Source organism: Aphis gossypii, chromosome X (assembly GCF_020184175.1).
Source record: "Aphis gossypii isolate Hap1 chromosome X, ASM2018417v2, whole genome shotgun sequence".
In the NCBI taxonomy this organism is placed as follows: Eukaryota; Metazoa; Arthropoda; class Insecta; order Hemiptera; family Aphididae; genus Aphis; species Aphis gossypii.
The window spans coordinates 49,430,602-49,574,780 of record NC_065533.1 but is presented as its reverse complement, the minus strand read 5'-3'; the positions used below and the strand labels follow the sequence as shown (position 1 = coordinate 49,574,780).

Here is a 144,179-nt window from a genome sequence, read left to right as displayed (position 1 = left end):
AAGTAAATAATTTCTTTATTTCATCAATAATTATACTTTTGAATATTTTTTAATGACAATTAATAATTCAGTTATTAACTTTGGATAGGTAATTATGAAAACTATAGTAAATTTATTTCTTATGTTGTACAATAAATAAAATTTAATAATCACATAGAAATCTGTGTATTAATCAATAATACCTATGTAGATAATAAATTATTCTAGGCCATATTATAAATGTAGAAAATACCATATACCTAATAATTGTTATGATATGTATAGATAATGTTTCTAGTAAAATTAATAAGATACATTGTTAATAAATAAAACATAATTTCTAATAAGTAATAAGAATATATTAGATATATTTTTTTGACGAGGTACATAATATACTTATATATAATTTCACTAAAATCACAATTTTTTTGTGTAATGAATATCGGTAAGAATTTATTTAATAGCTATGACATTAATTACCTAATAATCTAGTAAACAAACATAAAATAGTTATATTCACTGATAATTTTATCATAAAAAATCAATTTTAAAAATTAACTAGTGCACAACATTTATTAAAAATAAATAGCCAATAGCCATAAAGTAGTACATATATTTCAATTTGCCAGTAAAAATGCACTTTTTTATTTCTGATATTATATCTTAGGCAAATTGTTAACAACTTTATTAGAATATATTATCAAGTATTTAATAATATCCTTTCTATACATCCCTATTAACAAAAATATGTTTTGTAAATAACTAAAAAAAATATTTTAGGTAGATAATAATATAATTAGATATAGGATGTGCCATTAAAAATCGCTAGACTTCAATAATACTCACAATCATGTGCAAATAATTGAATAAATATTTTTTTTAACGTTAATTAAAACAACATTTATAACTAATTAAAAACATATAGGTTTTAATGAAGTAAATCATAACACTTATGAATAGAATACCTATTTTAAAATTAAAATCTAACATTTACAATTAATGTTAGGTTAAATTAATTAAATCAAATGTGAGAGATAAAAATTGAGTGTTTCATTAGCAATAATTCAATATAAAATGATACATGCTCTGATATCTTATATACCTACTTAATATAATATACATGTTGGTACTGCAGCGTCGTATGCTTTAACGACCAAATATACTTTAGTAGAGATGAATGGTGATCAAATGCGTGTCAGGAACTATTGAGGACTAAAAGTGAAGGATAAAATCACATAACATCGTAGTTTGGTATTGACTCAGCTACTTCCGTGCACAAAAATAGGTACTAACGATCATGATAATGAGAGGATTGGAGTTTACCTACTTGGTGGCGACAGCGGAGTAGCTTTTCTTTTAAATGTTTCAATTTTAAATTGCATAGGTAATTTGAATATTCTGGGTGAATTATAGAGATTAGAGGTCAAAAGTAAGAAGTTTCCGGCAGTTATCAAAAAAATCGGGAAAAACCACAAAAAGTGATTGAAAAATGGGATTTTTTACGCAAAACCAGATTTCAATAAAATGGTAATTTTTTTTATAGTTGTAACTCAAAAATGAATTATTATAAATATTTGAAATTTATATTGGCGATGTCTATATCTACACGGATTAAATGTTCAAAATATTTTTTATTTTTTGAGCTCTTTATAGATAATTGAAATTTTCGATTTTTTTAAGTTATTTTTTTTTTAAAATGTCGATATAACAATTTTGGAAAATTTAATATAAGATTACTTATATGTTGTTATTATCGTAGTTGAAAAAAAATCAAAAATTATTAATCACAATTTTTTTTTATAAGCATTTTACGAGATATGTTAAAATCACGAAAACTTGCAAGTAATTTTGTACCTAGTTGAAAATTCATAACATTTTTAATATTTTTATTTAAGGTTAAAAATTTAACACAATGTTTTCCATTAGTTTTTTTTCATATAGCTAAATAAATGTGAGTTTAAATTTTAAATTTTTACAAAATGGCAAATGATGATAACAATTTAATTTTAACGATTTATAAATATTTGTAATTATTCAAATAGTATAATTGTATAAGTCGTATAGATACTTGAAAGTTTCACCAATTATTTAAATTATAATTTTCTTTACGTAGGTAGGTAATTTTATTTTAATGTATTGATTAATCATAATATTCATAATATATTTTGCAAGCTGAACGAATCACGTGTTAGTAGTACAACTATTTTGTTTATTATTAATTAGTATATTTAAAATTATGAAATTAAAATATAGCCTACACTGAGTGTAGACTGTATTTTGTGTGTCCAAATTAGGTTCAGATATTGATTTATAATTGTGTACTTAGTTATAACTGACTACCTATACTAACTAGCAACTCATATAGCTGAGCCATAAGTTATATAACTAATATAACTAATCTATTTGACTATTTTGAATTTTGAGCATAATATATAATTGTATAAATTAGTATTTTTTAATTTGAGTATTAGGCACATACAAAGTGATTTATCAACATCTTTTTTTCTTCAACAATGTACTTAGATATTCAAAATATGAGTTTTGAAATTTTTCTATTCATAGAATTTTTCATAAAGCTAAATAAGTTTATTAATAAATAATAATATTTAAGAATTCCAAAAATCAGATTTTGAACAAAATAAATGCAATATTGAAGAAAAAGGAGACGAGCACGCAAATCGCTCTTTATAATACTTATACGTGCTATATACATTCATAAATATTTTATTTTATATGATTTTTCTTGTAAAAATTAGTAGATATCTACCTAGTGTTTATTATTTTTAATATGAATTAAAAAATTATTGTTGTTTTGTTAATAATTTATGTACTCAGTTGTTAAACGTTTTCGTGTTAATATGAAAGTATTATAATTAATGTACACGAAATTTTTATACTATGCTAACCGCCATACCTAGTTTAATTTATTTTAAGTAGGTAGTAATAATATGCCAAAGTATAAAAGCTAGATAAATCAATTTTTTTTAAGAATTTTGAAAAAATTACTTCTATCGATGTTAATAGGTCCAGTGATTTGGTTATTAATTATTATTATTTACCGTTGCAATTAAATCTAATGAAATTCTTATCAATAATGATTTATATCACCTGTTTACTTATAGACCAACATGAGATTGATTAATTTGAATGTACACCATGCAACTCATTAATGTATCTATGTGTAGTAGGATTACACTATGTGGTTGTGAGAGTCCTATTTAAATGCATACGACCAGTAGGCAGGTGGAAGGTATATAGAATTAGATTGAGTTTAATTACAATTGATGTAAATATTTTTTTATCTTAATAGAATTGACCCCGAATTTTTATGACTACTTTGTTTTATTATCATATAAATAAAAAGCGTTTCAGTCGTCTGGTTAATAATTTAACATTCGCGAATTTTATTGAGTGTTCCATAGTTCCATTATGTCATTATGAGAATAAATTTAATTTTTTTTTTGAATGAGGACTGTAGTAACTTTATCTCCATATACATTTAGGACCTTAAATGACATAGCAACAACTAATAGATATCAACATACAATATACATACTGTTATTAGCTTTTTCTATACAAAATTATATTATGAATGTAAATTATCATTTGTTAAGGCAGTTATGGATAAATAATACAAATAGATTTTTTTGTAATTAAAAAAATGGAAGTGCCTACAAGAAATATATTTTTTTTTAAAGTGTTAAAAAAATGTGTTCATGTATAAATATATAATCATTTACACATTATTGACAATAGAATGATGGATCCATTTAAGATAATAAAGTGGTATAATGAAATTATAATAAAATTGTGATACTTAAATGATGGTTATGAATTATGCTTGGGTATATTTAGATTGTGAAATGTTTTTTTTTTTTAGTGTAGAACTTATGAATTTTTAAGTCACCATTACGGTTTAATTAAAATAATTGATTAAAAAAAGAAAAGTTAATTAATATTAACATTCATTTTTTTTAAACTAATTATTTTAAAATTCAATTAGGTGCAATTATTGAATTTTGTTATAAATGTATGTATGTAGTACCTAATCGTTTGATATATTCTAATTATTTTATATTAATACATATCATTATACGTATACAAATCTATAAATAATAATATTTTTTCTAAATTTGTTCCATTCACTATAATTTAGTATTTTAGTGATAAATAAACGAAAACATGTTGGAAGACAAACAATAAACAAAAATAATAGGTAGTTAAAAAATAATAATATACGAATAGTCGGTAAACGCATATATAATAGAATTAATAGATGATACTATATATTTTACTATTTTGCTAAAATTTATATTACATTGTTCATTGATATAATTAATTAATTGAATTTATTTTTCTTCTTTATTGAGCGGGCATGTGGCGGTTACCTCGCTTACCCTGACCGCACGCCACTGATAATAACATTAATTATAAATACTAATCATTAATCAATGGTAATAATATTATATAAATGCGCATAAATAATTTTAATATGTTGAACATTTTAACTTCTGATTTTTTTTTTGTGCAGTTAAAATTTGAACAACCTTCTATAACCATAGATGTCCGCTTAAAATATTTGTTTAAATGCATTGAATTAAGATTGTTTTTAAAATAATATTATATTATAGTAAACAAATGCTTTGTACTGCTTATTAATTGATTTGCATAGTGTGGACACTTAGTACTTGTACGAGGACAATAAATTGGTAACAACTGATTGGCGGACATTCAGTTAAGTGAAAATAAACAGGAAATATATTTTACAAGATGTGATAAGATTAATAATTGTTCAAAACTATTCGTAAAAATAATTCATGAAGCCTGTATACAGTTCGAAAATGAAATTATAATACATACATAAGTATTTGAAATAAATTGCCATATGGGTAAATTTAACTTTTAGATTCTGAACGGAGTGAAGAATGTATTGATTTTACAATGATGTATGTTTTTTTTTTTTTTTTTTTTTTTTTGTGTCTGTGTGCAGCATAACTAGTCGAAATAATGCTTCAATTTCAAACTATGGGGGGAGGGGGTTCCGATGTAAAATTGAATATCCTTGGTGCATTATAGAGGTAAAAAGTTAACATTTTCCAACAGTTTTCAAAAAAATCGAGAAAAACAAAAAAAAATGACGGAAAAACGGCAATTTTTACGCAAAACCAGTTTTCGACCAAATCGATTTTTTTTTATGATTGTAATTCAAAAACTAATCACTGAAAATACTTGAAATTTTCACCAAATGTTAATGTTAGTGGTATCTGTATATAGTTAAATTTTCAAAAAATTTTGACATTTATTGAGTTATTTATAGACCACTGAAATTTTCGATTTTTTTGAGAAATTTTTTTTAAAGTGTCGATAAAAAATTTTTGGATGACCAAAAAGTTTTGAAAATTTAATACAAGGTTCCTTATGAGATGTTTTTATTATAGCTAAAAAAAATTAAAAATCGTTAGTCACAATTTTTTTTTATAAGCGTTTATAGTTCAAATTTTTACGAAATCTGTCGAAAACGCGAAAATTTGCAAGTAATTTTGAAGTTGAAAAATCATAAAATTTTTTCCTTTTATAACTAAGTTTTGAAAATTTGGTACAAGGTTCTCCGTAAATTTTTCTTCAAATATCTGTAAAAAAAACTCTACCGGATTCAGACAAAAAATTTTAATGAGTGTTTGAAATTTAAATTTTTACAAAACCGCGTTAAATAACGGTTTAGCCTCAAACGATTTTTGATATTTGTTATTATTCAAAAAGTATAAGTCGTAGATACTTGAAAATTCTACCAGTTATTTAGATTGGCATTTTCTTTACATGATTTAATTTTCAAAATATTTTGAGTTTTTTTGAGCTATTTATAGACAACTGAAATTTTCAATTTTTCTGAAAAATTTTTTTTGAAGTGTCGATAAAATTTTTTTGGCCCTATCAAAATACTTGTAAATTTTATACAAAGTTCCTTATATGTTATTCTTATAGTGATTAAAAAATTATAAGAATACATAAGCACAATTTTTTTTTATTAGCATTTGAAGTTCAAATTTTGATAAAAATTCGTCAAAATCATGAATATTTGCAAATTATTTTGTAGTTCAAAATTCATAAAATTGTTTGTATTTATATCTAACGTTAAAAAATTTAACACTAAGTTTTCCATAAGTTTTGCTTCAAAAAGCTATAGAGAAAATTTTAAGCGTCATTATAGGAAAAATGTTTTGAGCGTTTGAGTTTTAAATTTTTATGAAATCGGAATATTTGTTTCAAAATAGAATATATGACAATATTTAATTAAAATATATTCTAGACTGACAAATCATCTCCGTTCAGAATCGTTTTTCGTATACAATGATACCTATCATTGCATTCAAATTTAATCTACCCTAGTCCGAGGTCCACCCCACCCCTTAATGTACAGCAGAGCGGTACCCACTTGCCGACTTTTTTTAACTTTTAAATTTGTTTACGACTTCCAATTGATTGTGAATGTTTCAGAAATTTAAAAAGCCTGTAGTAAGTGTACTAGCATGAAAATAAATTGAATTTTCAAATTTAAATATATAACTCACGATACCTATTATATATTATAATTCACACCAACTCATCATTTTAAGTATTTATAATATTTATATGTATATTGTGTTATGATATTAATGATTTTTTTATTTAATATAAAACTATAAGATTAGCTGTAGGTACCTATACCTTTTTAAATGTGTAATGATAAATGTTGTAAAACGTATACATTTTGTTTGTTTGAAACAGTACGAACCGTTCGCCATATTGGCTGTAGTTGCTACATAATATGATATTTGATATAATTTTACATATGCCATTATAAACTGCCGTTTTCATTTTTCCTTTGTGACCGTATAAAGTGTTCTACAAACAACAAACATTATAATATGCATCAGCATAAGCAAAAAAAAAAAAAAAATGACGAAAACTTATCCTTATGTTTGGCTTATACTTTTTATTTTTAATGTTTAGCATGTGTCTATAATCTAAATTTATACAAACGATTTTTGGACCAATACCAACAAACTGTATAGTGATCACGAAGTAGACGATTGAGCAGTTTATACAAAAAAATAAACTATAAAATAACTTTAAAATTGAAGAAACTGTTTAATCATTATCAACGCAAATTTTAATATTCAACGACTATAATATGAAGCATCGAATTAATTATACTTAAAATTAATTCAATTTAATTAAAATTATGTTGATTTTCAATTTTTAGTATTAATCGAAACCATAAACAATATTTTCTAACGTTGGAACAAGAATTCGTGTGGACGTAATAGTAATATCAAGTGAGTATACAATTAAATAATACAATTTTAAGAATATTACTCTAATTCTTTATGAATAAATACTTTTATTATGGTGTTTAATTACCTACTAATATTTATGTTACTTATTATAGTTTTTAAATATTATTTAATTAGTTTTTATAATAGTAATAAATACTATAATAAGTAGGTTGTAGATTAATTATGCATTAAATTTAATTTAATTATGCAGACACGTACATCACTCCGATGCCATTTAAAATTTAAAATTTAAAATTTTTGAAAATATTTTTCATCAATATTTAGTATGTGATTTGCACATTGGTGAAGATAGTATTCAAAAATTCTAAATAAGGTAGGCCCTGGGTAAAATACGTTTAGTAGACTTATTGGCAGGGATGGAAGATAAGTCACTCCATGTATTAAGAATACAAAATATAAAATACAAATTGTGTACATATTATTAGAAAAATATTGCAAAATATAAAATAATTTTTCATTTTCAGTTCTTTAATGAATTTTTATTTTAAAAGAAAATCTTATAAATTATGATAAATACATTAGTGATAGATTATTTGATAAACTTAATTTTAAAATGTAAGTATTATATTATTAATCACGAATTTTAAAAACATTATTCCATTAACTAAATTATTAATTTACTAATTCTCATAGAGTTATAAACATGTAGAATAATGTTAAATTAATTTGTATATAATACAATGTATTGCTTAAACCAACCAAGTTTAGTAATTATCACAAATATTTTATATTATAATAAGTGTCTTTAATTTTGAATGTCGTGAACCTATGGTTGTATTGATAAATTTATTTTGTCTACTTTCACCTTCGTTTAATCTTGTTTACTTTCACTATTTTTGTACGGTTGTGTATTCTGTAGGACCACTTATATCAGTAACACAAATTATGAATGGTATAATACTAATACTATGAACGAATAGAATAGTACGTGTAGGTTTAGTATAGGCACCTATGTAATATATTTAAACTTAAAATCAATGTCCCTTACGTCATATTCTTTTCTAAATATCTTCACATAATCAGACGTGAAGAACAAAATATATTCTTACGTTATTAAATAAATGACACTCTGATATAATATTAAATTTAACAGTATATAAAACAATATTAACCGATGACTAAACGCCTAAACCTGGAATTTATAAAATCAAAAAAGAAAAAAAAAAGAAAAGAAACTGTAATTAACCGACTTCGAATAGGTCACATAAATACAGCTGTTATTTGATGAAGAACCTGATACGGTGGCGTCTGTCTGACAATTAACCACATTTTTATAAAATGTCAAAAATTCGAATTTCGAGCTGTAGGATACATCTCTAAAGATAAGATAAAATTATTTTTAATATATAATTTAAAATAAAGTAATTTAATGAATTGTATACTAATGGCCTAAGTCACTGATGTATAAAAGTTTTTTTTTATATAATTTTTAAAAATAAATATGTTACAGTTTGAAGTTTGAACTAATAACAATAACTAATAAGCTTAATTAATATAATAATAAATAGCATAGGAATAACGGGTTGAAGAAACCTGATTGGAGATACTTAATTGTACACTTTGTCGAAATAGGTATAATAAAAATATTACTTATAATTATTATATTTGTTTTAGTATTATAAGACTATTAAGACTTATAGCAATGCAAAGGATATAAGTACATTATATTAACAACGATGAGTTCTATTTTTATTATGTGCAGATTTTAATATAAGCAATACGATATCATTAATTCATAATACGTTCTATAACTATTGAATTATTTAAAGAATAATAAAAAAAGTTGCTACAAACTGTTTAATTTTTACAACTGTTTACAGTTTCGACTACGATGAAGTGTCATAAAAATATAAAAATACATTATTTTATTTATTTTATGTACATGCCTATTCTCATAGTTTATTATTTTGCGCACCTACTTGGTCATACATAATGCATATCTAGTAGATATATTAAGTCGCATGAAAACTATTTGATAACTAGTAAACAAACTACGTTTTTATAAAAAAGAATAAAAATAAGTTTTTAATAATATTTCTGTATAAGTGTTTAATTCGGACAAATGTTGAGAACAAAGTTTTACGTCAATGGCGCCGTGGCGCCGTCTGAAAAACTGACCGAGGACACGTTTAGAGCAGGAGTGCCTCACAAAACGGTCAATAACAAATCACTGAAAAAAAAATAAAATAAAATACTGATTAATTAATATTCTACTATAGCGATCGTAGGATAATATTATGCGTTTATTATGTATATAAGCACGGTAAACAAATGTAAATATGTCACATAGTAATAATATCGCGACATTAAAAAACTTACGAGATATTCGTAAACAGGTAACGTTTCCTGGCCAAACGCTCTAGTCCTACTACTCGCGTAGAAGGTATTATCGTAATAATATCGACTAATATATGCTCGTCCTGCGTGTTTTGAAGGTTTTTATAGTATGCACCGGCACCGGAGTGCAAAAAATAACCTTTTCGGGACACGCACGCACGCACGCACATACCACCACCACTACTTCAATTGAAGTCTGTTATTATTTTTATTGTTATTTTTTTTTCCATTGTTGTTTTGTTACTATCATTATCAATATTATTATCACGGCTTATTTTTTTTTTTTTATTATTACTACTACTACAGGTATATTACTACTATCTACAACTATTACTACTACTCGGCAACACCGCCAACAGCTATCGTTTTCGTAGTCCGCGACAGGTATATAAGACAGGTGGCCGTGAGGGCGGCGGTCGTCGCTTCATCGTAGTCATACTATATATATATATATATTCTACACAATTTAACCAATAATACCGGTTTTTTAGCCATCACTTTCTACCGTCGAGCCATCCTGGTCAGACGGTGTTGTCTGCACGCACATTTACACACGGCAAGCGCGCGCGAACGTGAACGTTGCGCAGTCGTTCGCTAGCCTCGCTCCGCGTAGCCCGCCAAGTCGACGGTCGTCCGGTTCGAACGGATTTTTTCGACGATATTCTATCGATTTGAGAATTATTATTATTGTTCATTAAGCCGAACGCATTCCTTAACCATCACCCGGTCCGAATCGATCAAAACGACGACGACCAGGTTTCCGTCGTGACGATTTTCGTGTATACCTACCCATCTAATACCATTGCTGCACATCAAAATACTTTACAAGTAAGACTCGGCAAAAACGGTTCGACCACTATGGTTTAGTATTATAATAATAATTAATGTTATTGATGTTACGAAACTGTTATGCTTATTGATTTCCGTGACTTTTCGGCGCGGACGATGAGCGTTTGTTGTGTGTTATTATATGTACATTAATTTTGTGTTATTTTATCGATTGACGCAGTGTCGGACTCGACGAAAACTACTGATGCCGCGGCGAAGGAGAAGTTTAAGACCATTATGGAAGAGGGGTGCAACGTGCCGGTTGATACACAACGGCCAAAAGAAGTTCCGGAATGGTTCGATGCGGAATTGTTCACCAGGTAAAACCATATAACTACCGTCGCTTTATATTTCTATAGGTAACGCGATAAATTTTAAAAATAATGTCTGTGACCTATATAATATAACTATGATATTATATGACACAAGTGCACAATGATTTTAGGTACAAGCGAGCTAGTCGAATTCACGCATAAATTCCAAGAATATTTCTTTATAGATATAGGTACTTATGTTCTGTGTATTATTATATTATATACTTTATACCTACGATTATTGTAACGAGCCAAACGTTTGAATAATTTGTTAGTATTTGTTTCATTTGTGCACGATGCAGACCGCACCTATAAAATAAAAACTCGCCACATCGTTACGTGCAATTGTATTGACATATTTTACGTATAACATAGTTTTCAGTATTCCTAATTGTTGCAATTCCAAGATCGAAATTATAGTAATTAACATAATAATGTGACTATATTATGTGAGTTAAAATAACTATTAATAATCAAGGTCTATTAAGGTTTAGAATATTATACTTGAATTATTTTTGTTTTAATTGCATGTAATACTTACATCGTACTGCTATTTTAATAATACGATTATTCGTATATTCGTAGATGCACGCAAATAAAATTTCACAATAATCTTTTTTACGTGTCTGATAGTAGATTCTTATATATGGTGAGTGTAGAATATAAACTCGAAAATAGAATGGAATGCATTAAAGTTTACTGCATGCAAATAAAAGCATTATTATACTGCAAGTCACCAAATACATTAATTTTACATGGCTGTAAAAATGTAAACACCAAGCAAAAAATATTTTCTCATAAAAAATGTAAATAATGGTTAGCGGAGCGGTTTGATTAAATTTATCAAAAATATTTATTCCATTGCAAATAATTGTATCTAAATCATTTAAATAAAATATTTGCTTACTTTTATAATAGCTGATATTTACAATAAATTATATGATATATTATGTTGTTTAATATGAGCGAAACGTCAAACATGTGAAACGTTAAACAATATTATGAGTTATCACCAGGTTAAAGTGTTAATAAAGATATATAAAATAGGAAATCACTAATGATTATTGATTTTGAAATCATAAATAATTTATAATAATTTGACAAAAACATATAAGTATAGTTATATAGGTACATAATAATAATATGTAATAAAACAAACAACCGATTAACCAAATTAACCATCATAACATTCAGAAAAGATTTAATTTATAACAAACCGTTTTATAATAAGTGTCGAATTTAGAGATAGATTGTGTGTTAAATTGAAAGTTAATGATACATCATTGTACCTATACTATACGACGAAAAATGATTCTGAGTAGTAGAGATAGTAAAACTTTTTAACCGTGATTACCGAACAATTATTTTAACAATAATATTCAAAATTTAACAAATGTTCGTATTTTAGATTCTGAGCCGAGCGACGAATGTATTAATTTTGCAATGATATACGTTTGTATAATTGTATCATTCGTATGCTTATTTGTATGTATACTAGTGGTCTGTACGGGCTGAAAATTTTCAGCTCGGTCCGATTCAGTAACTTTTTTGACAGTCCGTTTTGGTTAGCATTATAATTTAATACATTATTTAATAAATATACACTGTGTTAGAATTTTAAATTTTTCATTTGAATGTCCGGCAATTTCTGTTTGAATTTCATAGAATCCAACCCAGTTAAAGTTTTCCAAGCCATGCTCAGTCAATGCAGGTCTACACAATAAGAAGTCGAAAGAATACTTTGATTTTTAATTTTGAGGGTGATTTCAGATAGTAAATTACTCTAATTTGTATTTTTCAAAAAATTAAGAAAAAACTGGAATTTTTACGTAAATCCAGGTTTTAATAAAATCAAATTTTGTTTTTCTTTGTTTAACTCGAAAACAGATAACTGTAGACACTGAAGATTTTCATAAAATGTTTATACTTTATATGATTGTTTTATGTAAATAATACAATTTTCAAAATTTTTAACTCTTTTTGAGTTATTTATAGATATTGATTTTTTTTTAGTTTTATTTCTATTTTATTAACGTTGATAAAAAATGTTAAATTGGTCAAAAAGATTAAAAATTTAATACAAGATTCCACTTATAAGTTTTACCTACACTCGATAGATATATAAAAATATCAAAAAAAGTACATATATTTTATTTATAAACATTTAAAGAATACATTTCGAAAAAATTGGTCATAATCTAGAGAATTTGTAAATTGTTTTGCAGTGTAAAATTTATAAAATATGCAATTTTTAATGCCTAAGTCTTGAAAGTTCAATACCAAGTTCTTCATAAGTAGTTAATTTTAAACCAAGAAATCTAAAAGTGTATCATTACAATTTTTTTTTTATAGATATTTTAAATTCAAATTTGGATAAAATTTCATTTGTTTACTATGGATAACGAAAATTAATTACTATTTTGTTATGATATACAAAGAAATTATTAGTGGGGTCATAGCACTTTTACGTATATTATTTTATTTTATACACATAATGGTATTTTAAAATGTATTGTCTTGGAAAAATTTTATTTGACCTACTATGCTAATAACAGTCAAATAAATTATTTAACTTAATAGTAATATTAAATAACAATACAACATAATATGAATTATGCTTAGGGCCGTTCTTATCATGTCCTGTTAGTGTCTGATAACACTAACCGGCAGAATTTCTTATGAATTAACCGATAGAATTCTACCGGTTAGTCTTAACCGACACTTAACCGGGCACTGTAAGGACGGCCCTAAGTGATATAGACTGATAAACTGTATTTGATTAGAAACGTTTTTCGTTTATAGTGATTTAAATTTTAAAATCACACACATGAGACATGACACATATCGTTATAAAACTAATACAATCATTGATCTGGTTAGAATCTAAGACAATCACTGTAAATACTTCCATAATATTTTTCTAGATTATGTTTGTATTCAGTATTAATATTAAAAATTGTATTATACAATTATTTCTATAATAAAATATTATTTGTGGAGTGTACACATTTTTAAATTATAATTTTGCTTTTTAATCATTTTGGTACTATTATTAAGTTTTGATTTTTTATTGAGTTTTTAATTTTTTCATCGTTAGTGTACTCTATTCAAAATATTAAATAGGTTGTATTTTATCTAGTTAATGTTTTTTTTTTTTTTTTTTTTTTGGAGCAAGGAATTTTCCTTATTCCGTTGCAAAGAAACTGAATACTGATCAACTGTAGTCTGTCAGTATCGGTGCATAGCTTGGTAAAGTTTAAGTACCTATCAACTATGTTTATCAAAAAGTTTAAATTTACTATAGAAAATATAGATTTAAAATATATCATTATTTATGTTACGTTGTAATAATTTTTATTTGTTTATAATCAGTAATTGACATTTTGACCTGTGATAATTGATTGATAGGTACTTCATATTGGTTATCCTTGTCGATTTTTTGATCTATTTTGTTTGTCGTCGTTCGTACATTATTATCTTAATATTTTAAATATTAAACTTTTTTTTATTAATTGACAATTATGGTAGTAAGTATTTGAACCCCGGTGAGAAATAAACGTAGGTACCTATAATAGTTTATATATATCATTCCCAGAAACATTATGGGTAAGTTGACGAGTCTAAGGTTAAAAGTATTTAATAATAATTATAATGTATTTTCGAATACCTAACTTAATATATTTAATCTAATCAATATTTTATAGTTAATAAGAAAGCCTAACTTTTAATGCACAATAAATATTATAGAATAGGTTAATTAAAATAAAAATATAATTTTAAGTATATTATTATAAACATGCATTTATATTTTCTAGTACCACTATTGTTAATCAGCATTAAATAATAAAATTAAAAATATAATTTATTTGTTAAATAAACTATATTAAATATCTTTAACAAATAAAATATTTGAATAAATATTGTTACATAAAATAATAGGTAGATAAATAATTGTGTTACATTATAGGTATTACATTTATAGAGACATAGGATTATGACTTTATGAGTTATAGTTTTTCTGTTCCAAATAGGGATGAAAAATCAAATAAATAATTGTATGTATGTTAGTATGTTACGCGATTATCTACATTATGAAATTATTAATTAACTTAAATTTTAACTTGGTAATTATATTAATAAATAGTTTAACTCAAATGTCGTCAAACGATCAATCAACAATTTTTATGTTTAAAAAGTTAACATTAACGTTTAAAAACAAATACTTAAATACCTAGATATTTATTTTACATTTTTACACGATTTATTAAGTTGTAAACTTGTAATTTTAGAAAATATTTAAAAACTAAAATGTAATACATGATCATGCATTAATTTCGGAGCAGCATTTTAGTTTTACGATTAGCACGCTTATAATTTTTGTTATATTGTTCCAACGTTGTTAAATTCAATTATTTTTATATTATACAAATTTATCGAGTATATTATGTGTATTTTATAATTTATGTTTTAATACAATATTTCAATGTTAACACTTTTGAGTTTTAACATAACTTTCGGATATTACTGCTGTGTGCCTGTCCATAAATACTAATATTTATTTGGTATGTTATAAATGTTATAATATTATTTGTGACATGTCATCAAGCTTGGCATAAACACTATAAATCTGTATGTAATGTAAATAAATTCTTTTTAAATAGATAAAAAAAAAAAAAATAAGTACACAATTATTATTTATTAGTGAATTTATTTTGTTTTTAAGAAATGAATAATAATAAAGTTACATGTCACTTTAAATGTAATAAAGTAATGTATTAAGTCATTGATTATTGCATAGTCAATTACTTCAAATTGCACCAAATTATGTGGCCCTCAGTAAAAACACGGTATTTTGTGTTTTAAATATTATTACTTGTTAATAGATAATTATATCGAACTATATACAATTTGGAAACGATTTATTTTATTATCATTTGGTATATAATTAATAATGAAATAAATACTTATGGTTTTACGTTAATAATACAATATGCCATTATAGTACGTTTTCTGTAGTACCTATATATACATATATATATTATGGATAATGAATTTAATATATTATCTATAATAAAATTATTATAATGATGTAATAATATCGTTTATTTTAGAGTACGATCGTGGTAATTGGTAAATAAGTGAGAATACTGTAGATTACGAAAATTTAAGTAGGTAGGTACCTATGTAAAATATTATTCGATTGTTCAATTGACATTCTATTGATAAAATTAGAAAGCTTAATAACGTTAATGAGTTCCTATTTAAAAATAAATTTTGATTAAAATTAACATTAATATTGAAAAGGTTGCTGCACAAAGTGATCTATAAGAAAAAATTAATGTATTTATTATGACTAAAATATAGTTTTATGAAAAAAATAAAATAAAATTAGAGTAAGAATGTACACTTGTTTTATAAATGCACTGCTAGCGAATCGAGCAAAAAAATTTAGGCTCTTAAATTTAATTCCTGGTAACATAAAATAGCCCAGGGGCTGCCCTGACTGCAATCATTTGTGACTTATTACAAATTCTCGATTAAATCTAATCGAGTAACTTTCCGTGGATAATCATTAATCGTTGATTGTATAGTGTCAGGAATGTAAATAAAATTATTTTTCATAAACTGATTATGTTTGATTTGTGACTTCATTGTTAAATAAATAAATCATGAATGTAATATCGTTTTCAACAGTATTGTTTTTTTTTAGTTCGGCCGAGAGTTCATTATAAAATGTTAAGTGTGCTCAATCTTTCGATAACCATTTATAATGCCGACATTTCATTAAACTCATAAGTCATAACTAATGAGTATAATTTTGTAGTCAGCTTCATTGCCTAAAATGGTTTGTTACATTTTTGCAATCTATATAATATTTAGATGTATGGATTATTATTATAATATATCATACATTCCTCAACAAATTGAATTTATACTCGACGCTGTTTCAAAGTCTAAAAAACATGTCGAGACTTCGAGAGATATTTTTGTTCAATTACCTGAAACTGTAATTTTAAAAATTGATTTGATTTAATATCTCTATATTGAATAGGTTAGTGGCAATATTTGAGTTTTTTTTAAATTTAAATTTATATATGACTCTGGCTATAAAAAAATTATTTGAAATAGAATCTTTGATATAATAAAAAATAATAATTAATAGGTAAAGTTATTGACGGGAGAAGAACGTCTTAGCATTCATTAATTTTTATTATTTTATTTAAGATTAAGAAAAAATATCATAGGATTTGTTAAAAATGTCTTAAAAATATATGTTAGAAAAGTAACGTAGAATACCTTTGAATTGACTACTGTAAAATTTAAAAAAATTATTAAAAATACTTACTCTTTGTAGTTATGCGAATACCCACGTGCATGTTGATTTTATGATGAACACGTCATTGTATCTAACAATATCTATGAAATATATTAACGTCATGTGATTATATCATTACATGGAAGTATAGCATTATTGTGGATTTAATATAATGACTTAAAAGTCCTTGAAATTTGCGTACTAATATACACGAGCATAATAAAGATTATATTATGTTAGGTTAAATTAAGTAAAATTATAGTTATTAGAATTTTAAGTTTAGGAGTAATTAAAATAAAAATATAAATCAGAAAAATATATGATTTTTTCTTCAGTCAAAAGTTTTTAAAACTCTTCAATTAATCGTAGAATATTTTAACAACTTAAAATAATAAATTATTTTATTTAAATAAAAATAAAAATATTGATATAGCATTTATTTTTCATTTTATTTAAAATGCTACGAACAATACAAAGAATATAATATATATAGTACCAGTGCCTGCGTCATAAAGGTTTAGGTATAGAGAGCCTACTATAAGGATGTTTCTTAACGATATTTAGGTCGATTTTTAACGATGTTTAAGGTACCTTATACTTTCAAATTGAGAATCAAAAAGAAATTTTTTTAATGTAACTATTCATTTAATATATGATTTTTAGTTACTAATTATTAATAATTCATTATTTCTATGGTTTTGTCATAGCATTTTTTATACAATGAGAGTCTTAATCATTTTTCTTTTAACTTACATTAATTTTATTTCTAAAAAAAAAAAGTTGTTATTTATTACTGTGAAAGGAAGAGGCACACTTATATGGTTTTGTAATGTTGGCCCTGCATAGTAAACTCTTATTTATTATTTATGACTCACGTACATTATAATATGATAAAATGAATAAGATAATGAAATATTTTCCTTAATAAAAGCTAGAAATCCAGTAATTTATAATTAAATTATCTCTGTTGTCTAAAATATGCAAGCACGTGTACAAAATTAAAAACAATATTTCAGTTATACTAAAATGATCGTAAATTAAATTAAAATCTTATCTCACAACAATTATGATTTCTGAATAAAATCAATTGATCTGTAAAATCATAATGCACAATCTTAGCTATTGAGAAAAGACTATTGCAAATTATAAAATTTGCAACTGATTAAAAATCTAAAAAATAAACTGGAAAATGATGTTTTAACACAATTAAAAATAGATACTTATATTTTGATGTAGAATACTAATATAAGATCTTCAACTACACGGTACCAGATAAAATAAATGATATTGAAAAATATTATTGTCATTTATCATGTTTTCATACCACCGTTTGACGGCTGAAAGGTTAATATTATATTTTTATAAAATATATAAATGTATAAAACATAAATATACCTATACTTCCCTACCTATATATAAATATAATAGATGTTTATACTTATAATTATAGAAGCTAATTTTCAAGTGAATTTATTTATCTGTTATGTTTATGTACACCTAATTAATTTTTTTATAACTATTAACCTATTAGTTAATTAATAATATCCATATAGGTGGTATAATAATATTATACCTAATAAGCGTCTGATAATAAAATAAAAATAAAATTTATGTAAATATGTACTATTATACTCGTATATCGTCATAAAATAAAAACGATAAGTATAAGAAAAATAATCTAAAAACGTTTATTTTTGTGTTTTCAGAGGACAAAATTATTTTTATTCCAACTTCTATGCAATGTTTGCTTCGAATTTGATTGGATTAATATTGGTATTAACAGTTCCAACAATATTGGATGTATTAGTGTTCACAAATAAATCTTCTGATCCTTATACCGCTTTTAGGAGATATCTTGATACCATTAGACATATGCTGAGGTGGTATAGATACGATGTGACAAATTCGAAATCAAAGTAAGTGAATATATTTTAATATGTTTAATGATATAATATAAACCTAATACAAATTTACAACAATATTTCGATTTTCGAAAATGATAAGATTTTTTTTTAAATTATTTCAAACAGGTGTTTAAATATTTGAATAAAAAGTAGGTAGGTTTTTATTTAATTATTTTTTAAAATATATTTTCCAATAAATATTTCAATAAAAATTCTAATACGTACTTATTTGTAATTCAATGAAATAATATATAAACTATTTCAAACATTTCCAAACACAGATCGATGTCAAATTTCTTTTACTCAGTTTAAATTATTTGGTTTAATGTATATGTAGATATGTGGGAAAAATTGCGCATGATCCAATAAACGTTTTTTAGTTAGCGTATGCCATTATCTAACAACTACGAATAATACCTCTAAGTGTATTTAATATTATTTTATTTTTACTTATGATAATATGGTTATTTACAAAATAAAAATCATAAATTGTAATTAAGTCTATGGTTCAAATTTAAATAGAGCGTAGTTAAGTATCCTTTGGTAAGACCGAGAGGATAAGACAGTGCACTGTGCACATCTTCATACTTTTTGGGAAAATTTATAATTTATAAATATTACATATTACGTTACAAATATCTGAGACATTTTTTATTTTGTTCTCTTTTAATTTTAAAATTGTACTCATGTGTGATACTAGTATAGATTAGGTTACTAGTATATTATATAAATAAGTCGTTACAAATTATGTAATTCCATTATATAAGTAAAACGTATTAACAAAAATTATTTTATATGAAACCAAAAATTATAATTTAATATAAATTATACATTTCTTTAAGTTATGCATATCTAATAGGAAATAAAAAAATCTATGTAAACAAAACACCATAGTAGTGACATTATAATAACAAATTACGCACGTGGCTTCTTAATCATGTAGCTTTAATTTGTGTTTTTGTTTTCTTTTTATAATAAATACTTTTTGTAAATATATTTTTATAGTCACTTTACTATTTATTTTTGATATTAAGCCGGAAAAAATATTATATAATCGCAAAAAGTTGTTGAAAACACAACCCAAAAATACTGTATAAAAGAATTTTGTGTTTAATATTTATAAAAACAAAATATAAAAATATTGTTGTTTAAAAAAACATTAAAATACATGCTTTTTATAAAAATGGGTTTTTAACAACTTAAAATAAGGAAAAAAAAATATTTTCAAAAATATTAACAATTTTTGTAATAATGTCAAATTAAATGAATCATTCGATGTACAATCACAAACAAATAAATATTTTCTAGTCGAACTTGTATAAAAATAAATTTACTTTATATAATATATTATTCAGATCTCAAATGTCTGTGGCCATTGTACACGGACTTCACTGTGCTGCTAATCGAGTATCGAATAAATCTGGACTAGGACTGCGAGTAACTCAAAAAGATATGTCATTAACTCAATTTGGATTCATGGGTTTACCGTTGTTGAAAAAAAAAGAATTGGCTATTGTAGGCACCGAAGAAGATGAGAGGGGTATTTTGCATTTTTGGCGTACTATTGGATTCATGCTGGGAATTCAAGACAAGTAAGTAATATTTATAGTTATTTGATCAAACTCTCAGTTATTCTATATCATAGGTACCTACCATAGGCGTATCTGGTGAAACAAAATCGTTATTTACGTACCTAACTATCTATTTTTAATTGTTTACACTAAGACACTTTAATATATTATATCAAACCATTTATAGAAAAAATTCGATATCATTTTGTAGTTTATAAGAAATATTTTAATTATTTTGCATTCGTCATAAGCGCACTGAATTATCGCATACTAATAAATAATGTTGATATTGTAAATAGCCACATAAATTAATTATGAATTTATTTGTTATATTTTTCGAGGGGCTATAAAAAAGTCGAAATTATTGTAACACACGGGTCGGGCCATAATATATTATTGCCGGCTAAATTATTTTTCCGCTAAAGGTTATTACACACTAGGCGAGTCGAACGCGCGCGTCCGCTTTTTTAAAACGTCGCGATTAATCGTTCAAATTTAAACGTGTAGTTTTATATGAGCCACATTTTATTCACACACATCGCGCGTTCGGTAGCGTCTGATGTGTAATCTACTGTAACTTACGGTTCTGATGATAAAATATTTTCGGCTTTATTACGCGCTCCCTATTTTGCTTGTTCTGTGCGAAGACCTTGACATTTTTTAAAAATTAAAACATTAAGTTAGTAGTTTGAAAAATGTGTGGTATTTAATAAATTGTAATTAATCATAATTTAATTTAAACAGTTACTTGTGGACGTTATACGAGTCATTTTTTATGGCAAAACATGTTCGCAAAAAACCAAAAAAATTATTTGTGTTTTTGATTTAAAATATTCATTTTAAAATTTATAAAGAACAATATTTAAAAGACGACCTCATTAGCTTTTTTGAAATTTCAATTATTAAAAATGTTTAAGCTATTTAAAAAACGTAAGAAGAGAATTTATTGTACCTTATTGACGAGTTTTATACGTAGAGTCATTGATTATAATATATACTACACCGAAAAACATGTCAATGAGCAATCTATAGTATTTATAATCAATGGTAGAATAATAATACAAATTCCCGACAAGATTGTCTCCGAAATATTGTTCTCATAATAGATATTTTTGTTTTAAAACCAATTTTTAACGCAGTTCCGTTTGTTTTCAGTAAACATGTTTACGCTGTTAGATTTAATTGTCGTTGCTATAATAATGTGTTATCGCCTATCACCTGTCTACCGTTTTGACGTCTTTCGCGATTTTTCCCACTGCGCCGAAAAGTAAATTTTCACACTGCAACTGTGGTGTAGTGACGGTTGGTTATCAGCGACGGCGAATTTTTTAAGAATAGACTGACTAGACAATTGATTAATAATATAATATAAAAAAATAATGATATACACAATAAATATTAGATAAAATAATAATAATTTATAAACACCGATCGACTGGATAACTCATTTGTATTTTGTGTTCAATCATTTTCATATTATAATTATTACAATACTATGGATTTGGAAATTTAATATTTCTAAATAGTCGGTACTAGACGCTCAATGTATGCATAATTTGTCCGACATTGATTCAAGCGTCTACTAACGTAAAACTATCGTTTTAAAGGGGTTTAGTGTAGGTTATTTTCTAAAATTTGCGTATGGCCCATATGGAATATGTAAATGTGTCATGTGATATGTATGCATAGTAATAACTAATAGTGATCATTAGTGTGTGAAATAAACATCGAGGCAATCCTGCACGTGTGTACGTTTATGATGTCAACAACGCGTACTACATAAATATTAATGATTATTTATTTATTTTTTGTTTTTGGTCAAAAGTATCAATCATTTGTTAATTGTATTAACTAACTTATTTTCCGATAAAATGTCTGAAAAACATATTTGAGTTCGTCATAAAATTTACTTGAAAACGATTCTCTAATAAATGTATATTTGAATTAATTGTATCGTTTTAATATTATCAACATTTTAAAATTCTTAATACTCAAAGTTTAGAAATCTAATTTAATTGTTTAATTTCAAAAACGTGGAAAATTAATTTTCAAGTAAACTTTTCGCGAATTCAAATGTATTTTTTGAAAGCTTTCCAATTAACAGAATAGTTTTTACGATTGGTATATAATATGATAAATCTATTATAAGAAAAAACACAGATGGGTTTGAATTCCTCCAAATCGCGGGTGACGTCTTCGGCACTTCGTCCATCCACGCATAACATTATATTCCCAGCGCATACTATAGTTGTGTATACCATCTTTATCGTAAATAAAAAAGGTTAATATACACAAGTGGTTCTAGATAATCAAATAGTTTTTAATTATATTAATAATTTTTCTATTCCATCAGTTTATTTTTTCGCCATATTATCATAAACTAGTGTATCCCCATTTTTGCCAAAACATTTTCGTTTTTTCGCTGTACGATAAAAGCTTATAGGATATCATTCGAATAATAATGAATGATTGTAATATTATTAGAAGAAATGTGATATTTTTAATTACCTATATAGATTAGATGTAACATAAATAATAAATAAATAAAAAAGTACAAATTATTAAATTAAATAAACAAATTTATGTATGATACAATAATAATTGTTGTTGTAAAAAATATTAATAATTAAATATTAAGATTTAAGTTCCCCTCATAATATGCTCTTACAACAGTTAAAAAATAAATATATACCAAGTAATTTTGTTGTTATAAAAGTTGTAAGTTGTATTATGATACATAAACATATTCATAAATTCAAACTCGAACGAAATACGTAAATTCGATAATTATTTTTTCGTGAACCCATACGCGATTTAGGGACGAGCACGAACGAACGAACTTTTTGACTCGGCGTGGGAACCCTAGGTTAACCCTAACTCTCGGAGCTGCAATACCTATATAATTATGTATATCGTATAATGCTGTCGTATTAATATCGGCTGAAGCTTATCCGACAATCACTATACCTATACCTAGTACCCACCGTACATATTATACCATTATATTGTTATTATTATTATAACATAATATTATATACCTAATAATTATACATCGTGTTATATTCGCAGGTACAACCTGTGCAACGGATCGTTGGACGAGGTGCGTGGCACGTGCCGGCTGATCCTGCAGGACGTTTATGCGCCGGGCCTGCTAAACCCACCGCCCAGGTTCGAGCACATGGTGGAGGCGCTTCTCGAAGGCATGAAACCCATCTCGCCCATGCTGGACACGGAGGCGTTCATGACGTACACCCACGAGCTGTGCGGCGTTCCCGTTCGCCGACCACTGGTCACCCGGTACAGCCGGTGGATGTACAACATTCAAGTGTACACTCACGCCGTGCTCCTGACCCGCGCCTGGTTGGCCGTCGTTTTCCGACCGCTGCTCAACTACAACATGCGATTTTCCGTGTGGCTTAACATCAAGTTCCCGGTCGGAGCGGCGCTCCGGTTCGGCACCAAAGTCTTCCACCGGGTCCGGGACGACGCTGCGGCGCCGCACCCCACGATGGCCGCCGCCGGCAATTCCGTCGCCAGCAGCCGCGTCGCGATGCAGTCGGCTGCTTAGGCCCAAAACGCCTCCGACGCGACGCCACTCGTCTGCAGGCAGTGACGATTTATAAATAATATTATATTATTATCTTATATTTTTATATACAGTCGATAACCGTTCGATTTTTAGCGTAGGTATATATCCAGCTCCACCCCCTCGCCGCCAAAGAAATCGTCCGACCGGTCGATAGTTTGCAGGGTTAGAGACCAGACGAGAATAATTGTTATATTGTAATGACCAAACGTTATTTTATATATTTTATAAAACCTCAAAACTCGCTGCTGCAGTGCTGCTGCAGAGAGTCCATTCCCGGTACTTATTTTTTCTTATTCGTTTTCTGTACGTAAAAAGTAAAGGAACGCATCTGCGACTGTGACTAGCAGTGTCCCATATGCAATAATATGTTAAACTGATTGATTTTGATCTGTCCCCTCTCACCCGCTTAAATGATGCGATTCATGCCTAGCGAAACTCTAATTCCACCGCACTTTCGGGCTGCAGTTTATAGATAATCGCCTCATCTTGCCGTTCGTTCACGATTTTACCGTCGATTCCAAATACTGCAACAGATTTTATGAATTTATATATTTTTTTGTCTCAATCACTATATATCATAATACAATTATGCGAGTGTAACAATAGCATATAAATATCATACAACTTATATTATCTTATTATGGACCTATTGAGGGTCATTTAGAAGTCTACTCAAATTTATTAATTAAATTAATTGTACATTTTATTCCATTTTTGTTGGTATTTTCGATTATCGTGAATAATGTTGTGCAAATTTAAAGTCTCTCTGTACGTACACCTCCGTCCCCCCTGTTCCGGGATTAAAAGTGTACCGATATCAATCACGAGCTTTGTTACTGTATGTACGTATTTGGATCGTTGATTACGCAATATTATTAAGTTCGTATTGAGGCGTTATTTATAAATCATGTTTATGCCATTAAATCGACGTGCCCATATAATATTTGTATAGTGAATAAATTATAATCTACTACTTATTAGCGTGTAAGAATACGAGTAACTTACGAGTATTTGAGTGTCAATTTAAATTCGTTTTCTCTCTAAAGATGGATTTAAACAGGACGAAAAATATTCCGGAAACTTTACTGGGGAGACGCAAAATAGGTGAATTCTTTTAACAAAGTAATCAAATACATATTGTGAATTGTTAAGCGGCGATTAGTTATTTAATTGTAATACGAGTATATCATATTGTATATGACCAAAGTTATTAATAATTTAGTCATTATGTTAAGCTAAACTTTCTGCAGAATATAAATAATAAATAATATTATGTAAAATTACTATATTTTGTTCTGGAAATTATTTTTTTAAGAACTATTATACAAATATTAGACATATTTATATGTTGTTTTGATGTTAGGATTAAGTCATAATATATAACTTATAAATAACGAGTAAAGTTTGAGTAATATTTAAGGTTTATAATATAATGCTGTAAAACAAAGAGATATGTTTATGGATTGTATTGTTTAGTATAATTATATATTTTAATATCATTACGATCAAAAATCGTGTAAGTATCATATATTTTATCAAAGACGTTTTATATGTTTTTATGGCAAAGTACTCTGTATTAATTGTTTTAAATACTAACAATTTTCCTATTGAAAATATGTATTTATTGTTTATCGTTCGAGCGTTTTATATTTTGTAATATAATGTTTTAAAAATACGGATCTATTACAGCGTTAATCATTTTTTTGTAAAATATGTAATAAATTGTATTTTACTATTGTATATTATTATCAAAACAAAATTGAGCTATAGAATGTTATTACACTTAATTTTTTTATATTAATTGTTGTCCATATTGTACAGCGGTCATTGCACTGCACTCGAGAGGACAATTCTTTCATAAGATATTTCGAACAGTTAAATTAATTCACACTGTAAAGCTATTAAAAAAATAGTAATGTTAAATTGGCGAACTGCAAAACTATATAAAAGACCATTTTATGTCCCACAGTTTTTACAACTCTCATAACAATATTATACTGATACGTTTAACTGCGTTTAACGCCATAAAAAAAAAAACATTTTTAGCAAACGAATTTTTCTAAACAAAAAACCTGTACTTACTATGACTATTGTAATACGTCTTATTTTACAGAGTATTCACTGAGCAATTCTAATTACAATTTTGCAGTGTTCCATTGTTTCGAGATCGCTGGCTAATGCGGGCGATAACGGGGTCATAAAAAATTTCAAGGTTTTGTTGTAGACGATTTATAATATTTATAGTCCCATAAATTATACCTACTTAATTAGTCATATTATTTAGATGATTAATGACAACGTTGGAATTCGCTCTGTTATGATTTACGGCATAAAAGTTGTTTATAGAGTATACCTATAATATGTTTTATCGCCATTGAGTAGTCTATACCATAATTTAACGGACAATACAGGCATACGGTATTATTCGTAATAATTGCACGAAAACGGTTCTGATTATAATAGGAGGGTGGACCGACACCTATTCCTTGTAAAGATACCTACGTAGTTAATAAAAATATACTCGTAAGTTGCGCATTATTCTTACGTTTACCACCATTATTTTGCATCCCGGTTACCATAAAAGTCTCGGGCAAAACAACGCCAACTCTTACTACTTAAAAAAACAAAAAGTGTTGTAATAGTAAAACGTGACCGACATTATAATATTCTGCTGATCGTTGACGAGCTTAAACCTTCGCAGTTATAGAGAACGGTGTATAGTAAACACAGATATTTTACATTAACTTACATTAATGATTCTGTTGTTCTTGCAGTGGCATAGTGGTGAACTTGTAAAACATATACAGATTATAATAGTTACCTACTGCAGGTCAGTGAAGTTTCGCAACAAAGTCCACGGACTATAGAGGGAACGTATTACACCGCCTTCATTCATTATTAGAGCAAAATACCATTAATTCGAAGTCGAACTTAGTTCGACGAAAGAAAACTAATTTTACATTATTATATTGATTATTTTATTTATAACTATACTATTATTATAGTATTTATTTTCATTTTTCCAAATAATATTGTTGGCTGTTAAATATATAGTCTAAATGTAAAATAAAAGATAAGACACGTGAGTACCACTCTGCTGTACCTGCATTAGGTGTCGAGTGGTTTACTATAATTATAGGTATGTTCAATTTGAATTCGATGTTATATTATTATTGTATACAAAAAACCATTTTGACCGGAGACGATCTATAGCAGTCTACATCACTATAAATGTATTTCACGTGTTTCTATGTAGATATTAAAGTAATTTATTTTACTTTTGGTAGTACGGTAAAACGATACAATTTGTATTACCTAATAAATAATATCTTAAAATAAATCAAAATTAGCATTGTGTATAGTAAAACTCATAATAACAATATAATACAAGGGTATTTGTAATAGTTTTAAGTTCTAAAGAATAATATGTTTTTAAATTATTATAATTAACAACGTGTCGTCGTTATTTATCGTTTAAGTAAGTAATTTTGTCCATATTTGAAAAACAAACAGAGATCTTTATTTAACCACGCTCGAATCCATGAATTTATTTTGCATGTATTTTTTCATTGATACGCGCAGGAATTTTATTTTCAATGCATTATATTCTAATGGTTTCTAGTTTCTACACAGCGGTAAACAATATGCTGAATAAACATTATGTTTTGAATAAACGTGAAATAAATAATTATGATTTACCAATTAATTACAGGGGAATAAAATTCATGGATTTTTAAATTTAAATACACGTGAACAGAATACACGCGATCACGTGATCTTAATACTAAATTCTAGGATTAATATGAGTATAAAATACTCATGATAAATCTTAAATTCAAGTTTCAAAACTTAGATTTAAAAAGAAAAGTTTTTATGTAATTTTAACTAGAAAATATTTTGTAATTTTTATGAGATCTGTTGAAATTCTAACTTCAAATGCATATAACATGTATATAAAAAAAAAAACGTGCCTATGAATTATTGATATTTTTTTAATTTTTATATAAATATAAGAACATCCTGAGGGGATCTTAAATTAAATTTGCAAGAATTTTTTATTAACATTTATGGAAAAAAAAATTAAAATTTGTCATGCCTAAATGGCTAAAAAGAGACAAAATATTTTAAAATGTATTAAAAATGATAATATAAACCTGGCTTTTTGATAGAATTTTTCTATGTATCTAAGTACTTTGAAAAATAATAAAGAACCTTATATTACATTTTTAAATCTTAATCTTAAGAAAACATTTTTTGAATTTGTACATTTTTGAGATAATGAGAAATGTTGTCATAATTCTAATTTGAAGATCTTATAAAAAAAAATATTACGACTAGATTTTCGATATTTTTGTAATATTTATAATTTTTGAAATATTACCACCCCAAAATTTAAAAATCAAAGCATTTTTACTGCCCAAAAAAGTGATGATAGACAGAAAAAAACAAATCATTGTTAAATAATTCATACCTTAATTGATTTACTCAGAAGTCAAAATATATTATAGTTAAATATAATACAAATATATTTTAATATTGGAAATAATATATTAATACATAATATGTAGATACCTACCTACGTCTAAATTCATAAATTGTCGACAAGTCCCAAGTAGCCCGGATCATTACATAGGTAAGACGTAAGTATACCATATTATAATATTTTATTCTTATTATTGTTTTAATGATTTGGTAAGTCGAATACAGGATAATACTAATACTAGTGTAGAGATTATCGGATGCTTGATGATACTTTAATAAAAATAATGCAAAATATCATTATATTATTGTTATTACACCGATTTGTTTTGTAAATATTACGTAATAATAAATTACACTGTAATGATTAATGGCTTTATGATAAATTGATGATGTTGCGTTATCATGATTTATGGAAATATATTACAGCATTATAATTTACTGATTAATTGTAAGTATAAATCATGAACGGTAGAGGTTCAAACGTAAATACTTACTGATGGCACGGTCGACAAAGATTATGATTGTTGATAGTTCAAATTGAGGGTGCGACATAGTAAGTGTTTTATTGTCTCTTGGCGACTCTCTTCTGATGTATTTTTTCTTAGTCGTTTATCAAGATTTACCCGAGACGAGATCGGTCACCAGTAACAAAAATATCAGTTTTATAGTATTTTAGGTAGATCGTAGATATAGGCATTAGAAAAAATAAACGTCGTAAGTATTTAACAATTTTGTGTTTTACGCTCCTTAAAATGATTTTCTAAAAAAAAAAAAAATGTACTGAAAATTAAAACTGCCAGTACAGAACTCGTTTAAGTTTTTCGTCTACTTAATAATTGTTAAGTAATAATCAATAATATATCAAATACCTAATTCATTAAAGATATTATGTAGCAAAAAAATTAGTATAATTATGCTTCATCAGGACACTAATTTATCGCTATACACTATATTGTCAAGAAATGATAAAATAAGCAAGTCGATAACTTGATTGATATATTTTTAAATTATTTTTTCGGTCTGGCAATAACTTTCATTGAGGAATATATTTATAGTTTTTTCCTTCTAACGTTAATATACGATCATTTTTGTAATCGCTTATTATCGATATTTTTAGTCATTATGTTTTGCGACGTTGAGTTTATTTTTGATTACAATCGTTTGTTTTACAGACGTTGTACATTGCTGAAAATCATATAACGAATACACTGTCTATCTGTGTGTGGTATTTAAGTAACCGGAAAGGCGAAAAATAGGTTAATAGACTGGTGATCGCGGAGAAGTGTGGACAGATTTTTTCCATACAAATTAACAAAAACGTAACGAGAAGATGGACCGTTAAAATATAAGTTTTATTATTTAATGTGCATGCCCATACGTACTATTTATTCCATTACTCTAGTATCATATTAACGATTAACTATAAATTACGATGCACGCTCATATAAGAATTACATGCAGAAGTTTTGAATTCTTACTTATTTTTTGCCTATTCTATAATCTCTTTAATTGGTTTTCAACATAATATTATTTTATGATTAGAACCCGGATTTACTTGCTCTAAAAAAACCTCTGAAATATGCACTATAAAATATATGTTTTTTGCTCATATTTTGCAGGAATATACTCTTTAAAATAAAAAATATGTTTAAAAAAATCAATTAAAAAAAATATATTATTTTCATAATTTTTATATGTTTATATAAAATAATATTATATTAATTATATGATTCATTTTTTTTTAGTATTTTCGGCATTTTAAATATTAATAAATTAAATCGAATGAAAATCACGCGCACTCGGATCACGACATATTATACGACTCATATGATTCACGAAAACCTACTTAATAACAGATTACTATTTGTCCCGATAGGTGTCAGATAAGATAACGACTTTGTCAAATTACATGCATTATAAACATAACTATTAATAATAAATTATGTTATATTAATTAAAATAAGCAAAAGGTACATAATTTAGTTAATATTATAACGTAATATGTAATACTAATGAAAAACCTGTTTTAAAAACCGTATAATATATGTAATAAAAAAAATCGTAAAATACAGAAATTTATAGTACATGTCAAAATATACAAAACTTGTATAAATATGCAAAACAAAACTTTATATTTCGGGTCTATTGACTATGATTCAAACTTTTAGCTTACCCAGCTATATTTTGACTGTTTAGAAAACATGCAAATGCATCCGCGCCTTAATTATGATAATATTTAGTATTCACTATACGAACTGAAGCACTTAGGATTGCCTATAACAAACGCCTTAAAATGATCGGTAATAACTAAGAAAAAAACCAAGTATAAAAATCATCATCTAATTTTATCGATAGATGTCGCTGCAAATACTGTTCTACTGTCGAAGAAGACGAAAAACACGCTATAAAAGATGCTTCACTTTCACTTATTTATAGTTTGAAAATTATTACTGATAAAAATGTTTGTTTTCGGTCAAAAAAAGTTAATAAAATTTTTTATAAACATTAGAATTACAAATTTGAAAAAATTGTAGAAGTCGTGATGATTTGTAAATTATTATTTAGCTGAAAATTTTAACGGCTAAAGATTGAATAAATATAAGTTTCCTTATAAGTTTTTTTTGCATTAACTTAAAAACTATCCAAAAATAAATTTTTTACAATTTTATTTTATGCATATTTCAAGTTAAATTTTGAAATTTTTTCTGACAATTGCAATCACGTGTTAATGTATACTATTATATACCCACAACAACTACTGATCGTATCATTTAGCATCGAGCTTTTATATTACATAGGATATCTAATCTATAGACTATAGCGATATTATACACCGCCTAGTAGCAAACTTCACAGTAAACATTAAATTGTCGGAGTCCTATAAACTAAGGACTATTTTTCAACAAATAAAAAAATAATATTTTTAAATATGTTTTTCCCATATCTTTGTTGATACCTCCAAAGAGATAAATCATATATTATATTCATTTTCAATTTTTACAGTAAATTGCATATACTTGCACAATAGCGGACGACGTAAAATATATTACAGCAAGTTATATGATTTGAGTACAATTGGTTAATTCTCTGATAAAATATATTAATAAAAAAATTAATATTATTCATAAGAAATTAATATTTTATCAAGGACAGTTAATAATGTTCAAATTCAATTTATTTCTATAAAACAATTTTTTTTATCTAAGATAACCATCAAATAATTGGAATAATAGTTATCTAGATGAGTATCAACAGTAATGGCACTTGGGTAAAAAATAGGTTTATAATTTTTATTTTAATGGATAAGGCTTGACTATTATAATTACCTATACAAGGTTTTTTTTTTATAAATGGCAGTCTACAAGTATCAAAAATATATTATAGGCACATATATTTTTATGAGCATTTAAAGTTCAAATTTTGATATTTAAACGGTTAATAACTACTTATCTCTCTCTAACGATTATTATTTTGTTATAATTTAAAAAATATTATCATAACCATTAAAATGTAGGTATGATATTGTGGCACTATGAAAGTGTATAACTGTTTTTTTTTTTTTTAATGAAATAGTTGTATCGTACCACGTATCATATATTTGTGTTATTCAGTTATATTGTTAATAAATCGTACAATAAAAGAAACGTATAGTTAAATTATGATGGATAAAAAATAAAATTTATAAGTACAACTTGTTGATGAACTTCGAATTTATTCAAAAACTCAATTTGTTTTTTTATACCACAATATTATATACAGATATTATTATAGATATGAATTGTTTATCCTTAAGTTTTTTAAAAATCATACTCATGGTTGTAAACATAGTAATAACTAATAATAAATATAATAGCTAATTTGATTGTTTAAACGATCGAATTTCAAATAATATTAAATAGAAAACATAGTATAGTGTTAGTAGACAACTTTGTGTAACGACTAATTATAAATTTTTTTGATGAGTACATAAGGTGGGTACTAAAAAAATGGCCCCAATAATATATGTGTTCAAAATAGAAAAATATTAAATTATATTATTTACTGTAATTACTTACCATAGTATAGTATAGTATTACTAACTACATATTATTATTACACTACACTAACTACTAACTAATAACTTACAGTTTATAGTAACTTTATTGAACTTAAATAGTATTGAGACTCCACGATGACTGCAGGTATGTGTATTTTATGATGTTTTATTATTGTGTGTCTAATGCCAGTTGATTTCTTATATTTATGTATAATATATTATATTATTTATATTTTAAATATTTTCAAAACGTAAAAATATTTAACTTGAACCGAAAAAATCAAGTTGTCAAAATTTTAATTTTTAAAAAATTTGAGCTCATGTGCTCTTGTAGATATATTTAGCATAGAGAAAACTTGAACTACTGACCTTGTTAAAGATAAAGATATCGTATTTTAAATTATGAAAATTTAATGGAAATATGAAAATAATATAAAAATCATAAAACATTAATTTCAATAATAACATATTAACGTCATGTATACGAATAAATTTGTGCTATTTGACAAAACATTAAGTAATTTTTAAAATTTGATAGAATTTTTTATGGCGGTCATGTAGGAGACGGAAGTTATTTATTTCTGTATTGATAAAATTATACACAAAAAAAATAAATGTATTATAATATAGTGATATATTATGTAATATAAATTATCAGAAAAAATAAGAGAAAGGGCTGTCGTAGTGTCGTTCAATGATAGGTCTTACTGATAGAAGTTAATAATTATTGAAGGTTAATTTTTGGTAAATCAATTTTTTAAGAGATCACGGCACCAACCAAGTGATATAACCACATACAGTCTATTTCTAAATGTAAAACTAAGTTAAAAATTGGGTAGTGTTGAGAGATTAAAAATTCGCGTGCTTGGGTAGGATTATCATTTTAAGTGAGGAAATTTATATAAAGTTTTATTTATATAGGTACATATTATGTTATTCTATGTTGAAATCTAGAAATATTGCATTTGATATTTCGGTAGTTTAAAATTTAGTGTTTACAATAGGAGTGCGTATTATAATACATATTATAAAATATTATTTATGGTTATCTATACATTTTTGTTTTTTTCATTAAAACGATAATTTGTACAAAATAAAATGTATTCTAATCCTATAAGATATCTATTAGAAAATCCAACTTAACGTGAATAGGTATATTATAATCAAGTAATTGATTATAATAACTGTGTATTATGAAAAAAAATTTAAAGCTTTAAGTTAGGAGTTATCTACTTAAAAAAAAAGTAACTCGTCAAATGAATCGATTGAAAGGAGCTCAACTTTACTGTTTAATAGTTAAGCCTTAAATTTTTACATACTTTTAATTATTAAACATATGAATGTATACTTATATTTTTAGCATTCCTGACGTTTTCAGCGAACACATTTAATACAAACGCGTTTTCGCGGCACGGCCGACCGTCTCGTAAAGCACTCGTGGACCGTCGAGGTATACGAAGAATTTCGTAAGCTATTTGTACTACAAAAAAAAAAAAAAAAACCGCGTCGGACGAGCAGGACTAATCGGGATGGACGGTGTGATGTTATATACACAAGAACCGCGATAATAACGCATTGTTTTTTGTATTAATAATAATATGATATTATATTAGGTAACACTATATATATATATATAAATAATATGGCTTACGGTGCGTCTTAAGTACCTGTATATAATATATAATAACATATTGGGTGCACAAGCGAACAGCGTGCGCCTACGTCGCCGCGGCGCAGATGAGTGCGAACGATATGCTTAAACACATCCCAGTGCGGTTTATTAGAAGAACGCGATCGTGACGAGATGACGTCGAATTATTACACCAAATCGTTGCTATATATATATATAGGTACACGGTTTCGACGTACCAATATTATAATGGTACCTATATCAGTCATAGATCACGCTCGCTTATATAGTATATACCTCAAGCAAATAGGTATACCGGGTGATCTATTTCACTTGAGATGTCCTTTGTTTCAAAAACTATATGAACTTTTTGAAAATTATTCGTCTTGAAAAATTTTAAGCCGTTAAAAAAAACAGTTTTAAACAATTATAATATGTATCATGCTATTTTTATTGGAATCGTTTTTTAAAATCGTTTACTTTGTTTTTAATTACGACATCCGTTAATAATCCCTCATTACAGAGCAGTACATATTTTTGAGTACTTTGATAGGAATGTATGAAAATTGAATTGTAAACGAGCCGTTTATACGATTTATTCAAGTGTTTGACGTCACGATTAGCCATGGGGAGCAGTGGTAACGATAAAATGTCGGTCCACTATAATATAATGACTCCTCGGCTCATTTAAACTCAAACGCTTGCCTATAACTGATATAAAGTATAAACTATTTATCCAAAATTGTATTTTTATAGATTACGTTCTGCATCGGAAAAATAAATTAAAATATTGTGTGTTGTCGTTCAAGAGAATAAAAAAATAGTAAAAAATATCGTTTTCCAATCGTTTAAAATCGCGGGAAAGAGAAATATTTTCAAAATTATCATATTTTTTTCTAGAACAACGAATGTCTTACGTTAAATAGATCACCCCGTATATAGCTGGTATATACCTATGTATATGATATTATTACGATGTTACGCGTAAATCTCGTTTGGACGATCGTGCTGCAGTGTACCGGCTCGGTTCGAAAACGCACTCAAACAACCAAGTCGAATCCGAATTAATTTTCAGCGATCGACGAGTTGTATAATAATATATATATATAATATATAATATACATTATATAATAATATATATACACGCCTCAGCGCGTGGAGCCTGTGTGTACTATATATACATGTATAAAATATATAGTTTTTAATTTAACGCAAATTGCCGGTTACACATTGCCGCCGATGCCGACATTCTCGCCTCGGCACCGAAACGTTTCCAAATCCGCCCTCTAATTATAATATATATATATATATAATACTTGAGTATATATTATTGTTGTTGTTGTTGTTGTTGTTGTCTAGGTGTAGATATGGATTTTTTTTTTTTTTTTTTTTTTTTATTCGTCGTGCCACACTCTCTATAATACGATAGTCGTCCGCGGCGCGTATTGTACATTGCCGCGCGGAGATCTCGATTAAACCGGACTTTCCCGATCGGGGGAGGAGGTGACCGTGTGTATGATTATATTATAATATAATATCAGCTATCGCGCGGTACGCGTATAAGACTCCGGGAACGAGGTGTACGTTATGATATACGTGTACGACGTACATACATTATAATATATAGGTGCCCGCGTTTCACACCCTAATCGCGAGATCGTTTTCACGTGATGCCCCCACGACCGCGCGCGTCCTTAATTGAAACCAATAATAGGTATATACCTGTGTACATTCCGCTCTCACGTCATAACAGCGGATAGGTCTAGACGTGTACCGGCTAGCGCCTGTGTACGATAATAACGAGTGCCATACGACGAAGGTACAGTCCTTCGAGTTGGCACCGCCGCCGGCACTTAACACAAACTCAAAATGCACGTCGAACATTTCGCTACGTTTTGCCGAGCTATTTACACACACGGAATTTGATACGTATCATCGCTACTGTGTTATAAACGTTAGACGGAGGAAACATGACGTATTATATATACGTGCCAAAGTACCTCGCGGGGTATATAAAGTATGTACATTGCGTGCAAACGCCTCGGAACGAATATCTCAAAATTTGACTAAGCAAAAATTTTTGACTTTTAGCGTGGCGGAGTGACGAGTGTATTGATTTTATATAATAATACTGCAGTGTACTTAATTTTTGTGTTTGACAACACGTCGTCTTCTTCTATAGTATGGATAAAATTCTCCCATCATCATAAACTTCGAAAAACGTTGTTTCTGATAGAAAATTGGTTATCTAGTAATCGCATAGTTTGTACTCGAGTAGGTATATTTGGTCGTCGGTACTTTTAACTTTTGAAAATAACCTAACCGAGAATAACCTTAAAAAAAAGATAGAGGAAAGTATATTGTGACCACTTTGTTGTAGGTAGATTACTATAAGACGTACACATTTATTATGGATGTATTATACTTGAATCCAATATTGAAAATACTGAATCAATGCATATCATGATAAAAAACGATTATAAGCGAAGACATTTCTATAAAACTTTGCAGGTTACACCTAACAATTATTTTGATAGTTATCTTAAAATTTTAATGTATACAGTGATTATAACGTACGTATTTTTTTTAGTAATTCTCGATTACACCTTCAAAATTAGTTACAACTATACTCAATTTGCTACCAGTAATTTTCCCCAAAGATCATGATCAGAACATATTTTCTGTCTACTGGGAAACGGTATTCAGATACAAAAAAAAACAAATATTTACACATCGTTGCAATAACCAATACATTTTTCACTTTACTTTGAACCTATAATATACGAACATATTTTGTTAACATTTTAATATCATTAAAAATTAATAATTGTCTCTGACCAGAATCGTTTTTTGTACGTATAATATCTGTTTTAGACAAAATATTTTAATCAATATTTTTGAAATATCAAATTGCTATCTGTAGGGTAATAAGTAAGTAGGTAATTTATGGGATTATTAAAACATAAATTATATATTTATTATAGTGATCGAATCCCAATGACGATATAAGTATATACATAATATATTATGACACCGTTAATGATGCGATGGACATCGTTTTGATCATATATATATTATATACTCGTATAATATGCGTAGTTATTTGTAAGCGAAATGTCTATATAAATGCACAATGCACACGACTTTTATTAGACCTGTGAAAAATTGGTACATTGTCGTGTCCATGTAAATCATACATACTATTATAGTAATAATATGTATGCGGTGTATAAAGACTTGCCAGTTTACCGAGGGGCGGCGGTGGCGGTCAACGTGCGATGTGTGTGGATATAAAACGGAGTATGGTGAGAAACCGAATGAAATCTAAGCGCGCGACCGGTAAGAGAAAAAAAAACCTGTAGGTAAGGTAATACCTGCGGTGATTACACGCACCTCGGCCGCGGTCTATTTGGTATTAAATTAAAAGGTAGGATATACCTACATATTATTGGTACACCGTGCATTATAGATATAAGTGTGTGCAGAGCCACACGTACTTACGTATATAGTTAATCAACCTGATTACGGCCGTGATTTATATCGGATACAACAACCACCACAACCACAACGACGACGACGACGACGACAGCAACAATGAGAATGAGAATAATATACCTATTACATACACGTACATAAAATAATAACATACTTGACGATCTAACTATAACTAATTGATCTGCCATCACGATTTACTCATACATATTATCTGTGACTGCCGATTTTTTTTTCTATTCGTTCAATATCATATAAACTTTTACTGGAGATCAGTGGTGGCCCCTTTGACAGTTTTATTGTATCTTTTAAGGCCTAAAATCGAAAACTAAATATTTTGTTTACAACATTATATAATATGAAAAATTTTAAGCCCCCCTCCAAAACAAAAAATCTTAGATCCATCGCTGTCGGAGCTGATAGCTGCTACCTATATAGATAATATCCATATTAGACTTGATATACCAGCTATTGAAGCTATAGGTGTAGTGTTGTGTGTGTATATATATATAGGTGAGCGTGCAGTTGTTTATTTGTTGTTACTCTATCGCTGCTTGATTTGAATGTTCGGGTCACGTTTTTGTTATTATTTTCTCGTGAAAATATAACGATTTTCAAGGGAAATTCTATTGCCAGGGAACAATGTAGTGTTTCTTAAATACGGTACTAAACATATAGCCACTGGTCGCTTGTGCCACTACGATATTCATTCACTATATGTTTAATAATAATAATAATAATATATTATAAAATAATTTTATATGGAAGTGCCATAATTAGTAACGTATATTATTTTATTATCATTCATTATATTTTTGACCGTTAAAAGTTTTTACAAGAAGAAATTAAAACGAATTTTTTGTATTTAGACAGATTCAACAATATTATAGAAACTTGTTTAAGTATCTAAAATAATAGAATAATTTTAACATTGACAACTTATTGTGAATAATTAATAGCTAAATGAGTAACAAAATCAAACAAATTCACAAATTCAAATTACGCATTTAAGTGTTTAACTTTTTTTATTTATCCTTTCAATTGGATTGTGGGTCGTCTCGTAGCCCTATATTAATTATAATATACAATAGATTAGTGGTGATAGTCATCGGCATCATAGATCAAAATTACTTAAATATAAGTGTAAAATCTATGCCTGGTAAAGAGCTAGATATTGATTTTGAAAGAAAAATAATAAAAGTTATAAGTAAATATAGGTCATAAGCGCATTGCAACCATTGACAAGTTATGTTTATTTTCTACAGTTACAACTCCATCGATGGTGGTTTAACAATGAATAAATGTAAAATATTGGCTTGTGATACATCTCAACTCAAATTCTATAATCATACAATGAATATAATATGTACCATCAAACGATTCAAACATATAAATAATATATTAAAAATGTAACAAAAAAAAAAAGTTTTTTTATTTTATTTTCTAAATACAAAGTTTTAGACGAGTTGAATACGATTCTTTTGTAGACTTAAAAATAATACTTAGATGTGTAATACATATTAAGTTGTTTAATAATTCGGCAATACTTATAGGTCAAATACGACTTGAAAATATTATCATATATATTATTTATTATATGTATTAATGTTGATAAATATAAAATAAGTACGTGTACGTTAATAGTATAATAAATAATATGTTCGCTAATGTTACATTTAATTTGTTAATTTCCGGTAAACAATAATAAATAATAATTACATTTTGAAAATATAAAACGATTATAGTCACGGAGTTGTCCTTATTATGTGTGCTGGTGTGTGCACAGTGTAATACATATAATAGCCCAAGGTATTCAGTAACTAAGGAAGAGTAAATATAGGCAAACATATTACAGTCTGCAGACACGACGGCGCCAGTGCTATAGAACACTACGTCAGGATTAGGTATACATATTATATAATACATAATATTGACTGTAGAGAGTTTAGGTATAATGTGTCTTACGTACATGACGTCAAGAAACCCAATATTTTATTTTTATTAATTAATAATTATTTTTCAAATATTTATTTAAAAATTACTCTTTCGGTATAGATAAAATTGGTTGTGTAACCCAATAGTAGCAATTAATACGTCGAAGGTTGTACTACACTCGTGGGACGTGTTTAATATCTATACCGATTAATGTTTAAAAATATCTTGAGTACTCATCCGTATAGTGGTCTAAGTGGAGCGGGTGATACCATTCCATCACTCATTATTTTTAGTTTACATTTTTCACTCATCCATATATTTTTTTCTAATATGATGTATCCGTTTATGAAAAATTGTAACTTACTTAAAACTGTAAAAATATGATTATAATATGAATTTCAGTTTTCACGAAAACAATATGAAAAAGTCAAAATTAAATAAGAATATATATAATTAAGATTTACATACTTAGCCATAGTTTTATACTTAAAAGTCCAAAGTATAATTGGTCGCAATAGAGTATAGTATAATTGAATAGTAGGTACATTATTTAAATTCGGACTTAAGCTGCGAATAAAAATTATTAGGAAATGGCTTAAGTAACTTTAACCATCGTGTAATGGCTAATGTAAAATATTACTAATAAATCCATAATTTACTTATATTTTATTTCAATAAAATTAGTTATTATAAGTTAACAATTAAATATTAAAATAAATTTGATGCATTATTAAATTTATTTCTGTTAGATATTATTAATTCTATTTACTATAAATAACATTTTTAAATTATTTATTTAAACATAGTAAACTTCGATGACATTTAGAATTGCATATAATGGCAGATATTTTGCACTTGCATTTATTTGTTTTGCAATTTGATTTACACGCATAACGTTGATAACCTGACCATCTAAAAATGAAATATTTTTTTGTGATTTCTTTTAACGATTTTTGTACCTCTGGCAACTCGTCTACTTTAATGAATGGCTCAGAACAAACATACAATTCAGACATAGTATAATGTTGTCCACTTGTCCTATATAGTTCCTTCTTTAATACATAGCTTTTAATATTCTCCATCTTTTATTGATACTATATACTGTCTATAAAAGAATAGTGCGTGGATCTCCTCTATTTATATCCACATCCGGTATGGCGTGACTCGAAACGTATCACTGATACTGACAGGTGGTAACTTATTTATTAATCTAAACTTCATTTTTTCGGCCTTACGTTGTAGTGCTTTTATACTAAGGTTTCATTTCATATCTTACATTTCGTGACGTTGAAAATATAGTTATATAATACCAGGTTTTATACAATTTTTCTACCCAGTTACTTTATCCATCAATCAATGGTTAATGTACAAAATAGCCGGTTAATATACGAAACTTTGATTCTAAATGTTGAGTGTTTACTTTATACAACTTGTATGGGTTATGAGCGTATTATCCAGATAATGTGCATTTTATCCATGTTTTGGACTTTAGTTTTATATATAAAGAGTAAGGAACAGCTGATTTAGAATAATAGGTAATTATGAAAATTTAATATTTGTCAACTTATTTAGAGCATCTGTAACTATTTTCCATAGACTGTATATAGATTGGCAAATAATAAAATCTTTAACGGAGAGGTAGGTATAAGAATTTTTCCAACATTTCGTATATTATTAGTACTTATTATTTAGTGATCATTTTGGTGATAATAATTTTCATAACAACAATTAAATTCGAAATTACTAACCATGTAGAAACGGTATTGGTGTTTTTTTATTAATTTATTGTATACTTATATATCATATGCATTGTACACTTTGTACAGATAGTGACTCCGTGTTTGATTTTGTGGGTTCCCATTTTTATCTCTTAATAACCCTTCACGGCTGCAACATAATATTGAGTCCACTTAACAAGCTGTTTAAGAAATCCAAGTGACTGTTAAAATTACTGACGAAATCAGAAATGTATCATGATATACGGTATGGCAGTACATTATATACTTGAAATAAAAATCGTGCGGAATCTGAAAATGTCTCAAAAAATAGAAAATTGTAATTTGTAAATACCATATATCTATAATATGTTATTAAAATAATCTATTCATATAATTATATAAGTTATTGTATAGTTACAGGAGTACTTTCAAATGATTTCATCTAAATTTTACGTACGCGCGACGAGCTAACATTTAAATTTTCCAAATTTTCCCCACGTTAATATTTAAAAAGTATTCAAAATTCTTAATTTTAAAATATTTTAAAATCAGAACATCTATTAAATTGCACCTTATTGACACCTTATTCTAATCTTTCTATCCAGTAGAGTGAGTTATCCGTGTTATCCTTTTTTGTATATGTTCGCGTATGTGTATGATATAGATATAATAGTAATGCCTATTATAATATTGAAAAATAGAAAAAAAATATCAAAAGTATAATGAAAATTATTTTTAAAATTATAATTTAATTTAGTAAAATGTACTCTATAATAAGTAATAACATAACTACAGATATCGAAGCATTTCAATCATAAATAAAAATAATAATACCTTCGTCAAATACGCGTTCGTCGGTATTATTAACTTGTTAGCGTAGGTATAAAATATTTCTACACACTTAGTAAGGTATGTAAATTATTACCTATAATAGTAGACTTTTGCCAATCTAATCGTTTTGATTGTTCATGGTAAGAGCCGATGACCGGCTGTAAAATAATAATAAACGCGTGCTATATGGTTAATACATTTAACGTAAGACGCTCATATTATTTCAGGAACCACTTCAAAGTTTTTGAAAATATATAATCTACATAATTTTAAATCGTCATAAAACACAATCGTTATCGTTTTTTGAAGTTTACTTTTTTGAATGGAAATATATACATTTTTAATTTCATATTCAGAATTGTATTCAAAGTATTGCTATCAAAAAAAAAAAATCAAATTTCAGATAAGTAGATTATTATAATTAAAGTTGTTAAGTTGTAAGTGTTTTCAGTTTAGTTCTGTGCAGTATAGTACTATAGGGAGTCAAAAATATATCAAAATCTATATTAATAAGGGGTCTTTACCACTAGGTACTCTGTTCATTCTGCTGTAGAACAAGGAATCAAAAATGCGCATGTTGTAGGTAAGTGTTGTAACTATAAAAAATAAAAAAAAAATAAATAAATACACATTAATGTACCTATATAATGTAGTTTTTTTAACAAAATTAAAAGTATATAAAACAATATTTTATAAACTCCTGCAATAATTGTTGAAATAATGATGGTGAGCGCCTCTTGCGTTAAATGGATCACTAGCGATAATCATATCGGTATTGATGCGATAACGCTGAAAATGCGATAAAGGGTTCCATAAACTTATGCATTACAGGTCATTATATTATACCGCTATTACGTAGGTATATGATGTCGTTAAAACAATATTATTATATTCGCGCCTGGACGATTGTAATCAAATCGGCCAATGCAGATGATCTGGTTATTTCGTTATGGGTATATATGTTTCGGACGCGTGAAATCTCACGAGGACTTTTTCGGAATTTTTCGCCGCGGGATTCTTTTCCTTTTTTCGTTTTACCCCCGTCGCTCGACACCGCGATATTTTTTTAATAATATACAACGTGTGTACACTGTACGCTAGCCCGCTTGCATACTGCCACAATAAATACCGTGGACACTCGGTTTATTAGAATACCTTGTGCCTCGCTCTCGGATGCTGAAGTTTATGTGTACATTATTATAATATCGTATATACGAGTATCGTAGTCGTCGTATAATATACAATATGCAAGCCCGGCTGGGTCTCGCGTCGCCTTATAACGCAGTGATATTATATTATTATTGTGTACGAAAGGGGAAATAAAAACGAAAATACAGTTTTGTACCTATTCAAGATGCCATGCGCGCGTTGCTCACATAATTTGTTTAGCGCTATCTCGTCCGGACGATCTCCGAGTTCCTGAAAACCAGTTATATATATCCACAAAAATGAATAATAATAATAATAATAAAAAAAAAAAAAATTATATAATATAATATTATTATATTATAAAGAAAACGTCGAACGATCCGGTGCGTGCCGGCTAGATGATCATATCGACACTAATCTAGATAGACGAGCGCGAGCGTATTGTATACACGTCCGACCGTCGCCGCATTATATATTACACACACATAGATGAATCGAAAATCGTTATCCTTTCGTGGTCTATACCTATAAAGTGTGCTTTTTATTTTTTTTTTAACTTTTTCTCTCTCTTATTATCTACGGTGCTCGCCTACCCGCACCTACCTACGCATATAAAAAATGTATACATAATATAGCCGTTCGAGTTTGCAATTTTTTTCTCCTTTTCTCTCTCTCTTTCTTTCTCTCCCGGTCATCCGGTTTTTATCCCACACTTCTATTACGCGCGCGCGCGCGCACACACACAATATTATTATTTTATCCGATACGTCGATCAATAAAACAACACAATAATTATTATTACCATTAATTTATATTTGGTGATCTATATCGCCTCTGCAGCAGTTTAATACGAGTACAACACAGGTGAGCGTATACATATATATACATATTATATTTAAGGTACGCGCGAGATAACGTAGTACGTATACGATCCGATCGACCGTGTGTGAGGCTACCATCGATAGATGTACGGAGGATTAACAAAAAAAAAATAATAATAATAATAAATAAATAAAAATAAACGCGTACGCATTATATACGACGAACCGTGTTGGCTTTAATATTTAAACCCCCGGAGGAGAACTAGTTTTTCCTTAACTTGTTAATCTATTAAATTTTATTGTGCCCACACTTATGACAGACACGACGGTATTTTATTACATTTAAATAATGTGATAAAACGTTGTACAGGCGTATAATTATAATAGTGATCATTGTTGATTTATTTTAATGACCGGGTTCGTTTGGCCGCGGGTCGTCTATTTCGGCTCCGCACTCCGTTTTTTTCCTGTTATTTTTTTCTTCCATCCTTCAAAGTGTTTATATATGTATTATAATATTATATTATACTATTTGATAATCTCGTTCCATAGGCGCACGCGTGTTTAAGTGTATCTGAATAGCGATATGCCTGTTATTACAAGTTGGGAGATTATTACAGCACCTCGGCCGGCCATTAACTGCTGCGGCGTACACGTGTTTATTTTGTTTTACAAATAATAACACATAGTACGGTTTAAACGACTTTTTAAATACCTACCTAATTAGTGAATATTTTTGTACAATTATATTATGGTACGCAATCGCGGTACCGCGGTAAAACGTACCTACATATCCGTCTATATGAACAGAGATGAACATTAACTGGTATAGAAATGTCTAAAGTTAAGTTAAAAAGTTATTTTTTAAACTTTATCTAGTTAGTAAGTTTTTTTAATCAAATAAATGCTTACTTACTTTAATTGAATTTTGAAATAATTTTGATTTTTCAGCTGTTTTTAAAAATAATTCATTGATACATTATTCAAACTGTCAATACATAAAAGTTTTTTATTACTTACGAACAAAGTTTATCAAAATATATAAGACTGATGTCTCGGAATTCGTGTATGCGTGATTATGGTAATCGCGAAAAACTGCCGTTCTCTTTTACATTGGTATTTGGCCTTACAATAGTGAATGTGAGACACAGGGGGACTTAATATCTAGTCAGGAATCAGGATATTGTATATATTGTATATTATACCTATAATATGTAGTATATAATAAATGTAGTAATGTACATAATATTAATTATATATTTATAAAATATAAGTAATTATGATGTAACAATCGTTACAGTTGAAATTCACATTTTTTTTTTTAAATTTTGGTATTTTCTAATAGTTTTATACATAAATTATATGTATACTATTTACACATTTCTAAAAAAAAAAAAAAAAATAATCTAATATTTTAATGATAGCTATAATAGTGTAATAATTTCTGCTATGTTCTTCGATATAATATTATCGTGTAGTGTAGATAAATAGTATTTTTACAATTTTTATTTCAGTTATGTATTAAGTTTAATATGGTTCGCAATATTATATATTAATAATCGATAAATTGTATGTTATGTATTCTTAACTAAAAATATATTTAAAAAAAGAACACTGTATGTTTATAATGCTTAGTATTATAATGTTGAACTAAATTTTAGTAATATACTGTAAAATTAGCTCGTCAACATAATAATAATTTACCTAGTTAAATCTGGTTAATAATGTTAGCGTGTATTTTTTAATCGGTCAGGTATAATAGTGTATACGTGACATAGATATAATATTTAAAGGTTTGTATTGAATCATTTTTAAAAGTTCTTATGCGTGTTTATGAGTTTGATATTTGATTATATAATAATAAATTAAGTATTAACTAGTAATGTGTGCACCAATGTCCAATTCATGTATTATATGTACGTCAGAATTCGGCACTACGAAATAACTTTTGGTCGTAATAGCTTTTTGTGCTGTGTTATCGAAAAATTCTATTAACGTTTTTAACATTTTCGAACGAGTCTGTGTAGGACTTGTTAATTGGTGGGTTGTTTTAACTATACACGCTAAAACATGTGCAAGGTATAACGGAATCTTCATACACGCAGTAAACGAATTATAATTTACAAATTATAAGTATAGTGCACATATCAAAGTTAGGTTTATAGTTTATGTTATAATATTATAGGCAGGTTATGGTTACGTATAGACCAAGCGTATTACATTTTACTATTTTAAAGACAACACGTTGTCGGCGAAGACATATAAATATATAATATATAGGTACTTGAGGTGTAACGCATATAATTTCGAGCACTTTAAGTATAAAGTGAGTTTGTGCGATTTCACTATATAATTTCTTTTGGATATAGGTGTATTCATACCCATTATGCATGGGTACGTGGGTACCTATATTGGCACCTAACATTATAATATTGTAATTCGTTTAACCGTGTTGACGTGTCGGTATAGAGTGTTATAATACCTATAATATTATAATATAATTATAAATCATATATTTTAAGATGAATTAAAATTACCTAACAGCTATAACATGCGTTATACTCTCTCAGCCACGGCGTTATTATATTTTGTGTAGTACGAAATCGAAGTAGAGTGGATATACTCGCAGATGATAACAGACATTATTGCAAGGATTTATTCCGACTGCACGAATAAAATTTACGTAAGGGGGAAAGGGGGCTTTATATTCCAAACAACCCAAAATGCCAAAATGTATATTATATTTATTTTTATAGATTGGAGTACTGCTTCCAAATAATCTACTTCGAAATATGAAATTGAAAATGTATAAGCAAACATCATTCAAAAGAGTAAAAATAAAGCAAAATATAATTTCTTATTTATGTAGTGTATTCGCAATGAATAAATAAAATTATATAAAAGAAGTATTTTCCGAAATATTTATTTTCGTATGCGTTAGGTAATTAGATTTTCTTGCGTTGATATTATATAATATCGAATAAAAATAAAAAATTTCATCTGTACGACTGCAGACAATTACGAGCTTGACAAGGATTATATTATTATCCTTCTTGTTGCATTCACACACGAATAAAATATCGATGTATAAAATTAAAGGGTATGCTTCATGACAAAGTCAATGGCGATTACTGACATTTATGTAGGCAATCGATAACACTGCAGCAAGTGCTAGCTATACTTTTACAATATACAATATTTTATATACATATTTTACAAGTGCACACATACGTTGTCAACCGCACATTTTATATAGTTTTAATGTCACGTTTTATCCGGTAAGTAGAGCCTGGATGAAAACATACTTTTATGTAAGTCGAAAAAACGTTCCGGAAACGGATATAATATGCGCATAATATACATGATAAATAATAACAAAAATAATATCATATAATTTACAGCGAGGCGGTGGATCATTTCTACGTTGTTTATCATTTTAAATATTATGTATATTGTATGATAATACACAATGTATATACTTCGTGTTTATACCGGAACACAAAATTATAATACATTAATAGCACGGAATTATGCGCGGCGGCTGTTGGGTGTATAGTACAGGAAACGCATATAACGCGCTGCACCCTTCCACCACGGTACAATAATAATATAATATACAACGGCGACGAATGAGAGAACTTAATATTATACGTAGTACTGCGAGGGCGTTGAGGGAGGAACTCGAGTGGGGGTGCGTTGAAGGGGTGGCTTTTAATAATAACGACGACAACGGTGGTGACGGTTTTTGTTTTGTTTCGTTTTGTTATTATTTTTTTTTCTGCTTTTTTTTTTTTTTGTTTTCAATTTTTCCGTAAAACCTTAAAAGTAAAGAGTCAACGCGCGTAGTTTTCGCCCGGGGCCGGGGGCGGGGGCGGCGCGCGTATATACAGTTTCGAATTACACAAACGTCCCCCGGGGCCATATAATGATGATAAAACCCGCGCGCGTGCGGTCGCGTGCAAGAGCTGTATAACAAAATCAATTACCGTTCCGCGGGCCGAGACACCCTACGTCGGCGCATCGGCCGCCCCGCGCGCGCGGACCCATTTGATGTTGTGTTTTTCACCACCAACGCCGCCGCCGCCGCCGTCACCGTTATAACCATTACTATATACGCTTATAAAGAGTATATATACATATATATTCCGTTTGTTTTCCGTTCTCTCACTCGCACACACACAATAATATATATATAATTTAGGTACATATTATAATGTATACGCATTATAATATAATATTATTATAATGTTCGTCGAGCGAAAACACACAGTGCGACTCCGTCAGAGGTTTATCATATTATATTATTATCGTGAGTGTTCATTATACGTATTCGCATTATATGTATATATATATATAAGTGATACAATGCGTATATATATATATATTGCAATAAGCGTTCTACATAATATATTATACATGATACAAAGACGTATACTTATACGATATAATGTTCGCGACGATTACGACGCAATGCATTATTTATTGTACGTTAAAAATAATATTTTTACAAATATACTCACTCGTAAATGTACACTAAGGTATTTCCCTAATTTTCTTTTCAACGTCGAAAAACTTTATCAGCAGGTATGATGTCTGCCAGTTTTTCAATTTTTCTTTGAGGCGTCCAACTAAAAAATATCGCTCTTTTTACATTAAAAATGATGTCACAGATCTGGGAAAACGTATATTATTAATAGTAAATATTGTGGTACTCGAAAAATAAAAAATAAAAAACTATTGTTTTGATTTTCTTTTATTAATGGAAAGTATAGTATAAGTTTTACTCTCGAGACGGTAAATTTATAAAGTTTTGATCATCAGAATACGTCTTACTCACTTATTGTCTACAGGAAAATGACTTCATGTTATTTATGAATAAATATTTAAAAAAATATCAATCAAAAAAAAAACCAATTTTTTAAACTTTTCGATTAGATTAATTACCTTTCAACGTATTTTGAAAAAAATTAAATTCGAGCATGAACTTGTAGTTAATATTAAATTGAATTTTGTTTTTATTATACCTATCATATATATATACCTTTATAATATTATTATGATGCACTGTTGAACTATTTTCTGGGGTCGCTCCCGATCGTGGTTATTATTATTATTATATAAAGATATACGTACCAATTATTATTTTCGGAGTATATATTATTATTATTATGATACACCTACGTGCGGTGTATAATATAATATTATATACCACCGGCCGGTACGACCTAAAAGAGGCTCTTAACGGGCACGCGACCATTTTTCGGGTTACCTATATAACATGAAGGCGATCCATTGTTCCACTATATGTATATATATATATATATATATATATTACCGCTGTGTATCGTATCGTATCGTATTAATAAATGTACACCTGAACGATAGCTGCGGAGAGTTCGTCCGTCCGGCACGTGCAGAGCACTGTCCTTCGCGTTTCGCGTAATCCGCGGTCCGGTCGACGGGGGCCGCGCGTGTCGCCGCAGCGTGCAGCTCGCCGTCCGCATGTTATAATAATATTATTTACAATACGTTATTATTATTATTATTATTATTATTACACCCTCAAACCTATTTGCCACTGTACGCTCGACCCTGCGCCGTTGTCCGTGTTCACACGCGCCGCTATAATACAGGGCGAGTATTATGTAGCCCACGGTTATTATACACTCGTACGTGTATAATGTAATGTTATAATGGTATAGGTGTATAGAATGATGCAGCAAAAAGGTCCTGTCCGTGCGTTCGGCGAGTCCTTTTATAATATATATATATATATACGTCGATTATCGGACATCATACACCCCCCGATATAATATTATTATATCTTGTGGCTATGTGTGTCCACCGGAGAACTGATCCTGTTTTTGTTAATATTTTTTCTTCCCTCTACCGAAAACGTAACTTTCCAGTAGCTTTATGTTCTTATACATAATATTGTATTCGTAGTCTATGTGTGTGTGTGTATGTGTATATATATATATATATATATATGTATATGTATCATATTACTTAGTAGTCAAAATGATAAGGGGATAGCATCAACTGATTTTTTTTTAAATTTCTATTTTCCATTACACCACTTTTTTATCCGAAAAATGGACTCCGCCTTAAAAAAATATATTTAATAGAAAGTAAGTGTAAAACGGTTGTATAATTTTTGGGATCTAAACCCATTCAAAAATCTTATTTTTAAAACTATCTAGGGTAAATTAATAATATAAACATTTACCTAAAAATTACATTTTAGATTCTGAACGAAGTGATGAATGTATTGATTTTACAATGATGTGTGTGTTTTTTTTTGTGTCTGTGTACAGCATAACATGTCGAAATAATACATCAATTTCAAACTTCGGGAGTGGTTTCCGATGGCATTTCCTTGGTTCATTATAGAGGTCAAAAGTAAACATTTTCTAATATAAGTAAAAAAAGTTTTTATGATAAAAAAGAAGATATATTTTACTCATACTGAGATCTTTAAGGAAAAAGGTGCTTCTTATTAGGACATAATAAATTGGGTATTCACGCGTGGCGAATAGTACACACTGCATATCTTTGTGTATACACCTACGTTTTTTTTGTTAAAAATCGTCAGCTTCAACATTCATTATGTTTGTCTGACTAAACCACCGAATTTTCGATGAATACTTAATACATTTATCAAACGTTGTAGCCACATAACATTTTAATAACATTTAGATAAAACAATGAATATAATAATATTATGAAACAAATTTATACATGCAAAAAACGTTTTTCGATAGTGCGAAATTAATCTAAATCTTACCAATTCGTTCTCTCGCAGTTTCATCCTTAATACAGTTTTATACACTTTATACACCTTATATAATAATTGCGCACTGAATACACCTAATTAAAATATCTTTATAATTATGGTGTTGTAAATCAAACGTCCAATAAGGCGATTTCTTATTGATAAAAAAAACCATCAGCTATGGAAATTTTATTTATAATAGGAACATAAATTCTTCACTCAATAACTTTGGTATCGTGATAAGGTTAGGTCAGACTGCTGAATATATTATAATTTATGCATGAGTACGATTGTAAGCATTTTCAAGAAATGATTTATAAGTTATTACATATTACTAACAACATTCAAACTTTTAATTTTTAATCAATAATACAACTTATTAGTTATTACATTTATAAATTTATGAGTATTGAGCTTAAGTTATTACAAGTTGTCGAGTAAATATGAATAACAAAATAAAAATAATAAAAATAATAATAATGTTTTTTTTTATCAAAAAATGTTACAATTTTACCCATTTGACCCATGAACATTTTTAACAGTGTCAGAGATAAATGCAATACACATTTTTTTTTTTTTTTAATTAATAAATTGTACATAATATTATTTAATTGCTTAAATCATTTAATTAGCAAATAATACAAGAACAATTCATAAAATAAATACAATTTTTTTTAAATTTATGACAGATTAATGAAGTTTATACTTATTCGCAGCTTTTTCATTAGTTCATTATCTATTCCTTGGTTTGACACCCTTTTCTTCATTGAGGCATAACTCTGAAACAAAAAATAAACTAATTAAGATTCTGCAATAATTAATAGTTATAATTTATTATTCCTTGATCAACTGTCATATTTATTTCCATTAAATTTAATTGAAAAAAAAAATGCTTACTAGATTCAGTTCTATTAATAGCGTTAATTTAAAAAATAGACATAAGCAAATGTTTATTGTTTTTCACTTTTTGCTATTTTTCTTGTAAAATAAACATGATAGGCGATGAGTATGATTTATAATGATTATTACTATACTACATCACTTTACTTGCATGTTATTATAATATAATTTATATTAGTTACACGTCATCATGTTCCTCTATTGTTACAATAAAATATCCAAATGAAAATGTTTACTTTTGTATTGTGAGTATTAATTTTTTTCTAGTAATAAAATTTTAATCATATTATTTAAATAAATATTCAATAATATAAGCTTATCGATAAAGATAATAGATTTTTTATATATTGTATATTATATAGTTTCACAACCAGGGTATTTTTCTTTCAAATTTGTAGAATATACGCCATAAAGGCATAAATGAATATGGTCATGTTATATTTTACTTGGTCTTTTTATTAAAACAATAAAACTGATTATATTTCCATTACGCACGTTTTTAAATATAATATAATACGTATTCTAAAGTACTGCAATAATTTTTATAATAAATTGTGTATTAAAACACTTAAATCATAATGAGATTTAAATCACTTGCGGTCGCTAAATCAAAACCACTGATTATGGATATTGTGCACGCTGTAAGCTCACAACAATAATCACTTTGAAAATATACGACGTATAAGTAATTACGTTACTGTGTTTATCTGCACAGGTATTATTATACAGTATAATATTATAATATTATGGTTGATGACACTGAAAACTCACAATTCACAAGATTAACTCGAGTAAATAATAATGTGCATTCCATTCATCGTGTCTCGCTTATATAAGAATATGAATTATATGGAATCAGTTGGATAAATTGATAATAAAAATAATAATATAATAGACATTCACTTATCTTGTGTGGTCCTGGCGTATAGAAATATTACCTATATGACACGCTGCAACTGCATTTTGACCAGTATGGTCTAGTACTTCTAAACATTCTGTATTTATGTTGCTTATATTTTAGTGGTTCAACGATCCACAATATTATCTGCTAACTTACTATCTCAGTAGGACTTAAAAAGTGTATACTATCGGTCTGATTTAAAAAGTATCGATTTAATTTCAAAAACAAAACCTATTCTTGAAGAAAAATTAAAATACATTATACTGCAAACTTAAAATTGACAAACTCTTGATGTAATATTACAAACAATATTGCAGATGAATAGCCGAATAAATAGGCTTTAAAAAAAAATTATAGTATATATTTCTTATTATTGGAATAACAATAAATTATAGATTTATTAACAGTAATTTATCAAAAAGTGATTATAAAAATATTTGTACAAAAAATATATTATTATATAGGTACAGTATACCTATTGCTAAAAACAATCTTGGAACTCGTGTTTATAACAATGGTAAAAAAAATATAAATATATATGTTATAAGTAAAAAAAAATTGTCTCCGCTTCACTCCAAATTTATGTTTTCTCTAAACTTTATATCATGCGAATCAAGTACAAAAATACAAGTACAAACTATTTTGTGAATACTTTGAGAAATGGTCGTTTTTGAATATTCCTCGAAATACCTACCTATATTTTTCTGAAAACAAAAATAAAAACAAAACAATTTGATTTTAATACATAGAAGTATTATAAAAAAATGCTGCTGGGAACAAGAAAGTAATCAAACAAACAAACAAAAAAAAAAAAAATAAATAAATAAATATTACGTTTTTAAGAAAAATATTGTTTTAAAACCACTTGAAATATTATGTAAAACAATATTTTCATGAACTTTAATAATTATCTTTAAAATAATTATAAGTGTCTTACGTTGAATAATGGATCGTTTGGTGTATAATATTATTACTCGACTGCTATAATAACCAGTACAGTGCAGTTTCACTATATAATATGTATTAATATATATATATATATCAATACTCATTATTAAAAACAATAGGTGTTTCCTGTGTTTTCTTGACAAGACCGATATTAAATTATTATTGATATGCTTTTGCCACGCCGCCACGCTTTTATTACACGACTACTATCCCTATATACACGATTATTATAATAATTATAATTATTACGATTTTTTTTTCTCGTCGTTGAAGAGTTTGGTGTGTTATGTGAATTGGCGTTAAAAGCGATTATTAGGCACACCCCGGAAAAACTAAACGGACAATTATCGAATAAATCAATGCGATAATGGCCGGTCGTGCTGTTAAGTTTGACAATGGAACAAGCCGAGAATTGAAAATTATATCGCCACGGAACCGTAGTCTCGGGCGGAGACCTCCCAATGGTAGTCGCCCGCGTATATATATATATACATTGTGTATAGGTATATAATACTACACCTGTAGTATACCTATTATATATATAAAACGCTGGTCAACACAAATAAATCACTGCGGCACCGGTCGACAAATCAAAACCGCAGGTAATTGTATTTAAAAAGTTGCGTGCGTTATTTATATTATTATCCATTTTTATTATTATTACTATAACTGTTATTTGTTCAGTAGTTTATCGCTTTTTTTCTTTTTTCATTTTGTAATATGCCTCGTTCGTGTGTCGGAGTCGTCGTCTTTGGACGCTTATTTTTTTTCAATATAAGTATATATATATTTATTTTTTTTTCTTTATTATAACAACCAAATGGTTTATTTAATATTCATTTAAATTAATTCAATATAACGCGTGCATTCGTCCGGAATTCCAAATCACTTTACTGTATTTTACGTCGTCGTACGTAACACCCACAAATGTCATTATACAACACGACTATTACTATTATTATTATATGGTTATACAAACACCTTACACGCCGTACTATGGACATAGCGTCCATTTAAATAAATCGTGTACACGAAATACAGTTTTAAGAACGGTAGGTAGTATTATTAAATTATTCAAATATTTATCGTTCTTGTTAATTCGTTACAATTATACAGGTGCAGCAGAAGCGTCGATAAATAAATAAGAGTATAAATAACAACGAGTTACAACGTAGGTACAAATTTCAAGAGCGAACCGTATTTCGTTAAAAATAAATACGAAATTCCTCGTTGTAGTAGGTAGTAGTAGTAGTAGTAGTAGTAGTAGTAGGTAGAGCGTGCCTAAATCTGAGCTACCAATGACAAATTATCGTTAGTTTAGTATAGTATAAATTTTATTAATCATAATGATTTTATAATGTCGTTGACGAATTCGAACTTACCAACAATGCTCCAATATACATAGGCCGATATTCACTGCTCACGCTATTATTTTTGATCACTTGTCGAATACTTTGCACAGCTATAACGACTACTTGGAATAGAAAAATGATTTGGATCTGGATTTGGTACACTTATATACATATATCTATTGTTTTTTTTAAACACAGAGCACCAGTAGAAATATAAGCCGGAAAGGGGTAAGAGTAAAATCAAAAGTTAAGAATATAATTTATTTTTACAAATAGATAATAAAAAAGTTAATATTAACTAAAATAACGAGTAGGGGGAGGGGGAGTGCGCAGAAGCTGTACATAAATATATATTAAACAATTGAGTATTATATGGTGTCTCATTATTTTTGATTGAGACTGTATTTCGAAAATGGCGTAAAAAATAGAAAATCAGACTATAATTTTCTAAATACAGTAATCCCTTGTTATTTGATAATATTCTTTATCCGCGGTTAAGTAGGCGATAAAATTGTTACGATTCCAAAGAGGAATTTAAGAATTACTGGTGCTATACGAAGAAGTTCACAAAGACATAGAAAACAAACATCTATTACTAAGTTTTTTCGTCCTCCCTAATGTATGTATGATGTAGATTATTAATAAATAACGTATAGTAAAAATATAATTAACCTTATCGTGATTCTTAAAATTAAATATATCATATTATGTAAATAAAATCTATAACCTATTGTTGTGCTAAATTTTTTTCGCCATCAGTATGGCTATATATTAGCCGTATATAATTTTTATGTTAGTTGTTTTATACGATACAAACGGATCTTTTAATTAAGATTAATCGAATTTTGATGATTTCTATGTATTAAACATTTGACGAAAGACTTAAAAACTAAAAAAATAATAATATTATTAAGCTTGTTTTGGATATCTTACTATTTGAATTTTTATGCCGTCTGTTGTTAGATGTTTTCAATAGTAGCGTTTTAATATTTTTCAGTTTTCAATCATATCTATAATTGAACTCAATAAACATTAATTGCATTTAATCGCTTAGTATTTGTAGAATACCTACGCAGTAATTTACACGGCATAAATTACATTATAAAACATATAATTTTTTTTTCTTAGAAAATCCACTGCTGTAGGTGTTTACAACGGATGAAAGAAAATAATAAATAATAACACTTCTTTATGTTTAAAATAATTATCACACGCAAAACTCAATGGAATAATATTATATAGGTATACCTATACCTACCAACATGTTTGCGTTTGATAAATGGATTAATTAATCGAGTAGGATTTGAAAGCGTTGTACAAATAGTTGTGTTTATGATATATTATTGGATCATTATAATGTTCCCTCGGGAGTGAAACGAGAAGTTGCAACCCAAAACGGCTTAGAAAATATTTTGCGAACGCGGTTTATCATGATATATACGCGAGCGTATTATTGTGAGTCGTAGATGTACATATATTACGATTGAAACGAATCGCCTAAAAATCAATAATACATTATTATTATTATTATTATTATTATTTTTCTATTTAATGCCTCGGCTACCATATAATAAACATCGAACACTCGTAGTCGTACATAGGTAACGTATAACGATGATGATAATAATAATAATAATAAATAATAATATAATATTAATAGTAAACCCATTCGCCGTGACTTTGTATAATAATAATTATTTACCATTAATGTGCATTCGATACAAACACTTTATGTACATATAGATGAATATCATTACCACTATACGACTATACTGCAATAATATATATAGTACCCATAACCATCATAATATACAATATATACATATATATATATATGCGCCACGAATAGTGTACCTATATATAGGTGTAAAAACTGTAAATCATAACCGCGGTCGAGCCTCCACAATGTAAATATTATAATGTGTGTGTATAATTTATAAACGTATTATGTTTAAGACCGGACCACCCCTGGGCTACGAATGAGTCGGCCCCGGTTGTCAAATAAATCTGTTTTTATAGCGAAATCATTTTTTCCCCTGCGCCTCCTCGCTCGGTCGCGTTATACGTCCGCTGCGGCAGTGTACGCACGCGGGCTCGGCCGATGTTCTTTTTTTTTTTTTTTTTTAAAAAAATACATCGGACTTATTTTATGCCACGCGGCAACACGCTGAGAGGCGTATATAATAATAATAATAATATGTGCTAAAACACAACCGGCGAATCGGTGAAAAAACTACACATTCCCCATTAGGAGGTATATTAAGTATATTATATATTTATATATACGTACGATATTAATATTATCGTGTGTGTTCGGTCTCGACGATGTTAATATTTTCTAAATTGATAATGTAAAACACAGTGCCTATATATTCATTATGTTGTGATATGTATGTATGTATATGTATTTTTTTTTCATGCACAAATTCGTGATTTTTATTTAATTGCAAACGTTTTAAATGTCTTTGATCCGCATATTATATCATCCGGTAGTGATCGTTCCATAAATATTCACTTTGTCTCATAAAATAACTGCAGTGTAATGTGATTCAAATAACGTGCCATGCGATATTAAAAACCTACAATATTTATTGACCTCTGAATTTACAATTTAATGTAAACGAGAAACGTATATTATATTCATATTATATACATCATATCCCGATAGGTACTATACATTATACGCGTGTGTATGAGATATTTTATAATTTTTTTTTTTTTTTTTGTTTGTTTTGTCGAAACTCAATAATGCCAAACCATATACTATATCCCAGACTGTAGGTACTTTATGTATTTCGTTAATTTTCTATTGCTAGAACGCGGTGAACAACATGCTGTTTCGAAAACGCCACCTATATAATATTGTATATTTATTATATGTATTTAAGCGGTCGATTATAATATTATGTATTAAAATGGTTTGATGATATATTGTGATGATTTGCCTCGACGACGAGGAGTTTCAATAAATCAAGCAATCGTTGAGTTATTTTCCATCTATTTAATATTGTGATAACTGATAAATCACTTGAATAATTTGAACGTCAATAATCCTGTTGTGGAAAAAAAAATAGTCAGAATAAAAAGAACTAATTTCAACCATTTGTTCACACTTTTAAAAAATAACTCGATTCCTTCAAAGTTAAAACATATTATAACATAATATTATACATAAGGTGACAAGCCGAGAAAAATATTAGAAAAAAAAATTGATATTGATTTTTATTAGTTAAAATTTGGAAGAGAAATTATTTCCTAGTTCCTGTGTTCTGCATATTGATTTATTATTATTATTATTATTATTTTTAAGCATATTGAATAATATTATAAGGAGAGAACAATGAAGAAATCCTATATATTATATATAAAATGATTAGAAGGAAATTAAACTAACTTTTTTTCTCGGATAGTTCATTAATAATTTAATAAAAAGGAAAAATATTTTTTTTTCATTAATTTTTCAAAAAGTATTCGTTCCCCAAAAGATTTCTTCCTCAAAAAAGTAAGTAATTTAAGGTATGCGTTTCTTTTGAAATAATTTCATAATAACATTTATAAGAACATATATTAATATAATTATATTTCTATATATGTTTACGTTTTATATATTAGTATATTACAGTATTTTAGTTAAAGCTCTTATATAGTTGACAGTGATATCTAAAAATACAAAATTATCTGCATCTCTTCCTTCTAAAAAAATTGTCTACATTATTCTAATTATAAGAGAAAGAAAATTATTATTATCTATCATTATTTTTGTAAATAATAATAATATAAATTAGAAACTGTTTAAGCATCTATTATATAATTATATTATTAATATTAGTTATTTTAGTAATACAAACGAGACTTGTGCAGTTGTTCATACTGCACTCAATATCCAAGGCAGCAGTATGTTTAATCAATAAAAAAAGACGAAACTAGGTGAGTATTTAAAAAAGTAAATACAGTAATGTTAGGTTTGGGTGAATAATTTATGACATTATGTCGTATTAACTTTTCTACATTTTTACATTATAGAACTACCATACAAAAAAAATAAAAATATTTTGTGTTATTCGTAATACCTACTTGTCCCAGGATTATATATATAGGATTTAAATTCAAATTGCAGCACTGCATTATAGCAAATTTTAATTTTTTTCATCATTTTTAACTTTTTTACTCAACACTTATTTACATACAATTATTATACTAATATATAGTTTAAAAGTTTTCATTCTAAGAATTTATTCTCAAGATATCGACCATCTTAAGACAATAAGTTCGAGGCAGTCATAAAAGTCGAAATAACATCAGGGCGTCAATAATTTGGAATATTTTTTAACTATACATACAAAATATGTATAAGTATACAATTTATGTAAGACTTAAATAATGTATACGTGTAACTGTATTCGAATAGAAAACATGATTAGCTATAATAAAATTAAACTAATAAAATTAAACTTCTGACATTGATAGAACATATTTAAATCATTTAATTTATCTAGAAATATAAAAATATACCTATTATACCTAATAATTATTATTATTTTATTCTGTGGTATTACTGGTATTAGATAATAATTAATACAAGTTATAACAATACATGATCAATTAAGATAAGTAATTTTAATATTTTATCTATTTAGCTAACCTTTATTTGATCATTTTGCACAATTTCTTGACAATGTAGAATTTTTTCTAACTTGATCGTTACATTTGGGAATTGTATGCAATGCCCGATCTCCTATTTAAACCGTCATATTATGTATGTGATGTACTGATGTAGGTAGGAATAAATTTTTAATTTTACTATTTAATATTTAAACACACATTAATTATAATCTATGAATCATAAACATAATTTTATGGTTTAGGTATAGGTACTATAACAAATTACAAGTTAATCGATTTTTTCATAACTGGCGAGTCTACAGTGTACGAGTATAGTCTATCCATGTTGTAAATCACAGTGTTTTAAATTATCTTAAAATGTATAGCAAGGTAAATATTGCAGAATAAAAATAAGTTTTCAATTATTTAATTCATATTGTTTATTGTACACTTATATTTTTATGTTTATTATACGGCTTCAAAAGAATTAAATGAACATCAAAATCGTTTAATTTTCTATTTTTTTTTAACATAATTTAATTTAATATAAACAATAAAATTATAATAAAAACTGTATATATACAGCCATACAGATATTTAAAAGGTTTTTATTTTTAAAAATAAGTAAAAAACGCAGGTGTAAAAAAAAGTTTTTTAATGCCACCCAAAAGTATTTTAATTATTCATTGTTTCCACTCTATTGAAAATACATCGATAATAAACATACCTATACGATTAAAAATTTTTTATATGAAAACTGTAATTTTTTAATTCGGTTCATTCATCTGGATAGGTACTTGTTAACGAAGAATATGATTATATTCTCTTTCGGCTTCATCGATCCCAAGCACGAGAATAAACCGTATTTCTGTTACCTAGGTAACCCAAGGAAACCCCTTTATACACACACCTTTATCCGTTTGTATCGTGTTACAAAACAACCCTTAGATGCAAAAAAAAAGTCATAATAATAATGCAGGAACCAATGATACATCAGTACAGTATTGTTATAACGGTATATTCCTGCACAATTTAATAGATAGCCATTGACTCGTGCTTTGTTTCACAGCGCATAATGTTAAAAAGTAAAAAGCAATACACCAAGAATCATGTATGTGATTTTGGATAAATATTATTTTTATGCATAATGATCACCGTGTTGATGCTGCCTACAGAGGAGTTTTGATATCTGCATTGTATTACTCCAAAAAATCATAATATATTTTTTTTATTAGATAAACATTGTTTTATTATATTATATAATATAATAATATTATGTTGTATAATTATTATAAACAACATATAAATATAAGAAATAATAATTTGTGTAAATACATATGTAACAGTGTAAATTATTTCGAATCGTTATTATTAAAGGCAAATTAATAACACACTATTATTAGTTATTATATAAAAAATGGTGTACAGTGTATATTTATATAATTATATATATAAAAAAGTTCAAAAATCATAAAAATAAAATGCTTTGCTTTATTAATAAATTTATTGGCTTTATCTTATCATATTTTCATGTTATATCTACGTATTATCGATATTATATAATAACTAGGTAATAAGGTAAAATATCAATTTCATTTTCGTTTTCATTTTTTACTGATGTGAGTTAATATTTTATAGATTTAAGATAGAGAACTTATTGTGAAGACAACGAAGTATCTTTTTTTAATATTTAATTAATGAATTAATAATATACTTAATTTTAAATAAAATATTTAAAATGCATATAAATATATCTGAACTTTTTTTTTACTTATGTTTTTAGTATAGGTGATCGATGGTCAATGGTCATGATATATTTTTTTTAATAGCTCAATAAATCAAGTAAGTACAATGGTCAAACAATAAATTCTTACTTTTTCGTCCGTATATTTTATTTAGACATGCAAAACAGGTAATAATTAGTGTCGATGTCATATATATTAGTAGTAGCTGGTAGCAGGTGAATATAATATTACATGTTCGTTTGGATTTATACCTTTTACGACATAATTATATGTGTTAGTTGATTAATTATTTACTCGTTTCAATATATCTATATGTATATATTAGAGATATTATCAATATTATTATTAAAACTTATTTTACCAGTTAAAAATATATAAATTTTTTTTTATATCTAAGTGAAATAATTTAAAACGCTAGGATAATGAAATTCACATTGATTTATTATAATTATATTACATAGTTTCTAAGTAATAACAATTAACTATGATTTAAACAAGTAAAATGCATTTTTTTAATTTTTATTAGGTACATAATGTAGTGTGTATTTTATTGCATAGGTAATTATATTCGAATTGTTTAAATTTACATTACCATAAAATAATAGATAAATACATATGTAAACAAAATAATAATATTATTGATTGGGATTCAAAAATGTAAACCTGGCTAGTAATTAGTGCCTAATAATTAATGTACGCACATATATTATAGTATAATAAAGTAAAATATTTATCTAACTAAATGTACCTATATAAATATTTTATTTACGATATCTAAGAGCTATGTAATTGGCGAATTCAAACTAACAATAAAAAAGTTTAAAACGCTATAAAAGAAGTGAGACGATCGAATGTGGTATTCTATTATACACAATAGTAATTTATAATTGAATAATTTAATAACTTAAAATAATAATATTTTTATATTATTAATAATTTAAAACTTATTATTCAAAAGCACTAAGAGGGTGTTGATGTACTGTTTATTTTTCCTTTTAGATCACGCTCAACAAACAAAATGCATTCACTCAAAATATTTATTTTTATTTTTGAGTTATCTTAAAGTAAGACCACCGGCCCTTTACAATGATAATAAAGAATAATATTTTTGAGAGTATCGATCATAAATAAATTTTTTAAATATTATCGTCTCGAAATAATTGAATAACCATTTAATTATAAATATATTAATAAAATATAAAGCCGATATGTTAAACCCTCAAAAATAGTATTCTCTAAAATTATTGTAACTGATGATATAACTCTGAGATTATTGATTGTAATGATTTTACATCTTACATGAATTCATCTATGTCATATGTAAATTCTAAAAAAAAAAACAAATACTGCTCTGTCATCCTTTTAACGTTTTTAGAAATATTTTTTTTTTTACATGCTTCACTTTAAACTGTACATAACGTAAATACGAATATAATAAATATTCACTATGTTTATATTTAATTTTTTTGAAACCACTATGTATAGGTCTTAAATATTTTATTTTTATTCTCGATGTGCTTAAATGATAATCATAATATTGAATATTGAAAATAATAATAATATGCTTTTGGACTAAAACATATTAAAATATTAAATGTTCCAATATTACGGTCACAAGGCAGATGTTAATATTAAACGGTTTTTCGTTTTTTTTTTTTTTTTAGTGTATTGTCTATTTAAAAAAAAAGCAATTTACCAGCTATATAATAATAATAATAATAATAATATAAAAATCAGCTGGTGTCATAATCACTATGTAATATATCGTAAACGTCCGGCACCCATGTTCGGTGGTTGTTAGTGTTAAAAATTAATGCGTCAAGAAAAAAAATACGAAAACATTCATTATAACCAGAAGCCAATAACATACTTCAATTTAATAATAATCATAAAAATAAAAAAAATAATACTAAAACGATCACATAAACATATGCTATTTTATTATCATGGTAAAATTGTAAATTATTTGTAAAGTGGTAAATTGAAAATAAATTCCAGACAATATGACTTACGTCTTACATTATTATGGTTCGTGCCGAATCGTGAGCTTCGAAATCGTTTGGATTGCATTTTTTACCAATGCCAACATTATATTATACACATACGTTGGGCTAATTTTTCTTTGAAACGATCACGATAACGTGTAACACGATAAAAAAAAAAACTCGACAAACGAGATAGGTACAGTTGACAGGTGTGTGGTATAAATTTGAAACAAATCGTAGATTGTGATCTCAGTACACTGTTTAATCTATAACACATTGTACAACAACAAATTTATGATTTGACGATATAAACATTATCGTCGTCATCGGGTCATCGTGTGTGATGAAACTAAATTTCAAGCGTATACCTATGGTCACGGCATATGCATTACCTTATTAATAATAATTAAGTAAAACATAACGGCTGAAAGATGTGAACAGTGCAAGCAAGACTAGGTTTTAATGACTTTAAAAATTGAAATTAAGTTAATATTAACGAATTTAAAGAAACTATTTTGTAATTAAATTTTAATTGAATATACGTAAGTTACTTTTGTAACCTCGCATGTACATAATATTATAATGTGTTAACTTATTTTTTGTACAGAGTATATAAGTTTTAATTAAAATTAAAATTCAAGTAATTTAAGTCAAATTTTTATATCAATTGTGTAATTGGAGAGATATTTGTATTTTTTTTTAAAAATAAGTGGAAGGTAGTGCTACTGCTGCAGATACGAGAAGGATGCTTTCACATTACTGATTTCAGAGGAATATTAAATAATTATATAACCATACAGATATTTAAGACCAACAAGAAATTCATAAAATAATAAAATATAATATAATCATCGCCAGTTTTTGATGGTAACTCTATGTCGGTTTTTGTAAATAGTTACCTAGTACTAAATTAAATATATTATACTTGATTAATGGTGGATAATAATTAGTAAAATAATTTCTTTTTAATTCATGAAAAGTATAAAAATTTATCATAATTCATTATATAATATATTTTTATTATAATTTAATTGAATGACATACGTTTTGTATGGTATTTTAAAGAAAACTTTTCATTAATAATTCATCGAACATATCTGCAAATGGGTATATTTAATATTATATATATAATATATATGCATACATTTTAAAATGTATATATTAGTTATATTATTATGTGTTTAAAGTCTATGAATTTATACATATAGGTATAAAATATTCCAAATATTTATACCGTATATTTAAATTGTATTTTTGTCACTTGTTTTTATACAAATACCAATGTAGGTACAACATTTTTACATAAATTATTTTAGAGTTATCTGGTTGTTTTAACAGTGATTTTCCCTTCGTTTTTAGGTGGTAGTAAAGTTTTCCAGATAATCAACTTCCCACACGCTATGTCTTCCGTCACAATAGTAAATACCTACTCCTTTTTATCATAAACGAGCATAATACGTATAACTCTCTATAACAATATACTTGATAAAATATCCAAATTTATCTATTTTGCAAATTAGTGCAGTTTTTCAAATTGAATTTTTCAATTCGGCCCATTTTTAACATAGCTACGTAATTTTTATCGATTAATCTTTAATTTAACAATGTTATAAAATAGATAAGTCAACTTTTAACTCATTTGTCTATTTTTTCTGGTACTAGCTTACCTAACTTCAGCCTTGCGTGCAGGCTCTATAATCTAGGTATATGTATAGGTGCCTATAATAATACGGTACGGGATCAATAATAGTTTGCTGTTAACAGAGGTCATCGTTCCGAAACATCTCACTATACTCATCAATCGCACATATAATAATTGTATAGTAAACCTATTATTATTATTATTATATTTATCGAATTCAAAAAGGTTAATCTTTTAGCATAATTTTCAAGCCCGTTTCTATTTTTTGTTTAGGACATTTTAACTTTATTACTCCGTATTAGAACAATAATTTGAATACAGTTAATACAAACACTGTAATAATAATAATACAAAATAGGCGATAGGTAAACGTTGTATTGCAGGCTTCGCCGCCTTCACACGTAAAGCCCCACGCGCGTGGTGTAAAAAGACACGACGAGAAGAAAAATAAATTATATTAAAACAATATTATTTATAGGTCGGCTTGGATGTGTTGTAGTGCGCACCTGACAACTATACGGCCGCCCATCACGCGCGCGTGTTTCCTCATTACCACTAACACAACATCGTTAACCAGAAACAATCGTATAAATCATAATACCTACCTACCGGAGCCCCGGCGGAGATTGCGTGCGACTCGTGTTTGTTATTATTACTTATGCTTGTCTCTTTCATTTTAGGTTTAATACGCGCTTGCAGTATTTACTCGTATCCGAGGTAATTCGCACCGAGCACGCTCATCAACCATTTTTTACTTTGGTAATGCGTTTATTCGAATTGTGATTTTCGCCGAGTTCTTACATAAGTCATATTTATACCATATCGTATTCAATTACTATACGGTTGTCTATACTATTTAAGAAGTGTCCGTTGGCGAAACAAACTTTTGGTTTTTAAACTTTAACCGTAAGTTCGTAAGCATATTAGCTTATTATAAGCGTAACTCTTTGGAGTTTTGGTGTATTTAAATTGAAATTCGAACGAGTAGTTTATGAATTATTATCCTTAGTATATTTAACCATAAGGTTTATATAGATAATTTGCAATAATTATCTGAAGATACCTATATAGTATAGTAGGCATTAGTTTAAACATTACTAAGGACTATTATCCTTAGTATGACTATATTTAATAACTCAGAAACATATCGTTTTAAATTTTTACTTAAACACACAACAAAATGTCTAAAAGAAATAACGGTAAAAAAGGAACTATATCATTTGAAAAACAGATGTTTGTCACAGGACACACTCCTGTTTATAACAGATCCTGTTATATAACACAGAAATACCAGAGCTCTATAAGTATTTAAAAATATAACTTTTAAGACGTGTAATCTTGAAAATTTCAAAAGTTTAAATAAACGCATTGTCAAAAGATAAAAAAGAGGTGGTCGTGTTCGTTGAATCACCCTATATAATTTTTTTTCGTTTTCTATACGTTTACATTTTGACTCAGTCCGTGTGCGATAAACTGCGCAACTAATAACAATCATAATAATAATAAGCTGCGAATAACACGCACGTCAACGGCAGTAGGTGTAAGTGTTTAGGTTATACATATGTTTGGGTGTGTGTGTGTGTATAAGTGTGTCTGGGAGCCTTTCGACAACGGTTCACGCCACTCGCCAAACGATATAATGATAGGTATTATGGTACAGCCAACAAATAAATCGAAATTGGCGGTGAAAATAATGACATCTCACCGCGACAATTGTATAATACCTAACCTTATACTCTCAAACGTTTTTCATCTCTTTTTGCTGACGACGACAATATAACAATAATTACGTGTCTCGCGGGACATGACCTCCAGAGATATGTTTATTGACTTGCCGATTTTGAACGGACCGTTTTCCTTCGTTTTCTTATGCACACAACAATAATAACACATAATACAATGTACTATATGACCAGCTGCACCTTCCCCCTAGCTCCTGCAGTGCACACCATAACGTAACTGTAGTGGATTTATGATGTACACCGCAGCTATATTATATTGTAGATATAGATGCATTGTACCACAATGCGTGAACCGTATACAATACGCGTACACTGCACATTTTGGTGTTTGTTATTGATTAATAATATATATTTGTGATGTTATAATAATATTGAATTCGTATTAGCGGTTTTGGCACTGTATACCTATTCGCCGCGCGATATAGAAATCGTTTTTCTACTCGATATTAGTCGAAAATAAGGTTTGATTTTAGTTTTTAACATTATACTATTGTGCTCAATTTCTCTACATAATATTGCTTGCGCATAATAATAAACTAAAAACCTTATATACCCTTATAAGGGATCGATATAACAAAAAAGAAAAAACACGAAACTATTGGTTTTCTGGAAAAATAGAAGATTTTGGTAAATAATAATTTTCGGGGGAAAAAACTAGGGTTTTCCAGAATACCTAAAAAAAAAGTACTACACCCTGGAATAAAATATGCTTTACATGAATTTAATAATAAAAAATAACATAATATAACTGCATAATAATAAGAAGTGCAGTAATGTGTGTTCCATTCCTATTTGCTTTATCGTATTCGATTTTTAGATAATATCTTAGTAACGTATACAATTTAGGTATATATTTTTCATTATTTTAAATTTTAGTTTTCTTTACCTACTTATAGCCATCTAAATTTGGTGCCATTGCAATAAAAGACGTTTTATTTTAAGGTCACGGGAAAATAAAAAATTTATTTTTTGCTTTTAACAATAAAGTTTACATAGTTACTTAGATACTTAACAACAGCTATATGTGTTTAAAGAACAGTTCAAAAATTGATAAAATTATCAATATAACATCAGATATATTTTTATTTTCATATACCAAATAATAATGATAATATTAATACAATTGAGACATATAAAACAGTATAATTTATTACATACCTGCATACTAAAATACAATGTAGATAATATAATAATAATAAAAAATAATAGGTGTACTTACCTAGTGTATGCGTAAAAACTTATACTAAGATGTGTACTTAATGTTATTATTTTTTTATGTTCATTTTAGTCTTTCTGACTTAATCATGGATATACAAGTCATTTATGTATATTTATTGTTAATGTATGATATTATGATTTATTTTTAATTTTCATAAAATACGTTATTTTATGCTTAATAAAATTAATAATACATAATATATATAATAAACAAATTTATTTTTCATTTTAATACTTATCACGGGATAATCATATTATTAACTATTTACTGTTAAGTATACAATTTATTTAAAAGATTTATATTGCTGTAATAGTTGTAATAATAGTTATTTCGATATTTTATTATACATATACCTAGCTGATAATAATATGAAGACTAGTTTGGAATCGATAACTTTTATAAAAATCCGGTTTAATTTGTTTAAAATAAAATATCAGATTAGATCTGAATCTGAAATACATGTTATGTAAATACTAAATATTAACACTTTTGTTGTAGATATATTTAACAATATTGTAGATAGTTTAGATAAATTATTTTATATGTTTAAAAAATATTAAAAAATAATAGTTTACAAGAATATATAACTATATAGGTCCAAGAAAAAAGATAACATCATAATAAGAAACGTTGTACTAAATAGTTATATAAAAAAAATTCCAATTTTGATTAAGATATCATTATTATTATTTGTATAAACGTTTTAAATATTAATATAATATTATATTATAGCATAGTTAAAAAACAACCTACTACGTACTTATTGAATTGAAAACATACGAAGATTAAATATTACATTATGTAGGTACTATGAGTTTGAAAAAGCTTTGTCAATTAAAAATGTGAGTAGTATAGTACCTACCTATACATTTAAATGTGAATAATAATATGTGATTATTTGATAACATTGGATTAAAACACTTTTTTATTGCTATTCGTAAATAAAAGTCTAAATAACATTCTTTGTTTTTATTTTATTATTTTAAGAAAACAAAGCATCGTCTGTTTTCTTATGGTATTTGTCAAGTGTGTACAATTTATTATTAAAAAAAAAAAATCAATTTTTTTGCAACGTTATTTTGAAATGTTGAATTATACTCCTATTTCTATTTACCACATTGTAAAAAATATTTTTGTCATCTTTTATCGATAATTCACGATACTTATATAATTTTATAATGATATAAGTTTGTGGTGTAAATGGATTGTGTCTTTTATCAAACTCAGACATTCATGTTTTAGTAAGTTACTTTATCATAACATAATTATACGTAATATCGTACCTCTATAATAGTAAGTATTGCACATTAATGTGTTTATTATGAAATAATTAAAAAACATATTTTTTGATAAACATTAATCTGTTTTTATTTAATTATAAATATTCAATCTTGCTTAAACACGGGTATAATTTTATTTATTATTATTAAATGTGATTTATATCAAGGTATTTGTGGGATATTGAATTCATTTATTGTATTAGAGGGGTTTACTTTTGAAAAACGTGTATTTATTATTAAACATTATGTTCTGATAGCTGTATAGTGTAACCGTTTTGTTAAAATTCAAGAAATACCTTCATGGCTTCGTGTATTACTTGTCGAAGAAATCGAAATATTCTATGCGTGTCAATCGTGTCATTTGTAATCGTATCAATAGACGGTTTTTAATGCGAATAGACAGGTCTTTTCAAACGTATTCCCACAATAAACAATTGATCATAATCATTGGACTGCTCCGAATACCTGAATCTCAAAAACAAGATTCTTTTATTTGTTATTTTTAACAAAAGGGAGAAACTAAAAACAATTCAATACTTGTTCGACATGATGTCTGTTGATACTGATGTATTGAGTTAAATTAATGAAAAAATAAAATTTAGATTCATTCAATTTTTATCGATATCAAGTTTTAAATATTATTGGATATTTAAATTTTAATAACTACTTGAAAACATGACGTATTATTTCACTATAATATATTATATTGTATAGCGACTTATAGAACTGAATTTAGCATTCATAAAAGCAATTCTAATTAAATATTCTATTTTGAGTTATTATTAATTACACTAATGTACTAACTTTGCATTTTTAATTAATATCTACTAACAATTTAAATAGGTAGTAAATATCAATAATAATAGTTAAATGTATAGATTATGGATTACTGTTATTACTTATTACCTTAAATACGTTTGGAATAATTAATAGTTGTTAATCACAATATATTAATTTAAAACAATAATTTTTTCAAACTCAAAACCAAAAAATCAACAACTTAGTAGATAAATTATTAAACTTAACTAAGTTAAAATAGTTAAAAAAAAAAAAATAAGCTATTCTTATTATCTGATCGTACTCGTTTTATTTTGAAGTATAATAATAATAATAAATGTATTATTATTATGTATAAACTGTATTATTTATGTTATTCAATTTAATAAAAAATAATATTTTAATGTAATATAATATACAATTTATTGATAGTTATTTTTTATTATTTTTTAAAACATTTACTGTCCAAATAATCCATATACTGCAATATTATTAACTATAAAATAGTGTAAAAACACTATTTTCGATGGTTATTATTATTTCTATACAGTTTAACACATCTATTTATAGTGTACAATATAGATTTGTAGGTGAAATACATACTATTACGATTTAGATAAATCCATAAATGGTATTTAATTTTTTTATGCTACTATATAGAACATACACACACACATAATTGATTCGATCCCGTTTAAAACTATTTTGTTTGTATTATATAAGACTATAATAATCAACCCCACGTTTGATACTCACTATCTACTCTCTGTACTCAATACTTTGGCGTAGTGTTAAAATAATATATTATATAATATGTGTTCGATAACGTTATGTGTAACGCGTGTGCACATATAATAATATAATATAGTCTATAGCCAAGATTTTCACCTACAGGATCGAGTAAATTAATTGCGTCGATGTCGTAAAAATCGAAAATGCGTATACGTGCAGTACAAGTATGGGTACCATCACTCGCGAGTCTTTATGCTGCCGTTATAGTTTTTAACACGGTATTTAGACCATTCCGAGTGATTTTTATATTTAATTGGCCATCGTCGTAAGAAAAGGGAAAAAAAGTTATAGTCATATATAGGTATATGTGTATAATATATATATTATATATATACATTTAGGTACTCGATTTCAAAGCCCTCTCGCATTATATTGACCACTGCTGTTCAAAAAAAAAAAAAAACATTTTAACACGAATTGGCTTTTAACCAAACCATGGTATATTTGTATAGACGTGAAAAGTTCTCCGGGTTATAAAATAGAAGAGCCCCCGTCGACCGAGAACACGTTATTATCCTGTCACTCCAGTTTACCTCGTACAAATCACACACGCAGCGGGGCCTGGCTATTCATACTTATATATATATATTTTATGCGTATATATATACAGTGCTATACACCTATAGCAGTTTCTATACAGTACATGATCTCGCGCGCGCGCATACTCATACAGAATCACGGGAGTGCGACAATAGTAATTATTTTCCATCGGGATTCTAAAGACCACGCATTTAAACTACGCGCAGACCGACTCCCGTGGTACGGGCTGCTCTACGGTATCGATTTATGTTTAATTGGCTGTGCTGCCAATACGATTTATAGACACTGCCTAAGAACGAAGCGTATATTATACATACATATATAATATATACAGAGTGATCGTGCTCACTCCGTATTTTTGTCTTCGAAATAACGGATAGGCAGTCATTCAAAATCTGACTTTTTTCAATTTTTTAATAAATAATAATATACCTACTTGAATATCATATTTTAAGATTCTTGAGATTTTTAGTACTACTTAAGGACTGCAGTCCTGTGGATATACAAACTTACGGGTTTTCTAACGAAAACCGCCTTTTATAATGTGCGTTTTTAGCAGCTATTTTTTCTAAAAATATTGACGTATCGAAATAAAAATTCGAACGACTATTTTTTGAGTTATTTAACTTCCTAGAGTAGGGACCTACCTATATAGATTCCAAGAAAACCTATATAATATTTGATATTGATATCATAAAATCCAAAAAGTGTTTGGAAAAAGATTTCCACCAGAATTTGTATTTTTTTTATAAGTATCAAAATGCCAAAATCGAATAGGCGTGCGCTAAGGGTGCTTACTGCTTAGCACCTCCAATTTTATAGTGCTGTTACATTAGAATTTTGAATAATATTGCAGTGCACTTATATAACAATATTGTCATAAAATATTATTTGTATAATATTGTTTTGTATAGTCTACAGCAGAATACTTTTTAAATATTTTGTACAAAATTTGTCGAATATTGAACTTGTAGTTTTCTAAACTTTTAACTTACCTGTCATTAGCCTGTACAAGTAGAAATGTTTATAACAGTACTGATATTTTAAACGAATTGGATTTATTGTATTATAGGTATACAGTATACACTATATAAATTACAGTATTATTTATTTATACAGTGGAAACTTTGTTTAAAAATATTTTTTTATATCCCTAGGGCCTAGAGTGTTCTCCATAGATTTATGAGTAGTGATGAAAATAAGAAAAATGTCTACCCATTATTATTAGAATAAGAAAAAATAGTTTGGTTTTATTAAATTAAAAAATATATATATATATTTTTCTACAAATTTAAATATAATATATACTATTGCATTGTGTTTGGTTTTTTAATTTGCGGATTATTCATTTCCAGTGAGATTATAATATATATGCTGTCTTTTCATAGAAATAAATAATATTGACATTGTGTATTTGTGTTAGATTAATATAATTTTTTAATATCTCTCCGACCTACTATGACATTTTGTTTCTAAACCAACTGAAATGACTATAATATTTATATCGATTTAAAAAATCGATTAAAATTTTTATTTTAAGATTATTGTTTTAAAAAAACCATTAATTTGGTTCTAAAAGTTGAAAAATAATATAAATATATTTTATAATCTCACATTTCTAACGTATGTATGATTTTCAATGGTTTTTAACGGGATAGAAATAGGTCCTTGTTGCAACGAGGGACAACTCACTTTGAATGGATAACAATATAATAAAGAGTGCATTTGGTTGAATCAACTGCGTGTCTGATGTCCATGCATATACAAACTACACGCTCGTGCCAAACTACTGTGTGCGAAAAAGATGATATAAACACAACAAAAGAAACATAAATTGTATATCACATCGACAGAGTATGTAATAGGTACTATATCAAATTGTGTACATTACCGTTGTATTAGTATAATAATATAAGACACTGGTTCAGTAGAAAAAAATAAAAATATACAAAAGCTACGAGAGAATCCAATAAAAAACAACATCTTGAATAATACATTGAAATTGTAATATAATTGCTCTTATAGAAACGATAATAGTAGATGTATTAAATATTTTTGTATTCATGTTAATTTTACCACAACGTTTTTAATATGACTTAGGTAATTTGCCGTCACGTTATACCTACGTGGTTTTCATTATATTGTAAAGGAGGCGATAATATCCAAAACTTAATATTTCTTAAATTTAAATTCCACGAAGAAAAAATGCACTATTTCTAAAATTAAGTTATAATTTCTACACTTGTCTTGTGCATTATTTACCTCATAACGGCATAGATACAAACAATAGACTAATAAAAGTAAATTTTTCTGTAATTAATTTCACTTTATTTACTGAGATTTTGTTTTTGATATTTTATGTCTTTGCTTTGGCTCACAGAATTGTAAACCGTCACGGAAAAGCGTTATGGTTACCCTGGTTACCCCTGATTTCGGTAGGTGTTGGGCCCGAGAAGGCGGACGGGGATGGTAAGTACGTACCGCGAACCGAGACTATTCACTCGGAGTTATCTTGTCCGTGTGCAGACGGCAGACCACGAACGTTCGCGTCCGAGACGGTTTCCAAAGACACAAAAGACATAAAATGTGGCAATTCATAGCAGACTCGTATGCAGTATGATTTAAATATAATCACTGCTAATTTTATTTATCATTCTTATTTTTTTATGTAGGCTGGCCAAACCACGGACAATCTAATTTGACATATTTTTACTTGCTGGCTAGTATAATATTATTATATATAATAAAAATGTTTCCTAGGTGTTAATGAATAACAACGAATGAATTATCAGACGAATTTTGGATAGCCTACAGATTACATCACATATTATTTTGTTATATTGATAATTCTTAAAAGCTACGATTATCAACGACTCTTTTCTATATAATATACCGTGGGTAACAGTATACCTAGTTAGAAAAACGGCGTTTCGCGCGTCTTGGTGGGACGCAAAGGATTGTCGCCAAGATGAGGCCGGCAATGTCGAGCAATCCATCAAACCACCTTGGTCATACGACGTGCTACCGTCGAGTTTCAGCCTCAGCCGCAAATGCCTCGAACGCCGCAGACACCGCAGACTCCGCCATCGCCACCAGCGAGCGACCAGACCTCGCACGATAATCACCTGTTTGTCGACTGATTGACGGCCTCCGTAAAAAAAGAGCACCCGTTACATTCACCTGTTACGGTACAGTTTTGCATAGATGTAATGTGATGAATTTATATGGAGAGGCTATAGAAAATATTGTACATTTTTAAGTACCTATTATAATTACCATGTATCTATAACAAATTAATAGTTCAATCATTTCTAATAAAATCTATATACCTACTAAAAAGCCGAAATGGAAATAGTACCTACGCTTTGAATTGTTTTAATTGTTTACTCAAATTATTATTTAAAAACCTATATTATTTAACCTATTTGATTTCTGTTAAAAAATAATAATAATATTAATAATATTTTATTACAGAGTTATTGTTTCTATAGCCAATAATTTATTGTAAAATAATCATGAGTATCTAATACTGATTAGTGATTAGGTACCATAATTTTATTATTTATTACGTATGTATAAAATTATAAATGATAAAAATATAAGTTAAGCAATATGATTTGGTCTTTCAGTAAAATATAATATATAGTTTACATTAAGTCGATTAATCGGTGAAAATGGTATTTATGAATAATAATTGACGTGGTATATTTTAGAATTGTACTTTTAAAGTTTAATAATAAACATAATAATTTATTATTGATCAATTAATTAGTTAATATTTCCAAATTTGATGTGCTTAGAAGACTCTATAAACTTACATAAAAATAAAACTTATATTAATTTAAAGAAAAATGATTAAACTTAGTTAAAAATATAATTTCCAAGATATTATAATGTAAATAATATATACATATATAAAGCTATTGTATATTGGAATAATTTGTTATATTGTTATTATTATTATTATTAAATAAAAGTATCATTGTCAAAGTATCATGTTCCATATCAATATAATTTTATCGTTAATAGAAAAAAAACATGTTTACAAATAATACAATACGCGTATACATTGCAAAAGCTATAATTTATAGTTTAATAAAGACAAGAAAAATAAGGATTTATTAATAAATGGAAATCGCTGTATCATATTAATTATTATTTATTTTTATTAAAACATACTTATATATTTTTAGGTGGACTTTACTACTTAAAGTTGCGATTTAACATTACAATAAGAATAAAAAAGTTTGAATTATAAATTCAGTGCTCATTTGTCATTGGACTTCATAACTTCTCTTTAAACTTTCTTTTTCTTAGTTCAAAACTAATAACACTAATTATTAATTGATATTATACAGCTACGCAAAATTCATTATTCATAAATGTGGAATAAAAATTAATGATCATTAAGACAAGGTAGACATCGTCATAATATTTTGAAAATAACTCATTATTAACATTACGTAAATACCCTAATTTAAATAAAACCTACTCAAACGTATTAGGTATATCTATTTATAAATATATGGACAATACTCATAATTCTATTGCAAATATTGTATACAATCTGTCATTAATCGTAATAGATAAAATAGGTACATGATTTTTGATATCACTATATAGTGATATTATATATTATAATATGTTATACAATCTACTATCATCTATTGACTAAAGTTGCCCTAGTTCATTCATTTGTATTTCTATTCAGTAGTTTTCATTTTTATGTGATTCAAATTTTGAAAATAAATGTTAGATATAGATTTTTTGTTAACTAATTTCATTTTTTTTTATACATATTTTGGCAAAAATAATAGCATAAATATAAAAATCCGTATTCTACTCATTACTTGTTCATTATATAGTATATAACAAACGAATGAATTTAGTAAATAAATCATTGTATGATTAAAATAACAAGTTGTCAATCAAAGATCACAGTACACTTTGAACCAGATGCTTTGATAGTGTCTTCTGTATATATGTTAGGCCATATCTTCCAAAATCCTAGTTTAACTGTTGACCTAAATATTCAGACTTATAAATAAGTTATATAAATAAGGTACAGCTGGTACTTTTATGGTATAAAGTTTAAAAAATATTCATAATTTAGTTCTTGAACAGTAATTAATATAATTATAAATATTATTTTATATGCATATTTTTCTGAAAAAAAACGCATGTTGCAGCAGATAAGATTGAGTTATTATAATTCTTAAACTACCTACCTAGTATGTTATGTATACTGCGTACATAGGTTATCAGTGTTGGTATAATTAAAATAGAGTTCTTCTTTAATAAATGTCTATACTATATTATTATAGTTATAAGCTCACTTTAATAGATATTACCTGTACATAATACAATTTGTTATTCATTAAGTTGATAAAAATATATAAATTACGATAGTGAAAATATTAATTTTTCTGTTACCTCTGGAGAAGGTTATCTAAATTAAAGACAACACGTCAAATATTTTATTACCATTGTGTATTGTTGCGATTTTGTGTCATTAAGTCTAATATTACCCACGCCTTTGATAAATTTCATCCATAAAAATTTCTCGAGATCCGATTAACTAAGATATGTTTAAGTCGTTGGCAAATTATTTGCATACCAATTAATGCGCAACAAAGTACAAAGTGTACTGTACGTGATCACAATAATAATTGCATAATTATCACTTATATATATAATACAATAAGACTTGGCTTCTATTTATTATACATACATATTAAGTATAAAAATATAATTATTATTTATTAGTGTCTTATCACTGCATCGACCGTGCAGTAGTGCAGTAAGGACGGTCGTATGGTGCTGTCGCATTATCTGTACAAATCTTGCAAATTAAGTATCTCTGTATAATGCGATGAGACGTGTCTAAAAGCATGAAGTCTATATGAGCGTATAAAATGTGTAATTTATTTGCACGAGAAAAAATACGAATGGATCACGGACACATCATATGTAAGCAGAATGATTTACCAACCATAGCACCACTTTTAATAAAGAACTTATTAAAATATTCTGATTGTTGGAATTTTTAAATATACCTAATAAACCATAATTTAAAATTCTTGAAATCTTTTTGTACTACTTTAGGAATTTGTGGCGATCCAAACTTTTATTTTTCAAATGAGAAATTATTTTTTTTAACGTTAATTGTTAAGTAGATATTTATCAAAATTTAAATGGGTTGTTTTTGAGTTATTAACATTATTCTATACTTAGGATAATATTTTCCTTAAAAATGGTTTTTACAAAAAATATAAAATATATTTTATACATTTTATCTAGTAGGTATTAAAGTATTTACTATATTTTAAAACATTGCATATTTATTTTATTGTTTAATATTTCCCATCTCATTATCATGGAATTATTGTCCTTAGTGTACACACATTTAAATAACTCGAAATTTCTTGTTAAAATTTTGATTTCCATACGTCAAAATGACGAGGAAAATTACCTGCTTAACATTTTTATAGTAGAAAAATATAGGGATGATAATCGTTTGAAAAACAAAAGTCTGTGTCTTCATACAAAACACGAGCTTACTATTATTACTCGAGTAGTAAAAAAAAAAAAAAAAACAAGAATTTGAAAACGAGGTCTTTATTGCATAAAATTTTGAAAACCCGAGGAAGGAAAACGGTGGATAGGCGTGCTCGGCGATGAATACAATTAATGATTTTTAACGGAAATCGGCTCTAAAATAACTGACTTGAAAAATTAAAAAAAAAACGCTCGAACCCAACCGCATTATAATATATTATATTGGCACCGACAACAATAAAAATCAACGCATTCGCGGTCCACATCCGTTGCGTTACGATACGTCTTCGCCGTGAGAAGTTTATCGCCTACACTGCGTGTGCTACAGCACTCATACTTCGGTCGCAGGAGCCTCCGTGATGTAACAAGTAACAACACACACACGAGAGCTCACAAAGTCACACGGCATACAGGTACCACGGTCGTGTGCGAGTGTGTGTGTATGGGAATGTTGCGGTTGTGCAGCAGGTAGGCACTTGTTTTCGGCAATGAATGCGTGTGTGTGTGTGTGTGTGTGTTGGCATGTAACACGATAAGTTCAGGAAGTACGGGTGGCTGGTCTACGTGGACTCCACTCCCACCTCACCTTCACCGAACCCTTTCGCCGCCGTCGACTGCACACACACACGCGCGCGCGTACATGGCACCTACACCGCCGCCGGTAGCCGTCCCGCTCGCGGAGGATCGTATACTGTACGCCAACTGGCCGTGGCCTCCGATTGAATTACATTTCGTGTGCACTTATTATTATTATTTTTTTTTCAACTACTCGTTTCTCAGCCACCCACTGACACTGTGAGCCGACGATGACCAGGCCGACCGCATATGATAATACACACGTATAGCTGTGATGGTCGTATATAGGTACCTACTGTTGTTTTTTCATCGTCGTCGTGGCTGCCCGCAGCCATCATTGCAGTCACCGTCGGGCATGTGACGCGTATTATACGCCTAGGTGGTATAGGTTTTAAGTATAGGTACCTATATATTATTATTATAATATATGTCGCATTGGTAACATAACGCGTTCTATATAGTACGCGCAGCTATATTATAATAATAAGTATAGCTAGGTAATGAGTTTCAAATTTGTTCAAATTTTGAAAATTGGAGTTTTTTAAACTCGCTTATATACCTACTATCTGTTTTAAATCATTTAGATTTTTATACTATTCAAGCAGTGTCCTGTGGTGGTACTAAGTACAAACTCCTCTTTTTTTTTTTTTTTTTAAATGACTGTAAACTATAAGGCAGATGATTTTATTTTTGAAATTTTGACGCATCTAAATCAACTTTTAAACAAGTAGTTTCTGTAATATCAAAACATTTGATATTAGTCCTAAAAAATGGTTTAATAAAGCAGTAAGATAGATGTTATCTTGAATTTAAAACGAGAATTAATTAATTATTAATGGTAAAAAAAAATGAGAACGCATGGTGAATCATCATATATATATATACTCACATACCTTATAGTGTATACAGCTATAATTTTTCAAATGTATTGTCGTACAGACGATTTCTTCGAATCGTTAGAATTTGACTTTCAACATTAAGCAATATTTTAATATTAGTATTATTTATTTAACTATGAAGTATTGATTTATAATACATATTTTATAGTATTAGAATCGTTTTCTTTAGATTTGGGCTTGTATGTTTATAGATATGTTGCGACCGTTTTGTTTAAGACCAATATCTGATGATTGAGATGATGGCGTAATGCTTTTAAAAAAGTAACCGCTATCTTTTGAGTTATTTTTGAAGCTCTGCAAAGGTTATGCATATTTTATTAGAAATAATGATAGGAATGTAGAAAATGTAGTCTAAGCAGGATTTAGAATTCTTAGAATTGCAGTTCTTTCTTATCCCTTCCAATTGTCGTCATGCTAGCAGTTGTACAATAATACATGAAAGAAAAAAAATCAAATCTTCACATTGATTATAAAATAGGTGATTTATTGCTACTATCTTTCGGTAAGGTTGAATCCGTTAAATCTGGTCTTGAATACAGAGAGGAATCATCTAGATAATTTTAAAATACGACAGTTTTTTTTATCTAGATGAGATAAAATACACGGAAAAATCATATTATATAGATAATAATATATCGAACACTGTTCTAAACTCCATGCAGCGATATTGCAGATCGAATCCCGAACGAAAAATGTATGTATGTATATTGTATATAGCTGATACAGCAGCGCATCGAATGAGACGATTTGAAACCATCTAACACACAACAAAGGTGATAAACATTTCATCTATACCTATATAATAATATAATATAATGTGTTCGCGTCGGAGGGTGCAAAAGTATTATATTATTATACCATTTATATGTATACGACCTACTGTACGTGCGCGCCCGATTTTGAACTGAATTAACGAGACGTCGGCGTTAAGTAGCGCAGTAGGTGCTCACGTGAATTATAATACTAATGTATAGCTATTATTATTATTATTATTATTATAACGTTCTTAAAAAGGGCAGCTGATGTCGCGTGTGCTACCGACGCCGCCGCGACAGACGCCGTACCCCCGTCTTCGGGCGGCGGCGGCGGCACGGCTATGTCGAAGAAGACGTCACAGTCCAGGTGAACCGGCGGCTTTTCCTCGTTCCAGTAAAATCAGTAATCACAGCGGTCGATCCGCGCACAATAAAATACAATGCGATGTACAAATAATATAAAACGTTCGTTCTCGAAACGAACATAATGCAGGTACCTATGACTATATTATATATGTAACACACGCACGGCGGAACGGGGACGTGTCGCAGAAAATCAAACAATAATAATATAATAATATAGTACATACAACCGTGATATTGTCCTTTATACACCGCGCGGCGAATGTTTTTTCGGTGACCGCGGTAACCGCTGCACACAATACGCATATGGTATATATATATTATACGGTTCGGATTTCTCCGCCCTACGAAAAATACACCGTGATGGCCTAAAAAGGAGAACAGAAATTATCATAATTTACATATTAGGTATACAGGACGATTCGCCGAATAAGTTCACGTTCCTTGTTTTCCTCAAATAACGAATTTATTCCGATTTATTCTGATTTTATAGGAATTTTCAAGTATCTATATTCACTGACAATATTTTCAAATTCTTAGATGTTTTTACAACATTCAAAGAGTGACGATAGAAACATAAGGAAATGAAAGTATCCTTGGTTTTTCACTTCTTCTTATAAACAGTAACTTTTCATGTATATGAGTCAAAGTTCCGAAGAGTAGTTTTTGAGTTATTGAACTTTTTCTAGGTAAAGACAATATTAAGTTCATGATATAATATAACAATGGGTCAGGAAGATCTTATGTGGTCTATACAGTGGCGTATTTACGGGGGTGAAGTAAGGGGTTTTCACCCCCCCCCCCTAAAACCAAAATATTTTATATAATGGTTAGAACAAAATAAAAACGAAGTACTAATATCTCATAATTTGTATCATAAGTATAATATAAACCCCCCAGAAAAAAATCTTATCTACGCCACTGGATCTATAAGGACTATAATGATTTAAAATCGTAATAGTTAATATTATTAATCTGTTCTGGTATTTTATAATTAATACGAATTGTTCTAGTGTCATAAATACTAGGTCTTATTTTATACTTTTGTAAAATCATTATTTACGACTATTATATAATAACTCAAAAACTCTTCGTTCGAATTTTAATTTTGGTACATCAACATTTTCAAAAAAAAAACAACTGCTTAACAATTTACAGTGAAAAGTTCTCATTCGAAAAAAAGATATTTCTATCGTCACAGGACACTGCTAAATTGGTATAAAAATTCAAATAAATATAAATGCATCAGAAAAACGAGGGTGAGTATGCTTGGAGAATCACACTGTATATATATATGATCCAGAATAATGTATAATATGTGTGTGATGAGAGTATTATATTATTATTGTGTAAGAGGCGTGTAAAATACCTATCGACTATCGTCGTCGCATATATTATATTTTACAAATAATATACTTATGCGTCATATATAATGACATATATATATATATATTGTACGGGCAGCGTATAGTACGTCACATTATTCCTTTTTTTCCTTTCTTCCACCGAAAAACGATGCCGTCTTTTGTGCCTTGTGATCGTGGTAATATCAATCGTATTGTGTGCGATCCCGGGGGGGCCGGTAGCGAGCTGCGGTGTATTCCGTTCGTATATATTCGGTAAGTCCTACTACCGAACGCTATACAAATATGTATACATTATACGTGTTGCGAGTATATAAAAAGGTATATACGATATGCCCGCGGGACGGACTATTAAACACGCGTATTTAGGGCTGAAATCAAGTCATCGTCGTCGCATTATCCGCTCTAAACGTCGCCCCATCAACAAGTGGCACTCGTCGACATCAATAACAAACGCCTCCTTCGCCTTTTATAATAATATCCTCGTGGCGTCCCGCACCGACAACGACGACGCTCCGTCGAGAACATAATAATATAATATATAAGATCATTATTATCGTATGATAATAATATACGTTTTATGCATTGTATACGTCGTCGAAATCGCTATATTTTCGGATTCGGTAAACTCTCGAAACGAGCGTATTCGGTATGTATTAAAATTATACACTTTTTATATACATTAGTAATATATATTATTGTGTTATTATAGTCGCACGCTGCAGACGACATCATATATTATTTTTCTATGCCCAAAGTTCACCATTTTCACTTAAAATTATGTTGTTTTTTTTTTTTTTTATTATTTAAGAATTACGAAAAGTATACTATACGAATACGACTTTTATTCTAGGAATAGCAGAAACTAGTGTTCTTGTTTTTTTTTTCGTTTAACATTGCATTTTGCCAACATTTTTATTTTAAGCATTTATAAACAAAATTATGACGATGTATTTTTTTTTATATTTTTTAACTTCAATGACTTTTAAACGATTATAATATTATATTGAAATATGTTTAGTACGTGTTTTTAACAAAAAACAATAATGGTATCAAACATAAATTAATAATTAAAAAAAATTGCCTGTAAATAGTTCTGAAAGAGTCAAAATATGTTGATGATTATGCGGTTATCTTATATCACCTATTGTATCTGGTGACAATTTTGAGTCTATGATTTTATTCTTTTCCGGAATAAAACAAATAATAATTTATTTAAATATTCTTATATTATTTCCAAAATATCAGGATAATCTACTCTGTTTTTTTTTTTCACGAACGAAAATATTTAAAATTTAAAAAAAAATTATACAATACTGTTTTATGTTTTATGATGATGAATAATATCAAATTATCTAAAAATAAAAGTCCACGAAATACCAGCAACTATATTTTTAAATGTATTAACAAAAACAGTTCACTTTGTTTATTATGTACGATCAATATATGTTATTACAATGAAAAAGTATTATGACGTGTACCTAATGCCCATCGATCAATTTTACCGGAAGTTCATAAATCTATATTATAAGATTATAGAAGGTTTTCTTCGAAAATGAATTTATATAAGCTCGAAAGCACATGAAGTCTTGTTTTTTAAATTCGTAATACGAATAAGTTTTAAATCGAGCTGTGTCTGAAAACATTATACATATACACCATACTATTATAGTTAGACTGATATTAGAGTTCTGTTCCGTTCTTAGAAATCCCTCACAAATTAGCCTAGTTGAATTCTTTGAACGTATTCAAAGATGGTATTTACGTTTTATCGTGTATACGTAAAAAATACACGTTAACTTCAACTCGTCAGCAACTACTTCTTTATCGTCAATCTAACCCAGCCTTAACATAATAGTCTTTTAGTCATTAGCCACTTAATTTTAAACGCAAAACTATGAATATTTTGTTTAATGCACAAGTTAATAAAAGGCGACAAGGCGTTATATCCTGCATGTCCGGATTTATTACTTTCATTTAATTTTAATGTCCTTCAATATAATTCGCGATACTTTCCAACGATCTTAATTCTATATTATCGTACCTCCTATGGCTTTAATAATCCTTTACATAGTAGGTATTACAAGATGATGTAATGAATTAAAAAAACCTCGATTTGTTTCATAAATGAGATATACATTTAAACATTTAGTAAGCCAAGTTTTCTTAATATTTTGTTAACACTTGTTTAATTTTATAGATTATTATATTATCCAATTGCTACTATATTAATACTATTTATTTAATATTACATAATAAATGCGGTATTATGCTCTACTATATTTACCGCATATAGTTTAGTTATATTTAATATTATATCAATAATGTTGATAGAACGCGTTTCGCTATGCTATTGCAACTTAGTATACTATATACGTCTATACCTACCTAATAGATTTTACAAAATAATTCATTATTGATATATATAAGAATAAATACATGTGTAGATATGTATTAAAATACAATAATATAATATATCAAATATTTATGCTGCACATTTAATGTGTTCTCTGTGAAACTAATAAAAATATGAATTATCAGTTGAAAAGTATTTTTTTTTTGCACAATCGTAGAAATACAATGACAAACATTTATGGAAGATAAATGATCATTGGAGTTATATATTATAATTGTTTAAATTTATTATATTTTACACGATTGTTCCAAATAAATAGAATAAAAATGATAGGGGAACCGCCATTAATGTCCGGAAACCATAACTTTTCCGCCATTTGTATTGTTACGGGTCAGTAAGTACAATCAAGTTTTGTTTGTTCAGCGGTTTTCAAAGATGATTTTTCTTTAGTCTACATAAAAAAAACCACTATGTAGAAAAATCACCGCACCGTGAACGAAACCGTATAAAATAAATCTTCCCAATTCGTACAGCTTTTATCACTGGATGAAATTTTATTAATCGTGACCAAAGTGGTTTCTGTGCGTTTTATATAAAAACACGGGTAATTTATCTGTTATTTTTTCCATCCCCAACTATAATAATAAATGGTAATGGTTGTAAAATGTATCCACACATAGTATTGCAGATGTGATTGCGAAATTGCGAAAAGAAACGGTTTTCAAAATAAATATAATATATATTTATTATATTTTCGTAAATAATAATAATATTACATGAAATATAATAATATCTAATATCTAATTTTTTTCTTAAGATGTCGCTTAAATGTTTTTCTCGTACAATTTATAAATACGTGAGTTTATATTATATATAACTGAATAACAATTAATAAGTGTTTTGTTTTTTAATTTGTAGTAAATAAATTAAAGATGACTCAAATAAGTTTAAAATAAGTAATTTATACTGATATTTTTTTGTTTCAAATATTTTATAAGGCTCTCAGGACATAAAACGTATGTATAAAAGTTAAAACAATTAACAAGTTATAAGCAATGAGTTTTTACCAGTTCAGAAAAAGGCTTGACCGAAAATAAGCAAAACATAAATTGTATTAAAATAAACCTACTTCTTTTACTTCTACAACTAATTAAGTTTTCATACTACAAAAATATACAGGAACTCTTAAATTGTTTTTTTTATTCATCTGAAAATAAACACGTTTTTAGAATTGGTGCTTACAAAATAATTAACATACGAATTTTAATATTACTTAATTTAAATAAATTACATCGCTTATAGATACAATCTGATTATCTAATATCTGAACATATTAAAGAAAATTATTAAAATATATAACTTTTAAGTACCTATGCTATTTTTTTATCGATTGGTATGAGATATTTCATCGTTTTGGTTAATTAATTATTTTGTTTATTACTGGTCCAGAAAAATGTATTTTCTAAATAATAATGATCTCACACCGGATATTAATGACATTGCATATATTTTTTTGACGAAAATGCATTTTCGTCAATAGGTTCTTTATTTTTAATAATATTATAATTAACAAAATCGAAATTGTTTTAAAATAATACGGCAAAACGATTAATTAATTAGAGATTTTTCTCCTATTACTACTTTTGAAGTTACAATGTATAGATAGTAGAAAATCGGAAAATAACAATATTATACGATCATTGTGAAATGGATAATAATATTATTATAGTATTATTATTGCGCTTATCAAGTATATGATCGATATTCATTTTTTATTTTGTGTTATATAGCTTAATTTTTTTTCGGTAATACTTTATTTATAGCTGTGATAAGTTATGATCGAGCAGATCATTTAAAGGGTATTTTGGTGAAAATATTCAATAGATAAAAAATTACTGATAATAACAAAGGATAAAACAAAAAATTAAATTAAAAAACTGTGTTTAAAAAATAACAATAAAAATTAAATTAATCGAAGAAGATTGTACAATGTTTATAATATGATATAATAAATATCAACATTTTTTAAATGACTTATTTTCAGTTTGTTTTTTTTAAACTCGGGTTAAAAATCCAAATCCGTTGAATATCTGTCTCAAGATACTTTAACTTAAGTATTCTAGTAAAGGAAATTTTCCTCTAGAACCACCAGGGAGACTACTAACTATTGATTCATTTATAATTGTTTTTTATTGATGATCTATTTATACATTAATAGTGATTTTTATTCATATAATTTATCGCTAATGAATAATGATAATATGTCATTATAAACTCGGTTTACCTAATAATAAGTTATTAATATAAGTAATTATGTTAACACTTTAAATTTCAATTCTGTTTTACAAATTACAATTGACCTTTCGTAATTTTCCCTATAATTTACTATTGAGGAACATTAAAAATGGTTATATTTTCAAGATGAGGTTAGGTTAGGTACCATCTATTTATATACAATTAATTTATTCTTCTACTACTTATATGCATTTTTTTAATGAATACTACAAGGTTACATTTTCCCGAGACAACGATGTACTTATAGTATATTATTTCATGACTCACTAATGAATTAAAAAAAGATTTAAAAAACACCAATGTTACCACAGTTATATAATTACGTACAAATAAACAATTATTTACTTTTACGACATATTTTTTTTCAATATAATATACACTTATTATGTATATTTAATATAATTACAACAACCGCAATAATGTTTATGTGTCATTTTATCAAAGAACTTGTTTCGATTTTCAGGTAGACGATGTAAAAATCTTTCTTTGTTGCGATTATTATTATATCGACTGAAAGAATATTCCGCTACCGAGTGGTATTAACTCTACTTATAATAAAGGGTGCCTCCGTTATTTTTAAACAGGTTTGGCATATAAAGTCAAGTTGTCCGATATAGTTTTAAAAGTATAAAATAATGATATTCACTTTACATATTTCACTGCACATTGGAATGCAATAAATTATTTGCTATAAAATATGTGTATAATATGAAGAGTGTTTATAGTAATATCATTATGGATTTTATTATTGTTATTATTTTTTTTTTTTATAAACATCGACTAAATGTTTTATTATTTATCGATGTTGTCGATACTATCACGTTTTAATAATGTTAAATAGTATTTATCTGACTGCAACTGATTAGATTTTTTATTTGTTTAAAACTTATTCATATTGTATATTAGGCAAGCATCATGATAATATTTTAATCCAGGTCTTAGGCCAGCGGTTCTCAACCTGTGGTACGTGGAAAGCTCATAGGTGGTATGCGAAGAAAATCTCTCTTTATAAAAAACATAAACGTATACATTATAAATAACCAAAAAGCAAAAAAAAGTGGTCAGATGGTACGTAAATATTTTCAAACTGTGTAGAACGTATAGGTGGTACGCGAATACGTAAAGGTTGAGAACAGCTGTAATAGGCGGTAAACTAAACGATCACAAACTAATATACTAGTAATATACTATATTTTTCCTCGGTAAAGTACTGTCATTTAAATTTTTTTTAAACTTTATTTGTTTAGAAGCAAAAGAAAAAACAAATACGAATAAAGATAATATATATCACGGTTTGATTTGGACGATTTGGATATTAAAAATTATGGATCGATTAACTATTATACTTCTCCGAGTTGGGTATTTTAGATTTATTTTTAGATTTGTTAGTATTTTAGAATCTGAAAACAACCGTAAAGTTGACCAACTCATCGTCTCAAATCTGATCGTCGTCATCCATTTTTAATGTTTGACGACAGCGATGCGTGCCCGCTATAGTACGTCTGGTTCGAGCATGTGTCGCGTACAAGCCGTTTTGCCGACGAGGAAACCGTTCGGTTGTACATCGGTCGGAGGAGAACAATGTCGTCCGACACCTGTTGCGCGACAATCTGTTTAACACGGCCGTCGTCGAACGACACCTGGCCGATCAGCATAATAATAATATAATGCAGCACGCCTCCTGTAACGTAGTCGTAGTCATTTGGTCTCAATGGCGTGGTCAGGAGACTGTAAGTAGTATTATAAGTAAGCCGGCACGCCGTAATATTATTAATAACTGTTTCGTAAAGCGCCTACTTGTACGGTTCGGGTAGTTGTTTTAACCGTAAATCACTCACGCAAAAAACCAATAGAAACTAAGCGCAATACACTGTATAATGCCTTATAGCATAATATACGTTTTAGTTTAAACATCGCCGTTGTAAGTGCATACATAAATCTAGACGAGATTTTGACTATATTATATAGTTAAATAGTATACCGTAAGTGGCATAAGTTTATGCCATATAGTATATATCTACCCGTATATTAAGATTTAAGAGTAATAGCTATAATGCTTGAAATATAATATAGTTTATGTTATGTTTCTTAATATATAGTAATCCATCACAGAATAGACAATAATCGATGACGTCGTTGACCTGATTAAAACAGTAAATCAACTCTTTTAATCCTAATTCACTAATTAATATTATATTTAATATTTGTTTTCTTTATCAACTTTAAACTTTGCGGTTTGAATATATTATTATTGTTACCTAACTTAAATATCGTATGTATAGTTGTATTCTCTTAACTTAATTTTTGACTTTTTGAAATTTTAAAAAAATGTTTTTTACGAAACGGTTGTTTGTCATGTGATTGTGAGTAGGTATAGTGAGTATATATATATACTTATATTGTACAGAATTAAATATTATAATATCATTATAAAACTTAATATTACTCTATTCGATGAAAATAAATCTTCTATTATTATTGTAACTGATTTGATAAAAAAATTATAATTTATACGTTCCATTAAAGTACCTACTTACATTATAGTATATGACATAGTAACATAGTACCTACATTATAGTACATAACACGCTTATCCTCAATCGCCTATATTGATTTAATGTATATTATTATATTTTAAAATTTAATGAAAAGTAATATAGTCAAAACCGTGCGTATTTTTTCTCGTGATTTGTATAAGATATTGCAATGTAATCTTTGTGACACTTGTTTTAATCGTTTTGACACACGCCCAACTAGTTTGAATTTTTATAACACAACAAAATTAACTGCACTAGGCCTCTATGTTTGGTTATCACAAAGCGAGTAATATGTAAGTATTCGATATAAGTACAGTATACATTTCCTGCGAGTCAAAATATTGGTATAGAAATGTAGTGTTATTTATTTCGCAACGAGTGTATACTGTATATAGTATATAGTGTACTGTATAGTGTATATACTATATAATATACTTGGAAAATGAGTTTTCTATTTTCGCCTATTTTCAGTTCGGAGAAACAACGACAAAATATGTATGATCCAATATAATATTACTAAAATTGAATTATTAGAAATTTAAGCTGCGTCTCACCCATATACACCAAATATCGAAGAATTTAGCGTTATATCCGTTTTTGAACTCATCAATACTTCCGGTGGCATAAACATCCATGTACCGCAACGAGTTAGCAACAATGTTCGTTTATTGCTGAACGATTTTCTGTAAAAATTTTACAATCCAAAATCGGCCGCTTTTACTTCATTTTGATGGTTTAGTAATATGTTTTGTGGTTTAAAGTCTCTGTGTGCTATATCCAGACAATGAAAATATTCGATTGCTGGGACGATTTGAGAAAATAGAAAAATGCATCATGTTCCACGTAAGAACCGTACTTTCAACAATTTTACACATGTCGCAATTTCTAAACGTGACATACGAACATGTAAAATTTACAATTATTTTCCAAACTTTTGAATCATTATTTGAAACATTATTATGAACCTATTGATATGTATCTTACATTATTTAAAAATTATAAAAATAATTATGTGAAAAAGCGTTATTTTATTATTGTTCGATTTTTTTGGGCAACACAAATTATTTTTAAGGGTAAGAACTTATTAATACAGTTATATTACATTTATAATGATGCATTAATGTTAATACTTAATAACATTATAAAAATTGTTTAGGTGAACCCTTTCACTTCGTAGCCCGTTAAAAATTCTACCTCTTGGCTCTTATATGTCTCAAACTGTGTGTTTAATTCGTTGGATTTCCGTCTGTCTGTTAGTTTGTCATTTATGCATTCCGAAACGACTAGACTAATTGCGATGAAATTTGGTACCGAGATAGGTATATTATACCTATGGGCAGAAGATAGGCTAAGTTAAAAAATAATAGGCCCAACCCCGGGAGGTGCTTAAGGCTTAAACAGACATTTTAAAATTTACGATGGAAATTTTTATTTATAGATGGTTAGACATAATTGTTTCCATGGCAACAAACAAAGGGCAGACATACAGATTATTATTATTGAAACTAATAGCAACCATTTATAAACAAAAATGTTCATCGTAAATCTTAAAATGTCTGTATAAACATTAAATTTGTAAGATTATTTGTAAAAATGCCTGTAAAAACATTGGCAAAATCATTTTTAAGCAAATTTATAAAAATATTTGTAAAAACATTTTTTATTGGAAACAATAATAATGATGACAATAATAATAATCGAGGGACGAATGACGGTCGGACGAAGAGCAAACAGGACGGCCCGTTCTGTGACCATTAAAAGTTGTCTTCTGTTTTAAGCACGTTCGGGAAATTTGGCCAATAATTCTACGTGGACCCTTCAACAAACTCAATGCTTTTTAAAATAATAAATTGAAGGCTATTTTTTTAACTATTCATACATTGTAAATTGATTTAATATACTTATAATATAAACATGAATTTTACTGTAAAGCCAACGGTTTCGTTATTTACCTATGTTAAACTGCAGTATTTAACTTGTCCTGCAAATCTGCCTTTTCCGATGGTGTTTTTGAAATACAGCTTTACCTGGTAATATTGTATCTATACGATACTGCGGATATTCTGTTTTGTTTTATAGTGGCCGTTTCTTTTACGGTGTATTTTTTTAAGCGACAATTCATAAAATTTTAACGTGACATGATTTCAAATAAAACAAATCAAACAACTAAACCAAATGTGCCGTGAAAATCACGTAGGTATTAACAGTATACTATTTAATGGTAACGCCAGAAATCCAGTAACCACGACGGAAATTGCTAGTCACCGCTCTCTTACTCATCTACACTTTCTTAGTGTCATCTTTAGTCTCAAGTAATTATTTTTAATGATTGACTATTAGAAGTAGGGTTATGAAAAATGCAGGTAATCGATGTCAAGCTATTTTAAATAATTTAGAATGTTATATCTATTATTATAATAGGTCTAATAAAAAAAAGCTCTAAATAACGGTTATGCGATTAACTGACCACAGGTACCTACTACATGTGTACGAATAAATCAGAAATTACGCATAGAACATTGTCTAAAGAATTTTTTTTTAGTTTGATTTATCGATATAAAATCAATACAACAAAAATAAAAAATATATTTTCCTTTATATTCACGAAACGAAATTCATTTAAAATAACTAATGCAATTTTACATCACATATTTAATAACTGATTTATTTATACTTTCGTATAGATCTTTAATAATGATTATACGTTTTTAATGGAATAATAATTTTTAATGTAATTGTGTATACCTAATAATTATTAATAGTAAATAATAGTAATTTTCTGAAAAAGAAAAAAATGAGAATTTTACTACAAGTTTGAAGTTATAATATATATTATATACTATGTCATATAATATTATTATATTTAAGTATTATTCACAAATTGGCATTTCATAATTTCTCATAAAGAATAGTAACTATTTAGATAAGTTTTTATTAAAAATATTTATTAATTTTTCAAGCTATTTAAGTAAAAAATTATAGTTTATAAAGTATCGGTGTATAATGTAGAATATAAACGGTCACTACTCTGTAATATTAAATTACATTTTAAAATCTCATCTATAGCCAACATATTTATCTATAATTTATAAAGTCCATATAAAAAATTGTTAAAAATTAGAATGTCAAAACTCAAAACTTCTTTGAATTATAATTATTTTCAAACAGTTTTCTCATTGATATTAGAAGCGGATCCATTTTCTTCTAATACCTAGTAATTAGATACAGTTTTTCTCCACTATCAATTTTCCACCACTAAAAAGGCTTGGTTAGGTTTTTAATTTTATGCATAATTAGTTAGAAATTATTCCTTCACATATTTCTTTTGAACTAAAATTATGTTCGTTTTCCTGCAAGAATTAGCCGACTATACAGGTTTAAAGGAATATTATGTACCGAAGTATAAAGAGGTATTAAGGCTAAGATTACAATATATATATTATACGAGTATTATCGATCCCGAATCCGCGTTTAAAAAAAAAAATTTGTAGATAATTACAAAAATTAAAATAATTATTCATCTGTCTATACCTAATGTCTATATGTATTATTTCATTTTTTTGAATGAGTATTTATTTCTTGCTAAAATATTTTATAAAGTGTATAATAACAACATATTAATTGTTAATAATTCATAATTAAATCATTTTTTACAATTACTTCAATAATATGATTTCAAAATATATTTACAAAAATATTCTTTATTTATTATTGGAGAAAATAGCTACAGACTATATATTGTAAAACACTTAGTACCTAAGGCAACAGAAAAAAATAAAAGTTCAATATAATATGTTTGTAGTATTTTTATTATTTAAATATGGCAATAAAATGTATATATGACTAACATAATATTATATATATTAATACTTAAAAATATTGATTTTTGAAAATTATAAATTGTGTAACATGAATTTAAATGCTAAATAGATATCCAAAAAATTGTTTCATGGCAATTGTTGAATATTAGTTATTATTTTATTTTCATTATGTATACAGAGATGACAGTCTTTCACTTTTTTTAAAAATTTGATTTTTATTTTATTCATAGCTTTAAAATTGTTTATAATATATGAATAGTGTCATGAGATATACTTTCAAATGTCACCAAGTCTATATTGATCGCAACCCGTGAGATTGTAATATCTCGACCCACGACTGATATAAAGTTTTAAACAATCAAGTTAACCCATTAAAATATATTTCCCAGTTGATTTCCATTGTAAACTACCCTTAAGGTATACAAACAAAACAATACCTACAATAAATGTCTGCTAATCGTTTTTTAAGTCGTAAAATAGACGTATATTAAAGGCTTAAAATTGAGATGTCAATTTTGAGTTTTCCGATGAGATACTTATTACATGATAATACTCAAGCAACTTTCTGCAGTAAGACTTGTAGGTAATACATGTATTACATACTTACATGCATGTAAGTATAATATTTTAAATGTGAAATTTGACAAATCAAAATTATAGGGACATAATATACATCGAAACTGTGAAAAATGTTATTAATTTATTATTAACGAAAGTTCTCTTTTTTTTTTTTTGCATTTTATCGAGTTAAAATCAGATCTTCAACAAATTGAAACTGTTAATAATTGACATATAGGCACAAAAACGTATACGCGTCACAGAATATACATATAATATAATATATAAATATTACCTATTCTTATACCTATCTATTAATTTAGCTACGGAAATTTTAAAAAAGAGGAAGAACTATTTCACACGATTTTTTTTCGTTAAATACTGGTAATTGTATAGTAATGTTATATATATACCTACATATGCACGCATATATATTTATATATATATATATATATATATGTGTGTGTGTGTGTGAATGTGTAGGTATATTGCGTTGTCGTTCCATCCCACATTCTCACGATTAATTTGGTCGAAAAAATAATAATTTGAACATTAAAATACATAGGATCTATATATATACTACCTATACCTATGAACTACGAGTCTTCGGCTCATACGACCGAAGACTAGTACTTCTACTAGCGGTGGCAGCAGCAACACTAAACGCGCACCACCTCCTAGAGACCGCGCCCATCGGGGGAACCGCCTACCCGATCGGCTAATGTGATCGCGAACGGCAGTGGTTACCACGGTAACCGAGCCACGGCGGTGACGATATCGGTGGTGGGGTACGTGTGTGTCGAGTCGTCTGGCTGGCTGGCCCGGGAGTTGTAGTCGTCGCGTTAGTCGGCCGCAAAGCCTATACGTTGTACACACGCACAGCAGATCGCGCGATCGTCGGGAGAAAAGATATTATTAAAAGTGATAATAATAAACTTTTCTTATAATACAAACGCATTATTGTAGCATACGGTTGTTTGTCGCGAATCGACTCGCGTCTATTGTGTCCTCGTCGTTCCGTCCGTTCGGTTCCGTATAAATGACTCGATAATATTTTGTATTATTATTATATTTCGCTCGGTATACTCACTACGGGTTTCGACTTCCGATATTAAATTCTTCCGTCGTTCGTTGTACATAAATATTTTTTTTTGCGACCACATCCGCGTACCTCGCATATAATCAGCTGCTCGTATAACACATATCTAAACGTGTCCTGCAGTCGTGTCATGCCGTCGTGTCGTTGAGTCGAGTGAATGCACAGCAGTGATGTTGATCGGCAGCGGTACTGCAGGCAACTTCGGGAGTTTCAACGTGGACCATCCGGGTGGGCCCAGCATCATAAGCGGGCTACAAGGATCGCCTCACCACGCGAGCACCGCCAGTCAACCCCAACAACATTCGCCGGGTTCGTCGTCGGGCGGCGGTGGTGGCAGCGGCGGTGCCGGAGGAGGTAGCGCCATGACGCCACTATTGCCGTCGTTCGGGTTCACCCAGGAACAAGTGGCTTGCGTGTGCGAGGTGCTTCAGCAGTCCGGCAACATCGAGCGGCTTGGCAGGTTCCTGTGGTCGCTGCCCAGTTGTGACAAACTTCACAAGCATGAGAGCGTGCTCAAGGCAAAGGCCATCGTGGCGTTTCACCGGGGTAACTTCAAAGAGCTGTACCGTCTGCTGGAGAGCAACCAGTTCTCCGCTCACAACCACCCCAAGCTGCAGGCGCTGTGGCTCAAGGCGCACTACGTGGAGGCCGAGAAGCTCAGGGGTCGCCCGCTGGGTGCCGTCGGCAAGTATCGGGTCCGTCGCAAGTTCCCGTTGCCTCGGACCATATGGGATGGCGAAGAAACCAGCTACTGTTTTAAAGAAAAGTCCCGGATGGTGTTACGCGAATGGTACGCCAGCAACCCGTATCCGAGTCCCAGGGAGAAAAGGGAATTGGCCGAGGCCACTGGACTGACTACAACCCAGGTGTCCAACTGGTTCAAAAACCGCAGGCAAAGAGACAGAGCGGCAGAACAGAAAGATGGGTGAGTGACGGTTTTCGTTTTATTGATTACATATATTAATATTATGTATATTATATATACCCTTCTTACGTAGCTCTATAAAATATAATATCCAATGTTATTATTAAACCTATTCCGTTAAAACGCCCCAAATGTTTGACTCACTGCAACTGTATACCAGCTTTTCTTGTGGTAATGTTTAAATTACCACTTAACAATATTGTGTGACGAGCGCACCCGGAAGACGAGTATTACTGGAAAATTAACTCGGCCCGGTAATGCTCCCTGAACGCAACCGCGAAACACTTCCTAAAGAGTTTGATACATATAAACTTGTAACAAAATATTTTCATCATCTCCGCATAACTTACTATATATATATATATATATATATATATATACACGTATATAGGTAGTGGCTACTTAAGAAATCAGTTTTAAATAAATTTACAAATATTGGAGATTTGAAATAGCATACCTAGCCGAAATCTGTGTAAAAGCAATTATACCTACTATTATTATATATTTTTCACTGATTCCATATATTCGATTATAGATTAGACACGTGTTTTATAAATAGTTTTGTTTAAAATAGCAATTTTTTTATTAAAAACATAATCACTAGTATAGCGTGTAAGCTATATATTTATGTATTACTAATTAGATGTTATCAAGCTTCTGCAATGAGATAAAAGTGCTCTATTTTAAACCAAAACTCCTATAGCGAATATATTGAATAATATGAATAAAAATAAAATAATTTTTGAGGATTATTTTATTAGTGTTATTGGTAGGATCTGCTATGTTTATTATGGATAGATTCTCAGAAACTAAAATGTTGTAGTTGTACTTTAAGCACATGATTCAGTTAAATGTGAGTTCAATGTTTATACGTTTATTAGGACAGAAAAAAATGTATTGAAAATACAATTAAAAAATGATAAAAATAGATACTATTTATAAAAAAAAATGATAAGAAGAAAAAACAATTTAGGCATTTATAAAAATAAAATACACTAATTTTGATTTGTATAAGTTTCTGTTTATTTTACAGTAAAAATATTAATGTGAATAAAACGAATATTACTATTCAATATTTATCGATTGAGAAATTAATTTATATTTTAATTGGACTTGCGATTTGAAATGGGATAATAAAAATAATAATTCTTGTATTTTAACCAAAAGGTTATAATATACCTATAACTATGCATAATCTATAAAGCCTCAACACTTTTACCAAAACATTTAAAAAAAATTAAAATAAATATTATATTTAAATTTTGAATATCTTTAAAAGTTTTTAGATTGAAAATATCTATTTAAGTTAGAGAAACGCAGGCAAATAAAATCCTATAAAATCATTTATCTTATATTGTGATTTCTATTTACAAGTAATGTTAAATTTTCAAAACTTTGAATACCATTTAAATTAAAATACAAAATCATAATAACTTTAATTTTGTTATTTGTAAGAATAATGCATCGTTTTAAGATAAATATAGTTTAACAAATATTGAAATATCGTAATATAAAAATAATAAATATACCTACAACGATTGCGAAACATTAAGGTCAAGTAATAAAATATATAAATAAATACTATTTTGAAATAAGCGACAAATTAAATTAATCTCATATCAGTTAGAACTTAAAGTTAATAGTTTATCTGTATAAAGTGATTATAAATTAATAATTAAAAAATTTGAATAGATTTAAACTTTTTTTTTTAATTTTACTTATTTATATATCTATACTGAAATATTTTTTTAATAATTTAATGAATTTAAAATAAGATAAACATGATGCATTTTATTATACTATAGATTATACTAAAAATGTATTGTTTTCTTATTGATAAGGTCATATTGACCTCATCATTTGCTCTCTTAGAGAACTCATTTCTGTAAAATCTCATATACTGGTGACCGGAAGCATATTGTAGCTGGCCCTGAGAAAAAATATGATTAGCGAATGACCCTAATCAAAATGTATTTTTTTTTTTTATAACCCGTCACAATAGAGCTCTCTGTGAAGTATTATAAACAGGTACTATAGATTTATGTAGACTGCAGACGTTAATTCGCCGATAATGACAAAAAAATATAGCCGCGACAAAGCGATAACTTAATATTGTAAACAAGGCGTAATAAGCCAAACGGGCTACAACGACCTCCGGATGATAACGAATTTCATTAATACGGATGTTGATCGTTTAAGTACCTACATAAAAGTGAATGAAACGATTATACATTACACATGTTGGATTATCACTGTATATTCTGCATGTGTGGTTATGGCATAATATTATATTATTATAGAAATTACACACAATGCCGTCTTATAGCACCCCACTGGGCACAGAACTACCCTCTCGTTTTTGTCCTCTGGGGGCTAAATCACTGGAATTAGTTCGATAAATCATATTTATCATATGCTCTGAACTCAACGGGGTATATGCTCGTAATAAGTTATATTCGCGTTGTACATGTTCTCCAGATGATATCGGCAGTTTCGGACACACATAATATTTTACGAGACGTCATCATTATCTATTATATATATTACATTATTATATTATTCATTTGACTTCCACATATGGGGACTCCTTTTTAAGATAAATTCAAAATATAAAAGCAGTATTCAGTTTTACGAAAAATAATTTTAAAACTAAAATATTATCTCTTACTATCCCTTGTTAAATATAGCCGGTTAGGTTGATAATAAAAAAAATGATCTAAAATATCTTTTTATCTTTTATATGATTTTAAAATATTAGCAATATAACTATAATATAAATTATAATCTACAAATATTATATATTATTATTTATTAGTGATCTAATTAACAATTTACTATTGTTATGAGAAACATATTCTTGTGGACTACATAGGTATTAGTGTATTACTACTACTTTATATTATACCTAATATTTAAAAATGTTACACTTCAAATGTAAAAAAAAATAAAATAAAATATATATGAAGTATAATTAATGATTTTTACAAATACTTTTAGAACGTTATTTATAATACTTTATTTGTATATTTTGTATCATTGTGTAATGTTTATATTATTATATAATAATGGTAAATTATTTCACTAAATGAATAATTAATTACTATAAATGATTCAAATTTACAAAAGATAATTTAATTATTTAGAGTATTTAATTAGGTAAATTATGAAATATATTAAAATATCCATTTTATTATTAAATATTTTCAAGGAGTAATAAACATTTAAAACCATACATTTTAGGTAGAGCCAAAAAACGTTCAGAATTAATACGATAAAAAATACAACTTTGTAACTTTGCCAAGTAATAAATACTGACATAAAATAGTCTTATATTTTTACTTTGGTACTTAAAAAAATATGTCATCATTAAAATTAAACTCATTCTGTATTCTAAAATATATTTCAAAAGCTTTAATGGTAATAATTCACTTATTTTCATTGTAATAATTTAATTAATTTTATTTATGCTTGTGATGATTAAGTACAGTACCTATACTTGTCAACAGACGATTTATTTTTGATTGAGTTTTACAAATGACATCAAAAAAATTATTTATCATTTCATTAAAATTGTATTATTGTGCATATTTTATAAATTCTCGAACGATTGTGCATATATTTTATCTTCCGAGCGGTTACAATTTTATCGCATGTAAGTCTTAAAAAGAAATATTGATTATTTTCAAACTAAATTTTTGTGTCTTGACCTAAGACATACCAGTTTATTTCGTATATTTTTGTTTATGTTTATATAATGCTTGTCTGCTTGAAAATACGGAACGATATGAAAATGTTTATTATTGAATTTTGCAAACATACGTACCCAAGACAATACTATAGACAGTGAATTCCCATCGTAGTATTCTCACTATCGCACAGTCGAGAAATGTGTTTGTTTAGGATGCCCAGATGCCCAAAAACATAAAACAAATACAAACCAATAATGTAAAGAATTTCTATATAGTTTCAGTCGATACATGATGGTGTGTAGTCTGCGTTTATAAATATAATACATACAAATGTATATTTTATTATACATGTATACATACGAATAGAGTGACATAATTTAATAGTTTTTTTAGTTATTTGTTAGTTGGTATATTATAATATTATTGAACATACCTATCTACCTTAATTTGCATCATGGTGGCCAATGTTTATGATATTTATTGTTTTCAATGTATTATCTATATAATATTTGACTTTATTATAAAGTTTAAAAAAATAGATCTTCTGTTTCTCTATAAAACTTTTAATATGCTCAAATACAAATCAAAACAATTTACCTAAATTCTCTGTAATTTTTTTTTTTATTTTGTGTAATATTTTTTTATTATTACACATTTTGATACCCACCTAACGTTTCTGCAACAAATATATTATATATTACTACATATACTATATATATATTATAGTTATTGGAGTTGAATCAAATATTTTATTTCATCAACAATAAGAATTATATTATAAAAAAACACATTTAATAACGTGTGTGTCCACTAATAAGATACGATAGAATTATAAATATTTTTTAATGTCTTTTGTCTCATACGTAGTTTATTATTAAGTAGGTTTATGTTTAAAAAATAACGCATTTAATAGTACGCGTCACTACCCGTGTGTGTTGTAATATCCACCAACTAAACAATGTAGCAAATTTTCGTTTCAATCAAAATCAATTTTATGCTGTCACTTAGTTTATTTCAGTAAACTATATAGTCACTATCAATTTGAGTAGTTTTAATTTTAGTTATCAAAAATTTAGGGTGAGAAGAACGTTATCTATGTTTTCAACTTTCAAGATATTAATTATATTTTTTAATTGTTATTTATCAAATTTCCATCATGCCTTCTATTAATATGCGATATAGGTCTATAATTTTATTAAAATTCACATAAGTTATTTCTATAATATATAATATAATAATAATAATTATTATTATTATTATCGAGAGAATATCTATTTAATTGAATTCAATTTATCTGTTAGCACTGTTCGCCACTGCCGTCGCGTTTCGTCGCCGATAAATATCAGACTTTAAAGTTTAAAGTAAAAAAAAAACGTAATATAACGTCGTAATATTGATTTATTTTCTCGAAACGGATCTAATATCTCGGTAAATAACAATGTGAGATAAGCTGATAACAATATAAGCGAACATCGTCTTCACGAATGTAATCCGATATTTTATTTTGCCGTAATATACAATATATACCTACGTCAATGTAAATGGCGAGAATTGCGTCGAGAAATTATTCACAAATGAAGTACGATTTACCTTTACGCACATTCGTGTTCCTATATACTCAATAATATATAATATTAAACATTCGAATAAATGTAACCAATTTTATCCGTATGTATTTTTTTTTAAGCTGTCGAAAATGTAAATTTATAAAATAATATTTGAAAACCGTAACTGTATAGGTAACGCGTCGAGTGTTTTACACCTATATAGGTATGGTTTGAAAGTAACCATATAGATATAATAAATAATATGGTATGTGGTATATATTGTCACATGTAATACTTGTATAGTATATTCAACTGAATTTCGAGTGTATATTGATTTTTGTGTACGCAATGAAAAGAGAGAACTTTTTTTTTTTTTTGTATTTTGACAAAACATATTACTCTCGATATAATATTATTGACTTAGAAGACATTATACCATCTCGTGAGGGAGGGCCTTGTATTATTGCCGAAAGACATATGAACAGAATAGTTTCTAAAACATATTATATTATTATATGTTGAGTCACTTTGGCCGCCCCGATAACAATATAGTGCAACTTATATAGATACTATAAGATATAAGACTATACTATATAAGATACTAAGATACAGTAGAAGCCGCTTAATAGGAACACACGAATACCTAATTGATACAATGGCGTTATTGAAACAAAATGTCTCGGAACATACCGGCCGTATATTAGAACATTGAAAATAAATCGGATTATTAAAACATCACATCGGTTATTTGAAACAATTAGGCGAAAGTATTCCGTTTTTTTTTTTATATAAAATATACTTTAATCTTATCTTTGCTACCAGTAACGTTCATTTTTACTGTATATTTAATCGTTAGTACAGTACCTAACCCATACATATAATAATACTCTTTCTGTACGTATCGTTTGTAGTTCAGCTACGGCGAACGTACGTAAAGGTACGAAAATAATATGGTCATAGAGTTATTCGAAGCAAAAAAAATAAACTTTGATAGACACACATTTTAAATAAAATAGTAAAATAAATACATTTGTACATGCTTTTTTAAATTATAGAATATACATACATACCTACGTGTATTTTTCGCGTACTTTTCATTTTTTTTCATAGTATAAATCAAACCAATCGGTTAATTGACACATTTCACCTTGGTCCCAAAGTGTTTCTAATAAGCGGCTTCTACTGTATATATTATGTATATAAATAATATTAAAGTTTGCGTTTATTATATTCGTATACTTATATAATATCAAGTATACAATATTATGTCTATTGAATAACGCAAGAACCCGTACAAAGCGATAAGGTCTTATATTAGACGTGATAAAAAAAAATAATAATAACTGTTTAGGAATGTTTCAATCAAAATAACTTAAGTAATATGTTGATATTATCGACACAATATAAGTAGTCGGTATTAAATGTGTATATTAAGGTATCACTCTGAAATAGTAAAATATGCGTATACTTTAATTGCCAGTGTCCCTCTCGTACCGTTATGTTATATTACTTGTTTTGTTTTATTATTTTTGTTTTCTTAATTTTTTTTTTTTTTTTATTAAAACGCGTTCTAATTCATTGTACACGCTAAAAATGTTTAAAACTTTTATTATTTTTAACAACGGGTGGCGGCGTGAACTTCGTGTCAAGGACTACGTGATGTTAAACATAAACAATTAGAAATGCTTAATCCGATGAAATCCGTAACGATTTTATTATTATTATTATTATTATTTTTTTTTACCTTAGTACACACACGCACATTTAAATGCACATTGTTGTACAGTATATAATATACTATTGGTACTATGCATGTATTTAAATAATATATACACTAAACGTAATAAATTTGAGAAAACATGCACAAAATATAATCACATTTTGGAAAGCTTAATACAAATCAATACCTTTACAACATGCAGGTAGAAAATAAATTATATTTCAGTATACACAAGTGCTGAAAAGTTACAACTCACTATAACTGCAATATACGCCATCATAGAATGGGTAACATTTAGGAATCTTTTATTTAAAAAGAAAACAAATCACAGCACTACAATGGTTATATAATATTATGTTTATGTACCGCTTTTACAGTTTTTTTTATTAAAAAACTTTATTTCGAGACAATATATTAATTTGTTTTATACGCTCAGGTAGAGTTCAACGGTGTATATACTTGATTTGTTTTCATCTTTTTTAACACGGATGGATAACCATTCAACGATATAAATTGTTCGAATAATCCGTTTGTTAACGAATGGCGAAACAATAATATTTCTCTTTAGTAAAAAATATTATAAATAGGTACAATAATACTATATAAATTGCATTGAAAAAAGAGAGTAATTTGATACGAAAATTTAGTTATTTGAAACGCTTGGAGCACGTGCTGGCACACACGTGATAATGATAAACGAAAAAAAATAATAAGACTAGCGACTGTAAAATAATTTTTATGATGTATAACCGTATAATTATTATTGTTTTTTAGAAATAAATATTTAATAGCAAACATGTGAACTCATGGAATCGCGATATCGGTTTGAATTCGATTGTGTTATGAGATTTGTAGATGCGAGGTATTTACTGCAGCACATTAAACTGTAATATATTATATAATATTATTGTATTTTTAATGGTATTAAAATTCAATAATATGATATATTATATCATGTATATTGTATAATATGTATATGTATATTGTCTTATGAAATGCGTTAACCTCAGACGCCATACGTGATAAATATTCTTGCTATTATTTTAATATCATAACCGATTTCTTAAAATAACTTAGCTTTTTTTTAGTTGATATGAAAATAATCTATTGAGTTAAAATTAAAAAAAATTGATTTTAATAATGGTTTTGTACATTAATTACTGCAAATATGATTTTAAATAAAAAAATTAATCTTATATACTATAACGATAGTAATAATGCTACGTATAATTTCCGTTATGTTTCTTGATAAAATGACATTGTTTATAGATAGGCACAAAATACATGTGATCCACGTAGTACCTTATTAAAAAAAATAGATTAAGTTTTTATTTTAACTAAATTAAGTTAGTTTTATTTTCTATATTATATTTAGCCATACGAGTTAAATATGTTATTTGTTAAACTATTATATATAAACTTCTAACTCAACGGTCTTGTGTTAATTTACCTTAATTCGAGTTAATTATTTTCATTTACTTTGGCCATCTTTGTGACATACGTATAGAAATCGACCAAACTAATATAATTATTAAGAGATGAAATCGTCCACACATACTCATAATATATACGTAGGTACATTATTGTTTATTTCCGCTATAGACGAGTATACTCTTGGGTATGTCATATACCTACATTTATAAATAGCATACTCGGAAAAATATGCTATACTCGGATGCTGTGGGACCCACGTCCCGAAAGCATATTGACGTTTTGCAATCGCCTTATTGTTTGCTCTCGAAATGTACACAAATGGCACGTTATCCATTTTACCATTGTGCGGACCGCTTCTACATTAAGTCGCGTATATATACAGACGCTTTTCCCAAAGCTATTATTTACCATTCATATATATATATATGTACAATGTACACCTATTTTAATGGGGTAGCAAACATTTAGATTCGATAGTGGTTGGAACCAAGGTAGGTAGTATAATATTTATAACAATATTATATTATAGTGTAGGACAGCTTGAATCAACACCTGCGCACGCATGTTATGTGAACGGACGGATGACGCTATACATGTATATATAATATGATGTGCTTGTTTAATATAATGTGTATAATATAATTCAATGTAATATATTGTAGTAGATATCTAAGTACCCAGTAAGTTAAAATCCCATTAGTCCAGACAAACTTAAAAATGAAGCAAAGCCAATTAAAAAATTATAAAATTCACATTAAGCGAGTTCCACGAGTCTGGAATACTACGCAACAAAAACAATATTTTAATGTAGACAATATTGAAAAAGATAAAAGTAGATAGTAAAAGTAGTAAATCGTGGTAAAATAATTCACAAGTAGAATGTCAAAAAATATCATGGAACGTAGCAGGTAATAACAATGATTTACTGTGCTCAGCAGATACCTACTACGCTGTATATATATTTTTGTAGATTTTAACTAATTTCGTAAACCAAAATAATACATTATAATTAATAAAATATTAATGTTTTAATATGCTAAAATATTTTTGTAGGACGGCTGTGTATATTTTTTAAAATTTACTTTTAGAAATATTTTTAAATTATTACTAGCATTAAAATTGAATATATGCAGTTATTAATTTCGACATTGTTATTTATGAACCAAGTTGATAAAACATGTTTATCATTAATAATTTTTCACTGATGTAAAAAGTAAGATATGTTAATTAAAAATATTTTATCATATTTATTTTTACTCCATTGTATTTCTCTGATAAATTTACAAAGAAAAACATATAATAATATACTATATTATTATTATACTATGTTATGATTTTAAGAGTTTAAAAACCCATTTTTTTTTCAAAAATCTCTACAATGACTTAAGGAATTTTTGTTTATGTTGGTGGTATATGGGAACAACTTTAATGTTCGCTTTTTATGTATAACTAAAATGTATACATGTGTCATCGTAGTTATACGAACAAATATTTCTTATAATATTTATTATTTGCAAGAGTCGCTTCGATATTTTGTCGTGAAGTATATTATTATGACTACGCCTTTAACTGCGTAGCTGTGCCTATAACTATACGTATCTATGTAACGGTGCAACAAAAATGCGTTTATGTAGGAATTGTGATCATTATTATTCTTCGTGTTTAGAGAAATTCTTAAAAAAAAAAACTCGTTGCGAGTATAACCGAAACGACTGAATAATTATAATATTACGTTTAGGTACCTATATACCTGTTTTTTTTTTTTTTAATATGAAAATAATCAAACTCATAATCGGTGAATGAAAATACAATTTGTTCAGTCATCGTGTAAAAATAGTGTGTTCGTCGTGTGAATTTCAAAACATGATCTTGTCTTGTACACGCGCATACCAGCTATATATATATACATTTTATAGGTGTAACACCTCATATATACACATTTGAACGAGTATCGTCGTAGGCAATACATACGCGAAGGTTCGAGTCGTTTTATAAATAAACGGCTTTTCGCGGGCATGCGACACCTGCAGCAGTATAATATAGGTGTAGGTGCCTACGTAATATATATTACACGGGGCCGACTCTCGCGCATTGTCTCTCGAAATAAATAAAAATCTCTTAGTCCGCAGTCGAATATCGCACAGACTCGCATGCGATACGTCTCGTAAAAAAAAAAAATAAAAAAAAAAAACCCATCGGCATGTCCGTGATGTGACGCGCACGCGCGAACGATACAACGACGATTGTAATACGTACGGTGCAAAATGCTGCAATATCAGAAAACTATTTTCGGACGCGTTTCGAACGAACGGCAGCAGCATCGCTTTCATTCGAGCCCGCGCGACCGATATATTATCCGTCCATATAATATAAACAGACGGGACACGTGTACGGTGAATAATAGCCATAATATAACACAGTGGCGTCATTTGTGGCGTTCGCTGGTGATTTTTTTTTTTTTTTGTACTCTCAACCGCTGAACCCGCCCGCCCGCGCGCCACCGTCATCGATTCCCAGGGCGAGCACAGACACACATACGCCTTTGCAGGCTATCCGAGGAAAAAATATGAGTTATTACTGCGGTTTTTGTACGGAGTTCAGTCCCAGATAGGTTACAATCACATATTTTACAATAATATATATTTATGGCCATGTTTCGTCCGATAATGAGCGGCCTATGGTCGAGTCCGACTTTTTGAGCAATTATAACGCTCAAATCGTACATTTTTTACATCGATGCGTACCGACAGTCCCGCAAGTCGGTAAAATGGCAATGAAAATACCCTCCCCCCCAACTCAATTAGATATTATATTTTCCACGAGACTCGTCTGTAAAGCAGTCAAAAATGACCGCGCTAGGGCCGTGATGAATGATATGAATCTCCGCGATGATTACGATGCCCGTCCATAATTATTACGGTTTTTAATTTTTATACAATTTATTCGTTATTTTTTTTTTGTTTACGTCAGTCCGCACTCCACGGTGGTATATAACGAGAATTACGTATCTTTGTACTGCAGAAAATCTGTACAGAAATATAATATTTTGGCAATGCCGAATATATGACGTTATATTTTACTGCGTATATTATATACAGGTGTAATTGCAGATACAGCCCCGTCTGTATATGTGCCGAAGAGGCATCACCGGGATACCTTCTTCGCCCACGCCCACTACGCTATAGCATATTATACACATAATATTTTATAGGTACCTACCGCAGTTCGTATCTTATTGTTGTTGTAATTGGATCATTTATACGTCATGTGGTAACGGATTGTCGATTTACCAAAATCAAATTTAAAAGCATACCTAAAAAACTGCAGTCAAAGGTCAATTCGCATAGTTCACAACGAAAATTCGACGGCAGAAAATCGGAATAATACACAATATGTTGACTTCTATATTATAATATTAGTACCTATCATAATCACATACGACTCAACACATTATAAAACAATTAAAATTATATTATTGATATACAGTAAATCATTAGGGAATTTTTTTTTTTTGTTTTAAATACCTACCGGGAAAAAAACTCGCAGACGATTGTTTGTTTGTTGGTCAGGATTTAATTGCCCGAGAGCCAGATGGATATAATGTACACCGTGTATAAAAGAGCTGGCCGTTATTTTGGGAACACGAGGGGACGACGCGGGCAACTCGCCAGTCGCCAGTAACATGAACCCACCGTTTTGGCTCATCTTCTACACACACACTCACACACACACATATACATCAGAGCTCTATCGTGCGGCTATAGAGAGCCTCCCCTCCGATCGCTCGTCCCGCCGTCACCTACTCTTCGACTGGCCAGCCCGGGTCCTTAAACACACACAAGCGCGCGTGCTCGAACTGTTTTAACCGGCCGCCCGTATCTCGGTAGCTGCTTGTATATAGTGTGTAAAATATATATTATTTACCTTTAATATTTCCATTATTATTGGTAATAACCTATAATATGGAATTGTAGAAATTAATAGCGTCTTCTTTCGAATTAAGTTAACTAGTTTTTTTTTTATTTAGTTATGTAAAGTATACTATATATCATAGAAACTAAAAATTGACTTATTAACAGTCGAGTTAATTTTTTCATACATTTTTATGTATACAAATATCCAGTAAATAGTTTAAAATGAATGCCTAATGCGCCTATATATATATATGATATTAAAAATAAGTTTTTTAACTATACGCAATTTTGACTAGGTAATGGCAACAATAGAGAACAGAAGTACATTTAATTGTTACATTTTTAATTTCCCATTTTTACAAGTAGGTATCATTAATAATCTTTTTATTAAACCAAGCATAAAAAATATATGCTCTGGTTCATAAATAAACGTGACTATGATTGAAAGTAATTCGTTGTGTTCATTATTAGGTTAATAATAATAATAAAATCCAAGTCAAAAATTTAAAATTAACCTGACTGTTTTAACATATACATTTTCTACTCGTTCATGCCCAGCACTGGCGATATAATATCATATTATTATGATATACAAGCGTACAAGCGTGATAAGTTTTTTAACGATATTTGCGTCACGCGCAGTTAGAATTTAAATTTTGCGACCATTACGCGATGTATATATACATATATATAAGTACTTTACATAATTAAGTGTATTTAGTATACCTACTACTTGGATAATATAATATTATGAGCCCGTGTACCTCCTACGTATTAGATCGATATCGTCGATTACTGCTGCAGTGCGTATAATATATAATTATTAATAAGACGTATAACGATCTCATCGTACTATCTCGATCGCGCGTAGAAATCTGCTTGCCGCTCATATTATGTACGAATGAAACTCGACGAACTCGATACTGCTATTACCATCATATAGTGTATTACAGTGTATAAACCTAAAAATATAATAGTGCAATTTATACGCGTCGCACTTCTTTCCGCGAGTCTCGTGTTGCGAGCTAACTAGTTTTAAAAAACAGATGCCGATATAATGGTCTTACACATTATTGCGGCTTTTCTAGGACAACGGTTTAGGATTTTATATTGTGAGTAATACACGCGTTGGCACATTACGGTACGATGTATATTTTAAAACCTTATTAGCGAAAATAAACGGCCGTGACGTTTATTCAAATCGGATCAATCGGCCATATTACTATTATTAGTATACTCATAACACTTAATTGTACCTACTTAATAATATCATATATGGTCTGCAGAAAGTTGCTGTTTAGTACGATCACGATATTTTTTTATAGCCGATTGCAAATATTTTCCAAGACGTTTCACGTGGGATACATTACTTTTAATATCTATATAGTAACATATTTAGACTTGTCACATACACTTATTACCTACATCTCATATAATTTTACTATACGTTTCAAAACTGCAGACGATATTTCACGGCGAATCGATGTGTGAACTTTATGAATTGTGGAGTTTCGAAGATCTAACGATTAAGTACAGCGTAGATCTTATACTGTAGACGGCGGTCCGTGTGCCGAGAATTTGGATCCTGCCAAAAGGTAAGGCGGATATTGGCGTCTGAAAAATAGGAATATTAAAAAGTGTACATAGGGAGTAAAATTCAATCGGTATATGATATCAGTGGCGTAGACATGAATTTTCATTGGGGGAGGGGGACATATACTAGTTAATTTTCGTAAAAAAAATTATTTTATTTTTCTATATTATCAACATGATGATGTATTAAGTATATACCTCCCCCCCCCTATGTGTGAAATATGTAATATTATATAATGACCGACCATAAATCGTATTATCAGCCAAATAAAAGCCTCCTCTCGATAGCCCGCGCGACGCTCAGAGTCGATTATCTGCTGCAACACTTCCTACGTGTAATAATATCATAATGCTTACCATAATATACAGAACGCGATAAAAAATTACACATACAAATTATATATTACCATTAGATTATTACGATGACGATTTTGTCGACGTATAACCCATACGTAAAATATGTACCGCGGTAAAAAAAAAAAAAAAACGTTGACGGCGAAATCGAAAGATCGAGCTCGTACAATATTATAATATGATATTATTATACGCGACTGACGAGAAAGACTCGGACGAAATATTATTTTTATTATAATATAGACTATACACACGCGAAGTACACAGCTGATGAATATCTCACCGGACTAGGAATACGACATAGGTACGTATACGAAATGTACTACACACACATACACACACACACACACACACACATGTGAACGTATGCCCGAGTCTCGGACGAAATATTTATATACATACGATAATCTTCGATCTTTGTTTCACGAATATATTATACTTTACATCGTGTTATATAATTATAATAAGCGACGAGGACAACGGCGACATACGCGTTATTTTAATATTCCATATGTATAACGGTGGCTTGCACGCGGCATTGCTCGGTCATTCGTTTTCAATATATCGCGACACAATGCCCAATGTTATATTAAGTATATATTATACATCGGTGATTGTTTTACAATAAAAATTTTTTTTTTATAAATCTATAGGAGACGACGCGTAGTTTTTGTTCGATTTGTTCCTTCGACCGTTCCCTATGTAATATAAAGGTGCTACGGCATATAATATTAATAATACTATATAATATTTAACATGGCCGCGAATACCAAATACACACACACACACACACACACACACACATATATATACAGATATATACGACGACGACGTAGGAGAGTGTTATAAAACGCGTATATCATAAGAATTAATATAATCGGCTCAGCCGCTCATACCCGCGTTACTGCAGTTTTTTTCCTCGTCTCCGCCGATTCGAACGGATCCGACGAGATCGTTAATAATATTATACATTTTATATAATAATTATAATATGGGGGTGTTGAAGCGTGGAATCGAACCATATGCGGAATCCATTCGTCAACCCGAACGCGTCGTGTGCGCGCGCGTTAATATTTTAATATTAAGGACGAAATAATATCGTCATTATAACGCAACATATATTATAATATAAAATCTCGATTTCGAAATGATTTAATTTTAGGTAAATTCTTATAGCGATTGCTATATACCTATGTATGTATGATATATGTTTCTCGTTTTGACTCTCTTGTTGCGCTATCAAAGATAAAGATATATCGATCTCTCGCGTTCGGTCGAACAGATATTTATCCGACAAACTGACATTTCGCTAATGTATATTATCTCCCATCGTCCGATTACCATAATGTATACAATATAATAATAATAATAATATAAACGTTAGCGCGCGCGTCTCTTTGGTATGTCATCATATGCGATGTATACCTATACATATTATATACTGTACGCAGTGCACGTTTTATGGTTTATTCATCGATTTCCATTGACGAGGGCTAAACGAGAAAGAAAAAATAAGAATATATAACACACATTTTCGATACAAGGCGAGAGATTGTGAACGTATGGATATTATTATGATTATAATTTTTTTTGTCAAATACGCACCGCACACGCACATAATAATATATACATAACGACATCATAACGACGAACACTACACATTTGTTGAAAACGTGGCGCGACCAAGACGACCGGCACACGTGTTTTCGTCCTTTCGGTCTTGAACATATATATTGCAGGGCCGCTGCCGTCGCCGTAGGGTTGTTCAGATTTACACGATGACGCGTGTATTATTATTACTATTATTATTATTATTATTATTATTATTGTAATATATTATTAATGTGCACGAGTGGTGCTGCGTGTATTTGATATAAAATATAAACCTGCTGCACGTCTCTGTCTCCCGCAAAGCGATAACGCGCGCCGACGCCGGCCCGTCGCACGAACGAGGCGAAAAATCATGGGTACGACCGCGCCATGTGTGTGCAGTGCAGTACGACGCAGAGGCATATAATATAATATAATACAATATTTTATGTTTGTACACGAACAAGAACAGATTATTATAAAAATTATCGGTCTCGTGAGTATGTGTGTGTGTGTGTGTGTGTCAAGGCTCGACGAGTCAGAGACATTTTTTAACAGATTAAGCTGAGTTAAGGAAAAATTCAAGTCAATATATTATAGCTTATTACTTATTTTTTTTTTTTTAACTCCGACTTACTAACGCGAATCGAGTAATTTTCTTTAAATATGTATATACCTAAGTATAGTTTAGTAGCTATAGCTAATAGATGGTTCAACAATTATTTTCGATAATACAGCATCGAGAACTAAGAAGTGAATTTAAGAATTGCATTTTTGATTTCCTTTTAAACACCGTCAATTTGGTCATTCGTATACGGCTTATACCTATATAGGAAAGGTATTATCGGGTATAGGTACTGTGCAGGAGGCACACTATATTGAGTATAGCATGCAAAAATAATGAATATAATATACATACGAGTAGGATGCATTTAAAAATTAATAAAATTGTATACATTATTAATTGATAATACAAAACTAATTGATTAAATAAAACAAAAAAATACACATATTAATTACTAATATATTCCAACACTATAATAATAATCAATACTAATAACTATACTGTGATTATATATTATACAATGTATTATAATTTTATACCGCTAAATTAATCTTAAAAAACATTTTTAAAACGCATATAACATAACTCAAACATAATCTAACACTCGAATCAGTTTTTTCGATTTACTCGGTCGATCGCCCACCTTTGATAAGAAAATATTGGCATTGCGTTCGAGCAAAAGCGTGTCCGACGTCGTCCGGTGTTACGCTCGTGTCAAGTCGCAGGGGACGCGGGCTCGTTGAACGCGCAAATATGCGCGATAATAACATGAATATGTATATTATACACAACAAACCGCAGACTGTTGAATTATTGTTTCGCGTTATCACGGGCGAATATTGTTATTTTAATAACAATAATTATTATTATTGTCGGTAGTCATAATAACATTGTGTCGTCAGCTAATCCTGCACGCGGCCAATGTAGCGTAATGCAGTACGCCGATATATTATTATTATTATATTAGGTATAATAATAATACTATTACATAAATACAAATCAATGGTTGCATTATTATTATTATTATTATTATCATATGCACATAATATACGCCCACGCCTCCGACGTATAAAAAACAAACCGTTGACGCAACAATTTAAGATTTCGCATTTTTGACGTGCACACCGCCGAGGCTTAGTACTACTAGTTATTCTATAATGAATAACCTATACGACGAGACGGCGAAAACCGACAGCAATCCAAGGACCCCGAGTTTTCATTCATGTACATATAATAGTATTATAATATTATGACACATGCATACTTCTATTATCATTGCTTTCCAACATACCTATACCTATAGGTATATATTATAATATAAGGCCGGCGTTGGTGCGTGTACGAATAATATATAATATAAAATATGCATAATGTTATGTATATACATATACGGTGAAATCTAATATCCATTAATTGTGTCCGATGGCCATCACAACTGCACCAGCACTAGGCGCGCAGGTACTATACATATATATAACTCAATGGTATAATATTATTATTGGTATATATGTATATATATTATTACATATTATTATACTTAGGTACGCGGCTCCGCGACTTCATTTACGTATACGCGACGTCACTGCGATTGCTGCAGTACCTACAGCAGTCGAGAAATCGGATTAGATATACTGTTTTCGATATGATTATTATTATTATATTATTGTAATGACGCTCGACCGTGTGTTACTCGTATAATATACATAGTCGATTTGCATTATTATTGACAAATACAAATGTATTTTTTCTTTTCGAAACATACGTTTTCGATTATAAATATATTTCTTTTTTTTTTACGATCGGTTGTTTTTTTTTTCACTCATAACGTTATTATTAATATATGATAATTTTTTTAAAGTAAATTTTTATTTGTAGCCTGTAGGTACATGTATACTGTATAGGTACCATACACGTATGTATGTATTTTTTATTTTTTTTTCATCGCCGACCTGCCAAATCCGTTTATACACGAAAGACCACCGCCATGCAAATGCATAATAATGTATATAATATTATTATGCGTGCAGCGGATTAAACACCCTTCACGCGGGTCGTTTATCCGTCGAGGGCCGACCCCAGTGCGTTTATAGGGGAGCAATTTTCTATTGTTGTCATATTATTACATTAACTACCAATCGCGTATAAATAATACTCGTAATAGTTCAACCATATTGTTGCAATTTTTTTTCTCCTCGAATCTTAGTCGGTCTGAAATCAGATTACTGGTTATATTATATTATATACGATCAAAAATCAGAATATTTATGATATTGCGCTCATATTTAACGTAGATACACTATAATATACACAACAGTATATCAATAATATCATGAATATTGGTTTTAAAATATTGACCGTTTCAGATGACATATGAACCCCCTCCCCCTCCTAGTGTTTTTCTAAAGCGTCAGCAGCGATTAGAGCCGAGCCATCGAAAATAGATTTAAGTATGACCAATTATTAATTATATAGGTACCTAATGAGTATATACGTCATGCCATTAATACAACAATAATTTAATAATGATAATACACATATCGCAAATATTATTTGAAATTATTAAGCGAAGAAAAAAATTTTAAATGTGTACATCTAAATCAATTACATTGTATTTCATATAATAAAAAATCCAAGTCAGGAGGAATTTGTGGAATTGCAGTGTCATTAAGACGACATTATAGTATAACTCACCTAACGTTTGTAATAATGTTTTAAAAGTTTTATTAAACGTTATTAAAATAGGTATTCCCGTCTAAGTCTACTCGTCCGTGCTATAGATTATTGAATTTTCGAAATATTGTATCATTTGTTCTTGAGTTGATATCTGCTTAGAAAAACAAAATATTCTCATGCACTCTATTGCTTTTGGAGATACTGAAAGTAGAGTGTTAGTATAAAATTAAAAAATTCAGATAATGCGATTCAATAAAAAAAAAAAAATGTATTTTTATAACGTGAACATCATGTAGTGAACCCGAATAGTTTTTTGCGCAATTAAATTCTAAAAGTTTTTTTTTTTTTAAAAAGAATATGGGCCATAAACGACCTGGGTAAATTCAAATAAAATGGTTTTATTGGACTTGCCAGCGGTTCATCAACGCTCTTAGTCAGTGTTTATCGAGCGTTAAACAAAATATTTATAATGCGCACAAAATATTTTATACCTAAATTCTGTTCTATTTAAATACTCCCACTGATTTTGTAAAAGTACGTCATAATATATTTTGTTTATATAATTTTATTATTCATATTTCATGTCATGTAATCTTTAAAATCGTATTTTCATTAGATCGGATGAATTTGATAAAACGCGGAGAATACGATGACCGCCTATGGTGATAATAATATTACAATGTTGTTTTGTGTTGTTTCCTCCTCTCCCACGCTTCATATCACACTTTCTTCGATGACGGTTAATTTTTTTCTTTACAAATCTTTTGATCATTATTCCGTCGTTATTTAAATATTTGTAGAATTCATCATAATATATTTTTAATGGTGATTTTTTTTTTTTTTTTTGAGTTAGTTATCTCCTTAAAAAATGTTTAATATAAAAAACCTATAAGTATTGTAATCTATACTTATTTATAGAGATACCTAAACTATTAAATCATACGTAACACCCTATTTACGGAGCAAACGAACAATTTTACCAGGCGATTACGCAATTTATATTTAATGTAAAGTGAGCAAAAAAAGTAAAAATGTTCTCGTTTACAATTTTCTCGTTTACTACTTACTAACTTTCAAATGTATATCTATATTAACGTATCTCGGCGGTGTAATTTACAGGAATGTTTCTACAATCAAAGTTTAAAAACGATGTATACCATACGAGTTGTTTATATACTATTTAAGTAAAATGTAATTATTTGAAACAAAATTAATTTCAACGGTTTTTATGAATATACGAGTATATAGATATATTAGGTTTATATATATAGCTATATAGATTATAGATATTATGTGTACACGTTCTATACCGTCATAAAATTATACTATTTGCGCAAGAAACTACCTCAAAACCGTTAATTTAATCATATTTCCTATAGTTCTACACTACATGTTTACAGCAGCAGTGTTAAACTTTGTCGTGTGTCACACGACACATGGATTTACTTCACTATACGGCCGTGTAAGCTATACGACGATTACAAAAAAAAAAAAATATTTTATTGTATGTACTATGTATGTATGCGGTATAATAGCAATTTGTTAATTATTAAATTAAATTTAAAGCTGCGTTTAATATAATACGGTAAATATACACGGGGCAAACGCAACGGCAAATTTAATGGACATTTAATGTCAAATATTTACTGAAGCGAGAGTATATTAATTTACAGTGGCCTACATTGACGGCTATTACACATTACATAACAATTATTAATTAATAATGAATAGAGCGAACACGTATTGAATTGAAAAAAAAGTCGAAAAAAACGGTGCGAAGTTTGACGTCATCCAAAGCGTCACTAAAAAAGTCAACTTACCTAAAGCTCAATTTACACTGTCCGGGCGTAGTGTTCCGTACTTCCGTTAAAATTCAGAATAAACACATATTGTTCGATCACGAGGTGTTAAATGCACATAATATCATTAATTTGTTTACTTATAAATTGCACCTGTTAATAAAACAGTTTATTTTAAAAAGAACCATTAAAACGCGCTATCAACAAACACTTCGACTTTTTAATATTTTAGTGTAGGTACTACGTGCAATATGCACGTACCTAAGTGAAATTCAATTACAATATGTATTTACAATTAATTATTAAAACCTATATTTATAAAATACAATTACATAGTTCATTTTAACTCAAATGGAAACCTTTGAACTCTGACCAATGTTTGTGGAAAGTAATCGTGTGATAAAATAAAGAATAATGTTACAACTTTCACGATTTTATTTTTATAATACGTAATAACTAATAAGTAATATTATCATTTAAACTCAATTTTTGCACACGATCGTAATTGTAATATTATGTAGGTATACTTATATCTACTAACGGAAACATAATACCTATACTTACCTATACAGCAATATCTGTTTTTAAATGAAATTTGTTAATAGATTACAAATTTAATAATTGGTTGAACAGTGAAAAATTTAATTTTCAATATTCACCTAATTAGTATTTGTTTTATATTTTATACGCTGATAGGTATTATATTAGGAATATCAAAACAATTTTGATATTTGTTTAACATTTTATGGTTTTGTGTAATATACTTTATTCAGTTTTATTTTTCACTACCCTCGCGACTGTGGTCCGACTATATAATTAAATTTTTTAATACAATTACAATTACAATTAGTATCCATTGTACTTTATAATTTAAGCCGTTTAAGGTATAAGTAATTAATTTAAATTATTCTATGTTGTTAACACGATTCCAAATCATATAATTTATCAAGTAGATATACCGCAAAGCTTACACGCTTACATTTAAGTGTAATAAAAAATTTAATTTAAAATTTAATAATACTATAATAGTAGTAATAGTACATCAGTAATAGCTATATTTATAGGTATTATATAGTTTAACCAACTGTACATAATAACTGTATAGTTACTGTTACATATTATAAAATATTACAGTTCGCTTTTTAAATTATTATCGTTAATTAAAGCCTTTTTCATTTTAACAAATTTTATTTTGTGCATAAAGGCACATTACATACGTCATGTATAAATTATGTGTACAATATAATCTGTGAAATTGATGTTTGTTATTGTTGATGTCGTAATTTAAAAGCTCAGACCGGTTACATAGGTCTGTACTCTGTAGACACATTTTTGCGGGTATATATTTTCCATCACCGAATTGCATAAATAAATTATAACTATAAATGTTTGTATAAGTTAAATAAAAAAAAACTATGGGATTACGCGGAATCTTAAATATTTATTAGTGAAAAACGACATAAAAAATAATAAAAATATGATACTGCTGTAATGTGTTTAATGTGTAACTGTGTTCAATTTACACCTGTCAACATAATATATAATTGGATGTTGGATAATCGAAAAATACACATTATTTCAGAGATCGCTAGTAACATTATGCGATATTATTATTTTTGCCCAAAAGCACAGCTCAGAGCAGCATTTAATAGAATTATAAATTCATGTGAAATTGCTTTAGTAATACAACTAGACGTATGTATATTAATATCGTATTACGATAGTAATTACTAATTATATGCATCACAAGTATTTTTTTATTAAGTACATATCTATATATTTACTATTATTATAATATCTGCATTATGCGAAATAGACGAGTTTATTTTTAATATATAATTACAAAAATCTGTGTATACGTTTACTTGAATTTGGCACTGATAACATACTGCAATGGCAAGTTAATTGATAATTAGTGGTTATATATTGTAATCGGTATAGTGCAGTATGTACCGCTGTTTTTACCGAGTAATGTATAAATAAATAGACCATCGATTGCCAAATAGAGAAGAAAAAAATGGATGAGGTCGTCACTGAACCTAATATGTATGTATATAAATTTATTTTTATTCCCCGATAGTATACTCGGTCGGTTGTTCTCGCATATAGACGTGATTATAGACACGATTAATATATAATATATATTTATATATCTCATTGTCGCTGAGAAGCGATTTGCAAAGGTTAGCGTACAAATGACGAAACGTTTTAAATGTATTATTCTATCGTTGTTTTTTAGGCATAAAAAGCATTATAGGGATAAAATATTTTTTATTATTTATAAAACGAATGTATAAGAACTACCTTTATAGTATTAATATTTTACACGATTCTGGCATTTTATTCATACGAGTTGGCGCCATTCGTCCATTGGCTTTTTTAAAACAGTATTATATGAGAATAAGAATTACTGCAATATAATTAAACAAATGTAATTATATATTAGAGTATAAGTATAAGAGCCCTATTTAAGAAATCGCATCAGAACATTATTTACAAAAGAAATATTAATAAGACGTAGCCTTGTTAGTGATTGTTATTCTTATTATGGCTATATTCTATATTCGATTCTTATAGTTGGATCATATATTTTTTGTAAAATTGGCCCAAATTATTGGTAATAGTAAAGAATAGCTAATGCCTAGTGTTCCCCAGATACTAGTGCGAAATCACTGTAACAAACGGGATGCATCGATGTGTTCTCTAATCAATCTCCGAGTTGGCGAGTTAATATAACTTAAAAATCGAATAATATTATATAATATACACTTTATTTTTATATTATATTTATTAAAATCGATACGAACCTGTGCCACTATAATCTATACAAGCTATTTTTCGGTTTTAGTTGCTACACATTACGGTTTTACACAAATTATGTTAAGTACAACTAAGTTTCTTGGGAAAAAGTCAAAATATATGACTAACCACGAAACTCGGGCAACTACTGTAGACATTTTTTATTTTGGATGGACATTTCTGAACTAACATGTATAGTGTCTATAAATGAACAAAAATTTGTACCTACGTTACATTAATACAGGAAGTCGTCTTGACTTCTACGGTTCTATATGCATAAAAGTCTATATATGCGTCAACCATATATATAATATAAGTGTTGGGCCCGCCAAGTCGACATGAAACATATGGTGTTTAAATATCTTCTGCAGAAACGGGCAACGGAAAAATATAGTATTTTATAGCGGAAAATAATATACAACACATTATAAGTATTGTAACACGAATAAAAGCAGCCACCTCTCGACGATTTCGGGTTATGATTTCATGATGAGATACGACACCAAAATATACCTACTTACGGAATAACAATATCGTTACATAATAATTTTAATATTGTTAATAATAACTGTTGATCGTTGGATTATGACGAATTTCACTAACAGATTGTGTCCGCGGCGTAAAATAATATAATTTCAGTTTCGAGGGCTAAACGAAGGCACTTGCAGTACGCATTTTATAATATTATATGTATATAGGTGCCTATAAATTATATGTTGTATGCGATGAGAAATAAAAATCATAAATTTATGCGATTTGCGGTACATTTGAAAGTACGCGAGCGCCGAAGAGCAGAGCAAATCGTCTGGGTGGGCGTCGCTATAATATTAAAGTGTACACATGTATTTATATTATACTATAGTTGTATAGATCACATCCGGATGGGGTTTAATTTTGATTTCTATTTATGAGTACCACTCGCACCATATAGCATCGTCGTCACGCGCATCTGCATTGAAAAGGTCTTATATAAACGAATTTACCGACCGATGAACAGTAACATAATAATATTATTGACCAGTTGACTATATTATTAGATTTCAAATTTTAAAATTACATAAATTCATTTTATACCCATTAATTTTGTTAGTAGTTTATTTTCAGAAACACATTCTAGAACACAATGTTTATGAGTTAAAATGTATATAGGTTAGTTTTTTAAAATTGTCATCTGCAGCTAGTGCTGTATTATTGAAATAATAGTATAACACAGCCAATTCAAATCGTACGTCGTAGGCCTAATGACGCAATACATATATATTACTAATGTTTATTGTTTAACGTACTTATAATTTAACGGTAAACAAAAACCGTACGGAATAAAACGACGAAGAGCGTATATATTATGCGGTCGACAAGAGGGTGGCGGTAAAAGGGTAAACGATGAGCAAAAAAAAAAAAAAGTAAAAACCGATTAACGGTCGGAAGGGTGAGAGAGAGGGACGATGACGGTGATGACGATGACGATAATAATAATAATAATAATAATAATGTTTATGATGACGAGTATTGCTGCTACTGCTACTGCTGCTGCTGCTGCTGCTGCTGTTGGGGTGTCCTACGCGCGCGCGCACAGTCGCAACGAGACGGAAGAGAAAGAACGAGTCAAAGAGACACGGAGAGGACGAGTGAGAGAAAGTGAGTGCACGACAGAGAGAAAGTATACCTTTATACGTTATATACCTATACATTTGTTTGCACGGGCGGCGACGGCGGTAACTCGACACTGCGGCTACTATATATACCGTGGTCGGCGGCTTTTAACCGGAGCCCAACCCTCTCGTCGACCGCGGTTACCGCGCGCGCGTTGACCGCCCGCCCGCCCCGAGCTTCGTCCACCCTCCGTGTCCGATACGGCCGCCGAGTGTGTGCGTGCGTGACGCGGCGTGGTCAACAAACAATAATCGGCCACCGGCGCGGCGGTCGTCGTTCCATTTTAGACCGTCCGTGCACGTACGACGGCGTTCATTATATGCGCGACGTGTGCGCCATTTGCGCGCCCCCTTCATACCACATACGCGCGCCACCCCTACGCCAGCGCCAGATAAACCTTTTCGAGCCTTTCCTCCTATATACTCGTATATATATATACGTGTAGGAATTCGGAGACGCGTAAAGTGCCCCCGGAAAGTGCCGTTTTATTCTCGTCCGCGATTTTTTTCGAGAGCATTCGAACGACGTCCGCGAATTATAATGTTATAGATCACTGCGTATTATATGCAGTCGAGAGGATGAGAGATCGACGATGACGACGAGTATAATATGGTTACAGTGGAAACTCGATAACTCGAATCAGTCGAATCGGTTGGGGGCGGAAAAAATTCGAGTTATCGAAAAGTCGATTTACAGAAAATATATTATATATTATACTGTAAGACATTCCTTTGAGTTGTCTCGAAAATTCGACTAATAGAGGTTCGAGTTGTCGAGGTTTCAATTTGTACATCGTTTTCGGCTAAAACGTTCCGACTTGCTGCAAACTGTTGACGCGTTCGTTTTCCATGCATATATATACTACGCTCAATCGATCAATATTTTACACGTTTTAATATTACTGCACTTCAATACCGGTATGATAATAATTGTATGTTATTATATTATCATTAAATATAATATAACAAGTTTTTAAAAAAAGAACGATTTTATTTATCACGGAGTATTATAGATGTATAACATTGTATTATTATACTTCGTATAACCTACTCACATATACTGTGATGAGTAGGTACTTGCAGTACTTACATCATACAACATATAAATATATAATAGATTATAGTTTCAAAACGTCGGGGTGTATCTTGCGACTTGCAATAAAAAGAAAAACCCCTACAACAGTGTTCCGTTTGACACACAACCATCCACATGCCCGCCTTACCGATGTACATAATATATTATGTTCATCGTGTTATTATATTATATATCACATAATCGTGTCTTATCCATTATAGACGTATATACCTGCAGGTTAACATGTGATATATGTCCTTATGATAATATACATGTATAACAATATCGTTTAGTCGTGATAAATAACGGTCTGTTGATAATCCTGTCGTCAAGTTGTACTGCCTCGTTAGATTTCATATATCATATACCTAATAATATTTATAATTGCATTATACTAATAACTGTAGGAAGGAAGTAAAAACAAATGAAAAACACGTTATTATAATAATATTATAATATTATGAAATCTATATATCATGTATCTGCAATTTTCATGATATTGTGCTCCAGCTGGTTATTAGTTCAATCTATATTTAGTTTATAGTTATCATTGATAACTATGATGTATTATGCACTGATAAAAAAAATAAACGATTTCTAGACATCTTATAATATTAAATAGGTATAGTTCAGCTGGTTTCAGCTGGGTCGACCAGCTGTTATTTTTTCTATTTTTTTTATTTTTATTTTATCTTATTGTATAAACTTACAATAAGAATTGCGTGTAGCATATTAGTACAAAGTGCCTATCATAATTTAACGGAGTTGGTTTAGGAGACAAAAAAGACCGCCCATAGCTCGAGTGAAAATGGGGAAAGCGGATTTCCACTGCAAAATTAATGGATTGTAGAAATGGGTGGCAACCAGCTGCACCCTCCCACTTTGTATATATCTATAATATTCTATATACAATATACATATATATGTTATGAATCTCTACGGACAAATCACGTTTTCGCGATAAAACATCGTACTTACATACACCCCCAAACAATATTTAAATAAATTTAAATATTTCGAAACGTATGTATTTATTTGTTTATCGTTTATACGTACATAAATAGTTGCAGTTTTCATGTGTGGACGTGTTCATGCACTGTTTTTTTTTTTATAAATAATGATACTTGTATTATAGTGAAACGGATATCGTCGTTTGTATTATTGAGGTTTATTGTAGAAAATAAAAATAGATATAATTCATACGCCATTCGTAAATTCATTATGTAAAATCCATTAGATGGAAATTTAAATTTTTTTATAGACACTGTTGATATTATATTTTTACAATATTTTGTATACTATATATCTGTTTAGATATACCGTTTGTGAGAAATCTGATAAAAAAATGTCCTAATTTCGTGAGTTTATTTTGATTTTATATTGAATTAATTATTATAACAATATATTTATGACGTCTGATACGATGAGCAGCTCCTGTGAGTGAAAGTTAAACGAAAAAGATCGTTTTCCACTTGTATACACTATATACCTACTAAACGTAGACACACTCTGTGTATAGGTACTATTTTTTAATATAGTATAATAGGTGTACCTTCAATAACCAACCGACAATCGATAGCACGCGGACATCGATGACGAAGGAAAATTCAAAATTCAAAAAATCAAACGACGTCGATCGATTCCAAGACACGTCATCGTCTCTGTATGCGCTCATCATATACACTTGTAATAGAAAACATGCTCGCGAGCGTTGTACAAAGACTAATAAAACTCTCGATTTCGTCATGCGGTTCGTTCAAGACGCGTTCAGCTACGAACGTCCGTTAAGGCGTTGTTCCGTGTCCTATTCTTTAGCATTATAAATTATAATATTATATATTATATCGCGTATTGTTATCCGATATGCTCATTATGACGACGTCGATGGACGATGACGATAAGTACGCGGACTTTAACCGTGGAAAGAGCTGCCGCACTCTACATAAGTCTTATACTGGAAATTCCTCGTGAACGCCCGTGGTCACCATACACTTTTCTCGACTTAGCTCGTCTCCTCTAAACCAGCGTGGGCGTGTGCTGCGGGTATTACGCGGATTAGGTATCCTCGGTAATAATATAACGATAATAACATCGTTTGATGTCGTACCTACGTGCGATCACTATAGCGCCACGTGCTGTGGCCGTATCGATAACAATACTATACAGGTCGTTCAGCAGCTATGATCCTGCCTTTGACTTTGACTATTACACTATGTACGTCGAATAAAGTATCCCCGCCGCGCAGGTCACGACGACCGCTCGTTTGTGGCTTGCGGTCCTATACGACGTCTTTTAAACGTATTATACAATACGTCATCGTATTTAAAGGCGTATTTCGCTACGATACGTGTTTTGGCGCAAAATAAAAACACCGATCAATCGTCAAAACATTCCTACCTTATACCTATCACTGTAGACCGTAATCGCCTATAACACCATCATCATCATCATATTATTGTTATGCGCCTATACCTTGTGACCGCGGAGTGCACGGTGCATGTGCATGTGCACTGTCGCCGACGCGTCCGGATCAAAGCCGAGACGCTTTTGCGCTCGTGCGCTTGTCGACGGGCCGAATCGTTGCGGGAATCGCGCGAGTCCGACGGATTTATAATAGTAACGCGTGTGCGCGCCTGACGGACTTTGCCGCGGCGGCCTCGCGTCGTACGTAAGCCGATTTATTTGCGCGCAGATTATTCGCGCGCGTGCGCGTGTGCGCGCCGCCATACGTGCGCGCGTAATAAATCCGGCACACGGCCACCGCCGCAGAAGACAACACATCGGACGCGAAAATTATCGCCAGATAAAAACGAGTTCTCGATCGGTCGGCAGCGCTCGCGCGAGATCCTTTCGTTTTATTTATTATACTTAATTTTTTCCTCTTTTTCCATTTCGTCGTCGTCGTCGTCGTTTGTTTTATTTTTTTTTTTGTTGTTCCCCTCCATCGAGCTGCACGTCGTTCGTACTCGCAGTAACGTAGGTACGTTTGCCTCTTCCAGGCCCTGTCTTGACGCGAGAGCACGCATAATAAACTATTCTATATACTTATTATTATTATTATTATATCGTACAATAATAATATGTCGTATGCATACAGGGCGATTCATCGACCAAATGCTCACTCTCGTTTTTTTTTTTTAATTTAACGACGGTTAATTATTATTATTCTAATTCTATATTTCTTACAATTTTTCAATATATTACCTGTTATAATGACCTGCATATTTTCAAATTTCCGAGATTTTTTTTTTTTTTTTGTATTTTTATTAGGACCGTCTTGTGGCTATATAAACTCTTCTAATACAATAACCAAACTCCTAATTTAAATAATTTTTTTGAAAACGATGATGTATAACTAAGTACACCTCGTTTAAAATTATATTTTTGGTTAGAACAAAACAAAAGTGTTGACGAAAATTATATCCACTAAATAATTTACAGTGTAAAAAAAATTATAGTTCTCGTTTGAAAAACAGAAGTTTGTGTATCGTCAACACACTTCTTTGGTGGCATAACAAAATCTAAAATAGTTGAAAATATCGTTTTTAAGTATACTTAAAAATTGAAAAACACAATATTTTAATTGAATTTATCATTAAGAAAAAAGGGGATGAGCTTGCTCGGTGAGTCACTCTGTATGTTATATACTGCACATGTGTACCGTATGCGTGTCGTCGTCGTCGGCTGACTTAAATTTATACGTACTACCTTAGCGCACGAGTAAATATAGTGTGTGGTATACATATACATGTATACCTTATAAAGGTATTTAGTAAATATATATTATGTATATCGTATATGAGTTTGACTTGTGCGCGTGTATATAATATATATTATTATAATAATAAATAAATTACGATTAATAAAAAAAAAAGGAACAAAACCAAATCGTATAGTTTATGTATTATATAACTTACACATATATGATATATATAAGCACCTACATAATAAATTATGTATATAATGTATACATAAGTATATGATAATATATATGTGTAAGGCAAATACAATTAATAAACGATTTCGACCGACTTGCATACTATATTATTATAATAATATATGGATGGTATAGTATATCCAAGTGCGTCAGCAAAAATTGTTTAAGGGAGCAAATAACTTTCCATTGTACACAATGTATTTTATATTTTTTAAATAATTCGATTTTTTTTTTCAAAAAATGTACGTATATGCATTACGGTGGGGACATTTTGTAATGATTTGTGAGTCGTTTTCGATCACGACTCCTGGCTGTTGCTGTGGTGTGTACAATATGAGCGCGAGTTTTTTTTTTTTATTAATTTCGGGTATATATTATAAAATGCGAACAATATTTACCTATACTACCTATTCCAAAAGACGTTGCTTTATTATCATTTTCGTTATTCACATCTGTAGTATGCGACGCTTAAAATTTATTATTGAGCTTATTATTGAGTGGTGGATGATAAGGTCTGATCCCCACTTCGACCTCTTTTCTCCATTTTTATACCCTGCAGTTTTACCTATATAGCTTATTGAAACGGTATCTACGGTAACGATTATTGTCACGGCATTGAACACACACAACTACAGTTTACCACATGCGAAGTATTATAATATGCGATTTAACATAATTTTCAGTAAAAAACATACATAGAAATTCATATATTTTTGTCACAAATTCTCATGTATATAGCTTTTATAATTTCCCAAAAACTTATACTTATCGTAGACATTCAAAACTCAGATCAATTAAAAGACTGTTTACGTCTATGAAACCTTATATTATATATAAAATGTGATAATAAAATTAATTTACCCGTCTACCTATTATAAAATGCTACCCATAGAGAATCAATATTTAATACTACAGTCTACAAAAGTGTATTTCAGTTTTTGTGTTGTACAGGTGGATTTACAATATGAACTACTATTTATTGGAAAACTATATTAATTGACTAATCAAATACAACTATGAGAATAGTATTTAACATGAACACTTTGTTCTGAAAATAAAAATGTTGTATTTAGTGTAATGATATGCGCCTAATGGCAAATTTATTACTTACTAAACTCTTACAGTTTTTTTTTTTAAATTAGTATGTAGTTCAAAAATAATATTATTGAAATATATTCAATATAGTCATTACAGCGGAGTATCTGTTATTTACAGAGAGAATATTGTTTCGGCATTATTTCTGCAGTGACCACAAACCACATATACCTACCTACCTGTATATTGTACGAAAAAGAATTTTGTAGGTGCATCAGCTGTGTAATAACTTTTAAAATTTTGCTTTATATATAACTAGTAAAAAAAAACAACGTGTCCAGTGTCCACTGGTATTACCGTGGTAGGTATTCGGTGTCACTTCTCATATACGGATACTTTTTTAAAAATCAGTCACTTCCAAATAGCTAGCAGTTTTTTTTTGTTTTTAGACCTGTAAAATGTTCACTATTTTTCTAAATATAAGTAAACCTTCAAATACGGAAAAGTCTAAGTAACGGTTGAAAAAAAATTTTCCCAACGATTGGTAATGAGACAAAAAGAAAATGTGTAGGATAATGAATAAAATACACGAGTGACTGCTGCAGTCTTCATGTATATATGTTTCTACTGTTTCTAGTCATCAATTTAAACGGAATACACGGAACTTTCCACAGTGCAAATTGAATACCCCGCCCTGAATAACGTAAAAAATTTCATTGACGTGGAGAGTGTCCGCTGTTTAAAAGTTTAAAAAATAACGTGAAAACTTTGCAGTTTGATGGCCGGCTGTTTTGGAGAAGGCGAAATCGCTATATAGTTTGCAGAGTAAAGTTAATAATATGATCTATCTACTTATGTAAATCTCGCACTTATGCGTATCCCGCCGCAAACTCGTGCCCAACCATATAATATTTTAGACTAATTTGTATAACTTATCATATTATACGAGCGTGCTACAAAGCGTGATAAACATATATTATTATGATAATGTATATGAGTGCTGTATGACACAATTGTATTATTATTATTATGTACATGAACGACATTTTCGCCACGGAGATGATGATATGTATAAACTGCGTCTCTCTCGCTCCATCGTGTGCACGAGTGTTACAAATCCTGCAGGGCACGTCGTATTATTATCGCATGTATATATGTATAAAGGTACTCGGGCGTAAGTGCAACGGGAATAGGGCGATGTCCTCCCGGGGACTCGCGTAAAGTCCCGTACATTATATATTATTATTGTAGTCGTCGTCGTCGTGGTCGTAGTCGGTGACGACCAGCGAGAGGAGATCGTACATAATATTTACTAGAGCGCGACCGGGAGCTGAGTGAGAATATATAGCGCGAACGGAGAAACGCGACACCGGACGACGAAAAACTATACGAGCAAGACGAGCACGGCAACTATACTATATAGCTAATATACGCCGTTCTATAGCACTGCACTGTATATATATATATATATATATATAGTACGCGTATTTATTATTATTATTATATTCAGTGCGTGTCTGAGGCGTAGGGGAGTGACGGGCTAATGACGCAGGGGAAGCGTTTCCAATCGAATTAACGTCAACTCTGCCGACCGCATACATATTATACATATATATATATATATATATATATACAGCCCACCCCACGCGAGAGTGAAAACCGCGACGACGACTCCTCCTCGCCAGCGCCGGTTCGCACACCCTTTCGTCGTACTATTATCATAACGCCGCCCCTTGCGGCGGTGGTGTGTACGCGCGACAATAATAACAATATTACTGTACGATTTACTTAACATCAACACGCTGTGGCACATAATATGTAGGTTCGTGTACATAGAAAGTGCGGCGAATAATTACCGTTGTCGTTCAGTCACCGACGTGATGTGTATATTTTAATCGTGTAAGTATTAACGCCGGCCCGTGTTGTTGTACAGCGACGACACCTCCCCTAACGGGCGCACCGACGAATTAGGGACGAAATTTCACCGTCGGAATTTAGAGTCCGCGGGGACGCTCGAACAGGACGTTTGGCCAGCGGGACTGGATGAGGGGCCTGCTAAAATGCTCTCCTTAAAATCCGGTCCTGACGCGAATAATTGTACTAGAATTTTAAACCGGGTCCTGGGAACGCGCACTCGAGTCATGACGAGTTCAAATATTTTATTCGCGTGTACGTAATATACTGCGAACGGGATAAAACTTTAAGTCCTCGAGGTTAGACACTATATTGTGTTGTCTCTGATGTACGGCCACCGTTGGTCGTATTGACAATATTTACATAGTGCAGCTCATAGTATAAAACCTGTACCAACATTATCGAATATCGATCATGATTTTTACCGTCAAAATTAAAGTTATCGTCGTATTTTATGTAAACATAAAAACATTGCCCTGTCACGAATGGCTACCGCGCTTCAGAGCTGTCTGTGTATACATAAATGGTACCATATAACTTGGCTAACTGATAGTTTTTTTTGTAATATCTGCGAATCGTGATTATTTTAAATAATAGTTATAGAGGGAAGGAATTCGATTATAATATGCGAAATACCGGTAGTGTATTAAGTTACTTATATACACCTATGCATCGGATGAGACGAGTGAATTATCGCTATATCGTATAGCAGTTATTAATAATCATTACGCGTTTTATTGCGATTTAATCTTTGTCGATTGCCGCTAATATATTTCGTTTGAAAAGAATTTGAAACCCGTCGATTTTCGGCGGTAATCGCTTTAAAAATATACTTATGTGGTCATCCGACAACTCTCGACGGTCGGAGATTAACGAAATAACATTATGGCCTGCAATGATGTAATATATATAATTACATTACGTTAAATTTTATTATTATTATTATTATGCAACATAACACAACCACGGTGATGCAGTTACCGCGGTTATCGTCGACGTCTCGTCGCGCATTACAATAACGCACCATGCAAACGAGTAACACGCCACTATTGTACGTATATTGCACATAATGTCATTTAAAGTTATGACACAATGACAATAGTCACTATATACGGCCGAGCGGAATTCGAGGGCAAGGGCGAATCGTTTATTAATAATATCATATAGTATTGCCAAATACGTCGTGAGATCGTATACAAAATGAGTTATGTACAGTAAACCATAGGTTATGGTTCATCGCACTCGTCTATAATCCGAGAAATGTATAATATAACAATTAATTATAATATAATATAAACGTGATTTTTATTAGACATTTCTGTTGATATACAAACCCACTGCAGGAACAAGTGAAAAGTGCGTACCTTAAACTTGTGTTGACACTAATTTTGGACGGGCTTGAGAAATTTTTATTTTTTTTTAATTCTCAATTCGTCGACCACGAACGTATTATACTAATAAAATATTTTTTTTCATCAATCCAAGAATTATCTTTTAGAATAATGCAGCCCGACGGCAGGCATTATTTCGCCCTTTATCGCATGCGTATAACTTAATTCGTTGTCAAAGCTCGAAACAAATCTTCGAAAAACCATCGTATGATTTCCCGTTCGATTACGAAATATACACCTTAAAATGACATCCAAATAATACTGTCAAATTCCGGGTGTTGCGAAATAATGTATTATTTGCATACATCTCGAGACAACAATGCGTATACCTAAGCTATCCTAAGCTATCGATAATGTTGTTGTGTTAACGCCATCAGCTCTGCAGTGTTTAACGTCGGCTATCGGTCGAATAACGAAAAATAAACATTATCTCAAGCCTCCGTACCTAATAGAATAATGTTTAGCAAAAACAGTGTGCTTAATCGACAATAACAATAATATTATATTAAAGTGCTGTACACTGTTGCTATATTATTATGTATACATACAGCATTGGCGCTTTACTAATAATTTATATTAGCAGCTGCACATTTCCGATCTGCGATACCGCATATAGCTGGACCGTTCGACCGGACTGCTAAAAATATATAATACACAGACAAATGTTTACCTCTAAACGAATTTTTTTTTTCGTAGTTTTACGTCGCACACGCCGTATGATTTAATTTTCATTATTTTATCATATATATACACGGGTATACAATATCTCACAGATGGTTTAACGGTCGTAAAATCATTAAAAATACCTACGAAAGAAATAAAACAAACAAACGTGATACTCATACGCAGTGATATCTCAAGTGCTGAAGTATAGGCACCTGTAATAGCTGGTCGCAAAACGCGGACGTGCGTTGTTCGTCATTAGGTCGTATACCGATTGGCAATTACCACCTGCATGTACAAGATTTAAGAACCGCACGAAAAAATTAAAACAATGAATGGTTTTGAGTCCACGAATAAAAAAACTGGTTTTCATAATTTTTTTTTCCCCGACATTGTCCACCATACTCTATATATAATATGGCCAACAATATTATTATTATATATATATATTGATAATGAATATGCATACACCGTGTACCTACGTTGCACACCTTATAATGACCGGTTATTGCGTGCACATACAAAATAATATATCCGATATACCTGTGCGTGTGTACGGTCGTGTGCAGACAATACCGTTTTTTACCAGCTCCGAGTTGGTATGTTCGGTCGATATCCGAGACTAAAAAATTTCGCGAGTATTTTTTTTATTTTTTGAATTCATTACATAATATTAATATATAGACCACGCGTATGACCATCACTATCGAATAAAACGTTGCATTATATAACACGTAATGTCAATAGGAGGGCATCTTAGTCGATTACCCTTTGGAGTTTTTTTAGTTTTTATACATAGCCCCTAATTCAGATAAATTACAAGATATGTACGTTTTGGTTGTAATATATTGTATATCATACATGTATTAATACTATACATTGACTACTACGAGTAGTATATTAATAGCAGTTTAGTTTTATTTTTCGATTTTTTCGGCATATTTAATTATTATAATTATTTCATTGTGAAACTAATTAACTTGCTAATCGCTATAATATATTCATGTAATATTATGTGAAAACATTTAAATTTAAAGTAAAAATGAATTTTTTTATCACTATATAATTAAATTAATGATATAGCTTAACATAAAATGAATTGTAAATTTATAACAATATAAGCTGCACAATTAAAAATATAATTATGTACAACATTTTGAAAAAAAACACAATCCCTTGTGAACGAGCTTCTTGATAAATTCACGTACATAATATTGTACTATAGTATTATTAAAGAATATTAAGCGTTATGGTACTTAATGTAATATTTTAACGTGTATACATTTTCCGATGTTAAAAATGTTGCTCCCTCCCTCAATCAGTCAATAAATAGGTATCCAAAAAAGGTTACGGCATAACTTAAAATAATTTATATTATAATAATTGTTTAAGACACGTCTTACATATATTTGTTGCATGCATGCCGCATTGACTTGCATTTAATCAGCGTCATTTTAATATTTTGTTTGTTTTTTCCTCTTTTCGCAGTATGTCCGGCAGCCGGAGTCCAACGGGAATGGGTGACGGATGCGAGAAAATGGTCGGTGGCCCTCCGTCCAACTTAGACTCTAGCTCGTCCGAATCTATTGACGGCGACAACATGAAGTCGCACATACACATGCTGCACAAACCCAGCGCGATATCGTTCGGGCACTCTATGATCACAAGCCAGGTAAAAATCGCATGACATAATAATTATAAAAATGTATTTATAATACGATATAAAACGTATTATCTAATTATAATATATGTATATACTCTGTATATTACATTTCGTGTTTGTGCTATGCATAATATAATATTGAGCTTTAGAAAAATTTACCCCAGAAAACCAATAACTAACAATAGAACTTGTTATAATATATTCCATAACATTTTAATGATTTATAAATTCAACAGTTAGTTTGCCATACTATACTATTAAATAGTCTCAATTATTTTTAAATAATTAAATAATATTAAATATAATGATTTAAATGAATGTCTAAAAAGTAAAATACAAAAATAAAAATACATTTTTAGTTATTCAGATTTCGAATAATACTGTATTACCAAGTGTACATTTGTATACATTCCAAACCCAACATGGTAACATAATATATCCATAAGTGTTAATTTTTAAACACTAAAATACCCGTTTTAGTGAATATACATTTCAATAAATTGCATTTTATTATCCGATTATTGATAAAGATTGTGACTTTTGAATCGTTTGAGTTAACTTAAAACAGTTCAATAAATTTTGTATTTTATATATTGTTGGATGCCTACATTAGTAATACATTTATTTTATCTATAGACTATATTATATAGTTGCTTATTTGAAAAGATAAAAAAAAAATGTTTAATTAAAGTTTCCAGAAATATAATGTATTTATTAAAAATCCTAATTTATTCGGTAACTCATTAAATTATAATCATTTAAAATTACAACAAAACGTAATCAATCATTCGAAAAATTCTAGGTATTTTTCTAGGTGAAATTTTCTATGAGTTTTTTTTTCTTTAAACTTTTTTTTCCCGCGATTCGCTATAATGTTATATTCTGCAGCGCGCGATTATTTTTCGTAATTTTTTCAAATGGGTAAAAATATTATAATTATACCTATATACGGCGGAAAATCTTGTCTCACGCCGTGACGGCCACGATAAAAAAAAAAACAACACACTCGTCCACGCGTTTAATGTTTATAATAATAATATGGCAGGTATATAATTATTTCGCAGTATAAATTTTGTTATGTTAATGATCGCTATGTAAATATTCCAAATGACACAAACACCAGCCGCGCCGTGTCGAATCGGCGTAAAAATAAAATATGATTAAAACAATAATGCGCGATGACGGTGCCGATGGTAAAATAAAAAGAAAACGATCGTGACCGGAAACCGCGATGTGTTGGACGCTGCGCAGCTGTTTCCTTTTTGGCAAAATACGTACTGATCAGTTTGAACGATTGCCAATTATTCACAAATCGGCCGCGCGTGGCCTACAATACAACACTCGCGCGGGCAATACGATGATGATAACGATGATAATATAATTATTATTATAACGATATAATAAAATAATGATTATATTATTATGTTTTATTATTCGACGGCGAACAATCAAAACCCGGCGCGGCGTATATGATAAGTATATAAGTACTCGTAGTTGGCCCCGCGTACGTTTCCGGAGCAGCCGACGCGAATATAGTTTCACGATAGCAATCTATTTGTACGTACGACCCTGTATAGCTCGCTATAATGGAAACCGAATGGGAAAACGAATTTCCGAAGAAAACTGTGCTCTCCCGTATAGTAATTATTATTATATGATATTATAATATGCACGCAAAGTACAAACACGAACGTTTTACGGTTGTTATACAGTTCACGTGTATAATTATTATTATTATAATTCATAAAGATCGAGTTTTGCTATTAGCAAGCTAATAACCGTTCGATCGAATATGACTCGACTCCGAAACTCTTACACGCACGTCGACTATATCTGACATCATAACTACATCATCAATCTAAATAGTTAGTCGTCAGTTGTTCTTAGGTCGTCCTCATGATTACCACCAGATTTTCAGTGTTTCTGATATTACCTACCTATTATTATAAACTATACAAAAGTGAGCGTTTTCAAAAGAAATATTTTTTTCATATTTTTAACTCGACTACATAATTAGTTAATATTTAATTAACTCAATTACTTTAATTAATCAACGTTTCAACTAATTTAATTGTCTGTTGAAATAACTTAATAAGTTAAGAATTAAAAATAGTCTTGACATTTTTAGTTTTAATTGTTTTGTACATATTAATTATTGTACGCTCACTCGTACATGATTTTAAATAAAAATAATTTATTGTGCTATATTAACAGTAATAATACCACAGATATGTATGTTATATTTGTCATTAAAATAATATTATGTCATAAAGATAGACATAAAATAAATAGGTACTCTTTATATATTATGATATCTATTCATACTTTACGTACCTACCTACGTTATTATATAAAAAGATAGGTTAACTTTTTTTAAAACAAAAATTAAATAAATATTTGTTTTTCATTTTACCTATTAACTTTTTACTTATTGATCTTCAGTTTACTAACTTTACATAAATTGAATTGGTTATTTTCTTACCTACCCAGTGAACTTATGACTTGTTTGTTACTAGGTACTTGCAACTTGTGTTAAATGTATACAGACAATCATATATAAACATCTTGTCGATTGTGTAGTTCTATATTTAAAATTAATTAAACATTTAAATGTATCCCTGCTGGAAAGTATGCGCGTATAAAATCAAGCCAAAAGTTTAGTACATTTATCTGTCGTCTAGTCTAGTGTAATCTTTATTAAAGGTCAATTCGATTTCGAAAGAGTTTTGCTATAAATGTGCCCCAGGGTATAATATAAATGTATATAATATTGTTATTGTGGGTAAGTGCCGTCGTTGTACGAAACATATCTTTGGCTTTCATTCAGTATTAATCCCCAATCAAACAACTCACTAGTTAAATTTTTTTCCGGAATAGGTGCAACATTACAAGATTGTAGTAGTGTCTGCCAACTTATTTCAATCTTGGTTGAAATACTTTTCAATAAATAGCAATTATTATACAATACGTATATTTGAACAATAATATTATAATAAAATATATAATATTTTTCAAATACTTTTCAATATTTTTTTCATAAATTACTACTTGAAATAATAAAATAAATCATTCTAATAGTGTAGGTACTTCTAAAATTATATTTTTAACAGATTTTCTCAAATAATAATTTCAATCAAATGTAGATTTTTACTAATAGTAACTTACGAGTATTAAGGGTATTTTTTGTGCTTTTAAATTATTTAATAATTTTTTAATTATTTGTAATAATTAATTGTATTAATTTAGCGTATATATTTGACGTATTTGTTCCAAATGATAATATTACTCTGGTATTAAATAGTACAATATACAACAAATAACTATAAAAATAGGCATTTATAAATTTAAAATATAATATAGCCTCTAAAAGTTTTAATCGGATTGAATGTAATAAATCACCTGGGTGAAATAACAAAATTAGGTGTTTAAAGTCAAAGTTTTCTCCACTTGGAAAAGTTTTCATCTGTTAAACATATCTTTTATTCTATCTTCTCATTTTATTCACTTTTCATTCTACTCCTCCTTTGAACAAATTGTGTAATAAAGAATATTTAAAATTTAAAAAAAAAAAAAAGGTATTTTAAGGCATTTCTGCGATAAAGTTTCGAGGACAACACACGTTGCATACGGCCCAAAAAAGTTTGTCATTGACCAGTGGCGCAGCCAACGGGTATAATACTTAATAGGCCCGGGACTACCGATGTTTTGCTTAAAAATAACTTTTTTAAGCATTTTTCAACGATTGTACCGCGCTCAACATAGGCGAAAATTACTTGTGTTTACAGTATTCTGGCATATGAAAATTTAATATTGATACAATACCATATTATTATTATTATTATTATCATTACTATCGTTTTAATACATAATATGCATAGCGCACTGAATCGCGCTAATTACCTTGGCAGTTATTAACGTCTCAGTAGTTCGCCATTTTATTTTACAACCATACAGTTGAGAACTCAAATCTGTTTTATAGATTCTCATAATTAGGTCACAGATTTTTATGTAGGTAAATATAACATTTTATTGAATCCAGATTTCTTAATTCTGCAAAGTACCTGCACATATTATTAGCATGTTTTGTAAGACCCTATAAATAAAATAAAAAGTATTCATTGTTACATATTATTTTCGAATACTTTGAAACAAATGCGTTTACTTAAATATTTTACCAATAAGTACATACCTACCTAATTATATATACTTAATATTTTTATACTTGCCTGCAATTCACAGGCGTATTGAAAAATTTTAGTCTATATGACACTGATATAATATGTGTTCAATCCATAATAGAAAACGCAGTAATAAATAGGATGAAATTGGTTTTAAATTGTTTTCAATATCATCATACCTGTATTACACATTATATTACTCTAGTAGACCTAGTTTGTTCATTGGTATTTTTAATCAGTACTTTTCTTTTTTTATGTGATTGAAATATCAAAAATGAATGTTGAATAAAAACTTTTTGTTAAATATTTTACGATTATTATAACATATTTGATAAAATTATAGTACCTATATAAACTATAAACATTTAATTATTTTGACTCATTTAAAACATAAAAATCTTTGGCCTGCACTGACGATTTATGAAATCGAAATGAGTATAACTATATTTTTTTTTGTTTTTCGTGTGAATGTGATACACCAAATTCATCTAAAAAAAAAGGATTTTAAACCAAAATTCAAAATAACGTGCCTACAAAATTGAATTATTTTTTTTGACTTTTAAGACATACAATATACCGAGTAATTAAAAAGATCACAGGCACAATTTAAAGTCTTATAAGGGAGTCTCTCAATACAAGTTAATCGCAAAATATTATAAATACAAAAAAATAGATAAAAATAAAAACTACTCATCCAATCTGATACAAAATCGTATAAATACCTACTATAGAATAAACATCACGTAACTATATTATATAGCTAACTCCGGATAGCAATGAAAAGTGTACTGAATTCACTATGTAGCCCTATAAGTTACAATTAAAAACAATTAATATGACATATTATTATTTTTTCAATTGCTTGAACAGCAGTCGATAAATAACCCGCAAAATACAATGTAACTAAACGAAAATTATGCGTAATCGACTGATTATAATAATATTTAACATTTTTCGTGTTCGCTATCGTTTCAGGACCATTTGTCCAGTCACGAGATGATGTTCGGAGGCGGAGGCGACCTCAAGTCGTCGATGTCCGGCGTCGGGGGCGTCGGCGCGGGCGGCATGTCCATGATGGCAAACTCGGCGGCCGCGGCCGCGGCGTACCACCACCAGACACAGCTGATCGGCGGCGGCGGCGGCGGCATAGGAGGCGGTGGCGGCGGCGGAGGCATCGTCGGCGGATTCGGTTCGCCCATCGGGAGTCGCCCGCTGATCGCCACCGGTGTCGGCGGCGTCGGAGTCGGCAACGGCGACCACCACAGTCACTTGCAGCAGATCGCCGCCGGCCATCCTGCCGATCCTTCGCTACTGCACGACTATCATTCCTTATGACAGTGGGTGTCTGGCTACAACGGTGGCCAGCAATGATGTCGTATATGATTAATATCATATCGTATACATCACGAGAGACGACGGAGACGCATCACTCGCACCCGCACGCCGATCGCACCCACACGGCACCCACACGCGCAGCGTCGGTCTACTATGAACGCACACCGCTCGGCGGGGCTCGCGACACAGAGAATTCCGCTCGAAATCCATCAGTGCGGCGGGGTAACAGAAATATAATCCTTTACTCGATTCGCACGGTGGCGAGCGAGTTCGCACTTTTCGTTTGCACGCGCGATTTCAATATAGTTTTAAAATAAAATATTCATATTGTACGACGTTATTATCGTTTCTCGACGGACGACGACGAGGAAAAAGAAAAACCGTCGACAAATGATGATATACTCGACTGGCCTCACTGGTCGTGCCGCCGCGTGTGGGTTCGTATGTCGTCGGCATCAAAACGTCTTCGGCACAAAAGACGCACCACTTAATATAACATATACCTAACACATATTATATACATTAAACTTTATATTATACGCATAGGTAGTACGATATTAAAATAATATTATTTGTATAGCGCGAGTGTAGAATATTGTTATGTAAAATAATACGACTGAGGTACAGTGTACGCAGTACAGTGTGTGTGATGTATATAGGTAATAGTACACATAATAATATACAATAAAGTGTTGTGTGGGTGGGGTGGGTCGGGGACTACTGCAGTGCACACGACTATTATAAAAAGTAATAAAAAGTTATAATTAATAGCATTTATATGCGGTCCACCCTGGAAAAATCGACTTTCTGCCATGGCGAGCTGTTCGACTCTAACCGAAAATAATAATAATAATAATAATAAAAATATGCAATATTACCATAATGTAATACGTCTGCAGCGACGGACGTCTATAATAAACAACCCACGCGGGTAGGTTACTCGATAAAAACCATATTTTACTCGTGAACGACCGCTAATCGCGTTAATTGATTATTTTCCATGTAGTGTATAGTGATGAGGTAACGACGGTCCCTATATAATATTGTTATTAAATTTATAAATTTATTATAGAGGGTCACTATATTATTATTATGCCGGTTTGCATGAAAAATGTATTGCTTTAATGGTTCGATAAAATTTAATACTCTCTAATCGCAGTCCAGTTAATCATATGTTTTAGGGACTATATTATTAGCTCACTATAGTGATTCATTATTATAGACGTGTGGCAATTGTTCACCCATCAAGTCAGTCGGTTTTCCGAGCATCTCGACGTTTTTAATGTAATGTACACATATAGATATATATATGATCTTTATTGTATTCATCACAACCCCGGTTTACAAAAAATAAAAATAAAAAATAAATACTATTTGTCCGCTACCGTAAGTCCACTCCTGCCCCGTAAATCCGAAGTGTACCTACTGCGCCGTGCAAATGTATTATGTAGTATTGTAATACATTCAATTAATATGCGACCCATTTGCGCTTCGTTTTGTAAATATTATTATTATGTGTTTGCTATCCATTAAAATATGTTCTAATTATAAAATGCAAGGCGGAACAGAAATACCTGACAGATGTCAGTATTAACTAACCATGTAATAATTTTCATTATAATATATATATATATTTTGGAATTAATTATTATGATTAATGCTAATTATATATAACATAATTATTTATATTAATATAATGATATTTTAATACAATTTATTTCGTAGTTAATTAAAATTAAATTTGTCAGTTATTTCTGTTACCACTTGTGGTATATATATATAATACATACCTAGTATTCATATAGTCACTATTCGTTGTTAATATAGTCATACATGTACGGTTATAGTTCACATTTATACAATTTGTATAATATATGGTTTACACTTATAGAATATGTGTATAATTATAGGTACGCATAAAAAGCGATTTACATTTTTATGCCTTGCAAAAAGAACATCAAGTCAATTTTCCAATATTATGTACTCGTATTATGTATTTCCTAGTTTGTACATCATTTTTCAAAAGTTATGTAAACCTATATTAAAGCTTTATAGTTTATTATGTTCGACTTTTTTACATCGAGTTTTTTTTTTTACAACCCCTATTGTAATTCACGAGTAGATCACATCTTAGTGCTTGTATCATACTAAATTCCCTAGAACAAAACGTTTTAGTTATTCCCCCCCCTTTTTTTTACTTTTTCATAAGAACAGACACTATATTCTTAATTTTGAACACATATTCTTTTAACAAATCAAACCGTATTATTTATATATAATTAATATTATTGTATTAGATACTATTTTTTTTAAATTATCATAATGTGTACATTAAACTTTAAAAAGATGATAAGACAAACGGGATTAAAATAGTTCTAACGATTTTTCAAACAAAAGAAATACTGCATTATATACAGTTCATTTTATATGTACATATTATTATGTATGATAATAATTTGTTTGCCAAACCATTTTTTTTTCCATTTTGAGTTTTCGAAACCTAACTTCTAACCTACAATAACAGAAAGTTATTAAATCAAACGGTATATTTTGTTCGTCGCGTTTAAAAAACAAAAAATTATACGCTGTGGTAATACGCTATAATCTGCCACAGCAGTCGTTCGTCGGGATTTGCCGAAAATTACCTGCAAAGCAAATCGGATGTATTAAAAATTAAAATAATAATATGAATAAAAAAACCTTCTTTTCGACATTTCGTATACGATGTCATCGTCGTGACCGTTCCGTCTAGACTAGATCGAGCGCAGCAAACTGGTTATTCCGTACAACTGTGATTTCGTCAATGAGATTTAAAACTATTCGAAAATGGCATCAAAAAACCAGTACCGGAACGTTACAAGCAAAAGATTTAATAATACATGAATAAATGGCGTATTTTCACCGTCGTTTAGTATTGTTCTGCGCAGCCGTCATAATTTGTGTTTCTACGTTTCATTTTTTTTTCCCCGTCCGTTCCGCGCTAAATCCTTGGTGACAATTAGCGCGCAGGATATTCGGTATCATATATTACAGCAAACATGTTTACAGAAACACAACCTCCCAAGGACAACTACACGTTTTCTGTAACAGTGTACTGAATAATATAATATTAATACATATATTATTGGTGTATAGTAGGTACACCGTGTTAAAATTAATAATTTTTAATCACTTATCGACTTGTCACTCTCCTCGGTATACCTCCGCGATCATATTATATTTTTTATCTCAGCTATAAAACGAATGTGTTTTCATTAAACACGTTGGTACGTTTTTGTTTCCAACGTCTTGAACAAAACACGAGAGTTTTACTAAGCATACTATTAACGATTCTAACATTACAAAAAAATTGTACGCAAAACCGGTGACCAGTCGATTCATAGAACTCCATTAATAAATTATTTCAGTTATACTATATTATTATAATCACTTGTCGTTCAATCTTTTACGGCTTGTGGACTAAAAAAAACCCAAAACAGAAAACGCTGTTTTTCGTTGTGAGCTAAGACGTAAGTCTCAGAACCCACGGGCCCTCCCATACATTTTTACTAGCCCATAAGATTTGAAATAATAACACTTTTATACAGTAGTTAAAATAATTAAATATACGACTGCATGATGCACAAAACATGAAATGACGGGGAACGTCTTTCTTTTTGTCTCGTTATTCGTACACCGAGTATGAAATGATTATATTCCTAATAAATTATAATAGTTATCATATAATAATAGTCGCCGCGGTCGTACTTCTTAAAGCCTTTATTGCACAGATCAAAAGTCATAAGGGGCGAATTGATGAAATTGTTTTGCCTTAAATTATAAAGTTTATTACGATTTCAGTGCAAATCTATTATTGCGATAAATAAATTTAAAAGTTAAAAGTCAATAGTTTTATATACAGCAATACAATAGATAATAATGATATTGAGTCGAACCTTTAAGTACCTAGCTCTCCTCACAAAGCTTAAGCGAGAGTGTAACACAATGAGTATACGCTTTCGTTTGGTCATCAAGTTATCTGGCCATTTATTATTTGCCGTGGTACTTAAACTTACGAATAATATATTATTCTATCTATCCGAAACGCGACTGTAGACTTAACACCAATATGACATATACACACACACACACACACACACACACAAATATGTGGCTAATAAAAACTTGTGTAGGTATACCTACAGCGACGATCAGCACTGATCCGAGTGATGTAGGTATAATATTATAGATAATCCGTGACGTGACATTTGAAAATATATATTTACTTAAACTGCAGTTCTACAGTTCCTATATATATATATATATACATTATTATATTCACACATTATGTTTTATATAAATATTATTATAAAATATTTTAAAACAAAAAAAAAACGTATTCTTACACTCTAAGTGAATAATATAATATTATTATCATTTCAACGCACACGAAAATCTTTTGACGTTTTCTTCTACTCTTTGTATAATATATCGTAATTTGTATTACACGTTTTTATAATAATGTAATAACTTTATTTGTCGACGTCGATTTCGGAAAATTATTATTATTATCATTATATTTTATACGCTTATAACGCGTATATGTACTATTATTAAATATATATTATTTCTATACGTCTGTGATTCTATATATTTTTTTAAGTTATTAAAACGTTCGCTATCTGTATTATATTATTATTAATTATTACTTAACTGTATATTATTATTATTATTATTATTAATATAAAAATTATAGTTGCTGATTACGTACCACATTTTAGATGATAAAATTAAATCTTTACATTATATTATTATTTTATCGTATATATACTTTGTAAATATTATTAGCTAAAACCAAAGTGTTATGTGGTAGAACATCACTGTTTTCTATATATATTATTATTATTATTACTATTGTGACAGTAATCTCTTGATTGTAAATGTATGAAATGGTGTTTTAATATTTATTATGTTGATTTTAAAAATAAAAAAATGAATAAAAGAAACAAAAACATATTACGTTATACGGCTTTTCATTGAAATTATCTTTTACTATTCTCTTCTGCTCGTGTAAAACTTATATTATACCATCATATACATAATATATTGATCGTCCGATCGTATAATGTAATTCGTCTTTTGTATCCTGTTCCTGCCACCGATCGTGCACAGACTTTCGGCTATATACATGAATATTATGTGGCCATATTGTAGGTGCACATATACTCGTGAAGTCACTCATTGCAGATTTGAAGCGAGAAACAGATGCCTAACACCTACGGCATTATTGTCACTAAGTCTCTCGGTCCCGCAACGGCCCCGTCGAAAAGACGAAATCCTTATGATATTGTCATTATTATAATCGACCACGAAACACGACGACCGATCCGTCAACCGAATATAATCATATATGTACTTACACGCACTAATCCTCGTGATGTCCTCGTCTTGTATTCGGTCTTTTGTTCTGTGCGACCATAACGTCGCGCGGCAAGTTGTGTCAAAAAAAAAAAAAAAAAAAATTCTATATATATTTAATAAAGTAAAAACAGACGAAGTCTAATAAGCGAAGACCATTCATTACGGTAGAGGTGAAAAAACTAGTTTTTTCCCCTCTAAATAGAAGCCTCTTAACTTGTTTTCGTCCGCTCCGATGTAGTCGACGATAAACGAGCTTCGTGGGCGATCGTTGGCATCCCTTGTGTGAATATGGTAACATGAGAAGTTCCGGACGACATGATGTAATCCGTTTTATTGTATCTCACCAGAGGGTCTTTATTATTATTACTATTATTATTAGTAGTAGTTGTAGTGTACACTTTTTTTTACATTTTTTTTTTTTTCATAGTGTTATTATATTGTTATTATTACTACTATTATAGATTATAGATAAAAGAAAAAAATAACTTTATTTAACTGAACCGCAAAAATTATGCAAACAAACTGCAACCGGAAATCGTACTGACAGTGATGTAAGTCGTTGGACGTTACATGTTTTTTCGTACGTTTTTAGACTCGTTGTTTGCACATACATTCGACTTTATGAGCTTATAACTTTACAGCATATGTAAATAATTACCCGGCAGTTGCAACAAACTGAATGTT

At 29.1% G+C, this 144,179-nt stretch overlaps 2 protein-coding genes, 2 long non-coding RNA genes and 1 pseudogene across 5 annotated transcripts; 3 read left to right on the top strand and 2 right to left on the bottom strand.

Annotated features, from left to right (window-relative positions):
- Window positions 1-7,135: 7,135 nt before the first annotated feature.
- Window positions 7,136-25,858, top strand: LOC126551742 (uncharacterized). Of its 2 annotated transcripts, none has more exons than XM_050205821.1 (5): window positions 7,136-7,295; window positions 10,663-10,801; window positions 18,818-19,027; window positions 20,371-20,607; window positions 23,656-25,858. In XM_050205821.1, coding segments are annotated over exons 1-5 (1,086 nt in total). In that variant the 5' UTR covers window positions 7,136-7,294; the 3' UTR covers window positions 24,155-25,858. The 2 variants fall into 2 exon arrangements, with proteins under 2 accessions (XP_050061778.1, XP_050061777.1); XM_050205820.1 differs by lacking the exon at window positions 7,136-7,295 and adding an exon at window positions 10,044-10,481.
- LOC126551743 (uncharacterized) lies at window positions 8,903-9,760 on the bottom strand. The gene is made up of 2 exons (XR_007605646.1): window positions 9,636-9,760; window positions 8,903-9,486 (listed from the first exon to the last, which is right to left on the bottom strand). It is a non-coding gene; the product is annotated as an uncharacterized LOC126551743 (long non-coding RNA).
- A 47,075-nt stretch (window positions 25,859-72,933) lies between the features above and the next one.
- On the top strand, window positions 72,934-74,870 carry LOC126552091 (uncharacterized). The gene is made up of 3 exons (XR_007605941.1): window positions 72,934-73,334; window positions 73,570-73,769; window positions 73,850-74,870. It is a non-coding gene; the product is annotated as an uncharacterized LOC126552091 (long non-coding RNA).
- Window positions 74,871-85,653: 10,783 nt separating this feature from the next.
- On the bottom strand, window positions 85,654-90,078 carry LOC114130635 (testis-specific serine/threonine-protein kinase 1-like; annotated as a pseudogene).
- A 4,299-nt stretch (window positions 90,079-94,377) lies between these two features.
- On the top strand, window positions 94,378-142,207 carry LOC114130636 (homeobox protein six1-like). The gene is made up of 3 exons (XM_050205870.1): window positions 94,378-95,575; window positions 132,408-132,591; window positions 137,736-142,207. Exons 1-3 carry the CDS (start codon window positions 94,821-94,823, stop codon window positions 138,093-138,095), a joined length of 1,299 nt encoding a protein of 432 aa, XP_050061827.1. The 5' UTR covers window positions 94,378-94,820; the 3' UTR covers window positions 138,096-142,207.
- Window positions 142,208-144,179: the final 1,972 nt, after the last annotated feature.

Bases quoted from the DNA above. Each gene is read 5' to 3' on its own strand.
- LOC114130636 (XM_050205870.1), top strand. From the start codon at position 94,821: ATGTTGATCGGCAGCGGTACTGCAGGCAACTTCGGGAGTTTCAACGTG. The intron at 95,576-132,407 runs GTGAGTGACGGT...CTCTTTTCGCAG, and splicing joins GCGGCAGAACAGAAAGATGG to TATGTCCGGCAGCCGGAGTC. The intron at 132,592-137,735 runs GTAAAAATCGCA...CTATCGTTTCAG, and splicing joins ACTCTATGATCACAAGCCAG to GACCATTTGTCCAGTCACGA.
- LOC126551742 (XM_050205821.1), top strand. The intron at 10,802-18,817 runs GTAAAACCATAT...TTGTGTTTTCAG, and splicing joins GATGCGGAATTGTTCACCAG to AGGACAAAATTATTTTTATT. The intron at 19,028-20,370 runs GTAAGTGAATAT...TATATTATTCAG, and splicing joins GTGACAAATTCGAAATCAAA to ATCTCAAATGTCTGTGGCCA.